Raw genomic sequence first — 144,179 nt, forward strand, 5'->3', positions numbered from 1 at the left:
CCGGCGGCCACGTCAGCGCCGGCCGGCCAAAAGGATTGAATTGGCTGGTTTGCAAAAGGTTTAGGACTGAATTGATCAAAAAAAAGATTTAGGACTGAATTGGTACAACTGCAAAAGGTTTAGGACTTTTTTGGTAATTTTTCCCTAGAAAAATCATGGCGCAGGCTTAGTTTAATCGATCAAATCAATCACATATTACAAAATGGTGAGATCAGCTTGTCGTACGTAAAATCACAATAACAAATATAATAAAACTCAATTTCTAATCGACTTAATTAATCACATATTTACCAGATGTGGCTGTCCGGATTTGTTTTAAAACATGTACTAGATCTTCCGAATAGCTCACAGCAAAAATATCTTGAAGAGCAGACCATGCTCTTCTTCTCCCTGTAGTTCCGTGCCCGTGCCCCTGCCGAAAGCCCAAGCTATTCATCATGAGTTCTTGCTTCACCATCTCCATCTCTCTCTCCTTCTTCTTCTTCTTCATCCAAATTTTCAGTTCTGAGGCTGCACCCGAATATCTGTATCATGATTGCCCAAACACCACCCTCTTCACTTCCAACTCCACCTACCAATCCAACCTCAACGCCCTCCTCTCCTCCCTCTCCTCCTACGCCACCAACAGCACCGATGGCTTTGCCAACGCCACTGCCGGCCAAAACCCTCCCGACCGGGCCTACGGGCTCTTCCTCTGCCGCGGCGACCTCGACACCGCCGCGTGCAGCGACTGCGTGGCCACCGGAAAACAGGGTATCCTCCAAAGATGCCCCAACCAGCAAGTCTCCGTAATCTGGTACGCTGAGTGCATGTTGCGGTACTCGAACCAGCCCACCTTCTCGGTCATGGAGCGAGATCCGTCTGCCATTTTGTACAACACAGGGAACATCACCGACTCAACTCGGTTCACGCAGCTCCTGGGAGAAAACCTGAACGACGTCGCCACGAGGGCTTCAACTGGCGGGTCAGGGAAGAAGGTCGCGGTGGCACAGGCGGACTTCACGAGCTTGCAGAAGCTGTACACACTCGCGCAATGCACTCCGGACTTGACAGCGTCAGACTGTGACACGTGCCTCCATTACGGGATCGGTAATCTGGTTTCGGGGAAGCAAGGCGGGAGGGTGCTCACTCCGAGCTGCAACGTGAGGTACGAGCTCTACCCATTTTATAACACCTCGGCCCTGCCCGCGCCGGTGCCTCCGCCTCCCGCTTCCGCTCCGGTGATCGAACCTAAAGGTACATGTGTGTTTGTATTGCTTGTCTTCTCCGTCCTAACTCTCCACTTTTATCATATCGAAGACAGGATTTAGTCCAGTGGGCCAAGAATATTTACTCAGATTTAGCTAATCTCTCCTACTAGGCTTTTGGATTAGATTTTGATTAATTATAGTATTCACCATCTGTAAAATACGCGACTAAAGACGGGAGGTGATCGAGGATCACATAAAAACTTTCTTGTCTTTAGTGCGTTTGTTGGTCCTGGGCTTTTAGCTTGAGTGGCGGTGACTCCGGTGACTATGTTGCAACTTTTTCTTAAGAAAACTGTTGGCTGGGTTGGATGAATGTTATGTCAAGTATTTCTGACAAGAAAAGACATTTAATGGTATTGTCAGTTCTTTCAAGTCTTTCATGCGACAAAGTCAAGATGAGGCACCTTTTCGGTGAAAAGTTTTTCCTAGGTGGAGCGATTATCTCAATCACTAATACCAGTTGAACAAGGTGGGTTCTACATCCACTTGTGAGATTAGATTATTTATATAACAATTGGTTAAAGGTGGCTTTTAATCAATTAATGGTCAATTCTCTATAAATAATTGGTGCACTCGTATGGGAATTAGGAAAAGAATAGAAATGTGAGTACAGATTATGGGTTACAGCTTCATTTCTTCTGGAAATTTGCTCTTTAAGCGTCCTCTCTTTGTTTTACTCCATATTTTTCATTTGCCCTAGCCTATGGTAGCAATTCCAGTTTCTAGAATCCCATACAGTCTTGAACACATATACTGATGCTATTAAGATACGGTTGCACGTATGTAGGCACAAGCAATAAAACTACCGTGATTATCGTCGCCGTCGCCATTCTTGTTGGCATAGGCGTGGTGCTTCTCTTCCTTGCTTGTTGTTTCTGGCGGAGGAAAGTGACCAAGACGTACGAAGTCGTCCAAGAAGATCAAACCGGTATGAAATATGTACCTATGCCGTATACGTGGATAGAATGATGAAACCGCACAGGTGGGGATGTATTGTGTCTATGCTTTTGGTGAAATGACCATTTAGTGTTGTATCGTCGTGTAGGCGTGAACGAAATTACAGATGCCGAGTCCTTGCGGTACGATTTAGCCACTATACAAGCTGCCACGGACAATTTCTCTGATCAAAACAAGTTGGGTGAGGGCGGATTCGGTGAAGTTTTCCAGGTATGGTTAGTCAGAAACTCGATCGAGAATGGCTTAAATATATTTGAGAGATCTTTAGTGTAAAAAAAATTGAACATCTTTGATTTGGTGGGCTTGAAAAGTTGTGATCAGAAGCTATTCATGTGTACTTAAACATCAAAATACTAACCTTTCAGGGTAGGCTTCCTAATGGACAACAAATAGCCGTGAAGAGACTATCTCAAAGCTCGGGACAAGGTGCCGAAGAATTTAAGAACGAAGTCGTTTTGGTAGCGAAGCTTCAACATCGGAACCTTGTGCGGCTGCTTGGGTTCTGCTTGGAGGGTGAAGAAAAACTGCTTGTTTATGAGTTTGTGCCGAACAAAAGTCTCGACTACTTTCTATTTGGTACATTGCCTTTCAATATACTCCTAAGCGATTGCTTTCCATGTTGAGGTGAATATGAGATTAGCCTCGATAATGTTTAATGTTTCACTAGCTTTTGGAACCTAAAATTGTTCCTTGCACAAAATCTGTTCAAGAGGATTTATCAATCGAAAATACCCGCAATCTCAATTGTGCGTACTTGCAGATCCTGAAAAGAGCAGACAATTGGATTGGTCGAGACGCTACAAAATAGTATGTGGGATTGCTCGAGGAATGCTCTATTTACATGAGGACTCTCGACTTCGGATCATTCATCGCGATTTGAAAGCAAGCAATATCTTGTTGGACAGTGAAATGATCCCGAAGATTTCAGATTTCGGTATGGCAAGGATTTTCGGAGTTGACCAAACACAGGAAAATACCAATAAAATAGTGGGCACTTTGTAAGTATTGTTATGCTTTTGTCTCTACTTTTTATGCTTATGTATGCTTAATTTACTGACTTATTATGGATTGCAGTGGTTACATGTCACCTGAGTATGCAATGCATGGGCAATTCTCCGTGAAATCCGATGTCTATAGTTTCGGTGTCCTACTTCTTGAGCTCGTTAGCGGTAAGAAGAATAGTTTCTTCTACCAAGCAGATGGGGGTGAAGATTTTGCTAGCTATGTAAGTTGCACAAATTGACTATATTTAGTACAAAAATTGTTGAACTAAGCAAATTTGTACGTACTGAGAATTTTTTTTTTCAACGAACTGTTTTTAGGCCTGGAAAAATTGGAGAGACGGTACGCCATTGGAAGTGTTAGATCCAGCCATTGAAGACTCGTATTCAAGAAATGAAGTTCTTAGATGCCTCCACATTAGTCTGCTTTGCGTTCAGGAAGATCCAATGGATAGACCCACAATGGCAAACATAGTCCTTATGTTGAGCAGCTACTCTGTTACTCTTGCACAGCCCCAACAACCGGCCTTCTTCCTCCGGAGTAGGACGGAGAGATCGACGAAGGATCTCGAATCGGACCAATCCACCAGTAGGTCTATGGCAGTGTCAATTAATGAGATGTCAGTCTCTGAAGTTGACCCCCGGTGAACGGTGATAGGAGTGGAAGTCTTTCTTCATGATTGTCTCAGAGACCTTGATCTGAAGTATCCTTGGCATTCCACTGCGATCATTGATGAACAATGAGCAATATCTATGTCCTGTATATCTGAAAGTACAAAGTGTCTTCTCATTGAGGCAAATCATGGTTTGATCCACTAGAGTGGCATGATTTTCTCACAGTACTTTTCATGATATATGATAAGGTATATCCGTTTGCACACGCACCGTATTATTTTCATCACAGTTATTAGAAATCAAGGTCATAGACCTCACCTCCAGATATATTCCTTTGCATCACCTGCCTCTTTACTCGATTATAATGGTTGGTGGTTGATTATGATGGAAAGGCAAGCAAATTCACATGCACATTTCCTAAGTCTACGCAAGAATAAACCTCTCCCTCTCTCTCTCTCTCACTGAGATCTTAGCCATGGCCTATGAGGAGTTGAGCTAGACGATGAGCTCCTCTATGGACGGCAAGCGCTCAAACTTCTAGCATTGATTAGCGAGATGGGATGATGAGGGAGGGAGGGAGATAATAGGCCGATGACCAGACACGTAGTTAAATGAAAATGCATAGTGTTTTAATAGCCTATGAAAGGTTGGCATACAAAGTAATGTATAATTTGATCAACTCAGTTCGTGTGTACCTATTTAGTCTGAACATAATTAGATTATATGAGTCTCATGTAGAGCCCCCTTAACTCATGCCATTGGATCCAATAATTTTCCACAAGTCAAGTCAAAGAAGGTTCGAATAATTTCTCGTGCGACGGGACATACGATCCCAGTCCATCAATCTTTGATTTTGGTGGGTCGGCCTCGGAAAGTTAATAGTCTGAAGGGTCGTAGAGCGATCTCTATCTCGCCATCGCCATCACTTGAAACTGAGATATTGGAGTTACATGTATCTAGACTTTGGTTGGTCAAGTCCTCCTCCACTCAAGAAGAGAATGCTGATCACGCAATTGACCTTGTCGATGACCCCCCCGTACCACCCTCTCCGTTCATATTGTTCTCTTTCCCCATCTGAATGTCGATGGCCTAGCCTAACCAATAAGGGGGGGTGCATGGATCATTCGGAACATCCATAAGTGTATGTGTTTGGCTCTCAAATATATGTCACATTGACGTCCTAAATTTCAAAATTTGACATCTTTATCTTCCAAAGTTTTCGACCAGATTTCGGTTAGGGCGAGCCTCACCGGTTCTTGCCTGTGGCCGATCGCTGGCCATCGAGGAGGCCAGCGACTGCACAAGAAGAAGGAAAAAAATTAAGAAAAGAAAAAAGAAAAGAATATTATTAAAAATTATTTGTGTTAGCACTAGCCATGCCACGTAGGACGGCCGGTGTCCATATTAGCGATTTCTCGCTAAATTTGGCCGGATGGACTGAATTGGCACAAACGCAAGAGGTGTATGACTCAATTGGCCAAAAAAAATTGTTTATAACTAAATTGACACAATCGTAATAGGTTTATGACTTTTTTGGTAATTTTCCCATATTATTTGCTAGAGCTTATGTGAAGTTTTATTTAAAGTGGATCCAAGCTCCATCATGTAGGTTTATCCTCCGATTATAAGAAAACATGAGGCATCCAATTGTAATATGTTTTAATATAATATAAGCAATCTTTCGAGCACGTAAAATAATATGAACAACAAGAAACATGAAAAATTTGCCTCTTTTGGTTCCTCCATTTGTGGAAATCTTCACCATTGGGTTATTGATTTGGTTTGAGAAAGGCAAACAAACTATTTATGCATAATTTTCTTGAGAGTAAAATTTTCTCTACTCTTCACCATTTGCTCATTTCTATTTATAGAGATTTATATGTGATTTCTTTAGATCATCTTCCAATTCAATGAATTTCTTTTTTATTGGTCCTGTGGAGCTTTCCTTTTCAATGTATTTCAGTTTCGTTTTTTACGAATTACTTCCTTTTCTTTTTGTTAACCTATGACGTCTATCCTTTTATTTTGGCAAAACTTGATTAATATCTCGTCATTCATAATTGTTGAGATATACGTGTGAGTATGTTAGAGAAGTCCTACGTCGGAGAATTGATGTGGTGTGAATAGGTTAATATATCAAAGTTGGTATATAACTCATTGGCATAAGTTTTTTAGTGAGGGTAGATCCAACTGGATATATTGACGGACTCGGAGTTGAGCTTGGCAGCTTCTAGGGATGAAATTGCACGTTTGAGATTCAAGTTGAGATAAATTGATGCAGAAGGCCTCCAGGGATGAAGGTGGGCATTGGGTTCAAGTTGAGATAAATTGACGTCGAAGGAATACCAGAATAAGGGGGGAGACTTAACACTAAGCTCATAAGTGAGGGAGAGATTGTTAAAATACACGTATGATTTGTGTTAAAGAAGTTCAAATAATTGTGGTGTGAAGTAGTTAATATATTCAAATTAGTCCATAACTCATTTGCTTAAACTTTTGAGTGAATGTCGGTCTAATTGGATATATTAATAGGTATGGACTTGGACTTCCTCTTCGCGATCTCCTTAGGTGAAGATAGTCAATCTTTTGTTGTGCACTCCCCAACAATAACAATACATCACAAAGAGAATTGTTAATATCTTGGGAAAATATGCACCATACAATTTGTAATTTGAGAACTGCAATATTTTTTTCTCCGAGAATTAATATATAGAATATAATTGGTTTTTTTTGGAATAAGGAGATTCAAAAACACAAGGAGTCCGGACACAAAATAATTTTTTGGTAACACCTGTTATAGAAATTAACAACTTGAAGTCTTAGTTAGCATTACCAAATGTAGCTAATTCGATTAGATGCCAATCTAATATTTATTTGTGTCGTTACTCTTGACAATGCATTACCTGGACGCATATTTTTCTCCATGACTTATCAGATACGTGGTATGGCCATCTGTTATTTTGCATGTGGCACATAGTATGCTCTACGATCCTCAGTCTTGGCTGGTCGTCCTATATGGTACGGTCCATAATTATTCTAATTAAAATAAGCAAAACAATTACAGATGCAGAATTATAGATTTGTTAGGATTAAAGATTTGCTAAAGTGATTATAAAAAACAACTCAAACGTAAACGTTTCACTATATATATATATGAAGCGGCAAAGCTTCTTATATTAAGAAATATAATTAAAACTTATACTTACCAAATGTCGTGATAAATTTTCATCTATTTTAATCTTATTAAACCTTTTCTTTTGTTGGCCAATTGAAACTGTCGTCTCAACTGTTTTTTTCTCGGCCACAAAATCGTCATCTCACTTGGCTCGTAAGTATTAGCACGATTTTTCCACCTTTTTCCTTCGAGAGAACAGAGCAGCATAACTCTTCTTCCCTCGACAATTTTTCTTATGCTCAGTCCCGGAAGCAAAACTAGGATCATCAGACCATGAATTTTGGCTTCATCATCTTCCTCGCCCTCTTCTTCTTTCTCAATTTTCTCAGCAATTACAGTCATACTACAGAAGCTGTACCTACTTATATACAGCATGACTGTCCGGACACCACGCTCTTCGCTCCCAACTCCACCTACCAATCCAACCTCAACGCCCTCCTCTCTGCCCTCTCCTCCGCTGCCACCGACGACGCCGACGGTTTCGCCAACGCCACCGCCGGTAAAGACCCTTCCGACCGTGCCTATGGGCTCTTCCTCTGCCGCGGTGACGTCGGCACCGCCACGTGCAGGGAGTGCGTGGCTACCGGAACAGAAGACATCCTCCGACGATGCCCCGACAGGAGATCCTCCGTGATCTGGTACGACGAATGCATGTTGAGGTACTCGGACGAGTCCGTTTACTCGGTGATGGAGACCGTGCCTATATACATGATGCCGGACGCCGGGGACATCGCCGAACCAGATCGGTTTGTGAAGCTGCTAGGAGAGGCCATGAACGACGTGGCAGGGAGGGCTTCGGGCAGCGAATCCGGGAAGAAGTTTGCGGTTGTGGAGGCGAGCTTCACGAGCTCGCAGAAGCTGTATGCACTAGCGCAGTGCACGTCGGACTTGAAGGGCTCCGACTGCAACACGTGCTTACGGGCGGTGATCGCAAGTCTACCTCAGGGGAAGCAAGGAGGGGGGTCGTTCACTCCGACCTGCGGAGTGAGGTTCGAGCTGTACCCCTTTTATAATGCCTCGGCCGTGGCGGCGGTGCCCCTGCTTCCTTCTCCTCCTGCTGCTCCGGTGAACGAACCCAAAGGTACGTGTTTGATTGAATCGAGGAGATGGTTTTAGCCATGAAAGCTCAATGAAAGTTATATTTGTTCATAGATTGTGGTAGTGATTTATGTCCATCCTGACCTGTATATTTAGGGTGCGCATGATAACCATTCTGTTCCGGAATGAGTTCCTGAACCAGAAATAGATTTTTCTATTTCTGGTTCCTGGATGAGTTTCTGAGAAAAAAAACCCGTTTGATAACGACCAACAATTTCTATTTCTAGAACAGAAACCCGTTTGATAACAGCACAAAATTTCTATTTCCTGAAATAAAAACCCGTTTGATAAAAAATAGAAAATTCTATTTCCAGGAACAAAAATCCATTTTTTTAGAAATGGAATAAAAATAATAAAAAATCCGAAAAATTCATAAAAATCTTTAAAAAAATTCAGAAAATCCCAAAAAATTGAAAAATTCCAGAAAAAATCATCAAAATGTCGAGAAAATAAAAAAAAGTAGATTTCGGGAAAATAGGAAATTTGTTGAATTTTTTCAAAAAAAATCAAGAAATCAAAAATTTCAAAACTTCACAGAATTGCTTAGAATACTGTGGCCACCCACTTTTAGTGAAATTTAAATTTTTTTAGGTGCCCAAAAAAAATCAAAAAATCAAAAATTTCAAAACTTCACAGAATAGTTTAGAATACATGTGGCCACCCACTTTGAGTGAAATTTAAATTTTTTAAGGTGCCCAAAAAAATTCAAAAACTCAAAAATTTCAAAACTTTACAGAATGGCTTAGAATACCTGTGGCCACCCACTTTGAGTGAAATTTTAATTTTTGGAGGTGAAAAAAAAGCAAAAAATCCAAAATTTCAAAACTTCACAGAATGACTTACAATACCTCTAGCCACCCACTTTGAGTAAAATTTAATTTTTTTTAGATGCCCAAATGGTATTTTTTATTTTTTTTTGGTTCCTAAATAAAATTAAATTTCACTCAAAGTGGATGGCTACATGTATTCTAAGCCACTCTGTGAAGTTTTGAAAATTTTTCTTTTTTGCTTATTTTTATTTTTTTTCGACACCTAAAAAAAATTAAATTTCACTCAAAGTGGGTGGCCACAGGTATTCTAAGCAATTATGTGAAGTTTTGAAATTTTTTATTTTTTTCGGCAACTAAAAAAATAAAATTTCGCTCAAAGTGGGTGGCCACAGGTATTTTAAACCATTCTGTAAAGTTTTGAAATTTTTACTTTTTTGCTTATTTTTATTTTTTTGGCATATAAAAAAATTTAAATTTCACTCAAAGTGGGTGGCCACAGATATTTTAAGCTATTCTGTGAAGTTTTGAAATTTTTTATTTTTTTTATTTTTTTCGGCACCTAAAAAAATTTAAATTTCACTCAAAGTGGATGGCCACAAGTGTTCTAAGCCATTCAATGAAGTTTTGAAATTTTTGATTTTTTGCTTTTTTTTTATTTTTTTCGGCACCTAAAAAAATAAACTTTCGCTCAAATTGGGTGGCCACAGGTATTCTAAGATATTCTGTGAAGTTTTTAAATTTTAGAATTTTTTATTATTTTTTATTTTGTTTTTTGGCAATTAAAAAAATTAAATTTTGCTCAAAGTGGGTGGCCATAGGTTTTCTAAGCCATTTTGTGAAATTTTGAAATTTTTTACTTTTATTTATTTTTTTTGTACCTAAAAAAAATTAAATTGCACTAAAAGTGGGTAGCCACAGATTCTAAACCATTCTGTTAAGTTTTGAAATTTTTGATTTTTTGATTTTTTTTCTCACCTCAAAGATCGTGACTTCCATATGAATATGTGTATTGAAGAAAATGAATTCCTCAGAAATGGTTCTCACTTTTGTTCCAGAAATGAAAAACCAACTTTTTTTTGTTCTCATTTCTAGTTTCAGAATCAGTTTTGGAAGCAAACTTGTCCCGGAAATAGAAAAATGAAATTGCGTTACCAAACGGGTTTCTGGTCCAAAACTGATTCTGGGAACAAAAAACCAGTTCTGGACAGAACCAGAATGGTTTTCATGCAGCACCTTAGTATCCGGTAGATAAATTTCTGTCCAGCTATTCTTATTGTAATATTTTTAGGACGAATGTGGTTGTATTTGCTGGTTAGGACTTTTGACAGAGTTTTCGTTATTGAATCATATAAAGGATTTAATTAAAAAATTCCCTAAGGACTTGTTAAGCAATCAAATAAAGAAATTTTATAATTTTAAATGCACTATTTTTCTTGTATTATACTAATTAGTTGTTTATAAGATATATTTATTGCTTTATTCAAGTCTTCGGTCCCATAAAGTCAAGATGGGGTACATTTTAGGTGAAAACTTTCCTAAGTGGATCAGGCAATTGTCTCAATCTCATGGTACATTCTAATGGACTTTTAGTCAAGTTAGTAGCTTATACCAAATTTATAATTGGTGCTATCCTAAGATATAAGAATTAGAACAGGAAAAACATAATGTGAGATGGACAGATAATGGAAGACCACATTACTCTTCTAGACATTTGCTCTTGAAGCAGGACATTTTTTACAAGATAAAATCCCATGCCTGAAGATAGCAGAATCGTTTATTTGAATGAGTCCGTACTGTTTTTGAATCTGTTTCTTAGATTTGCTCCAACCTGTAGGAGCAAATTAGCAATTCAAATTTCTGAAATATCATCAACTGCTATGAGATGGTTGCACATATGCAGGCAAAAGCAATAAATCGACCACGATAATCATTGCCGTGGCCATTCCGGTTGGCGTTGCTATTGTACTTCTCTTTCTCGCTTGCTGTTGGCGTCAGAGTAAAACAACAAAGACGTATGAAGTTGTCCAAGCAGAAGGGGGTACATAAATACGCGCATGCATAAATACGCGCATACATATGCATATTTATACTCGCACAGAATTTCAAAACTGTGTACACGAGATACACTGTTCTATGCTTTTGATGAATGACTCTCCTCTTGTTTCGTGGTGTAGGCTCAAGTGAAATTACAACTGCAGAGTCCTTGCAATACCATTTAGCTACGATACAAGCTGCCACAAACAATTTCTCTCATCGAAACAAGTTGGGTCAGGGCGGATTCGGTGAAGTTTTCCGGGTACTATCAGTTAGAAATATTGATATATGCTTTCTAAAAATCTTTGAATATTGTTGATGTTTGTTATGTGAAGTTGTGGTAAGAAGTTATTCATGTGTAGTCAAGCAACCAAATTAAAAATTTTCAGGGTAGGCTTCCGAATGGACAAGAAATAGCTGTGAAGAGGCTATCTAAAAGCTCAGGACAAGGTGTTGGAGAATTCAAGAATGAGGTTGTTTTGGTAGCGAAGCTTCAACATCGAAACCTTGTGCGGCTGCTTGGGTTTTGCTTAGAGGGAGAAGAGAAGATACTTTTCTAAGAATTTGTGCCAAACAAAAGTCCTGACTACTGTTTATTTGGTATGTCGCACACTTCAATGGACTCTTAAGTTGTCATTTTCCATGTGGAAGAACCTGTATGAGTGATTAACATAAACTTAGAGTTGAAACTCTCACTAGCTTCTGGGGAACATGATGAAAGTTCTTTAAGGATTTACCAACTCAGAACAATTGGGTTCTAATTGTGTAACTATGCAGATCCTGATAAGAGAAAGCAATTGGATTGGTCAAGACGTTACAAGATAATATCTGGAATTGCTCGAGGAATGCTTTATCTGCACGAAGATTCTAGACTCCAGATCATTCATCGTGATCTAAAACCAAGCAATATCCTATTTGACAATGATATGAACCTAAAGATGTTAGATTTCAGCATGGTTAGGATTTTCGGAGTTGATCAAACTCAGGCAAACACCAACAAAATCGTGGGGACCTTGTAAGTCTCAAATTCTTTCTTAGATAAATGATAATTTCTTGTTTATATGATCTATCTTATGGTTGATCTATGAATTACAAACAACACCATGCTCATATATGGTCAATTCAGAGTATATTCATCAGTGTGGTTCATTCGCAAGTTGCTCATTTTATCAACTTATAATTACATAATGGATGCTACTGCCGGTGTATTTTCCTTTGTAGTGGTTACTTGTCCCCTGAGTATGCAATGCGTGGGCAAATCTCAGAGAAATCCGATGTCTATAGTTTCGGTGTCCTAATCCTAGAGATCATTAGCGGCAAGAAGAATAGCTGCTTCTTCCAATTAGATGGGGGTGAAAATCTCGCCAGCTTTGTAAGTTGCATCTGTGCTATTATGACAAATATTACGTTGCACAGATCTAATTAAGTTGAAATTCCTCCACTGAAATAATTTTTACAGATGTGGAAGAATTGGAGAGCCGGTACACCTCTCGAATTGTTAGATCCGTTCATTGGTGACTTATATTCAATAGATGAAGTGCTTAGATGCCTCCACATTGGTTTACTAGGTGTTCAGGAAGATCGAGCTGATAGACCCACCATGGCAAGCATAGTCCTTATGTTGAGTAGCCACTCTGTTAAGCTTTCAAAGCCTCGACAACCAGCCTTCTTCCTCCAAAGGAGCACGGAGAGACAGTTGAAAGAGCTAGAGCTGGACGAATCCACCAGTAGGTCTATGCCGTGGTCGATTAATGAAATGTCAGTTACTGAAGTGGACCCTCGGTGAATCGTGGTGGGAGTGAAAGTCTTTCTTCATGATAGTCTCACAGAGACCTTGAGATCCATGGCCTTCCACAGATTAATGAACAATCAACAAACACCTATGTTTTTCGAAACTGCTAGCTGCCATGGGATCATGCGCATGATGTATATAGCGGCTTCTCCTGTTAAGGAAATAACACAATTGCACCAAATTGTTAGGTTCTTCCTTTGAATGTGTGTGTTTTCAATCAATATCATTGAAGTGTGGACGATGGTGGACTCAGCGCACCAAGGGATACCCTCTGTGATGTCCACCATCTCTCTTTTATTGAGACCATGTGTTCTCAATCTCTAGAATTTTGAACTCAATGGATGAATTTTGGCTGTGGAGAATATTTCCTCATCCTCTTCCGTAAAAGTGGAGTCGTGGGGTCTTCCTTTACTCTCTACTCTCAGTCTTTTTTGTGTCCTCCTGTGTGTCAGTGCTGGGGGTGAAATACTTAAAGAGAGATACAGTGGGAGATCGAGTGAATTTTAACTGAATTCCTATAGTAGCTCAAGTATATATTAACGCTCACGTCTTAGGAAATTAATCATCTTCATATAATTAAAATTCGTAAGGGTAACAACTTTATTTCCTCCAACTTTGATGAGATGTTGCAATTTTTACTCGTTTAGCACTCCACATGTGCCATGCACATGTTGGTTGGGTCCGCCTCCGTGGGACCTAACTAGCATTAAAAGAAGAAGAAAAAGTCAAAAACTCAAAAAGAAAGAAAAAGGAAGGAGAGAGCGAAAATCTGAAAAGTGGACCCGTTATGGTCAGGTGTCCATATCTAAATGGTTCAATGCATATCCTATGTGTAGTGTTAAATGCACCAAATATTTTCTTTAGCCGTGCCCTCCAATTAGTTGAACTAGGTCAACAGGATCCTCTATGAGCGGCAAGTGCTCCAATAGCTTTCCAAAGTGATGGGGCCCACATTGAACACGTGTCGCCATGTGAATGGACTATTGCACGGAAAGAGGTGGCACTGCAGTTGTACGTGACATTTTCTCGATACTAGTCCATCATCAATCTTTGATTCCGCGTCAGAAAGTTTCAGAGCTCGAAGGGTCACAAAGTGCTATCTGTCACCGTCGCCATCACTCGAAACTGTTAAAGTTACATGCATCTTGACTTTTGTTGGTCAAGTCCTCCACTCAAGAAGAGAATGCAAAGCACACGCAATTGACCTTGACAAATGACCCTTGTACGAGGACAAAAAGGCGGCCATCCTCACCGTTCATCTTAATCTCTTTACCACCTGAGTCATAGTGGCCTAACCAACATTTTTGGGTCAATCCAATATGTGACATTTTATCTTTCAATGTTTATCGATCAATGAATGCAGCAAAATCAACACAAAATTTTCGAGCCCCATCTTTGTCTCTCTCTCTCTCCACCTCTGCCGTGGCTCACACGGCCCTCGCCTCATTGTCGTGCCTCGCCACAATTGGTAATCGCTTCCCCATTGCATCGGCTCCATCTTTCCACGAGCTCGCCTCTCTATCTCACAAATGGAGGAGGGCAGCAATATTACTCGTGGAATTGAGGAAGCAGCAAAGAAAATATAAATGGGAAAGAAAAGGAAAGAGAAATGATTAAATGACAGTTTTTAATCTATTGTGAAATTAACAACATATTTTGAATCATAAAAATAAAAAATAAAAATAATTATAAATTATTATGAGTTACACTTTTTAAGAATTTGTGACTAATAACATGTTGTTACTCTCGCTATGACTCAAAAGACTGTTTTACTAACAAAACCCAAAAGGAAAGAAAGAAATAATATATAAATGGGAAGAATAAATTCAGACCATTCTTTTCCTTATGTTAATATGTCATCTTCTCAATGCAGCAAACTCAAATCATCCTAGTGTGAAGTTGGGGATATTACCAAAAAGGTCATAAACCTATTGGACTTGTGCTAATTTAGTCATAAACATTTCAATTGTGCCAATTAATTCCTAAACATTTTCACATTTTGTCAATTGAGTTTATCTGGTCAATTTTAGATGAAAATCGCTAATGTAGACACTGAACCATCGTACATAGCACGGCAGGCACTGCTGTTGACATTTTTTTTTTATAATTTTATAATTTTCTTTATAATTTTTTTGGTTTTTTTTTACTTTTTTTTACTAAGGGCTGACAACCCTCCCACAATCGAGGGCCGAGATGAGGGTTGCAACGCCCTCACCGGCCCCACCTAGATAAACTATGCAGTGTTTGGTGACATTCTCCAAACTAGATAAACTCGGATACATCCAGATAAAAAGGCAAATAAGAAATTCGGCATAGGGGATGGGATGAACACAATTGGATATTTCAAAAATTAACTTAACAAGATCTCTCTTAGTCGGTTTTCCAGCTTTTACACCATCACCGAATCCTCCCTCAATTCCTCTCTCTACTTCACCACTGATACTCATTCTCGACCTCCATTGTTCCACAATCTCTCTCTTGATCAACTCTGAACTAGGCTTTCATCAAGTATTTGATGAAACACTAAAGAGAGATCTTCCTTGCCTTCAGTTCAGAATTTTGCTTAATAGAATAGGTCATCCTCCATTTCGCTCAGTAGTTCGAGCATCAAGTTCCACCTGTTGTGCATGAGGAATGCTGAAATGGCACCGTGTTGCAGAACCTCCTTTTGCAGGCCCACCCACAATGCACCCCTTCTCTATTGTCGCCTCCCTTAGCTCCTCCGGGATGGTGTCACCACTTTCTTCGGTGATGGAGTCCGTCCACATGACCCACAGGAAGTTCCTCTCGCTGATCACGAGGTCATACCAGAACTCTATGAGGTTGTGTTTGTTGAAAGTCATCAAGCTCTTGAGGTCAATTTCGTAAAGAGATTGCTTGTTAACGATAATGGTCGAGAGGATTTGAGTCATCACGTACACGAGGAGCCTATCAGAGATGAGATTTTCAAAGATTTTCAAATAAGAAGGATTTTAAAAGACTTTTAATACTATCTTAAATTGCAGATTTTCAAATACTTTAAGTCCTATCTTAAATTGCACAAAATATATAATGGGATACTTTTACAATCCGGAGGATATTTTGAGGATTTTTAATGCATCTTTATTATATCTTATCCCTATTCCAATTCCAATCTGGACGTACGAACACAACCTTAAAATTTAATGACGGAGATGAAGTATCCTCGCCTGCACTCTAAAAGAGTGTCCACACTTTTCCCCTCTCAGTCACCACGTTGGAGCAAATGGGAATGCAAGCACACAGGTATTGAGTTTAATCAATGACCTCGTACGAGGGCAATTGCTGTCTTCCATCCTCACAACCATCCATCCTTATTCCTCTGTCCACATGAATATGAATGGCCTGAACCACCCCAGTTCCAGTCGCTTTGACACCGTGGAATGGACTTTAACTGTATTTGTCTTTAGAGAAAATATCTCAACGGTTTGTCCTAACTTGTCAAAAATCTCGTTTGACCTGCCCGTACAAAGAAAAAAAAAATTCTATAGTTTTTCATGATTTAAGATATTAATTTTTATATGGTTTAAAACGTTTAAATATGTCATATGGAACAAAATTTCAAAATTTTAAGGGAAAAAACCACCAAAAACCCCAAACTTTGCCATCTGTGACACATTTACCCCGAACTTTTTTTTGTGACACCAAAAATCCCGAACTTTGCTTTTTGTGACACATTTACCCCAATGTATTTAGTCCATGGGCATTTTCGTCTTTTTTGCTTTTTCTTTTTTTTTCCTTACCGGCGAGGGGGGCCCTCGCCGGCGTCGAGCGAGGGCGGCCCTCGCCAGATCCGGCGAGGCGGCCCTTGCCGGCGTCGGGCGAGGTTCGCCTGCCGGCGTCGGCGAGGTTCGCCCTCGCCGGCGTCGGGCGAGGTCCGCCCTCGCCGGGCGAGCGAGGGCGGCCTCGCCCCGTCGGGCGAGGTCGACCCTCGCTCGACGCCGCCGAGGGTCGACCTCGCCGGATCCGGCGAGGGCGGCCCTCGCCGGCGTCGGCGGCGAGGGTCGCTCGCCGGGCGAGCGAGGGTGGCCCTCGCCCGACGCCGGCGAGGCGGCCTCGCCGAGATCGGGCCGGGCGACCCTCGCTCGACGCCGGCGAGGGTCGCCCGGCCCGATCCGGCGAGGGCCGCCTCGCCGGCGTCGGCGAGGGCCACCTCGCTCGCCCAGCGAGGGCGACCCTCGCCCGACGCCGGCGAGGGTCAACCTCGCCGAGATCGGCAAGGGCCGCCCTCGCTCGCCCGTGCGAGGGCGGACCTCGCCGACGCCGGCGAGGGTCGCCCTCGCCCGGGCGAGCGAGGGCGGCTCTCGCCCGACTCGGCGAGGTCGACCCTCGCCGACGCGGCGAGGGTCGACCTCGCTCGAGCCGGGCGAGGGCTCGCCTCGCCCGTGCGAGGGCGAACCTCGCCGACGCCGGCGAGGGCCGCCTCGCTGCACGCCGGCGAGGGCCCCCCTCGCCGGATCCGGCGATGGGCAGCCCTCGCCGGAAAGGAAAAAAAAAGAAAAAAAAAAAGACGAAAATGCCCATGGATTAAATACATTGGGGTAAATGTGTCACAAAAAGCAAAGTTCGGGGTTTTTGGTGTCACAAAAAAAAATTTGGGGTAAATGTGTCACAGATGGCAAAGTTTGGGGTTTTTGATGGTGTTTTCCCAAATTTTAAATGTTCAAAACTCGATCCTCGAATTTCAATTTGCAATGGTGCACTTTGCATCAACTTTTCGAGAAAAAGAAAAGTGATATTTCACCCCCAATCTTGTGCCGCAAGCCCAATCATCAATTCATCCAACTAGCCTAATCATGAATTCTTGCTTCACCATCTCCCTCTCTCTCTCCTCCTTCTTCATCAAGATTTTCGGCACTGAAGCTGCACCTAATTACATAGATCATGATTGCCCAAACACCACCCTCTTCACTCCCAACTCCACCTACCAATCCAACCTCCACGCCCTCCTCTCTTCCCTCTCCTCCGCCGCCACCAACAGCACCGACGGCTTCGCGAACGCCACTGCCGGCCAAAACCCTCCCGACCGGGCCTACGGGCTCTTCCTCTGCTGCGGCGACCTTGACAGCGCCGCATGCAGCGACTGCGTGGCCACTGGAAAGCAGGATATCCTCCAAAGGTGCCCCAACCAGCAAGTCTCCGTCATCTGGTACGACCAGTGCATGTTGCGGTACTCGAGCGAGTCCATCTTCTCGGCCATGGAGGAAACGCCGACTCGCCTTCTGTACGACGGGAACGTCGTGGACCCAATCCAGTTCATGCAGGTCCTGTTAGAAACCCTGAACAACGTCGCTCCGAGGGCTTCCGCTGGCGGGTCCGGGAAGAAGGTCGCGGTGGCGGAGGCGAACGTCACGAGCGTGCAGAAGCTGTACGCACTTGCACAGTGCACGCCGGACTTGACGGCGTCCGACTGTGGCACGTGCCTCCAGTTCGGGATCGCTAATCTGCCTCAGGGGAAGCAAGGGGGGAGCCTGCTCACCCCGAGCTGCAACGTGAGGTACCAGCTCTACCCCTTTTATAACGCCTCGGCTCCGCCGGCACCGGCGCTAGCGTTGGCGCGTCCACCTCCTGCTCCGGTGACCGTACCTGAAGGTAAATGTGTGTTTCTACTGCTTAGCTTCGTCTGTCCTAACTCTGCTTCTTTATTATATCGAAGAAGACGTGCATTTATGCTTTATTTTTAAAAAATATTCTACACCAGTGATTATATGCATCATTAATGCGAGAGAATGAGTGGTTATAACTCTCAAATTAAAGGTGTATAAAGTTAATTGCGTAAGATTTTCTTGACAGTGGCTATATATATGCTTCATTTCTTTGCAAATCTCTCAAGCAATAATAACCGGTGAACTGTGATTCGTACACATATGTCGCCGAATCGTGACTTGAATAAGCGTGTTATAGCTCAAATTGTGACAGATTAGGCGAATTTTAATTTAATCATTTGTCTTGTGGTAAGGGTGAGTGAGATTTGTGGTGCATTGGAGGGGCTTTGGAGAGGGTCTTAGCAAATTTTCCAGGTTCTACCTGAAATGATGCTCACCCCTACTTCTTGGTCCTAGGCTTTTAGTTTAAGTGGCGACTCCGGTGTTTATGCTGCAACTTTTTGTTAAGAAAACTCTTGGCTGGGTTGAAAAATATTATAAGTATTTTTGGCTCCCCCCAAAAAAAAAAAGATATTGCCGGTATTATAAGTTATTGAAATTAATGCCTCTTTCAAGTCGTCAATGCTACAAAGTCAAGATGAGGTACATTTTAGGTGAAAATTTTTTCTAAGGTGGATTACATGACTATTGGTAAGGGTGGCTTTTAATCAATTAATGGTTGACCTCTGATAAACAATCGGTACGCTCACATAGGAATTAGGAAATAGAAATTGGATTGTGAGGAGGATGGATTATGGATTACAGCTTAGGATCCGTTTGTTTGAAGGAAAATCATTTTCGGAAGATTATTTTCCAACTTTTTAGTGTCTGGATAACGAACACCTAGTCGATCTACGAAGAGCGTATTCCATGGACCGAAAACAAGAAGTTTAGATTGGGGAAAACAATTTCCCCTTTTGCAGGAAGGCAAACATTTTTGCTGATTCCTTTTTGTGCGCCAAAGTGAGAATCATATGTTTATTCTCTTTTTCAATAAGTCTCATATGTTTTAGTCAATAATGCTCATGTTCTGTTACATTCCCAAACAAACAGGATCATACATAATGTTTTGCACATATGATTCCATTAATTCTTTCCTAATATCTTTTTAATTCTTGTTATTTTGATGGATTACAGAATAAATAAAGAAGATGTCGATTCTAGTTTTTTTAGTCGTTACATGCCATTTTTAAAGATACAAGCTGCCTTTAATTGATTCACTTATTATTAAACATCAAGTCAATTTTCTCAACTTGTTTTCTGGGCAAAACATAAAAAAAAATTGGTTTGTTTTCTCCAAAATTGAATTTCCTGAAAACATTTTCAGTGACAAGAAGTTTTCACCGAAACAAATAGACCTTTAATTTCTTCACATTTTCTCTTTAAGCGTGCTCTTTTTGTTTTTCTCTGTTTTTTTTTTGTTACATTTGCTCTGGCCTGTGGTAGCAATTTCAGTTTCTAAATTTTCATACAGTCATAAACAACACATACACTGATGCTGTTAAGATATGGTTGCACATATGTAGGCAAAAGCAACAAATCTAATGTGGTAATCATTGCCGTCGCCGTTCCTGTTGGCATAGGCGTGTCGCTTCTCTTCCTCGCATGCCGTTTCAGCCGGAGGAAAGCAACCAAGACAAACGAAGCCATCCAGGGAGATCAAAGCAGTACGTAATATGAGCCTGTGCCGGATACTTGGATAGAATGATGAAACTGCATGCGGGATGTACTGTTCTATGCTTTTGGTGAAATGACCATCTCGTGGTGTTCGTCTTGTAGGCGTAAATGGAATTACAAAAGCCGAGTTCCTGCAGTACGATTTGGCCACCATACAAGCCGCCACAGACAATTTCTCTCATCAAAACAAGTTGGGTGAGGGTGGATTCGGTGAAGTTTTCCAGGTATTATCTGTCACAAAAATTGACAATGGCTTATGAAATCTTTGAATATCTTCAACGTTTGTTATGCGAAGTTGTGGTTGGAAGCTATTCATGTGTACTCTAACAATCAAATTAACAAATCTCAGGGTAGACTTCCCAATGGACAAGAAATAGCTGTGAAGAGGCTCTCTAAAAGCTCAGGACAAGGTGTTGGAGAATTCAAGAATGAGGTTGTTTTGGTCTCAAAGCTTCAACATCGAAACCTTGTGCGGTTGCTCGGGTTTTGCTTAGATGGAGAAGAAAAGTTACTTGTCTATGAGTTTGTGCCGAACAAAAGTCTTGACTACTTCTTAGTTGGTACGTCGCACAATTCAATGAGTTGTCATTTTCCATACAGCATGCGGAAGAAACTGTATGTGTGATTAGCTAAACTTAAAGTTGAGACTCTCACTAGCTTCTGGGAACCTGATGAAAGTTCTTCGACGATTTATCAATCCAAAATAGTTGGTTTCTAATTTTGTAAATATGCAGAGCCTAATAAGAGAAGGAAATTGGATTGGTCAAGACGGTACAACATAATATCTGGAATCGCTTGAGGAATGCTTTATCTACACGAAGATTCTAGACTCCGTATCATTCATCGTGATCTAAAACCCAGCAATATCTTGTTAGACAGTGATACGAACCCAAAGATTTCAGATTTCGGTATGGCTAGGATTTTCGGAGTTGATCAAACTCAGGCGAACACTAAGAAAATTGTGGGGACCTTGTAAGTCTCAAACTCTTTCTTAGATGACTACTAATTTCTTGTTTATATGATCTATCTTATGGTTGATCTACGAATTAGAAACAACACCATGCTCATATACTTGCTAATCGCCATACATATTCATCAGAATGTGGCTTTATCAACTTATAATAAGTTAATAACATAATGGATGCTACAACCATGTAATTCGATTTGCAGTGGTTACTTGTCTCCTGAGTATGCAATGCGCGGGCAAATCTCCGTGAAGTCCGATGTCTATAGTTTCGGTGTCCTAATCCTAGAGATCATTAGCGCAAGAAGAATAACTGCTTCGACCAATCAGACGGAGGTGAAAATCTTGCCAGCTATGTAAGTTGCATTTGTGCTATTACAACGTATATTACACTGCACCAATCTAATTAAGTTGAAATTCCTTCACTAAAATAATTTTTATAGGCGTGGAAGTATTGGAGAGCCGGCACACCACTTGAAGTTTTAGATCTGTTCATTGGCGACTCATATTCAATAGATGAAGTGCTTAGATGCCTCCACATTGGTTTACTGGGTGTTCAGGAAGATCCAGCTGATAGACCTACCATGGCAAGCATAGTCCTTATGTTCAGCAGTCACTCTCTTAAGCTTCCGCAGCCTCGACGACCGGCCTTCTTCCTCCGAAGGAGCACGAAGAGTCAATCAGAGAGTCAGTTGAAAGAGCTCGAGTTGGACGAATCCACCCGTACATCTATGCCGTGGTCCATCAATGAAATGTCAGTTACTGAAATGCACCTTCGGTGAATCGGAATGTGAGTGAAAATCCTTTTTCATGATAGTCTCACAAAGACCTTGAGATCTTCGGCCTTCCACAGGGATCATTAATGAACAATCAACAAGCACCTATATTTTTTCAAAAATGGGCTGCTAGTTGCCATGGGATCATGTGCATGAAGTACATAGTGGCTTCTCCTATTAAGGAACAAACACGACTACACTGAATTATCAAGTTCATCGCTTGTATAAAGGATATTTGCACTCACTGCTAGATGATTAACACGATTACGAGAGTTGGCTCTAAAACCGAATTCTATCGCATGTCGCACTTATTGGCGAACAGTCTAGTAATGTGCTGCTATCTAGCCATAGTAATGTCAAGTGCATTCATTATTTCTGTTTAGCCATAACGAGATGGCGAGGACATGAGGACAAGATCATTCATGTAAAAACATGATTATTCATAGACACAGAGCCAAGATCTCTACTTCGCCCAAGCATAATTCCAAGAATAGCACGACTTTGGGTTACGCTGGCATTGATTTGGGTAAATTCTAATGTTGTGCAAAATTCAAATTCTGTAAAGGCAGGATAACGACTAAAAAAATAGTTATGTCCTCGAATAATTTCAGCTGAGTAATGTATTATTTCTATGCCGATTCTAACATTGTTTTTGTCCTTGAGAGTTTATTGAAATTATGTCTCGAATTTGAGCTCGTGAACGAGACCCAACCTGAGATAAATTGTAAGGAAGCTTGGTCTATTAAAGGAAGTCAGAAAGTTGGATTTTCTGCGGACTTACGAAATCGAGCAAAGCAGGATAGGGTCACTTTGTTTTCACGAATTGTTGTTGGCTTCTTATTTCCATGTTTAAGTCCAAAAGTGTTTGTTAGACCTTGACCGTGGAAAGTGGACTTTGAACGGAAAGAGTGGGCTTGCCGATTGGGTAAGAGAGAGGAAAGAAACAAACAAGGAAATTGTACTCCTTGTTTGAGTCGACAAAGCTTCAGAGTACATGAACTTCTTTCGCTATTGCTAGTTCTTGCGCTGTTGTCGATGAGCGAGGGGCTGTAGGTAATTCTTTCCGAATTACGTCCTGGACAGTCTTCTTCGCGCGTGAAATTGGAGAAGTATTTGAGTAGTTTGGTTGACAAATTCTTGTGGCAAGATTTGTGTAATTCCTCCATGAAATTGAGATATTATTTTGTGAGAAATTATGGGGTTAAATACTATGTGAGTTATTAGGTGTAATTAGAGCTTGGGAAATAATGAGAATGTTCGAGCAACTCGAGTATGATTATAATCTCCGTTGTATAACTTGATTTATAATAGAATGTTTTGTTGCTCTCTTTGTGGACGTTGGTCACATTAATTGAATTACGTAAATCCGGTGTCTGAGTTATTTTATTGTTCTTTTTATTTTACTTTTTGATCATTTGTTTCCGCAACACAATCAATATTATCCTAATTAATTCATAGACTTTACAGCTCATTGGCTTAAGCTTTTAAGTGAATGTGGATCTGAATTGATACGTCATTAATGGGCTCGGCTTTCGCCTCTATCTCGACGATTTCTTCGGAACAAAAGAAAGAATTATCAACAGATTTGCTCTCTCTGTTTTTGTTTTTTCTGGAAAATTTTCAATATATTCAAATAGATTGTTTCTCAATAAAAATTCGCACCAAAATCCTCATTTTGTCAATCTCATATATCTTTTATTTTTTGCCAATCTAACGTGTTATATACTCAAAACGAAATCGAAACATCATTTAGAACGGAGGTTGCCAAATCGAGAATCGCCAAGACAAGATTATTTGCGAAGTCGCCCCCAAAGCAAAATCCCACCTTGATCCTCCATGGTTTGCTCATTGTTAGAAGGAAAATGCTTATGTGACAGTCCTTAACCTACTGTGATAATAACAATTTTTTTGGGCCACAAAAATTTAAATAAAAAATAATTAAAAATTATTGTGGAGTCTACTCCTTCAAGAATTTGTGCTTGTGCTATTATTCTAACAGTAGATCAAAAATTATTATGCTAGTAAAATCTGTTTCTCTCTTTTAGAATCTAAGTAAATTAAACTGAATTGGACCGTCGCAATTGAGTGAGTGACGGCCGTCGAAAAGGATAATTTCCATTCGCGGCCGGAGATTTTAGTCAGAGGAGGGGATGGGACCGATCCTCCGCACCACAAGTGGTCTTAGAATTGTGCTTCCTATTTAATCTAATTGATTAATCAAAGTACGAGGGGGGCCTGCAAACTACACATCCATCATAAAAGCAGTAGAAGACTTTCCGATGGAGTCATGGCGTGCAAGTGCATGGAACCTGAGAATGGACAAAACTTACGATGGGACGACAATTCAAACATTATTTTCCCCATAATTCCCTGCCGATCTCACTAGCCAACGCTATCATCAGTCCAACCATGGAGTCTTGCTTCGCCGTCTCCATCTCTCTTCTTCTTCCTCCTCCATTTTCTCAGCGTTTATACTTGAAGTCCTGAATCGGCACCTACGTATCTATGGCATGACTGTTGGCTATCTGGTTCAAGGTTTTAACTCGTCGACATATGTTACTTCCCTCTCTCTTCTTCTTCTTCTTCTTCTTCTTTCACCTTATCCCCTACAAGTGAAAATCTCCGAATGTGCATCCAGCAAAACCACTTGGAGCACCAACAAACACCAGAAAAAAATATGGCTCACTCATCATCCATTCTTTATTTCCTCATTTTGCTGACTGTTCTGATCCGAACCTACCAATCCCATGCGCAACACTGCTACAATACCGTCGGAAACCTACGCAAAGAACCGCGACGCCGTCCAGCTAGGTCTCTCCCCTCCAACGTGGCTGCATGCGATGGGTTCTATGCCACGAGCGAGGGCACGCCATAACTTACTGCCGATGAATTAACGTCAACAGATACCTATGCGATCTGCGTGAGGTCCAGATTATTTATTTCCCCAAAAATTTAAACATGTTCTCTCCCGCGATATTTTCGGGCATCCCGATGAATTAACGTGCTAAGCCAAATTTTCACCGTGGCGGGCTTAGTCCAATTAATTCAGTTATTTCAAGGCTATTCACTCAAGTCCGTCTGTTGATTTGATAATTATGCAAACAGGATAAGTATATTGAAAGTCCTAAAATTTATCACGAAAGTATAATTTAGTCCTACATCTTTCTAAAAGTGTTTAAGTCCTAAAACTTGTCATGGAATGCAATTCAGTTCTAAAACTTTCAAAAAGTGCTATCAAGTCCCAAAACTTATCAAATTGGTCCAGTCAAGTCCTTTTGTTGATTGCACCTTTTGAAATTTTTACGATTCAATTGCATTTTCGTAACAAATTTTAGGATTCGTTTGCACTTTTTGAAAGTTTTAGGACTCGACTGCACTTTTGTGACAAGTTTTAGGACTTGATTGCATTTTTTGCAAGGCTTAGGACTCAATTGCACTTTTGTGACAATTTTTAGAACTTCCAATGCACTTATCCCGTAGGGTTAATTAAATACTAATGAAAATGCTCCAAACATCTATATGCAATATAATTCATACATTGTTTGGGGGTCGGGGTCAATCAATAATTTTATATGTAATGAACAATTAAACGGGTCGCTAAAATTTAGGTGTCAACAAAAATGTATCACATTGTTGCCAGATCTGGGTGAGGGCCCAAAGCTCTCCCCTGTGACCAGCAATGGTCAGTCGGCAACCTCGTTGGCCAGAAATGTAAAATAAAAAAACAAAGAAAAGAAAAAAAATAAAAATAAAAATCAATAAAAAAATTTCAACAAATATTAAAATATTATTAAAAGTTGTCCACATCAGCGCCAACGTTGCCACTTAGGATGACTGACATCCACTTTAGCGATTTCCAATTAAAATTGAACGGATGGACTCATCCGGCAAAATATAGGTTTATGACTCAATTGGTATAATTAAAAAAATTTAGGATTGAATTGGCAAAAGTTTAATAAGTTTAAGACTTTGTAGATAATTTTCTTCAAAGTAAACGGGAATGTCTTTCTTAAATGATTGCGCACAATTGTTTTCTCATTTTGTGTTTATCTAGCTTTAATGCTTGATTCAGGTCTTCCGTCCCATAAAGTCAGAAGGCGCAAGTGTTAGGTGCAAACTTTCCTCGGTGGACTTTCACGCGAAAGCCATTGATAGTGGACTGTGGACTCATGTGTTTAGCCTTTGAAGCTCGCATTTAGTCAAATTTAGTGGCTAACACCAAATTAAGAATTGATGCACTCCTCCAATAAAAGAATTAGAAAAGGAAAAAGATGTTGTGTGATGGACAGATTATGGAGGACCACATAATTCTTCTAGACAATTGCTCTTCAAGCGGGACATTATTTAACAAGATAAAATCTCATGCCTTAAGAATTTAAAGAACATGATTTGGGTGGAAAAAAGATAGTACAACCATATGTTTAAATGAGTTTATACCGCTTTTGAATCTGTTTTTCTAAATTTGCTCGTGAACGAGACCCAACCTGAGATAAATTGTAAGGAAGCTTGGTCTATTAAAGGATGTCAGAAAGTTGGATTTTCTGCGGACTTACGAAATCGAGCAAAGCAGGATAGGGTCACTTTGTTTTCACGAATTGTTGTTGGCTTCTTATTTCCATGTTTAAGTCCAAAAGCGTTTGTTAGACCTTGACCGTGGAAAGTGGACTTTGAACGGAAAGAGTGGGCTTGCCGATTGGGTCAGAGAGAGGAAAGAAACAAACAAGGAAATTGTACTCCTTGTTTGAGTCGACAAAGCTTCAGAGTACATCAACCTCTTTCGCTGTTGTTGATGAGCGAGGGCTGTGGGCAATTCTTTCCGAATTACATCCTGGATCGTCTTCTTCGCGCGTGAAATTGGAGAAGTATTTGAGTGGTTTGGCTGACAAATTATTGTGACAAGATTTGTGTAATTTTTTTGTGAGATTGAGAGATTATTTCGTGAGGAATTATTGGATTAAATACCGTGTGAGTTATTAAGTATAATTGAGGCTTGAAAAATACTAAGAGTGTTTGAGCAACTCGAATGTGGTTATAATCTCAATTGTATCATTTGATTTACAATGGAATTTTTTTCTTTTTGAATCTAAAATGTTAGTATTATAAAAACGGATGAAGTATAACAGCTTAGGGGCATCCCCAACATTACAAGTAATGCTAATAATTCGAAAAGATAGAGGTAAAATGTCTCAACATAATAGCTAATATAATATCCGTCGGCTTTCGATCTTGTCATCTCTAAAACTAACTCTAGCAGCTTGGTTGTAGATTTCATTGCGATAACCTTAGCCTAAGCTTATTTGTTGCGTCTTGTCACTCATCAAACTTGCCGAAGCATGAGCCGCCATGGTCGCCGCCGGGGGAGTGGCAAGCTAATGTCTCGCGCTTGGATTCCTCGACACCATGGTCGTGGGCCTTATTGCTTCTTGCCGCACCCCCCCCCCCTCCCCCCCCCCCCCCCAATTACTGTACCTAAGCTAAATAATTGTATCCATTTGTATGATAAACCGTCAAGTTTTACCAAATAGTAACTACAACTAATGCCGGTCCACGATATATAACCAGAAAATTTCTCTCAACCTTTTCTAGAAAACCTTAATATGACCAGGTAGCTTCAACATCGTATCAACACTCATTCACATTGAAAGATCAGCTTTAATCTTTGTGGCTTGTACGGTCGGTCCACTTTTGATCTTGTCTTCCCCAGAAATACATACACGCACATGCAAAAGGGGAGTCTGTACCATCATCCTCCTGGCAATTAGGTCCTCAATAGAAACCTACTTATTTATCAATAACCAATGAAATTTTAGGTACATTTCATTCATAATTGGTTTATTAGAGAATTTTTTTTAAAATCTAGCTATCTATGTAAGTTTCTACATTTCAACAAATATTTGCCTTTCATTCTAAGGACAGAGATTAAATCCAATGATGTTAGAATTTTTTCAATACAAAAATCGCTGATCTCATTATAAATAGCTAAATATTTATGGATCTTCAACAAATAACCTTATTTACGTTGAAGAAAAACTCATGTAAATTGACGATGATGTTTGTAAGTAGCATGAATGTCTTCCATCCCTCTCTCTCTCCAACATCCAGTCACGTCTACATCCATGACTTATCTTCCAAGTCTCCGCTTGAGGTTGAGTACGAAACAGTCCAAACTCACTCCACATCATTCAGCTTTCGAGAACCCATGGAAACGTCATTAGAATTGCGTCGAATTCATTCCATGACACGAGTCACAGGACTATTAATGTCGACGCTCACGCGATCAAAATTATGAAGTTAATTTAGTATATATATTAAAATGACCATCAGATCCCATTGCTCCCTTGTGAGCTTACCCCTATATAGATTATGTTTACATAATAATTTCTTTGCTAGACTTCTAGAACGGCAATAGAAGCAAGAATGAATAGACTCGCCCGTTGAGGAGGCGATTGTGTCTCTAGATAATATTGCGTGGATTTGAATCTAACTTATAAGAGGCGCCTCTTTTAAAATGATATAATTCAGCGTCGAAAAGTGTAATATTCAACGTGCGTAATAAAGCACACTATCAATTTTAGTGCTTTCTAGAGACATAATTGTGAGAGTCAATACTCGATAAATTAATTAGGGCAACATCTCAAGTGAATTGGATTAGAGTTTTCCACGGTGACCTAAAAAGAAAGGTAACCATTGCATTTTCTCTCTCGAATAATTTGGCGTAACCCAAGTAAAACGTTTCGGAGGGGTTTGATTCTTCCTTAGCGATGGCACCAAATTGTAAAATTCAAAGGTAGAAGAGCCACCAAAGTCACTTTCATCCCATCTCTCTCTCTCTCTCTCTCTCTCTATAAAGACATCACTGGGATACATGCTTTGACTTCTCTTCTTCCGGTCTTCACGTTCAGCCAAATTAGAAAACAACTCACGCAATTGACTTTGGTCAACGACCTCGCACGAGCGCAAATGCTTTCTTCCATCCTCACCGTCCATCTTAACGTTATGGAATGGACTTTAATGTTTTATTTTGACTTTTGGGGAAATCTCACACTGGTTTCGTCTCGACGTATCAAAAATCTCTTTTGACCTAACAAAAGCTATTTAATAGCTTTTTTAAGATTTAAGATATCAACTTTAAAATGTTTTAATCTTTTAGCTATGCCAAGTGGGAATAAAATTTCAAATTTTAAGGCTCCGTTAATTTCGTGAAAAATAATAGTTACTTTCGTCTAAAATAATTAGCCAATGGACAATTTATGTGTAACATTTTCGTGAACAACAAAAATATATTTTATTTGTTCATTTTTTAAGCGACATAAGTGAATATTTTTAGGAAAATATTGTTCAAATCATTCATTTTTCATGAAATAAATAGAGCCTTAATGTTCAAAACTTATCCTTGAATTCCAATTTGCATTGGTGCACCTGGTATTAAATTTTCGAAAACAAGATTAACATTTCACCTTCCAAGCTATCCTATTCTTAATTCCATTTTTCCTATAAAAAGCATGTGATCATAAAATTACTCGGATTTCAGTATGGTGCCCCTAGGTTGATAATCATCTACTATTATGTATCATCCATCAATTACATGTCATTGGGAAGAATTTTCCATTTTGTCCTAAACCTATTGTACATATGTTAATTTAGTCCTAAACTTTTCAATTTTGCTAATTTAGTATTAGACCTTTACGTAAAATTTCAATTAAATCCATACAATAGGTTTAGGTCAAGAGACTGTACATTGATCGGATAATTTCTCCCATGTCGTTGTCTAGAGTACATGTTACTAGAAAAATCATGGCGTAGGCTTAGTTTAATTGATTAAATCAATCACATATCACAAAATGGTGAGAACAGCGTGTCCTACATAAAGTCACAATAACAAAGATAAAAAAAAAACTCAATTTCTAATCGATTTAATTAATCACATATTTATCAGATGTGGCTGTCCGGATTTGTTTTAAAACATGTACTAGATCTTCCGAATAGCTCACAGCAAAAAAATCTTGAAGAGCAGACCATGCTCTTCTTCTCCCTGTAGTTCCGTGCCCGTGCCCCTGCCGAAAGCCCAAGCTATTCATCATGAGTTCTTGCTTCACCATCTCCATCTCTCTCTCCTTCTTCTTCTCCTTCTTCTTCATCCAAATTTTCAGTACTGAGGCTGCACCCGAATTTAGTATCATGTCTGCCCAAACACCACCCTCTTCACTTCCAACTCCACCAACCAATCCAACCTCAACACCCTCCTCTTCTCCCTCTCCTCCTACGCCACCAACAGCACCGATGGCTTTGCCAACGCCACCACCGGCCAAAACCCTCCCGACCGGGTCTATGGGGTCTTCCTCTGCCGCGGCGACCTCGACACCGCCGCGTGCAGCGACTGCGTGGCCACTGGAAAACAGGGTATCCTCCAAAGATGCCCCAACCAGCAAGTCTCCGTAATCTGGTACGCCAAGTGCATGTTGCGGTACTCGAATCAGCCCATCTTCTTGGTCATGGAGCGAGATCCGGCTCCCATTTTGTACAACACCGGGAACGTCACCGACTCAACTCGGTTCACGCAGCTCCTGGGAGAAAACCTGAAGGACGTCACCACGAGGGCTTCAACTGGCGGGTCAGGGAAGAAGGTCGCGGTGGCACAGGCGGACTTCACGAGCTTGCAGAAGTTGTACACACTAGCGCAATGCACTCCGGACTTGACAGCGTCAGACTGTGACATGTGCCTCCAGTACACGATCGGTAGACTGGTTCCGGGGAAGCAAGGCGGGAGGGTGCTCACTCCGAGCTGCAACGTGAGGTACGAGCTCTACCCCTTTTATAACAGCTCGGCCCTGCCCGTGCCGGTGCCTCCGCCTCCCGCTCCTGCTCCGGTGATCGAACCTAAAGGTACATGTGTGTTTGTATTGCTTGTCTTCTTCGTCCTAACTTTCCATTTTAATCATATCGAAGACTGGATTTAGTCCAGTGGGCCAAGAATATTTACTCAGATTTAGCTAATCTCTGCTACTAGGCTTTTGGATTAAACCTTGATTAAGTATAGTATTCACCATCTGTAAAATACGCGATTGAAGACGTGAGGTGATCGAGGATCGCATAAAAACTTTCTTGTCTTTAGCGCGTTTGTTGGTCCTGGGCTTTTAGCTTGAGCGGTGACTCCGGTGATTATGCTGCAACTTTTTCTTAAGAAAACTGTTGGCTGGGTTGAAAGATATTACAAGTATTTATGACAAAAAAAGACAATTAAAGGTATTATCAGTTCTTTCAAGTCTTTAATGCTACAAAGTCATGATGAGGCACCTTTTAGGTGAATACTTTTTCTTAGGTGGATCGATTATCTCAATCACTCCTACCAGTTGAACATGGTGGATTCTACATCCACTTACGAGATTAGATTTACATAACAATTGGTTAAAGGTCGCTTTTGATCAAATTAATGGTTAATCTCCTATAAACAATTGGTGCACTCAGCATGGGAATCAGGAGAAAGAATAGATTTGTGAGTACAGATTATGGATTACAGCTTCATTTCATCTGGACAGTTGCTCTTTAAGCGTGCTCTTTTTGTTTTACTCTATATTTTTACATTTGCTCTGGCCTATGGTAGCAATTCCAGTTTCTAGAATCCCATACTGTCATTAACACATATACTGATGCTATCAAGATGTGGATGCACGTATGTAGGCAAAAGCAATAAAACTACCGTGATTATCATCGCCGTTGCCGTTTCGGTTGGAATAGGCGTGGTGCTTCTCTTCCTCGCTTGTTGTTTCAGGTGGAGGAAAGCGACCAAGACGTATGAAGTCGTCCAAGAAGATCAAAGCGGTATGGAATATGTTCCTGTGCCGTATAACTGTATAGAATGATAAAACCGTACACACGGAGATATATTGTGTCTATGCTTTTTCGTGAAATGACCATTTAGTGTTGTTTCATCATGTAGGCGTGAATGAAATTACAAATGCCGAGTGCTTGCACTACGATTTAGCCACTATACAAGCTGCCACAGACAATTTCTCTCATCAAAACAAATTGGGTGAGGGCGGATTCGGTAAAGTTTTCCAGGTATGATTAGTCAGAAACAAGATTGAGAATTGTTTAAATATATTTGAGAGATATTTAGTGTAAAAAATTTTAAAGATTTTTGATTTGGTGATTTCGAGAAGTTGTGATGAGAAGCTATTCATGTGTACTTAAACACCAAAATACTAACCTTTCAGGGTAGGCTTCCTAATGGACAACAAATAGCCGTGAAGAGACTATCTCAAAGCTCGGGACAAGGTGCCGAAGAATTTAAGAACGAAGTCGTATTGGTAGCGAAGCTTCAACATCGGAACCTTGTGCGGCTGCTTGGGTTTTGCTTGGAGGGTGAAGAAAAACTGCTAGTTTATGAGTTTGTGCCGAACAAAAGTCTCGACTACTTTCTATTTGGTACATTGCCTTTTAATATATTCCTAAGCTATTGCTTTCCATGTTGAGGCGAATATGTGATTATCCTCAAAATCCTCAAATTTGAAACTCGAAGTTAGTTCCTTGCATAAACTCTATTCATGAGGATTTGCAAACCGAAACTACCCGCATTTCAATTGTGCATACATGCAGATCCTGAAAAGAGCAAGCAATTGGATTGGTCGAGACGTTACAATATAGTATGTGGGATTGCTCGAGGAATGCTCTATTTACATGAGGACTCTCGACTTCGGATTATTCATCGTGATCTAAAAGCAAGCAATATCTTGTTGGATAGTGAAATGAACCCGAAGATTTCAGATTTTGGCATGGCAAGGATTTTCGGAGTCGATCAAACACAAGCAAATACCAATAAAATTGTCGGCACTTTGTAAGTATTGTTATGCTTTGTTCTCTACTTTTTATGCTTATGTATGCTTAATTTGCTGACTTATTATGGATTGCAGTGGTTACATGTCACCTGAGTATGCAATGCATGGGCAACTCTCCGTGAAGTCCGATGTCTATAGTTTCGGTGTCCTACTTCTTGAGCTCGTTAGCGGTAAGAAGAATAGTTTCTTCTACCAAGCAGATGGGGGCGAAGATTTCGCTAGCTATGTAAGTTGCACATTTTGACTATAACTAGTATGAAAATTGATGAACTAAGCAAATTTGTATGTATTGAGAATTTTTTTTTTCAACGAACTGTTTTTAGGCCTGGAAAAATTGGAGAGACGATACGCCATTGGAAGTGTTAGATCCAGCCATTGAAGACTCATATTCAAGAAATGAAGTTCTTAGATGCCTCCACATTGGTTTGCTTTGTGTTCAGGAAGATCCAATGGATAGACCCACAATGGCAGACATAGTCCTTATGTTGAGCAGCTACTCTATTACTCTTGCACAACCCTAACAACCGGCCTTCTTCCTCCGAAGCAGGACGGAGAGATCAATGAAGGATCTCGAATCGGACCAATCCACCAGTAGGTCTATTGCTGTGTCAATTAATGAGATGTCAGTCACTGAAGTTTACCCCCGGTGAACGGTGATGGAAGTGGAAGTCTTTCTTCATGATTGTCTCACGGAGACCTTGATATGAAGTATCCTTGGCGTTCCACTATTGATGAACAATTAGCAAACATCTATGTCCTGTATATCTATAAGTACAAAGTGTCTTCTCCTTGAGGCAAATCATGGTATGATCCACTAGAGTGGCATGATTTTCTCACATTACTGTTCATGATATATGATAAGGTATACCCGTTCGTACACGCACCACATTATTTTCAAGGGTTACTACTACCAAAAATCCCAAACTGGTACACGTGTGACAATTTTATCCCGTTTTGAAAAAGTGACCACAAAAAATCCCAAACTGATACATCTGTGACAATTTTACCCCTCCGGTCACTTTTGGCTAGCCGGCGATGACTTGGTAATATTTTAATTTTTTAATTTTTTTTTAATTTTTTGACTCTTTTTCTCTATTTTTTTTTATATTTTCTTCTCCGGTCGCCGGTCCGACGACCGGCCAGAGGCTGAGGCCAGCGAGGCGAAACTCGCCGGCCATGGGCAAGGTCAAGCTCGCAGATCCGGCGAGGTTAGACATCGGCAGATCCGGCAAGGTCGGGCCTCGCCTGGCCATGGCGAGGCTCGCCTTCGCCAGCAACGGTGAGGGCGAGCCTCGCCATGGCTGGGGGAGGCCCGACCTCCCCGGATCTACTGAGGTCAGGCTTCGCCCTGGCCGCCGACGAGGCTCGACCTCTCCAGATTCGGCTAGGCCGGGCCTCACCCGGCCATGGCGAGGCTCGCCTTCGCCGGCGAGGCTCGCCCTCGCCGGCGGCAGGGCCAAGTCGAGCTTGCCCGGCCATGGCAAGCTCGACCTAGCTTGGCGACGGTGAGGGCCAGCCTCGCCCATGGCCGACGAGTTCCTCTTCGCTGGCCTCAGCCTCTAGCCAGTCGCCGGTATGGTGACCGGAGAAGAAAATAGGAAAAAAAAAAGAAAGAGAGAAAAAAAAAAGTCAAAAAATAATAAAAAATTCAAAAAAAAATAAAAATATTAAAATATTGCCACGTCAGCCGGCCGGCGTCCACGTCATCGCTGGCAGGCCAAAAGTGGCCGGAGGGGTAAAATTGTCAAGGGTGTACCAGTTTGAGGCTTTTTGTTGTCACTTTTTCAAAACGGGGTAAAATTGTCACACGCGTACCAGTTTGGGGTTTTTGGTGATATTAACCCTATTTTCAACACAGTTCTTAGAAATCAAGGTCATAGACCTCACCTCTAGATATATTCCTTTGCATCACCCGCCTCTTTACTCGATTATAATGGTTGGTAGTTGATTATGATGGAAAGGCAAGCAAATTCACATGCACATTTCCTATGTCTACGTACGCAAGAATAAAGCTCTCCCTCTCTCTCTCTCACTGAGATCTAAGCCATGGCCTACGAGGAGTTAAGCTAGACGATGAGCTCCTCTATGGACGGCAGGCGCTCAAACTTCTCGCATTGAGTAGCGAGATGGGATGATGAGGGAGGGAGGGAGGGAGGGAGGGAAGGAGAAGGGAGGGAGGGAGATATTAGGCCGATGACCGGACAAGTAGTTAAATAAAAATGCATTAGTGTTATAATAGCCTATGAAAGGTTGGCATACAAAGTAATGTATAATTTGATCAACTCAGTTAACCTATTTCGTCTGAACATAACTAGATTATATAAGTCTTAACTCGTGCCATTGGATCCAATAATTTTTCGCACGTCAAGTCAAAGAAGGTTCGAATAATTTCTCGTGCGACGGGGACATCCGATCCCAGTCCATTAATCTTTGATTTTGGTGGGTCCGCCTCGGAAAGTTAATAGTTTGAAGGGTCGTAGAGCGATCTCTATCTCGCCATCGTCATCACTTGAAACTGAGATATTGGAGTTTGGTTTGGTCAAGTCCTCCCCTCAAGAAGAGAATGCAGATCACGCAATTGACCTTGTCAATGACCCCCCCGTACCATCCTCTCCGTTCATCTTGTTCTCTTTCCCCACCCGAATGTCGATGGCCTAGCCTAACCAATAAGGGGTGAGAATGGATCATTCGGAACATCCAAAGTGTATGTGTTTGGCTCTCAAATATATGTCACATTGACGTCCTAAATTTCAAAATTTGACATCTTTATCTCCCAAAGTTTTCGACTAGATTCCGGTGAGGGCGAGCCTCACCGGCTCTCGCTTGTGGCTGGTCGCTGGCCATCAAGGAGGCCAGGGACTGCACAGGAAGAAGGAAAAAAATTAAGAAAAGAAAAGAGAAAAAATGGAAAAAATATTATTAAAAATTATTCGCGTCAGCACCGGCCATGCCACGTAGGACGGCCGACGTTTATGTTAGCAATTTCTAGCCAAATTTAGCTTGATGGACTGAATTGACACAAACGCAAGAGATGTATGACTCAATTGGCAAAAAAAATTTGTTTAGAACTAAATTGGCACAATCGCAATGGGTTTATGACTTTTTTGGTAATTTTCCCAAATTATTTGCTAGAGCTTATGTGAAGTTTTATTTAAAGTGGATCTAAACTCCATCATGTAGGTTTATCCTCCAATTATAAGAAAACATGAGGCATCCATTTGTAATATGTTTTAATTTAATATAAGCAATATTTCGAGCACGTAAAATAATATGAACAACAAGAAACATGAAAAAATTTGCTCTTTTGGTTCCTCCATTTGTCGAAATCTTCACCATTGGGTTATCGATTTGGTTTGGGAAAGGCAAACAAACTATTTATGCATAATTTTCTTGAGAGTAAAATTTTCTCTACTCTTCACCATCTGCTCATTTCTATTTATAGAGATTTAGATGTGATTTCTTTAGATCATCTTCCAATTCAATGAATTTCTTTTTTATTGGTCCTGTGGAGCTCTCCTTTTCGATGTATTTAAGTTTCCTTTTTTACGAAATTACTTTCTTTTCTTTTTGTTATCCTATGACATCTATCCTTTTATTTTGGCAAAAGTTGATGAGTATCTTATCATTCATAACTGTTAAAATACACGTGTGAGTTATGTTAGAGAAATCCTACATCGGAGAATTGATATGGTGTAAAATAGTTAATTTATCAAAGTTGGCACATAATTTATTGGCGTAAGATTTTTAGTGAGGGTGGATCTAACTGGATGTATTGACGGATTCGGACTTGGGCTTGGCAGCCTCTAGGGAAGAAAGTGCACGTTTGAGATTTAAGTTGAGATAAATTGATGTAGAAGGCCTCCAGGGATGAAAGTGGGCATTGGAGATTCAAGTTGAGATAAATTGATGTTGAATGAATACCTTAATTAAGGGGGGAGACTTAACACTGAGCTCATACGTGAGGGAGAGATTGTTAAAATACACAAGTGATTTGTGTTAAAGAAGTTCGAATTATTGTGGTGTGAAGTAGTTAATATATTCAAATTAGCCCATGACTCATTTGCTTAAATTTTTGAATGAAGGTGGGTCTAATTAGATATATTGATAGGCTCGGACTTGGGCTCCGTCTTCACGATCTCCCTAGGTGAAGATAATCAAGCTTCCGTTGCGCACTCCCAACAATAACAATACATCACAAAGAGAATTGTTAATATCTTGGGAAAATATACACCATAGAATTTGTAGTTTGAGAAATGCAATATTTTTTTCTTCGAGAATTGATATATAGAATTTAATTGGTTTATTTTGGAATAAGGAGATTCAAAAACACAAGGAGTCCAGACACGTACTAATTTTTTTGTAACACCTGTTATACAAATTAACAACTTGAAGTCTTAGTTAGCATTACCAAATGTAGCTAATTCGATTAGATGCCAATCTAATATTTATTTAAGTCATTATTCTTGACAATGCATTACCTGGACGCATATTTTTCTCCAAGGCTTATTAGATACGTGGTACAGCCATATGTCATTTTGCATGTGGCACATAGTATGCTCTACGATCCTTAGTCTTGGATGGTCGTCCTATGTGGTATGGTCCATAATTATTCTAATTAAAATAAGCAAAACAATTACAGATGCAGAATTAGAGATTTGTTAGGATTAAAGATTTGCTAAAGTGATTATCAAAAACAACTCAAACGTCAACGCTTCACTATATATATATATAAAGCGGCAAAGCTTCGTATATTAAGAAATATGATTAAAACTTATACTTACCTAATGTCGTGATAAATTTTCATCTATTTTAATCTTATTAAACCTTTTCTTTCGTTGGACAATTGAAACTGTCGTCTCAACTGTTTTTTTCTGGGCCACAAAATCGTCATCTCACTTTTTTTTTTTTGGTCAAGAATTGTCATCTCACTTGGCTCGTAAGTATTAGTACGATTTTTCCACCTCTTTCCTTCGAGAGAACTGAGCAGCATAACTCTTCTTCTTTCGACAATTTTTCTTATGCTCAGTCCCGGAAGCAAAACTAGGATCATCAGACCATGAATTTTGGCTTCATCATCTTCCTCGCCCTCTTCTTCTTTCTCAATTTTCTCAGCAATTACAGTCATACTACAGAAGCTGCACCTACTTATATACAGCATGATTGCCCGGACACCACGCTCTTCGCTCCCAACTCCACCTACCAATCCAACCTCAACGCCCTCCTCTCTGCCCTCTCCTCCGCTGCCACCGACGACGCCGACGGTTTCGCCAACGCCACCGCCGGCAAAGACCCTCCCGACCGCGCCTATGGGCTCTTCCTCTGCCGTGGTGACGTCGGCGCTGCCACGTGCAGGGAGTGCGTGGCTAAGGGAACAGAAGACATCCTCCGACGATGCCCCGACAGGAGATCGTCCGTGATCTGGTACGATGAGTGCATGTTGAGGTACTCGGACCAGTCCGTTTACTCGGTGATGGAGACCGTACCTTTATGCCGGATGCCGGGGACGTCGCTGAACCAGATCGGTTCGTGAAGCTGCTAGGAGAGGCCATGAACGACGTGGCAGGGAGGGCTTCGGGCAGCGAATCGGGGAAGAAGTTTGTGGTCGCGGAGGCAAGCTTCACGAGCTCGCAGAAGCTATACGCACTTGCGCAGTGTATGTTGAGTTTTAAAGGCGTAACACTCAAAAGTGAAAGCCTCGATCGTCAATAACTCTCGTCGACAACTCTTGAAGGTGAATGCCTCGATCGTCGATAACTCTCGTCGACAACTCTCGAAGAAAAACACACAAGGAGAGGAGAGGAATAAACTATTTTATTATGACTTGATTCACCTTACAAATACTTCAACTGGACTTGCCTTTATATAGGCATAATACATGACTCTTGATATGACTCATAAATGACTATACATGTATCTGATATTAACTAGATATCAAAACACGAAAGGTCAAGACCAAATACAAACATCACATTAACTAGTCATTGAAATACGAAAGGTCAAGACCAAATACAAATAATCACATTAACTAGTCATTGAAATACAAAAGGTCAAGACTAATCACGAAAGATCTAGAGAGATAAGGCGGTGATATCTTCAATACTCCCCCTCACCGACTACTCTCTCTAGGGATAGTTCTAGCGACCATACCAAGCTGAGCTCGAAACTCTTCAAACTTTGCAGCTCCAAGACCTTTGGTGAAGATATCAGCAACTTGATCACCTGTCTTGGTGTACTCCATCTTGATCTCGCCCTCCAACACTTTCTCTCGCAGAAAGTGATAGTGGACTTCCACATGCTTAGTCCTAGCATGGAAAACTGGATTCTCTGCCAAGCTTATAGCGGATAGATTATCACAATACAATATTGTCGAATAATCTATCGACTGATGAAGATCATCTAATAACTGCACTAGCCACGTGCTCTCCTGAGCTGCCATTGCTGCTGCTCTGTATTCAGCTTCTGTTGTAGACAAAGACACAGTCGGCTGTCTTTTACTGCACCAGGATACTACTGCTGATCCAAGATGAAACGAGTATCCAGTAGTTGATCGCCGTGTGTGTTGATCTCCACCATAGTCGGCATCACAATGACCGACCAACTCACCTGATGATTCTTTTTTATACAAAAGCCCAAAATCAAAAGTCTTCTTTACATACCTCAGGATACGCTTGGCTGCATCCAAGTGAGGCTTCCTTGGCTTCTCCATGAATCGACTCACTACTCCCACTGCAAAAGCGATGTCAGGCCGAGTTATGGTAAGGTAGATTAGACTACCTACCAGTTGCCTATACATAGACGAATCTTCTAGCTCTCGACCTTCTTCAGCACATAGCTTTGCGTTCCCATCCAACGGAGTAGATATAGGTTTGCAATCGAGCATCCCGAATTTTTTCAAGAGATCTCGTGCATACTTCTGTTGACATAGGAATAATTCTTCTTTTGTCCTATCAACCTCGAGCCCCAGAAAGTGTTTCAGCTCTCCAAGCTCCTTCATCTGGAACCGCACAGAGAGGTTGGCTCTAATTTGACATATCCCATCTTCATCATCTCCAGTAATGATGAGATCATCCACATAAACCAGCACAGCTGCAACCTTTCCATCTTCTGCCTTCACGAACAGGCTCGAGTCTGCTGGAGCTACATTATAACCGCTCTTCAACAAGAATTCTGCAATCTTTCCATACCACGCTCTCGGGGCTTGCTTTAAGCCATACAACGCTTTCTTTAGCTTGCAGACATATTCTGGATAAGTTTTGCTCTTGAAACCATCCGGTGCTCCATGTATATCTCTCGCTCAAGTTCTCCATGCGGGAAAGCATTCTTCACATCCATCGCCACACATTCCACGACTTGCTTCTTGCAAGTGCTAATAGAACTCGAACTGTGGTAACCTTTGCTACCGGGCTAAAGGTCTCTTCATAATCAACCCCATATTTTTGCGAAAAACCTCGAGCCACTAGACGTGCTTTATACCTCTCAATCGATCCGTCTGGTCGAGTTTTAAGTTTATAAACCCATTTGCAGGAAATAGGACGTACCTTTTCAGGTTTCGGTACCAGGTCCCACGTCTCATTCTTCTTTAGTGCGAGGATTTCTTCTTCCATGGCCTTCCTCCATTCTGTTCCCTTCGAGGCTTCTTCATATGTCGAAGGCTCGACCATGCCAACATCTACGGTTAATGCCGCATTGGCATACTTGGGGTTTGGCTTCCTTTGCCTCGTTGATCTCCGAAGTTGAGGCTCCTCCTCTTCAAGTTCTTCGACCTGACTTGGTCGAAGTTCTTCTGTCGACCTTGGACGCTCATCAAATGAACTTGTCGATCCTGGTGACTGTGTGTCGACATCTTTTTCAACAGGCTGATTCTCATCGAATTCTTTTAGCCTTTCTTCAACCTCTTCGTCGAAATGCTGTGAATTTGGCAATTCAACAGCTTGAGGTGACCACCAAGACGACAATTCGTCGAACACCACATTCCTTGAAGTATAGCACCTCCCTGTTGTAGGGTCGCAGCACTTCCACCCCTTTCGTTGATCATCATATCCCACGAATATGCAGCGAACCGCCTTCTTGTCGAATTTGCTGCGAAGATGATCAGGCACAAATGCATAACATACGCATCCGAAAACTCTAAAGTGACTTACCACAGGCTTGCGATTCCATAGCTTCTCGTATGGTGACATAAAACCAAGCCTTGCTTGTGGCAGCCTGTTAATCACGTGAGCCGTCGTCTTCATACATTCGGCCCAAAACCTCGGTGGAACATTCTTCGCGTGCAACATGCTCCTGCATGTTTCAGCTAGGTGCCGATTCTTTCTTTCGGCAACACCGTTCTGCTGCGGCGTATACGGACAAGTATACTGTCGACGTATCTTGCACTCTTGCAAATATTTCGTGAACTCGTAGGAAGTGTATTCTCCCCCGTTATCGGTGCGTAGGCAATGGATTTTTCTGCCTACTTCACTTTCAACCTTCTCCTTAAACACTTTAAATTTAATAAACGCCTCGGATTTTTCCCTCATGAAAACAACCCAGACATACCTTGAGAAGTCGTCGATGAAAGTGATCATATACTTGAATCCGCTAACAGACGACTGCTTCACTGGACCAAACACATCCGAGTGAACGAGCTCGAGAGGCATCCGAGTTTTGAACGATGATTCCTCATATGGAAGTTGATGTGCCTTCCCATACTGGCACCCGGCACAAATCACATCTTCTTGCACTTCCAAATGGGGAAGACCCCTCAGCATGTTCTTCTGCATCATCACCTTCAACTTGTGATAACTTACATGCCCAAGCCGCGCATGCCATAAATCAGGTGTATCATTCCTTCGAGTTTTGTTTACATATGCCGTTTGAGCAGACATCACGTAAACGGACTCCAGCCGACGTCCCTCCATGATTGGTCGACCAGTGGGCTTCACACTTCGGTACACCTTAACATCTCGTGGACCGAACACCACATAATTACCCGAGTCTGTGAGCTGGGACACAGACAATAAATTCTTCTTCATTCCCGGCACGTGATACACACTTTTCAATTCAACTAGCTGTGAATGGAATCGAGGAGTTATCATCGTCTTGCCGATATGAGTAATCGGCAACCTCGAGCCGTCTGCAGTAATAACAACACGTCCTCCGGTATATTCACGCATGTTCGACAGCTTGCCTTGATCTCCAGTCATATGACTCGAACACCCTGAATCAACAATCCAGTCGAAATCATAATTAATCGACTTTTCACTTACGAGAGATTAATGCCATCGCATCGTTTGACTTGAATGTGGAAGAGGCGCGAGCTCGTCGATACCACCATTGCAACGAGACGATTGGAAATCCCATTCCTCATCTTCATCGAAATCATTCTTCTTCGATGATGCTGCGACATTTCCTTCAACTTTCTTCGCTCGACAATCTCTGGCAAAGTGGCCCTCCTTGCTGCAGACGTAACATCGTCCACTACGTCTTTTGCCATCGCCCCGCCAGGCTCCCCTTGGTCGAAGACTCGTCTCTCCTAGACGCTTTTGCCATTCTTCACGAGCTGGTTGCTTTTGCCATTCGACATGGCTTTTCCTTGACTTGCCATCTTTATTGTCAGCACCGGTTCGCCTCTGACCCTTGAACCCTCTTTTATCACTGAAGAGGGCACTTTCTTCTCTCTTAATCGAAACTTTAGACATTTGACTATCTAAAGTCTCTTGGTTAGCCAGAATACTCTCCAGATCGGTCAACGTCGGTTGAGTTGCCCATCCACGAGTAGCCGTAATAATACCATTATACTCCGGCTTTAACCCGTGAATAATAATTCTTCTCATTCTTGTTTCTGAGATGGCATTAGTGGGATCCAACTTTGAAATTTCGTCACAAATAGACTTAACTTTGGAGAAATACTGACTCACCGTCATATTTTGTTGTGACATCGACAGCAGCTCGTTTTCCAGCCTTTGTAGCTTGGCATCATTCGACCTTGCGAATAGCGCTGCCAAGTTATCCCATGCCTCTTTTGGAGTCCTCGCGCTCTTTATGTGCTGCATTAATTCATCTTCAACAGTCACAGAAAGAGCATAAAGAGCTTTACCCGCTTTGATGTTCCATCTCCTTAACTCGCCATCGTTCGTAGGTGGTGTGGTGTTACCCCCGCCAACGATATCCCACAAATCTTGTCCCAGCAAGTAAAATTGCATGCGGGAACTCCAATTATTATAATTGGAGCTGTTGAGCTTCTCGACCCCGTTCATCGAACTTGAAATATCCGCCATCGAACTTGGATATAATGCCTGGCACTACACCAATTCAGCTTGGTCCCAGACCAATGAATCACAGTCCCTGTCTTTGCAATGACAGAATTTCGGCGTTCTCTGGTCCCTGACCGGTTGCTCACGTACAACGGTCCCCGGCTCTTGGGCTCTGATACCACTTGTTGAGTTTTAAAGGCGTAACACTCAAAAGTGAAAGCCTCGATCGTCAATAACTCTCGTCGACAACTCTTGAAGGTGAATGCCTCGATCGTCGATAACTCTCGTCGACAACTCTCGAAGAAAAACACACAAGGAGAGGAGAGGAATAAACTATTTTATTATGACTTGATTCACCTTACAAATACTTCAACTGGGCTTGCCTTTATATAGGCATAATACATGACTCTTGATATGACTCATAAATGACTATACATGTATATGATATTAACTAGATATCGAAACACGAAAGGTCAAGACCAAATACAAACATCACATTAACTAGTCATTGAAATACGAAAGGTCAAGACCAAATACAAACAATCACATTAACTAGTCATTGAAATACGAAAGGTCAAGACTAATCACGAAAGATCTAGAGAGATAAGGCGGTGATATCTTCAATAGTGTACATCGGACTTGACGGGCTCGGACTGTAACACGTGCCTCCGGGCGGTGATAGCAAGTCTACCTCAGGGGAAGCGAGGAGGGAGGTCGTTCACTCCGACCTGCGGAGTAAGGTTCGAGCTGTACCCCTTTTATAATGCCTCGGCCGTGGCGGTGGTGCCCCTGCTTCCTTCTCCTCCTCCTGCTCCGGTGAACGAACCCAAAGGTACGTGTTTGATTGAATCGAGGAGATGGATTTAGCCATGAAAGCTCAATGAAAGTTATATTTGTTCATAGATTGTGGTGGTGATTTATGTCCATCCTGACCTGTATTGTTAGTATCCGGTAGATAAATTTCTGTCCAGCTATTCTTATTGTAATATTTTTGGGACGAATGTGGTTGTATTTGCTGGTTAGGACTTTTGATAAGAGTTTTCGTTATTGAATCACATAAATGATTTAATTAATAAAATTCCGTAAGGACTTGTATTGCAATCAAATAAAGAAAGTTTATAATTTTAAATGCACTAATTTTTGTTGTATTATACTAATTAGTTGTTTATATATATATATTTATTGCTTTATTCAAGTCTTTGGTCCCATAAAGTCAAGATGAGGTACATTTTAGGTGAAAACTTTCCTAAGTGGATCAGGCAATTGTCTTAATCTCATGGTACATTCCAATGGACTTTCAGTCAAGTTAGTCGCTTATACCAAATTTATAATTGGTGCTATCCTAAGATATAAGAATTAGAACAGGAAAAACATAATGTGAGATGGACAGATAATGGAGGACCACATTACTCTTCTAGACATTTCCTCTTGAAGCAGGACGTTTTTTACAAGATAAAATCCCATGCCTGCAGATAGCAGAATCGTTTATTTAAATAAGTCTGTACTGATTTTGAATCTGTTTCTTAGATTTGCTCCGACCTGTAGGAGCAAATTAGCAATTAAAATTTCTAAAATATAATGCACTCCTATGAGATGGTTGCATATATGCAGGCAAAAGCAACAAATCGACCACGATAATCATTGCCGTGGCCATCCCGGTTGGCGTTGCTATTGTTGAGTTTTAAAGGCGTAACACTCAAAAGTGAAAGCCTCGATCGTCAATAACTCTCGTCGACAACTCTTGAAGGTGAATGCCTCGATCGTCGATAACTCTCGTCGACAACTCTCGAAGAAAAACACACAAGGAGAGGAGAGGAATAAACTATTTTATTATGACTTGATTCACCTTACAAATACTTCAACTGGACTTGCCTTTATATAGGCATAATACATGACTCTTGATATGACTCATAAATGACTATACATGTATATGATATTAACTAGATATCGAAACACGAAAGGTCAAGACCAAATACAAACATCACATTAACTAGTCATTGAAATACGAAAGGTCAAGACCAAATACAAACAATCACATTAACTAGTCATTGAAATACGAAAGGTCAAGACTAATCACGAAAGATCTAGAGAGATAAGGCGGTGATATCTTCAATAGCTATTGTACTTGTCTTTCTTGCTTGCTGTTGGCGTCGGAGTAAAACAACAAAGACGTATGAAGTTGTCCAAGCAGAAGGGGGTACATGAATACGCGCATGCATATGCCTTATACTCGCACAGAATTTCAAAACTGTGTACACGAGATACACTTTTCTATGCTTTTTGTGAATGACTATCTCCTGTTGTTTCGTGGTGTAGGCTCAAGTGAAATTACAACTGCAGAGTCCTTGCAATACCATTTAGCTATGATACAAGCTGCCGCAAACAATTTCTCTCATCGAAACAAGTTGGGTCAGGGCGGATTCGGTGAAGTTTTCCGGGTATTATTAGTTAGAAATATTGATATATGCTTTATAAAAAATCTTTGAATATCGTTGATGTTTGTTATGTGAAGTTGTGGTCAGAAGCTATTCGTGTGTAGTCAAGCAACCAAATTAAAAATTTTCAGGGCAGGCTTCCAAATGGACAAGAAATAGCTGTGAAGAGGCTATCTAAAAGCTCCGGACAAGGTGTTGGAGAATTCAAAAATGAGGTTGCTTTGGTAGCGAAGCTTCAACATCGAAACCTTGTGCGGCTGCTTGGGTTTTGCTTAGAGGGAGAAGAGAAGATACTTGTCTATGAGTTCGTGTCAAACAAGAGTCTCGACTACTTTTTATTTGGTACACCACAACCTTCAATAGACTCTGAAGTTGTCATTTTCCACGTGGAAGAAACTATATGAGTGATTAGCATAAACTTAGAGTTGAAACACTCACTAGCTTCTGGAGAACATGATGAAAGTTCTTTGAGGATTTACCAACTAAGAATAATTGGGTTCTAATTGTGTAACTATGCAGATCCTGATAAGAGAAAGCAATTGGATTGGTCAATACGTTATAAGATAATATCTGGAATTGCTCGAGGAATGCTTTATCTGCACGAAGATTCTAGACTCCGAATCATTCATCGTGATCTAAAACCAAGTAATATCCTATTAGACAGTGATATGAACCCGAAGATTTCAGATTTCGCAATGGCTAGGATTTTCGGAGTTGATCAAACTCATGCAAACACTAACAAAATTGTGGGGACCTTGTAAGTCTCAAATTCTTTCTTAGATGAATGATAATTTCTTGTTTATATGATCTATCTTATGGTTGATCTATGAATTAGAAACAACACCATGTTCATCTATGGCCAATTCATAATATATTCATCAGTGTGGTTCATTCGCAAGTTGCTCATTTTATCAACTTATAATTACATAATGGATGCTACCACCAATGTATTTTTGTTTGAATTGGTTACTTGTCTCCTGAGTATGAAATGCGTGGGCAAATCTCAGAGAAGTCTGATGTCTATAGTTTCGGTGTCCTAATCCTAGAGATCATTAGTGGCAAGAAGAATAGCTGCTTCTTCCAATCAGACGGGGGTGAAAATCTCGCTAGCTTTGTAAGTTGCATATGTGCTATTGCGACATATAATACGCTGCACCAATCTAATTAAGTTGAATTTCCTCCACTGAAATAATTTTACAGGAGTGGAAGAATTGGAGAGCCGGTACACCGCTCGAATTGTTAGATCCGTTCATTGGTGACATATATTCAATAGATGAAGTGCTTAGATGCCTCCACATTGGTTTACTAGGCGTTCAGGAAGATCCAGCTGATAGACCCACCATGGCAAGCATAATCCTTATGTTGAGCAGCCACTCTACTAAGCTTCCAAAGCCTCGACAACCGGCCTTCTTCCTCCAAAGGAGCACGGAGAGACAGTCGAAAGAGCTTGAGCTGGACGAATCCACCAGTAGGTCTATGCCGTGGTCGATCAATGAAATGTCAGTTACTGAAGTGGGCCCTCGGTGAATCGTGATGTGAGTGAAAGTCTTTCTTCACGATAGTCTCTCAGAGACCTTGAGATCCGTGGCCTTCCACAGATTAATGAACAATAAAAAACACCTATGTTTTTCGAAACTAGGTTGCTAGCTGCCATGGGATCATGCGCATGATGTATATAGCGGCTTCTCATGTTGAGGAAATAACACGACTGCGCCAAATTGTTAGGTTCTTCCTTCGAATGTGTGTGTTTTCAGTCAATATCATTTAAGTGTGGGCGATGGAGTACTCAGCGCACCAAGGGATCCCCTCTGTGATGTCCACCATCTCTCTTTTATTGAGACCATGTGTTCTCAATCTCTAGAATTTTGGACTAAATGGATGAATTTTGGCAGTGGAGAATATTTCCTCATCCTCTTCTGTAAAAGTGGAGTCGTGGGGTCTTCCTTCACTCTCTACTCTCAGTCTCTTTTGTGCCCCCGTGTCAGTGCTGTCGGTGAAATACTTAAAGAGAGATAGAATGAGAGACCGAGTGAAGTTTTACTGAATTCCTATTTTAGCTCAAGTATATATTAACTCTCACGTCTTAGGAAATTAATCATCTTCATATAATTAAAATTCGTAAGGGTAATAACTTTATATCCTCCAGCTTTGATGAGATGTTGCAATTTTTCCTCGTTTGGCACTCCACATGTGCCATGCACATGTTGATTGGGTTCTTCTCTGTGGGACCTAACGAACATTAAAAGAAAAAGGAAAAGTCAAACAAAAAGAAAGAAAGAGAGAGGAGAGGAGAGAGCGAGGATCTGAAAAGTGGGCCATTATGACCACGTGCCCATCTCTAGATTGTTCAATGCACATCTTACGTGGAGTGTTAAATACACCCAATATTTTCTCCTTTATTATTAGAGATTTTAGCCGTGGCCTCCAATGAGTTGAAGTAGGTCAACAAGATACTCTATGAACGGCAAGTGCTCCAATAGCTTTTCAAAATGATGGGGCCCACATTGGACATGTGTCGCCATGTGAATGGACTATTGCATGGAAGAGGTGGCACCGCACTTGTATGTAATATTTTCTCGATCCTAGTCGATGATCAATCTTTGAACCCGCCTCAGAAAGTTCAGAGCTCGAAAGGTTGCAAGGCGCTCTCTATCACTGTCACCATCACTCGAAACTGAGATATTAAAGTTACATGCATCTCGACTTCTGTTGGTCAAGTCCTCCCACTCAAGGAGAGAATGCAGGCACACGCAATCGACCTTGACCAATGACCCTTGTACAAGGACAAAAAGGCGACCATCCTCACCGTTCATCTTCTTCCCTTTCCCCACCCGAATCATAATGGCCTAACCAACATTTTTGGGTCAATCCAATATGTGACATTTTATCTTCCAAAGTTTATCGATCAATGAATGCAGCAAAATCAACACAAAATTTTCGAGCCCCATCTCTGTCTCTATCTCTCCACCTCTACCGTGGCTCACACGGCCCTTGCCTCACTGTCATGCCTCGCCACTATCAGCAATCGCTTCCCCGTTGCATGGGCCCATCTTTCCGCGAGCTCGCCTCTCTATTACAAATGGAGGAGGGTGGTGATATTTTCCGTGGAACTGAGGAAGAAGCGAAGGAAAATGTAAACCGGAAAGAAAAGGAAAATGAAATGCTTAAGTGACAGTTTTTAATCTACTGTGAGATTAACAAACATATTTTGAATAAAAATAAATAAATAATAAATAATTATAAATTTTTATGGAGTCCACTCTTTTAAGAAATTGTGACTCATAACATGCTCTTACTCTCACTATGGCTCAAAAGACTATTACATTAACAAAACCCAAAAGGAAAGAAAGAAATAATATATATATATATATATATATATGGGAAGAATAAATTCAGACCATTCTTTTCTTTATGTTAATATGTCATCTTCTCAATGCAGCAAACTCAAATCGTCTTAGTGTGAAGTTGGGCAAATTACCAAAAAAGTGCTAAATCTATTGGATTTGTGCTAATTTAGTCCTAAACCTTTCAATTGTGCCAATTAATTCTTAAACCTTTTTACATTTTGCCAATTGAATCCATCTGGTCAATTTTGATCGAAAATCGCTAATGTAGACACTGAACCATCTTACATGGCACAGGGGGCGCTGATGTTGACATTTTTTAAATAATTTTTTAATTTTCTTTATAAATTTTTTGGTTTTTTTTTCTTTATTTTTTTTTACTAAGGGCCAGCAACCCTCCCACAATCGAGGGCCAAGATGAGGGTTGCAACAGCCTCACTAGGCCCACCTAGATAAACTATTCGGTGTTTGGTGACATTCTCCAAATTAGATAAACTCTGATACATCTAGATAAAATGGCGGATAAGATATTCGGCATAGGGGATGGGATGAGCCCATTGGATATAAAATTTCAAAAATTAACTTAATAAGGGCTCACCACCTCATCCGTCGCGCTCTCTCTTTCTTAGTCAGTTTTCTAGCTTTTCCACCATCACCAAATCCTCCCTCGATTCCTCTCTCCACTTCACCTCTGATTACTCATTCTCGGCCTCCATTGTTCCACAGTCTCTCTCTTGATCAACTATGAACTAGGCGTTCATCAAGTATTTGATGAAACGCTAAAGAGAGATCTTCCTTGACTTCAGTTCAGAATTTTGCTTAATAGAAGAGATCATCCTCCATTTCGCTCTGTAGTTCGAGCATCAAGTTCCACCTATTGTGCATGAGGAATGCCGAAATGGCATCGTGTTGCAGAACCTCCTTTTGCAGGCCCACCCACAATGCACCCCTTCTCTATTGTTGCCTCCCTTAGCTCCTCCAGGATGGTGCTGCCACTTTCTTCGGCAATGGAGTCCATCCACATGACCCACAGGAAGTTCCTCTAACTGATCACAAGGTCATACCAGAACTCTATGAGGTCGTGTTGGTTGAAAGTCATCAAGCTCTCGAGGTCAATTTCCTAGAGAGATTGCTTGTTAATGATAGTGATCGAGAGGGTTTGAGTCGTCAATACTATCTTAGATTGCAGATTTTTAAATATTTCAAGTCCTATCTTAAATTGCACAAAATATATAGTGGGATACTTTTACAATCCGGAGGATATTATGAGGATTTCAAATCCATCTTTATTATATCATATCCCTATTCTAATTTTAATTTCAATCCAGACATCCAAATACAGCCTTAAGATTTAATGACTGAAATGAAATATCCTTGCGTGCTCTCTAGAAGAGTGTTCATACTTTTCCTCTCGCAGTCTCCACGTTGGAGCAAATGGGAATGCAAGCTCGCATAAATTGACTTTAATCAATGACCTCGTACGAGGCCAATTGCTGTCTTCCATCTTCACCACCATCCATCTTATTCCTCTGTCCCCATGAATATGAATGGCCTGAACCACCCAGTTCCTGTCGCTTTAACACTGCGCAATGGACTTTAACTGTATTAGAAAATCTCTCACCGGTTTGTCCTAACTTGTCAAAAATCTCATTTGACCTTCCCGTAGAAAGAAAAAAAAATGCTATAGTTTTTCACGATTTAAGATATTAATTTCTATAAGATTTAAAACGGTTAAATATGTCATATGGAATGAAATTTCAAAATTTTAAATGTTCAAAACTCGATCTTCGAATTTGAATTTGCAGTGGTACGCCTTGCATCAACTTGTCAAGAAAAAGAAAATTGATAGTTCACCCCCACTCCTTTGCCGCAAGCCCAATCAAATTCATCAAACTAGCCTAATCATGAATTCTTGCTTCACCATCTCCCTCTCTCTCCTCCTCCTCCTTCTTCGTCAAGATTTTCGGTACTGAAGCTGCACCTAATTACATAGATCATGATTGTCCAAACACCACCCTCTTCACTCCCAACTCCACCTACCAATCCAACCTCCACACCCTCCTCTCTTCCCTCTCCTTCACCGCCACCAACAGCACCGGCGGCTTCGCCAACGCCAACGCAGGCCAAAACCCTCCCGATCGGGCCTACGGGCTCTTCCTCTGCCGCGGCGACCTTGACATCGTCGCGTGCAGCAACTGCGTGGCCACTGGAAAGCAGGATATCCTCCAAAGATGCCCCAACCAGCGGGTCTCCGTTATCTGGTACAAAGAGTGCATGCTGCGGTACTCAAACCGGTCCATCTTCTCGGCCATGGAAGAAACGCTGTCTCCCCTTCTGTACGATGGGAACGTCGTGGACCCAATCCGGTTCATGCAGGTCCTGTTAGAAACCCTGAGCGACGTCGTCGCGAGGGCTTCATCTGGCGGGTCGGGGAAGAAGGTCGCGGTGGCGGAGGCGAACGTCACGAGCCCGCAGAAACCGTACGCACTCGCACAGTGCACGCCGGACTTGAGGGCGTCCGACTGTTGCACGTGCCTCCAGTTCGGTATCGCTAATCTGCCTCGGGGGAAGTAAGGGGGAAGCTTGCTCACTCCGAGCTGCAACGTGACGTACCAGCTCTACCCCTTTTATAACGCCTCGGCTCTGCCGGCACCAGCACGGACACCAGCGGCGCCGCCTCCCGCTCCGGTGACCGGACCTGAAGGTAAATGTGTGTTTCTACTGCTTAGCTTCGTCTGTCCTAACTCTGCTTCTTTATTATATCGAAGAAGACGTGCATTTAGTCCCAGTGGGTTAGTTTTTTCAGCCATTACATGCCATGTTTAAAGATACAAGCTGCCTTTAATTGATTCACTTATTATTAAACATCAAGTCAATTTTTTCAACTTGTTTTCTGGACAAAACATAAAAAAAGTGGTTTATTTTCTCCAAAATTGAATTTCCTGAAAACATTTCCTGTGACAAGAAGACGTTTAATTTCTTCACATTTGCTCTTTAAGCGAGCTCTTTTTGTTTTTCTCTGTTTTTTATTTTACATTTGCTCTGGTCTATGGTAGCAATTTCAGTTTCTAAATTCTCATTAAGTCATAAACAACACATGTGCTGATGCTGTTAAGATATGGTTGCACATATGTAGGCAACACTACAAAAAAACAAGAGTTTTCCAACGAATTTTCCAACGAAAAATTTGGCAAAATTCGTTGGAAAACGAATTTCCAACGAAATTAACGACGAAAAAAAATTCGTTGGTAATTCGTCGTCGCAAATTTTTGCGACAAAAAATTTAAATTTTAGTTGGTAATTTGCAACGAAATTTTTTCGTTGGAAAAATTCGTTGGAAAATTCGTGGCAAAATTCGTTGGAAAGTTCGTTGGAAGTTCATTGGAAAATTCGTTGGTAATTATTCGTTGGAAAAAACGTGGCAAAATTCGTTGGTAATTATTCGTGGCAAAACGAATTTCCAACGAAAAACTATTCGTCGGTAATTCGGCGTTGGAAATTTTTGCGACAAAAAATTTTAATATTTCGTTGGTAAATTCCGTCGCAAAAAAATTCGTTGCAAAATTCGTAGATAAATTCGTGGCTAAATTTGTTGGAAAATTCGTTGCTAATTTTTCGTTGGAAATGTCGTGGCAATATACGTTGGTGATTTCCAACGAAATTAGCGACAAACAAAAAATTTCCAACGAAATTAGCGACGAAAAAAAATTTGTATTTTCGTTGGTAATTTGCGACGAAAATTAATTCGTGGCAAAGTTCGTTGCAAAATTTCGTGGCAAAATTCGTCGCTAATAATTCGTTGGAAAAATTCGTTGCTAATTATTCGTTGCAAAAATCGTGGGAAATCCGTGAAATTTTCCGACAAAAAATTACAATTTTCGTTGGTAATTTCCGACGAAAACAAGATTCGTTGGAAATCGCGAATTTTTCTGACAAAAAATTACAATTTTCGTTGGTAATTTCCGACGAAAACTAAATTCGTGGGTAAATTCGTTGGAAAAATCGTATATAAATTCATCCTTGATTATTCGTTGCAAAAATTGTGGGAAATCGCAAATTTTTCCGACAAAAAATTACATTTTTCGTTGGTAATTTCCCACGACAAAAAAAATTCGTGGGAAATGGCGAATTTTTCCGACAAAAAATTACAATTTTCGTTGGTAATTTCCGACGAAAACTAAATTTGTCGGAAAATTTGTTGCAAAATTTGACTCTAATTATTCGTTGCAAAAATCGTTGGAAATTCGATTTTTTTCCGACAAAAAAATTCAATTTTCGTTGGTAATTTCCAACGAAAACAAAATTCGTGGGAAAGTTCGTTGCAAAATTTGTCGCTAATTATTCATCGCAAAAATCGTGAGAAATCGCGAATTTTTTCGACAAAAAATGTCAATTTTCGTTGGTAATTTGCAACGAAATTCGTCGCTAAGTTTGTGACGAATTTTGTTTAGCGACAATTTCGATTTTAAATCTAATTATTAGCAATATTAATTTTTTTTTGGTAAGAAAGCAATATTAATTTCTACAATGCATAAGTTGCAAAGTCTCACATGATGATATTCGATATTCAATCTCATAATACAAAGAGGCAGCTAAGCACTAATGAACATCAGGTGATACATTCAAAACATTGAAAGAACGCGGGACAACCATAAAACGTTGGCAGCTTCGGTACTCGAGAATGAACTAGAAAGGACTGACAATAAAATCATCAGCATCATCATCATCATCACCAATCGCCGCATCGTTTTTTGGCTCAGCATTATGCCCATCATCAATTGGATTAATATGAGGTAGCGGAGGAACCTCATTGCGATTGATGTCGAGATGTCGCATGACAATTTGCATTTGTTGTTGCATCACCCTTATTTGTTCGTCCTTCTGTCCAAGTAAATGCTTCATTTCTTCGTCCTTCTGTACAAGCAACTGTTTCAGTTGGCTCAATTCTTGGGTTATATGTTCCTCATGTCGTGTCCTCCTTGAAACAGCCGCATTGGAGGATGAAGTTGCAGCAGCCTTCGTTTTGTATATCCTTGACAAGGATCCCATCCCAAATATTTTTCCTCCTTTCATCCCACCCGCTGCCTTCACCCATAATGCCATACTGTCAACCGATGGCTCAGACACGGCACCACCATCACCACCATCACCACTAGCAGTGCTCATTAAAAGTTCATCATATTTTTCCTATATTAACATTATAGATAGAAATAAAATAAATTCATATATATTACCATAAATATTAAAAACATTCATGATTTTCATTCTAGTTTCCATAAAGTCCGAACTATAACCTTACATACCTTAATAGCTTTTACTCGATCGCCAGTCCATGTCTTATCCTTTTTTTGGAATGTGCGTTCAAATGTAGCTGTAAAAGTGGGTTCCGTCCCCAATTCATCTGCCTACAAAATATAAACATAAATGAGTAATCATTACATTAAATGCACCGACATGTATAAAACAGACTTACCATTCTTCTTTTATGCTCCCCGATGCCGATAGAGCCCCCAAAGATATGTGGCAGACGCAGACCCTCGTCACTAGAACTAGAAGCTCGATTCTTCTTGTTCTGTTCACACCTTTGCTTATGCTTCTCAGTTTCCCAAGTTCTCGTAATTTCCGTCCAATTGTCAGTTGTAAAAAAGGTCGGCTTTTCGTTTCTTCTCTTCGCTCTATTTATCACATATCGCATGTGATCACCGATTTTCTTCTTGAAAATTCTTTTAACCTCATCCTCTTCCATTTCATCCCACATGAACTTACGCTACAATCAATAGAAAAGCAACTGAAAGTTATCCACTAGGGTCACATGTCACATATCCATTACAATATACCAGACAATTCGTGACAAAATTCATTATTGACCATTAGTATGCTACACCGAACTTAGTTTGTGAAGAAAGACAACACTAACCTTGAACTCATTCCACCACAAAGTGTTTACTTCTACGGGAGCGCTGCTGAAAGTAATAAACTGGCCCATCCAACAGTTATTGACTATTTTATTAAGTTCCCTCACAACATACGTAGAATCCGTGAATCTGAAAACATATTATAACAATATGGACAATGAGACAATGAAGCATACGGATAATTCGCAACAGGGACAATTTTGTTTACATCGATAATTTATATATACATAAAAAAAATGAAGTACTTACGAATCTCCACATGGGCATATAATGAATCGGGTATCTTCTTCATCATTCGAGTGTTGCACTGAAGAAAGTGGAACCGAAGGAGATGGAATCGGAGATGGAACTGAAGTAAATTCAGTTCGCATGTCCCGAGGTTCTACCCTAATATGTTGTTGAGGGTCGGAGGATGGGCCAATGTGTTCATGTTGTCCATGAACATGTTGTGGTTGAGGGTTACATGAAAGGGCAGGGGAAGAGGACAGGGTCAGGGACGAGGATGAGGCAGCGGAAGGGGTTGATCTTCTTTGTGAACCCGAACCACGCATGAGACCTCCACGTTTAAACTGACAGGTAGGAAGGTTAGACAAATATATTTAAAAATATGAACAAGTATTAGGGACTGAAAATGACATTAGTCATTTTGCTTACCATTTTGTTTCATAGAGCAATAAATAAACTCGACAAATTGAAACAAACCGACTATCGCCTCTGATAAATAGCAATCTTTGGCCCTCGTTGAAGCAACCTATTGAAATTTGGACCACATCAGATTCCATGAAAAATAAAATGAAGCATATTAAATGTGCAGAACGAATTACAACAAATATCAACTCTGATGCCACATTTGTGCAAATTTATACCCCAAATATGCTATTTCGCAAAGTTCTAGTACAGACCTAGAAAAAAGATCACAAATTACGTTCAACAAGCAAATTTGCCACGAATGCAACACATTAATTTGTTCCCTTTTTAAGCTTCATTTTACCTAAGTTTATATGTTAGCACAAAAATCATTAAAAAAAATCGACAACCGTGCCGGAATCACGGCCGCGAGCCCCCCCTCCAGCGAGGTCGCCCGCCCCCCCGCCTCCCCCCCCTCCGGCAAGGTCGCCCGCCACCCCTCCTCCGGCGAGCTGGCTGGCGATTTTACTCCGGCGAGCTCGCCGGCGACCCGCCCCCACGACCAGCCGGCCGGCAACCCCTCCGGCGAGCCGGCCGGCGACCCCCCCACGGCCAGCCGCGGCGACCCGTGGTGGCCAGCTCACGGCGAGCCCCCACTGCCAATCGCCCACGACACCCCCACCGAGCAGCTCGCCAGGCCACCCCCTCCGGCCTCCTACGCGCTGCGACCCACGGCTTCCGCCAACTCGCCAAGGCCACCCCCTCCACAGCCCGCCTCGCCGCGACCCCCTGGCCGGTCGCCTCGCGACCCCCCCCACACGGCCAGCTCGCCCGCGACCCTCCAAATTGCCCCTCGGCTGCGACCCACGGCCTCCGGCCAACTCGGCGGCCACCCCCCCACCGGCCAACTCCGCCGCGACCCCCCCTCTGGCCAACTCCGCGGCGACCCCCGCCACCCCCTCACGGCCGCGACACCATTTTATTCAAGGAATAGTTTAGGGTTACCTACTGGGCTGGGCGAAGTCGACGGCGAGGTGGACGGCGGGAACGCCGGCGTCGACGGCCAGGTGGACGGCGAAGGCGGCGACGGCGACGAGGACGGCGACGAGGACGGCGCTGAGGAGATTCGTGGCGAGGGTGTTTTTGCAACAAGAGTGGAGTCTCGGCGAAAATAGACTATAGTGTAATATTTCCAACGAAAATAGTCTATAGGCAAATAATTTGCCACGAAGTCGAAATTCGTGGGAAAATTCGTGGGAAATTTCCCACGAATTTCAAATTTTCGGCAATGGCAAACTAATTTGAAATTCGTGGGAAAATTCGTGGGAAATTTCCCACGAATTTTCCAACGAAAATAGTCTATAGGCAAATAATTTGCCACGAATTTCAAATTTTCGGCAATGACGGACTAATTTGAAATTCGTGGGAAAATTCGTGGGAAATTTCCCACGAATTTTAAATTAGTAGGAAATTTCCCACTAATTTGAAATTCGTGGGAAAATTCGTGGGAAATTTCCCACGAATTTTCCCACAAATTTCAAATTAGTGGGAAATTTCCGAAAATTTGAAATTTGTGGCAAAATATTTGCCTATAGACTATTTTCGTTGGAAAATTCGTGGGAAATTTCCCACGAATTTTCCCATTTTCGGAAATTTCCCACGAATTTCAAATTCGTGGGAAAATTCGTGAGAAATTTCCCACAAATTTCAAATTCGTTGGAAATTTCCCACGAAATTTAAATTCGTGGCAAATTTCCCACGAATTTTCCGACGAATTTCAAATTTTGGTAATGGCGGATTAATTTTAAATTCGTTGGAAAATTCGTGGGAAATTTTCAACGAATTTGAATTTCGTGGGAAATTTCCAACGAATTTGAAATTCGTGGGAAATTTCTCACGAATTTTCCCACGAATTTCAAATTCGTGGCAAACTATTTGCCTATAAACTATTTTCGTGGGAAAATTCGTGGGAAATTTCCCACGAATTTTCCCACGAATTGCGAAAACATCGGCCAATGGTGGGTTTTTTGAAATTCGTCGGAAAATTCGTGAGAAATTTCCCACGAATTTTCCCACGAAATAGTCTATAGTGCAATATGTTGAAAGAATTTGAAATTCGTGGGAAATTTCCAACGAATTGTAAATTCGTGTGAAATTTTTCCAACGAATATCATATCTATTGTTAAAAATATCATATCTATTGTTTAATATTGTTAATTAAAACCATAAAATTCTAACAATTACAATTTTCTTTTTTACGAAACAATTACTTTCAACTTGAAAAAAATGAAAAAATTACCATGTCAAGAAGACTTACCAAGTATTTGACTAAAACCTTTATAGTAGAAAGTGGTCTATTTGATGAGAATTGCAACGTTCACTTGGATTGCGAGACCTTCAAATGGACACGTACCTAAAATAAAAACAAATTACTTAAGATACATTTTTTAATTATCTTTTATTTTTTTCTCTTTCTTTTTCTTTTCCTTTTTTTTTCCTTTCTTCTTGGCCGGTCGCCGGTCCGGCGACCGGCGAGCTCGAGGTCGCCCAGATCTCGCCGAGGTCTGGGGGAGCTCGAGCTCGCCGGCCATGGCGAGGTCGGCACTCGCCCGAGTGCCGGCGAGCTCGAGCTCCCCAAACCTCGGCGAGATTTGGGCGACCTCGTGCTCGCCGGCCATGGCTAGCTCGGCCCTCGCCGGTGGCGGCGAGGGCCGGCCTTGCCGCGGCGAGCTCGAGCTCGCCCAAATCTAGCCCGAGATCTAGGCGAGCTCGAGCTCGCCGGCCATGGCGAGGTCTGCCCTCGCCAGTGCCGGCCAGGGCCAGCCTCGCCGCAGGCCAGGGCCGAGCTCGCCATGGCCGGCGAGCTTGGCCGGCGAGCTCGAGCTCGAGCTCGCCCATATCTCGAGCTCACCGGCCATGGCGAGGCCCATGCGAGGCTAGCCCACCTAGGCATCGGTGAGGTCGACCGGCGGCCATGGCCAGGCCACTGGACCTCGCCCCATGGCCGGCGATGTCTCCGGCGATCGGCCAAACCAGTAAGGAAGGGAAAAAAAAAATTTCAATAACACCAACAAATACAAATCCAGCGTTGAATAATTTTGCGACAAACCGTTTTCGTCGCTAATTAGTCATGAAATTAGCCACGACACTTACCGGCAGAAAAGCTTTACGGAGATTGATTTGCGCGTGCACAGATAGGTAATTCGAGAGAAATGAAAGAGAGAGACGGAGAGAGAACAACGAGGGGATAAGAGGAATCAGTCGACAGAGAGAAATTGGGGGTGGGGACGGATATCAAAAAAATCATTTTTCGTGTCGCAAATTTGCAACGAATAAATTTCTGTCGAAAAATTCGTCGGAAATTTGCGACGAAAAATTTTTCGTCGCAAAAGTCGTCGGAAATTTGCGACTGTCGCGACCGACTTCCCGAGCCCTTTTTTTAAACAACAATGCAAAAAAAGGGGGGCTCGCCTGGTACGTGCTAAGTCTAGGTTCGGGACTTAACTCGGGCTCTCCCAAGCCCATACCATATCGCGACTTAGGGTTTAAGTTTTTTTAACATGCAAGTGGTTTATATCAAGGAGTCGCCACTAATCGATTTGGGGTGGGCCGATTAGAAACTCAAATAGGGTGATGGGAGAATCACCCTATTCCTGCGAACCAGAGATTAACTGAATTCGGGGACTTGGTTACACTAGTTGGATAACTAATGCCCTTTCGGTACCTTTTTACCCTGTTCATTTCTGAAAACATTTGTCAGGCAATTTGAATTGATTTTAGGACCTTTCTCCTAACATGTGAGGTGATCAAGCGAGTGCATAATCAGAAACGATTAGCAGTCAGGAACACAACAATGCATGCAGCCTAAGGTTCTAACCTTAACTAAGTCAGATGACATTCAAAACACAACAGCTCATGCAATTGTATTAAAAACATGCATAACAATACAACGGTAATAAAAACTAACATGCAAAATACTACCGCGCAACCTCAGGCTTGTCTAACTTAAACAAGACAAAAAACATGCATAATAATATCACATTAGATTAAGACACTTAGAATTTATCAAACAAATTTTTAAAAATTTTTTTTTTTTTTTTTCGAAAAAATAAAATAAAAAAAAATAAAAAAAATTAATAATAATAATAATAATACAAAAGAAAAGAAAAAGAAAAAAAAAATAAATTTTTTTTTTAAAAATAAAATAAAATAAAAATATAATATTAACCGGGTCGGGCGGATCCGGGTCGGAAACGACCCGGGTCAACGGATCCGACCCGGGCATTGACCCGGGTCGGATCGGTCAATCCGGATCGGGTCGGAACCAGACCCAGGTCCAACGGATCCGACCCGGTCGTTGACCGGTCGGATCGGTCAATCCGGATCGGGTCGGAACCGGCCGGGTCAACGGTCCGACCCGGTCGTTGACCGGGTCGGGCTGATTAATCCGGGTCGGTCGGAACCGACCCGAGTCAACGGATCCGACCCGGGCGTTGACCCGGGTCGGATCTGTTGATTTGGGTCGAATCCGACCCGAACAAACAGATCCGCGGGGAGGGGGGCGCCGGAGAGGCCAAAATTGGCCGTCCGCCGGCTGACCCAGGCCAGCGCCGCCCCCAAATCGCCCGACTAGGACCGCCTGTGGGCTGTGCCACTCACCTGAGCCGCCGTCGGACCACCGTTCGCCGGCCGGCGATGAAACAAAAACCGGCCTGATTGAGGCATTTCGTCGAACACCTGGCGGGTGCGTGGAAAAACGAGGGAGTCCGACCTCCTCCGGCGATCCGGTCGACTCCGGCGGCTTGGGTTCACCTCCGACGGCGACTAGGGATCGGCACCGACGACGGTATGGGCCGAGATTCGCGCGAAACGGCCGGCGCGAGTCCCGGCCTAACCACGCTAAAAAACAGGGGAAAACAGAGGGGCTTCTCGGCCGGGGGCTCACCGGTCGACGGCGCGTCTGGGTGGCCTTCCGGCTGCTCCGTGGGCGACGGCGACGCTGCTGGTTGTCTTTCTTGCTCCGGCGTGGCCTCGGTTTGTTCTCTCTCCCTCTCTATTCTCTCTCTCCTCTCTCGGTTCTGTCTTTCTCTGTTTCTTTTTTTTTTTTTTTAAACGGCCCGACCCACTCTCTCTCTCTCTCTGTGTCGCCGCCGTCGGCTCGGCGGCGGGGATGGGTGGATGAGGTGCGGTGGCTGCCGGAGGCTTCCTGTCTCTCCCGGCTCACGCTCTCACGCTCTCTCTGTTTTTTTTTTCTAAAAATGGCCGACCCACCTCCCTCTCTCTCTCTGGCTATTATAGCCGGCGACGACGAACCTGTGCCTCCCCGCGTCGGCGTGACGATGGCCTGCACCGGCCTACCTGTCCTGCGACTTTCGCGGCCATAGTAGGCCGGTGCAGAGCAGAGCAGAGCAGAGGGGGGGCCGAGAGGAACAGGGAGGCGAGAGGGAGGAGGGGATAAGGGAGAGGGGAAATGGGGAGGACGGGACTGGCCATTAATGCCAGTCCCGTCGGCGTGCTCATCCGGCTCTCCTCTGGCCAGACAGCGACGGCGAGAAGCGGCGCCGCCGTGCGTCACGCTTCCGTCGCGAGCAGGGGAGAACAGGGGCGAGGAGAGCGACCGGCGCAGGGGGAAGGAAGGAAGGAAGAAGGCTGGGCCGGGCCAGGCCCAGCAGCGGCGTGGGGGAAAGAAGAAGAAAAGGAAAGCGGGCCGGGCCGCGCGAAGGAAAAAAGAAAAGGAAAAAGGGCCTGGGCCCGGGGAAAAAGGAAAAAGAAATGGGGGTCGGCCCGCTCCACCCGGCCCGACTCGATTTTTTTTTTTTTAAATTAAACTCTATAATAGACTCTATTAGTGCAAATGTGCCTAATTTCTATATGCAATGCATTTAAATAGAAATATTTTTTTGTTTTAGGAATTAAAGAAAATTAATTCCTAAATTTTGTGTAATTAATTTTGGGCAAATTAAAAATAGGTGTCAACAGCGACAAAAAATCTTTCATCGCAAAATTTCGTCGGAAATTAGCGACGAAAACTCTTTCGTCGCAAAGTTCGTCGGAAATTTGCGACGAAAAAGTGTTTCGTCGCAAAAATCGTCGGAAATTTGCGACGAAAATTGTTTGGTCGGAAATTTCCGATGAAAAATTTTTCGTCGCAAATTTCCGACGATTTTATTTTTCGTTGGAAAAGTCGTCACAAATTTCCAATTAAAATTTTTTCGTCGCAAATTTTCGTCGGAAAATCCCGGTTTTTTTGTAGTGAAAAGCAATAAATCTACTGTGATAATCATCGCCGTCGCTGTTCCTGTTGGCATAGGCGTGGTGCTTCTCTTCCTCGCATGTCGTTTTGGTTGGAGGAAAGCGACCGAGACAAACGAAGCCGTCCAAGGAGATCAAAGCAGTACGTAATATGAGCCTGTGCCGGATACATGGATAGAATGATGAAAATGTGTAGGCGAGATGTACTGTTCTATCCTTTTGGTGAAATGACCATCTCGTGTTGTTTGGTCTTGTAGGCGCAAATGGAATTACAAAAGCCGAGTCCCTACAGTACGATTGAGCCACCATACAAGCCGCCACAGACAATTTCTCTCCTCAAAATAAGTTGGGTGAGGGTGGATTCGGTGAAGTTTTCCAGGTATTATCTATTACAAAAATTGACAATGGTTTATGAAATTTTTGAATAACTTTGACCTTTGTTATGGGAAGATGTGGTTAGAAGCTATTCATGTGTACTCAAACAATCAAATTAACAAATTTCAGTGTAGGCTTCCGAATGGACAAGAAATAGCTGTGAAGAGGCTATCTAAAGGCTCAAGACAAGGTGTTGGAGAATTCAAGAATGAGGTTGTATTGGTAGCGAAGCTTCAACATCGAAACCTTGTGCGGCTGCTCAGGTTTTGCTTAGATGGAGAAGAAAAGATACTCGTCTATGAGTTTGTGCCGAACAAAAGTCTCGACTACTTCTTATTTGGTACGTCGCATAATTCAATGTGTTGTCATTGTCCATGTGGAAGAAACTGTATGTGTGATTAGCATAAACTTAAAGTTGAGACTCTCACTAATTTCCGGAACCTGATGAAAGTTCTTCGAGGATTTATCAATGCCAAATAGTTGGTTTCTAATTTTGTAAATGCGTAGAGCCTGATAAGAGAAGGAAATTGGATTGGTCAAGATGTTACAAGATAATATCTGGAATCGCTCGAGGAATGCTCTATTTGCATGAAGATTCTAGACTCCGGATCATTCATCGTGATCTAAAACCCAGCAATATCTTGTTAGACATTGATATGAACCCGAAGATTTCAGATTTCGGCATGGCTACGATTTTCGAAGTTGATCAAACTCGGGCAAACACTAAGAAAATTGTGGGGACCTTGTAAGTCTCAAACTCTTTCTTAGATGAATGCTAATTTCTTGTTTATATGATCTATCTTATGTTGATCTATGAATTAGAAACAACACCATGCTCATATACGTGCTAATCGCCATACATATTCATCAGAATGTGGCTTTATTAACTTATAATAACATAATGGATGCTACAGCCCATGTATTTTGGTTTGTAGTGGTTGCTTGTCTCCTGAGTATGCAATGCGTGGGCAAATCTCCATGAAGTCCGATGTCTATAGTTTCGGTGTCCTAATCCTAGAGATCATTAGCGACAAGAAGAATAGTTGCTTCAACCAATCAGACGGAGGTGAAAATCTCTCTACTATGTAAGTTGCATATGTGCTATTACGACGTATATTTATGTTGCACCGATCTAATTAAGTTGAAATTCCTGCATTGAAATAATTTTTACAAGCGTGGAAGCATGGGAGAGCCGGCACACCACTCAAAGTGTTAGATCTATTCATTGGTAACTCATATTCAATAAATGAAGTGCTTAGATGCCTCCACATTGGTTTACTAGGTGTTCAGGAAGATCCAGCTGATAGACCCACCATGGCAAGCATAGTCCTTATGTTCAACAGCCACTCTGTTAAGCTTCCACGGCCTCGACAACCAGCCTTCTTTCTCCGAAGGAGCACGGAAAGACAGTTGAAAGAGCTTGAGTCGGACGAATCCACCAGTAGGTCTATGCCGTGGTCTATCAATGAAATGTCTGTTACTGAAGTGCACCCTCGGTGAATGAGGATGTGAGTGAAAGTCCTTCTTCATGATAGTTTCACAGAGACCTTGAGATCTTTGGCCTTCCACAGTGACCATTAATGAACAATCAACAAGCACCTATGTTTTTTCAAAAATAGGCTCCTAGTTGCCATGGGATCATGTGCATGAAGTACATAGTGGCTTCTCCCATCGAGGAACAAACACTGACTACACCAAATTATCAGGCTCATCGCTTGTGTAAAGGATATTTGCATTCACCGCTAGAGTTGGCTTTAAAACCAAATTCCGCCGAACGTCACACTTAATTGGTGAACAGTCTAGTAATGTACTGCTATATAGCCATAGTAACGTCAAGTGCTTTCGTTATTTCCGTTTAGCCATAACGAGAAAATAAGACCGCGAGGACTTGAGGACAAGATTATTCATATAAAAAGATGATTATTCAAAGACACAGAGCCGTGATCTCTACTTGGCACAAGCATAATTCCTAGATCAGCATGACTTTGGGGTACGCTAGCATTAATTTGGGTAAATTTCTAATGTTGTGCAAATTAAAATCTGTAAATGCAAGACAACGGCTGAAAAAATATTTATCTCCTAGAGTAATTTCAGCGGGGTAATGTATTATTGCTAAGCCTATTCTAACATTGTTTCTGTCCTTGAGAGCGTGGAGCAATTATCCTAGTTGATTCACAGGCTTCACATATCATTGGCTTAAGCCTCGAGTAAAAGTGGATCCGAGTGGATGTGTCGTTGATAGGCTCGGATTTCGCCTCTTTCTAAATGATCTCTCCATATATTTAGAGAAAGAGCCTTGTCGGAATAAAGGAATAACTTATCAACGGATTTTCTCTCTCTGTTTTGTTCCTTGCTGGAAATTTTCCACATTCAAATTGAATGTTCTCTAAAAAAAAATTCACATCAAACTCCTCATTTTGTCAATGTCATTTATCTTGTCTTTTGCCTGTCTAACATTTTATAAACTCGAAAAGGAATTAAAATGCGTCAATTAGAAAAGAGCTCCAAAATCTAGAATCACCAAAAGTTGGGTATTTACAAAATTCGCCACCTTGATCCTCCATGGTTTGCTCATTGCCATAGAGTCCAACTACAGCTTCCGATATCGCTCTCAATCAAGTTGGGTTCTCTGTGTACAAGTGGTCTTGCAATTTTGCTTTCTATTTATCTAATTAATTAATTAAAATACGAGGGGTCCTAGAAACTGCACATCCGTCATAAAGTTATAGAAGACTTTATGATGGAGTCATGGCGTGCAAGTTCATGGAACGTGTGGAATGGACAAAACTTATGGGACGACAATTCAAATGTTGTTGTTCCTATAATTCTGTGCCGATCTTGCTAAGCCAATACATATCATCAATCCAACCATGAAATCTTGCTTCGCCATCTCCCTCTCTCTTTCCTTCTTCTTCATCAGAATTATCAGTAGTTCCTATCATTATTGCCCAAACACCACCCTCTTCACTCCCAACTCCACCTACCAGTCCAACCTCGAGACCCTCCTCTCTTCCCTTTCCTCCGTCGCCACCAACAACACCGACCGCTTCGCCAGTGCCACTGCCGGCCAAAACCCTCCCGACCAGGCCTATGGGCTCTTCCTCTGCCGCGGCGACCTCGGCGCCTTCACATGCAGCGAGCGCGTGGCCACTGGAAAAGAGGAGATCCTCCAAAAATGCCCCAACCAGCGAGTCTCTGTGATCTGGTATGATGAGTGCATGTTGCGGTACTCGAACCAGTCCATCTTCTCGGTCATGGAGCGGTCGCTGTCTCCCATTTTCTACAACACTGGGGACGTCACTGCAACCTGGTTGACGGAGGTCCTGGAAGAAACCCTGAACGACGTCGCCACGAGGGCTTCAACTGGCGGGTCAAGGAAGAAGGTCGCCGTGGCAGACGCGAACTTCACGAGCTTGCAGAAGTTGTACACACTCGCGCAATGCACTCCGGACTTGACAGCTTCAGACTGTGACACGTGCCTCCAGTTCGGGATCGGTAAACTGGTTCAGGGGAAACAAGGCGGGAGGGTGCTCACTCCGAGCTGCAACGTGAGGAACGAGTTCGACCCCTTTTATGACGCCTTGGTCCTGCCGGCGCCAGCGCCTCCGCCTCCCGCTCCGATGACCGGACCTAAAGGTACCTTTGTGTTTTTATTGCTTGTCTTCCTCCGAGCCAACTCTCCTTTTTATTAGATCGAAGACCGTGGATTTAGTCCAGGGGGCCAAAATAATTACTCAAACTCTATATAAAAGATATTTTGCACAAGTGGCTATATACATCATTGATTTGAGAGAGCAAGTAGTTATAATCCTTAAATTAAGAGTGGATCAACCCACTTGTATAAATTTTCTTTTACACTTATGCTTTAGGCTCCGTTTGTTTCGCGGAAAATATGACGTTTTTGGAAAATGTTTTCCGAAAAGTCATTTTCTAGGAAAATGACAATATTTTTCGGTGTTGGGTCGAAACTTAAAAATGAACTGAAAAATATTTTCCGCTGTTCGGTATCTGATTTGATTTTCTAGAAAAAATTACAGAAAAATTCAAATTTTTAATTATTTTAATTTTTTTTTTCCTTTTTTTCTCTTTCTTTTTCTTCTTCCACGGGCCACAGCAACGGCCGGTGAACGGCCATAGGCGAGCTTGAGCCTTGCCTGATCCGGCGAGGTTGAGCTCGCCCCAAGCCGAGCCGAGCCGAGCCTGATCCGGCAGGGCTCGAGCTCGCCAGATCAGGCAAGGTGGAGCCTCGCCACGGGCCAACGAGGCTCGACCTGGCTGGAGTTTGGCGAGCTTCAGCCTTGCCAGCCTGTGGCGAGGCTCGAGCTTGCTTGTGGCCAGTCGCCGACAACCGGCCAGAGAAGAAGGTTAAAAGAAAAGAAAAGAAAAGAAAAGAAGATAATTAAAAAATAATTAAAAATTAGAATTTTAAAGAAATAAAAATAATTAAAATGAATGGTGAAAGAAGGAGGAGGGAAAATGTTTTCGTCTTTTTGAAAAGAGAAAACATTTTCCATGCTTTAGAAGGTGTTTTTCTCTATTGAGGGAAAATGTTTTCCACAACTAAAGCGGGTGGTTTTAGATTTTTTCTTTCTATCTATCTAAAATACGAGTATCTACAAACAACACATGCATCACAAAGTTAGAGAAGACTTTTCAATGGGGACATGGTGTGCAAGTGACTTAGAGTGCGTTTGGTAACCATTCTGCTCTTGGAAACAATTTCTACTCATAAATGATTTTTTTTATTCCATTTCTGGAAAAAATTTCTAAGAATTTGAAAGCGTTTAGTAACTGCCCAAATTTCTATTCCTGGAATAGAAAAAAGAACAGAAATGTGTTTGGTAACTGCCCAAATTTCTATTCCTGAAATAGAAAAAAGAATAGAAATGTGTTTGGTAACTGCACAAAATTTCTTTTTATTAATAATATTTTAATAATATTTTGAAATTTTTAATATTTCTTTCTTTTTTTTTCCTTTTTTTTCTTTTCTTTTTTTTCTTCTTTCTTAGCCCATGGCCAAGTCGTCGATGTCGGCAACGGGCCATAGGCTAGGGCTGGTGAGGGTGTCGCGGCCCTCGCCGGCAAGGGAGAGGGCTGGACCCTCGCGGCCTAGGCGAGGGCTGCCCTCGCTGTAGCCCTTGCCACATCCGGCAAGGGCGGCTCGCGGCTTGGGCGAGGGCCACCCATGCAGCCCTCGCCCAGGCTGCGAGCCACCCTTACCGGATCTGGCGAGGGTCCAGCGAGGTTGCCCTAGCCGAAGCGCGAGAGTCCAGCCCTTGCCCAGGCCGTGAAGGTCCAGCACTCTCCCTTGCCGGTGAGGGCCGCGACGCACTCGCCGGCCCTAACCTGTGGCTAGTCGTAGGCCACTGGCTGCTAGCCACATGCCAGGAAAGAAGAAGAAGAAAAAAATATTTCTTTTCCATTTCTAATTTTTCTAACATAATCAAGAATCAACTTTTTTTTTTATTCTTGATTCCGCTCCAAAACTGATTCTGGAAATAAATTTGTGCTCGGGAACAAAAAATTTACCAAACGGAATTTTGTTTTTTTTTTATTCTCAGGAACAAAAGAATAGAATCAGACACTGTTTGGCCAGTTACTAAACATGCCCTTAAAGGATGGACAATATTTTATTTTTATAGGACGACAATTCAAGCGTTGCTTTCTCCCTCTATTTTTTTCTTCTTTGAGGGCTCAAAAGAGAAACCAGCCGTCCCGTGCTCCGGCCAGGGCCCCATCGCGCCGGGGACGTCACCGGCTGGAGTGGGCTCGCTCTCGGGGATCCGGCGAAGCTCCGTCTCCTTCCTGGGTCTTCAACGGGGAAGGCGCGAATCTGGATCTCAGAGGGGGTGCCCAGCGTGGGCGGGAACTAGCGCTGGTCCGATCCGGGACTCCTCAAAGCCGGCGACTCCTCCTCTGTCGCGGGGCCGATCGCCGCCTGGAGTAGGTCAGCACTCGTCAAAACCGGCGTCTCCTCCTCTGTCGGATGAACTTTTGATCTGAACTGGCGGGGGTCTAGGTTCGCTTTGCTGAACTGGTTTTCTGGTATCTCTGGTTTGGTTTTCTGGTTCAGTGGTTTGGTGCTTTGGTTCGGTTCTGGCTTTCTGGGTTAGATTTGTGGTTCGGTTTTGGCTTTCGGTTCTGGTTCACAGGTCAGGCTCTGGTTCTGCGGGGCTGTGGATTCCTGCTAGAGATCAATCCCCCCTTCGTGGTTTTGTGGCTCGGTCTTGGTGTTCTGGTGTTCTGTGGTTCTGTGGGTCTGTATCTCTGGTTCCTTGGTTCTGTGGCTCTGAGAATTCCCTATCTGAGCCTCTCCCATCCGCAACCATGTAGGAGGATTTTAGATCCCTCCCCCCATCCCTCCTTGCAGCCCATTTTCCTTTCTTAGTTGGTTGACAATTGTTGTTTGCTGCTGGTTGGGCTGCTGCTGGTTGGGCAGTTGCTGCTGCTTTGGCTACTGCTTATTTTGGCATGGATTAGCTAGCTTGGTCAGCCGCTGGTTTGATTCGGCTGCTGGTTTGGCTGGTCTTTATTCGCCCTTTTTAGGCTATGCTTCTTTGTTGTAAGGCCGCGATGCTAGTTGGCTACCGCGTTGGTTGCTCGCCGGTCGGGCTACCGCCGGTGGTTTGGCCGCTACCGCTGTTTGGGCCGCCGCTGTGTGGTTGCTAATGCTGGTTGGCTGCTGCTTTGGCTGCTGCTGGTTTGGCTACTGCTGCTGCTACTGTGGCTACTACTGATTGTTCTCTACTGCTGATTTGGCGCGGGCTGGGTTTGGCTGCTGCTGCTGCTGATTGTTCTCTGCTACTGGTTGGCGTGGTTTGGTGTTGGCGTGGATTGGTTTAGGTCTGGTCTGATTGTCCATGGTACAGGTTCTTGAGAGATTTGATCCAACCCCCTTTGCTCATAGATTCCAACCAGTTGCTCGGGGATCTTCGAATATGGTGGTAAGCACTAGGCGTGGTAAAGGTAGAAGTCGGAAATCCACTCCTCCGATTTCTCTCGCGCTCAACGCAATCTCTGTAGATATAAAGAACAGTCTGTTCTGTGCTACGCCGAAGGGTATTGATGCAAGTGACGAGGCTGTCAAGGGTAAAAGTTCTCGAGGTTTCTCATGTGCTGCTTCCTCTAGTTTCATTGCTGAGGATGTTGTGGCTGAGGGTAATGATCTTGATGGCACTCACACTTGTACTAATGAGAATGGTGGGGGCATTGGGCTATCTGCTGATAAATCTAAGGATAGCATTCCTTTTCTTGTATTAGCTAGAGACCTTTCTTCTCCACCACCTCAGGATGTTAGTGTGAATAGGACTTCGACAGGTGTATCCTGGAAAAATATCACTATGGGAAATATTGCACAGTCCGCTAAACTTGACTTTCACTCTCCTTTGAAGTCTGGAAATAAACTTATTGCAACTCCTCCTTCGGAGGTTATAGATGAGGGTAAATATCATTTCCAACACTGCCTTGTTGGATATTTTCTTGCTGCCAATGCCTCCTTTTACTTAGTAAGAGGAGTTATCGAGAAGCTATGGGGAAAAGAGAATCTTATGGATATCACTGCCACGGAAGATGGCTTTTTCTTCTTCCGATTCTCTAATGTAGCGAAAATGGTGGAAGTAATGGAGGCTGTGGTGTGGGATATTGCAGGGAAACCCATGTTTCTTCAAAAGTGGCACCCACTCATTAGATTAGAGAGAGAGAAGATTACTTCTATGCATGTATGGGTTCGGCTATATAATGTACCTCATGTACTTTGGACCAAGTCAGGACTAAGCTATGTCTGTAGTGTACTTGGGAGGCCTCTCTATATGGATTCAGCCACTGAACAAAAAAGACGACTATCCTATGCAAAGGTATGCATTCTCATAAACATCGATAGTACGTTTCCAGAAAAATTTGATATCGACTTGGGTAATGGCGACATCTTCGAGGCTATGGTACAATACAATTGGGTGCCTCTGAGATGCAAGAAGTGTAACTGCTTTGGACACGAAGATTGTACTAGTAAAAGCAAGGAGATTTGGGTTCCTAAGACCCAAAAAGTTACTACCCCTCCCAACTCTTCGCAGGAGTCAATAATAAGTAGAGATGGTTTTAGGGTTGTTTCTGGCACTCCTAGGCCAAAGTCCACCCAAAGAGAAGATGTTCAACCCCAGGATGCCAAGGCGCCTAGCACTCTTGATGTTATGTTTAATCCATCTTCTTCTCAACTAGTTGGTAGAACGGCTCCTAACTCGTTGGGGGGGGGAGGGGAAATGTTGCCTCTAACGGTGTGTCTTCTGCTAATAGGTTTGCTCTGCTGGATGTGGTGGTGGATAATTCGATTTTCCCCTTAGATGATTTGGGGGGCTCGGGGGATGTAACGGTACCTCCTAATTTATGAATATAGTCTCTTGGAATGTGAGGGGCCTTAATCGTAGCCCTAAAAGAAGGGAACTTGTAGACTTTGCTTTGTCTCTAGACCCTCATATTCTCATTTTGATTAAGCATAAGATTAAGGAAGATAATGCTGATTTTGTTGTTGACAGTAGCTTTAGAGAATGGTCTTTTGCTCATAACTATATGTACAGCAGTTTAGGTCGACTTTGGATTCTGTGGAAGCCATCTATTCTTAGGTTAACGGTGTTGGAGGCTTCTGCTCAAGTCATCCATTGTCAAATTGATAAACTTGGGATGGACCCATTTTTGCTTTCTGCCATCTATGGTTGCAATACGGAAGTGAAGCGTGGGAATATGTGTCGCAACATTTTGAATTTTTTGAACAAAAACCCCGGAAACGTGCCATGGTTGCTCATGGGGGACTTCAATGAAACAAGAGATATCAGCGAAAGGATTGGCTCCACGGTTCGCTGGACTGCGGGTATAGAGGAACTAAGCAACATGATTGAGGAGCTCGCATTAATCGAGCCTCCATCATTAGGCCCGGTCTTCACATGGACTAACAAAAGCTCTGGGACAAATCTTAGAGCAAGTAGAATTGATAGAGTACTGGTTAACGCAGAATGGCAGAACAAGTATGAGCACTACTAAGTTGAATTCCTACTTCCAGGGGTATCTGACCACTCACCCTATTTGGTGCAATTAGACACCACTAGCAGGAGAATGAGATATTCCTTCAGATTCTTCAATTTCTGGACCTCAAGTCGGGACTATCTACCTATGATTTCCTCCTGCTGGCAAAAGGAAGAAGTTAGAGGATCATGCATGTTTGCAGTAGTGACAAAGCTCAAAAAACTGAAACAACAACTCAAAAGCCTGAATAGATCTCAGTTTGGTGACTTACAAGTTAAGATAAACCAGGCTAAGGAAAGCTTGTATCAAATTCAACAAAATCTGGTGATTGACCCATTCAATGCCATCTCTCGGGCGGAAGAAAAGGCACATTTGGAGGAATTTCTGGCTTTAAGTAAAGTTGACACCTATTTTTAATTTGCCCAAAATTAATTACACAAAATTTAGGAATTAATTTTCTTTAATTCCTACAACAAAAAAATATTTCTATTTAAATGCATTGCATATAGACATTAGGCATTTGTGTATTAATAGGGCCTATTAGAGCATATTTTCTTAAATTTTAAACAAAAATTAAAAAAAAAAAATCGAGTCGGGCCGGGTCGGAGCTGGGCCGACCCGGCCCATTTCTTTTTTCCTTTTTCCCCCGGGCCCGGCCCCTTTTCCTTTTTCTTTTTTTCCCTTCGCGCGGGCCCGGCCCGCTTTCCTTTTCTTTTCTTTTTTTCTCTCCCCCCCGCGGCTGGGCCCAGCCCGGCCCAGCTTCCTTTCCTTCTCTTCTCCCTGCGCCGGTCGCTCTCCTCGCCCCTGTTCTCCCCTGTTCGCGACGGAAGCGTGACGCACGGCGGCGCCGCTTCTCGGCGTCACTGTCTGGCCAGAGGAGGGCCGGGTGAGCACGCCGACGGGACTGGCATTAATTGCCAATCCCGTCCTCCCCGTTGTCCCGGCCTTCCTTATCTCTTCCTCCCTCTCAGCTCGCTATTCCTCTCTACCCCGTCTCAGACCTGCTCCGCCCCTGCTCTGCACCGGCCTGCAAATGGCCACGAAAGTCGTGGCATGGCGTAGGCCGGTGCAGGCCGTCGTCACGCCGACGCAGAGAGGCAGAGAGACGCGTCGTCGCCGCCTATAAAAGCCGGAGAGAGAGAGAGAGTCCCGGTCGGCCAGAGAGAGAGAGAAACAGAGCAGCTGGAAAGAGAGCGTGAGCCGAGAGAAAGAGGGAGACGGAGCGAGACAGAGAGCCGGAGAGCTCATCCGGCGGCCACCGCGCCTCAGCCATCCATCCCCGTCACCGAACCGACGGCGGCGACACAGAGAGCGTGAGCCGAGAGACAAGAGAGAGAACAGAGAGAGAGAGAGAGAGCAAACCGAGGCCACGCCGGAGCAGGAAGGACAACCAGCAGCATCGCCGTCGCCCACGGAATAGCCAGAAAGCCGCCCAGCCGCGCCGTCGACCGGTGAGCATCCCCGGGTCCCGATCACCTCTGTCCTCCCCTGTTTTTTGCACGCGGTCCGGCCGGGACTCGCGCCGGCCGAGTCGCGCGATTCATGGCCCATGCCGTCGCCGGTCCCGGTCCCCACTCGCAGTCGAACGTCAGCCGCAGCCGTCAGAGCTAACCGTGCCGCCGAAGGAGGTCGAAATCGGCTGATTTCCACCGCGCACGCCCAGTGTTCGACAAAATGCCTCAACCAGGCTGGTTTTTGTTTCATCGCCGGCCGGCGAACGGTGGTCCGACGGCGGCTCAGGTGAGTGGCACAGCCCACAGGCGGTCCTAGTCGGGCGATTTGGGGGCGGCGCTGGCCTGGGTCAGCCGGCGGACGGCCAATTTTGGCCTCTCCGGCGCCCCTCTCCCCGCGGATCTATTTGTTCGGGTCGGATTCGACCCGAATCAACAGATCCGACCCGGGTCAACTCCCGGGTCGGATCCGTTGACCCGGGTCGGTTCCGACCCTATCCGGATTGACCGATCTGACCCGGGTCAACGCCCGGGTCGGATCCGTTGACCCGGGTCGGATCCGACCCGACCCGGTTAATATTATATTATTATTTTATTTTTTTAAAAAAAATTAATTTTTTTTTCTGTATTATTATTATTTTTTTCTTTTCGAAAAAAAAAATTTAATTTTTTTTTTAAAATTATGTTATATCTAAGTTTTTAATTTATTGCTGTATTATTATGCATATTATTATCTTATTTAAATTAGACAAGCCTGAGATTGCGCGTTAATATTTTGCATGTTATTTTTATTATCGCTGTATTATTATGCATGTTTTTAATACAATCGCATGAGTTGTGTTTTGAATGTCATCTGACTTAGTTAAGGTTAGAACCTTAGGCTGCATGAATTGTTGTGTTCCTGACTGCTGATCGTTTCTGATTATGCACTCGCTTAATCACCTCACATGTTAGGAGAAAGGTCCTAAAATCAATCCAAATTGCCTGACAAATATTTTCAGAAATGAACAGGGTAAAATGGTACCGAAAGGGCATTAGTTATCCAACTAGTGTAACCAAGTCCCCGAACTCATTTAATCTCTGGTTCGTAGGAATAGAGTGATTCTCCCATCACCCTATTTGGGTTTCTAATCGACCCACCCCAAATCGATTAGTGGCGACTCCTTGATATAAACCACTTACATGTTAAAAACTTAAACCCTAAGTCGCGATATGGTATGGGCTTGGGAGAGCCCGAGTTAAGTCCCGAACCTAGACTTAGCACGTACCAGGCGAGCCCCCCCCTTTTTTTTGCATGTTCGATAAGAGGGCTCGGGAGTTCGGTCGCGACAAGTAAACATGAAGAAATTTTGCTCAAACAGAAATCCAGAAATCTTTGGCTAAAGGAGGGCGACAATAATAGAAAGGTTTTCTTTGCTTCCATGATGCGAAGAAGTGCTCAGAACAGGATAAATCATCTCATACTTGAGGATGGATCCGTTATCTCTGAAGAGGGGGCTCTTAAGAACACAATCTTATCATACTATCAAGCCCTTCTTGGTAGTTCCAGGGGACCTTGTATCCCTTATGAGAGGTATGTCCTTTTTTTTCATGAAGATATCAATGCTTTAGTTACTTTCACACCACCTCAGAGAAAGGATATTCTTCGAGTCCTAAAGGGTTTCAATGATTTCAAAGCACCGGGCCCTTATGGTTTTAACAGTCGTTTCTTCAAAAGTGCTTGGCCTATCATTGGACACAACATCGAGGAAGCTATACTGGATTTTTTCTCGTCCAAAAGACTATTGAAATCTATAAATTCCACTCTGATCTCTCTTGTCCCGAAGGTTCCAAATCCCTCATCCCTCAAGGAGTTCAGACCCATATCATGCTGTAATACCTTGTACAAGATCATATCCAAACTCCTTGCAGAACAAAAAAGCGGAATGCTCCCCTTGATTGTTGATCTAAACCAAACCGCTTTCATCACCAGACGACAAATCTCAGAAAATATCCTATTATGCCAAGATTTACTTCATAACTATCATAAGGGAGATAAAGGTAAACGTGTCGCCATAAAAATAGATCTCATGAAGGCTTCTGATATGGTCAGATGGGATGCAGTCATTGGGGTCCTAAAAGCTCTAAATACATCCCAGCATCTGGTTGAATTGATAAGTGAGTGCATTACTACCCCGAGGTTTATAGTGACTTTTAATGGCGAACAGGTAGGGTATTTCAGTAGCACTAATGGGCTGAGACAAGGTGATCCTTTTTCTCCATATTTGTTTGCTCTAGTTATGGAAATTTTCAATAGAATTGTAAGAGCAAAAGTTGCTGGTTCTTCCTTCAAATACCATTGGCGCTGCAAAACGCAAAGGATTACACACCTTTGCTTCGCTGATGACCTGTTCTTATTTGCCCATGGAGATGTAGACTCTGTTCTATGCCTGGTAGAAGCTCTTGAAGAATTCGCCACTCTCACTGGACTGCGATTTAACCCTATCAAATGCCAAATATTTTTCTCTGGGTTAAATGAGGAGGAAAAGCTTCTTATATTGGACCATACGCCTTTTCCCGCAGGTACTCTCCCTATCAAGTACTTGGGTGTTCCTCTTATTACTAAAAGACTCACCCACTCAGATTGCAAAAGCCTTACTAATAAGATATTCAAGAAAATTGAGAGTTGGGGAATGACGCATATGAGTTATGCGGGTCAGTTACAACTAACCAAATCGGTCCTTATATCTATCTGCACGTACTGGATGCAAATTTTTCTTTTTCCGAAGCAAACTATCTATGAGATTGAGACGAAAATTTGCCACTTCCTATGGGCTGGGTCTTCAACAAACCGTGGATCGCACAAAGTTGCATGGCGTGTAGTATGCTCACCCAAAAAGGAAGGAGGGTTAGGATTGCCTGATTTGAACCTATGGAACAAAGTGTTATTAGGGCGCACAATGTGGAATCTTATCAATCATCCATCTTCTTCACTTTGGAGCTCCTGGGTCCATAGTACAAAATGCAGAGGAACCCCATTTTTGCAGATGGACATGAATGGTAGTATGGCCTGGAGTTGGCGATGTCTCCTCAAACTACGTCATGTCCTAACCCCAGTCATGTCTAATCCAAGATATTGCTGTCATGATGTCTTGGATGAACTTAGACACGAGAGTCCGGCTGTGGAGTGGTATAACTTAATATGGAGTAGCGGCGTTAGCAAACACAATTTTATTGGTTGGTTAGTATGTAGGGATGGGCTTCCGACAGCAGAGATCATATCACGGTGGATGACCTCAGTTGATGTCCAATGTACCTTCTGTAGGGCAAGTATAGAGAACAGGACTCACCTTTTCTTCCAATGGGAATGGACAGGTAGCATCTGGCGCAATATTCTTGCACAACATGGGATCAGGCGTAATGTGTGGGGATGGAATGAGGAGCTTCAATGGATGGTTAGAGCAACAAGAGGCAAAGATTTGACAGTGAAACTCCTCAAAGTATCTTTCCTAGCGACTGTATATTGCACTTGGATGGAGCGCAACCATAGGCGGTTTCAAAACAATCCAACTGATATTCAGATTATTTTGGCGAAGGTGCGGAAAAATGTAAGAGGTAGAACTTCGCTATACCAAAAAATCAAACCTTCGCAAGCTAACGTTGTTTTAACTACTTTATGGAGACTTCCTACCTCCATATTCTCGAATTATTAGTACTAGTTATAATGCCGGGGAATGCCCCTAAGCTGCTGTACATCATCTTTTATATACTACTTACATTTTACACCAAAAAAAAAATTCAAGCGTTGCTTTTCCGACAACTCCTTGCCGATCTCGCTGGCTAGTACAATCACCAGTCCAACCACGAAGTATTGCTTCGCCGTCTCCATCTCTCTTTTCTTCTTCCTCAATTTTGGCAACTTTAATACCCAAAGTTCTGAATCAGCACTTACATATTTGTTGCATTCGTGCCCAAACACCACCCTCTTCACTCCCAACTCCACCGACCAATCCAACCTCAACATCCTCCTCTCTTCCCTCTCCTCCGCCGCCACCAACAGCACTTATGGCTTCGCCAACGCCACTATCGGCCAAATCTTTCCCGACCTGGCTGACGGACTCTTCCTCTGCCATGGCAACCTTGACACCGCCACGTGCAGTAACTGTGTGGCCACTGGAAAACAGGATATCTTCCATAGATGGCCCAAGCAGCGAGTCACTGTGATTTGGAATGCCGAGTGCATGTTGAGGTACTCGAACCAGGCCATCTTCTCGGTCATGGAAAAATCGCCTAATGTCACAACGTACAACACCAGGAACATCAGCGCCCCAACCCGGCAAGTACTTGGAGATACCATCAAAGATGTCACCTGGAGAACTTCAGGTGCGAGTTGGGGAAGAAAGTTGCCGTTGCAGAGGTGAACGTCACGAACTTGGAGAGCTGTACACAATCGCACAGTGCACGCCGGACTTGATGGCGTGGGACTGTACCACGTGCCTCCTGTCGGTGATTCCAGGTTTCCTGAGGGGAAGCAAGGAGGGAGGATTTATACTCCTAGCTGCAATGATAAGTTTGAGTTGTAACCCTTTTACAATAACTCCGCCTTGCCAGCCCTTCCTTCCTCCGGTTACAACACCTGAAGGTATGTGGAAGTTTTCTTTTGCCTCTCTTCCACTACTTTTAGGCGACGTTCGGTATAAAAAATCGGTTCGCAAAGTTTTGATTAGACTTGGAATTCTCATTTCAAAAGGATCAAAAGAGCTTCTACTCACTAAATTTCCCTTGTACCATTTTCACAAAAAACAGCACCTTGCTCGTTGAAATGTCGACCAAGGTCCCTTAACTGTTTCCTGCTTTCAAGTCGAACGTCTTGCCAGCAATACGATCCGAAGGCAAATTTGCCTCTGCTTAGGCTAACGACACCATAGACTCGGATTTATTTTAATATTCGAAAGATTTTTTTAGCAAGGGAAAAAAATCAAATGAAAATAACTGGGAGCTTGGAAGTCTTGCTGATTTTAGAAAGGGTGGGCTATATCTACCCTCTATATGACTAAATTCACACATTCTTTCACCAAATAGACAACATCACCCTTAATGGTTTCCACATATGCAAAAGTTTTCTTCAATTTAGTTATTTGCTAATTGAGTATTTCCCTCAAATTTAAACTTATTTCTATTTAAATAATAAAAAAAAATCCCATCTTCGTTCACTGGTCTTATAGAGACCTATCCATTCTTTGACACTGGGAGTGAACCTTGTAAAAAGCTCTAGTATCCTTATTATTATTTTTTTTATAATAGAGGATCCGCGCGTACGGCCGACAGCCAACAACGACTATACCTCGAGGGGAACTAGCACAGCAACCCACCGCCATGGCCCTCCACTTAAATCGCGATAGCAATGCTGGGGAATCAATCCCAAGTCTCACGGGTAAAGACTGGGAACGCCCTAACCAGCGCAGCTGCCCACGGGTGGGTTAGTATCCTTATTATTACTTGTTGATTTATCTAATAATTTCTATTACGCCTAACAATACAACTTGGAGGGGGTGAATAAGTTGTTTGAACACTTAAAGAAACTTTTATGGAATATAATAAGATACTTTGACAGAAGCAAAAATAGATTAAATGTATTAAGGGAGATGGTGATGCTATCAGACAGATATAAGCAATAATGAATAGATAGAATATAGCACTCAACAATTTATAATGATTCGGTTTTATCCCTAAGCTTACGTTCAATCTCTAAGCGAACAACTTTAACGACAACTGGAATCCACTAGTAATTCTCAAATGATATTACAATTGGTATGTACTGCTTCTATAACACAAAAAGTTACACAATTAGAACGCAAGTGCTGCTATCACACTTGCACAAATCTCTTATAACTAATTACAAGCAGCAAGGACTCTACAGTAGAGAGAATAACGAATAGACAGAAGCACAGCTTATACACGACAAAAAACAAATGACAATAATAGTGTCAGCTTTATCAATTTTTTGCAACCCCGCACAACTGCTACAACCCTCTTTATAAAGACGTTCATCCTCCAATCCAACCATTGGAGATACTTTTGAAGAGTTAAAAGTTGTTGAGAGTTTATTTGAGCCAATGCCGAGGTTCAGGCTGCCTGGACATTCTCTTCCCACTGGCAAAAGCATGGTTTCCCAAAATGGAATCTACTGGTCTGTTACATCAATTGTTCATTCTGACATATGACCAAAACTATCAACTCTGCTCTGACTCATTGTCATCCTCTTGCTACGGATTCCCCGCACGTCAATGGCTATAATCTTCCGATCAACAATCATACTTAAGATGAATGGGTTATCAAAACCATCTAGGAGTTGATATTTGCATGATACTTTGCTCCTCATCACTTGATAGTAGCACATGCTCTTGTCAACAGTCCGTTGGTGCTGTTCACCATATTCCTTGTGAAATGACTTGCGATCTTTTATCCGATGGTCTCCCTAAGCATATCAGCATCCAAAGGTTTTACTTAGATGATAACCTGATCTTGGTACCTGTAAGTCCTTATAAATTACTTGCAATATCCTACTTTTTCTGCTCTTATCAAGGTCATCATCCTGTAAACGTCCTTGGTTGAACTATACGAAGGCCAACGATATTATCACAATCTTCCTGAAATTATCACCACTTAATCACAATAAACACATGCATTTATTTGGTAGATATTAAGCCAAGGACAGTTTTGGAATCATCAAAATACCATAGGGAGTTTTCCCAACAATTTTGTTACCTCGCATTTGAGGGAGGACACTAGAAGTGCCAAAAGTTGTGTACGGCGCTCACTTTAGTGCCAAAAGTTTGTTTCGGATCACTTAAGTGCCACTTTTATAAAAAAAAAAAAACGATCATTTAAGTGCCAAATCCGATTTGAATTGACGGAAACCTGACGTGGCAATATTTTATTAATTTCTTGGTCCTACGTGGCTCGCCGGCGTGCTCAGTCAGCATATAACTCATAAACGACGTCGTCTAAAAGTTGTAAATAGTGATCGTTTGAGTGTCAAATTTTGTTTAAAGTGATCACTTCAGTGCTGGTTATTGTTAAAAAAACAATCACTTCAGTGCCAGTTAAATTGTGCGACATCGTTTTAGATGTCCATGTGGACTGAATTTTTTTAAAAAAAATGTCAAGTCATATTAAAAAATTTAATTATAAATGCCGCGTAATCAATTTGGCCAAAATTAGCACTTAAGTGATCGTTTTTTCTCCGATTTGGCACTAAAGTGATCATTTTTTCTCCGATTTGGCACTTAAGTGATCCAAAAAAAACTTTTGGCACTAAAATGAGTGCCGTACACAACTTTTGACACTTTTAATGTTCTTTTCCCCACATTTGATATTAAACTACAAAATCCGTTAACTATCATGTTATTTCACGACAATTGGTATTGGAGTTAAAGTTATGATTTCTAGAATTGATTTAGGGCTTTTGCATGGTCATTGTCTAGAATACTGTATTTATAAATATGTCTGGAGCAAGAGGTGAGATTGAGAAGCTCATTAGAAGGAACAATTTTGGGTTCTGGAGTATTAAGATGTGTGCCGTGTTAGCAATCCAAAGTTTGGTGAAGCCACTGGACGGCGAGGATAAGTTGCTGGAAGCGATGAAAGAGACTGATAAGATAGAGTTGATGGAAAAGTAGAAGAGAATAATCCCTTTGAATGTGTCGGATGAGGTGTTGATTGAAGTGGTTGAAGAGAAGGATGTGGCAACAGCATGGGCAAAATTTGAGTCACTTTATATTATGAAAGGTTTGACTAGTCACTTGCTTATGCTAAAAAAGATTTTCCAATTTCGGGTGGCTAAAGGCAAATCAATCAAAGCCCATTTGGATGAGTTTAACAAATTCGCGATGGACTTGAAGAACAACAATGAAGCTTTTTCCAAAGAGAAACAAGGAATGATGTTATTGGCATCTCTACCAAAACTTCACTAATACCCTTCTAAGCAGCACACTACGATTTCCTTGAAAGAAATAAAGTCCACCTTCTTTCTATGAAATGGCAAAAAAAGTTGTGAAAAAGATGATTTGGCGCATGATATGATGCAAGGTTTGGTTATCCGAGGTAAAGAAAAACATAGAGAGTCTAAAAGTAGCATATGGAAGAGTCATACTATATAGAGGTCCAATGTTCGGAATGGTCGAAAGAGATTGTCTGAAGTATAAGAGTAAATGAGTTACGATGGAGTCTGCAGGTGATAGTAATGTTGTTACTAAAACAGATGAGAGTTCCAATGATCTAACAATCTATATATTTCTCTTAAGCCTGCTCTTCCTTCAGATTTAATTTCCCTATTAACAGGTGATAAAATAGGGGTTCTTCATCGTAGAATTAATTTGCTTCTTAATATTTTCAATTATTTGGCTTCAGCGCCGTCATTTACCAAAAACAAAAACTTACAAATGCTATAAATTTTTTACTTCTTAATATTTTAACTTATTGGGCTTGAGCTCCGTCATTTTACTTTAAAACAAAAATTACAAATACTAGAATTGCAATTAAAGTTTAGCGTGCGATTGTTTGAGGAAAGTGTTTTTCGGGAATTTGCTTTCCAAACTTTCACCCATTTGGTATGCCGAAAATGATTAGTTAACCGAAAATACTTTCCGGTCAAGAAAAATATTCATGTATAAAATTAGGAAAGTGAATTCTCTAATCTAAAAAGTTGAAAATACTTTCAGGAATTGCTTATCTTGAATTTGTTAATATTTTATTTTTTCCTTTCCTTTTTCTTTTTCTTATCTTTCTTTTTTTATTTTTTATTTTATTTCTTTTTTAACTTTTTCTTTTCTTTTTTCTTTTTTTTTTCTTTTTCCTTCTTCCTCCCTCTACCGGTTGCCGGCCATGCGACGGCTGGCCTCAGGCGAGGCCGAGGCTCACTAGGATCACTAGATCCTAGTGAGCCTCGGCAACCAGGTCGAGCTCGCCCGAGGCCAGCCAAGTCGGCCCTCGCCGAGGCTTGGCGACTGGTGGAGGAAGGAAGAAGGAAAAAGAAAAAGAATGAAAAGAAAAAAATTAAACTTAAAATATTATTTAAAAATTCAATTCTTTTTTCGTAAGATAAAGTCATGAAATTGAAATCGTTTTCCAAATGAGATCCAAACACCAGGAAACTTTTTTAATCAAATATCACAAAATAAAGGAAAATTAAATATTTTCCTGGAAAATGAATTCCAGAAAAATATTTTCCAGAAACATTATGTTTTTTTGTGAAACAAACACACCTTTAGACTTTCCCGTTTAAGCCTCTCTATTCAGATCTCTCAAGGTCCCATCTTGTGTGTCAAATTGCCAATCTTCACACGTCAATCTTAGGTCTAATCCAACTTAGCGAAGCAGAGTGTTAGAAACTAACCTGAGCACAGACTAGATTGCAAAAGCCCCATGCCAAAAAGCCCTTCCAACCAATTGGTTATCCAATCCACCTCTACCTTTATGGAATCTTTTATGTTCAGAAACTCATATATTATGTTTCTTTCGTAATGTTAATTGAATGAAATGGCTTTTACAAACCCCACCCTCCCCGCCCCCCAAAAAAAAAGTACGAGTGTTAGAAATGGTAAATTGTCTCATATACGAAATGGTACGTGTGCAGGAAAAAGCAACAAATTTACCGTGATAACCATCGCCATTACTGTTCCTGTTGGAGGTGTTATTGTACTTCTCTTTCTTGCTTGTTGCTTGCTTCGAAGAATGGGAAAGAAGATGTATGAAGTCGTCCAAGGAAAGAGCGGTAAATTGACAAATTTGACATTATTTTTTCGTAACTATCTGTGTCAGATAATTGAGCATATTATGAAACTTATTTATTTTTTTGTAAGGAATCAGATATATGAATCATACAAACTTAGAGTCCATTAGATATAAATGTAGCATATATAATGGAAAAGATCAAGGATAGAGATCCGATTCTTCATGCTCTTTCAACCTTCAAAACTGTACTTGACTGCACAAGCAATCATAACGCCATCACTAAGAGGAATACTGTGGAAATGACAAAAGTTTTACCAAACGCCTATGAAAATCTCTCCCTTTCATAGCCTGCTGCTTCAGGACAATTCAAACTCCCAATCACCAATATCATTATTAGGAAAACAAAGCTGAAGGGCACTCTTCCAGACTTGCTTAGACAAATTGCATCCAAAGAACAAATGGGATCTAAACTCAGTGCTTTCATGACACAAAAAACAGAGAGTTTGGCCATGATTGGAAGACTATCTGTCAATTCTTTGAAATATAGGCAGCTTATCTTGGTCAAGATGAAAATCAAATCAGCCAATACCATTCAAATATTGTGCCTCTTTTCCTCACAATCCCAAGCTGAAGCAGAGGTAAGCATGTCACAAGAAGCAGCAGTGCAAGTATCTTGGTCTTCCAAAAAAGACTTTGGACAAATTACACAAACAGCTGCCTGGATTGATACCAAGTATTCAGACCTCGCTTTGGGCCTTTTCCATTCAGAGCACAAATCATATCATCTGCTTTTGCAGTTCAAAGAAGAGCAGAATCGTAAACTACTCTCCTTGGGTATACATCCAGCAATCTCCCATTAGGATGCCATGAGTCATGCCAGACGGATATAGATTTGACATGACCAACCACATAACGAGCCCTCAAAATACTCCTAACGTTTAGCAACTCCCTCCATGCATAGGTAGCATCTGCGCCGCAATTAATAGACCCAGCATTACCTTTAGCATGAAGAAGTGATCAAGATACAAGATTCATGTCATTACTTTGTTACCAATAGTATTGATGATATTCTAATCTTTTTCTACATTACCAATCAAGAGGGGAAAGATTTCATTGAGGAAATGAGACAACCATGCCAGTCTAATCCGGTGCTCTTCATTGTGATAATTTTCCCAAGCACTAGCAACCGTATAAAAGCCACTAGGAGCCAATGTCGATATAATTTTATAACCAAATTGCGTTTTTTGGTAATGCAGGTGCAAATGAACTTACCACTGTGGAGTCCTTACTATTTGACTTGGCTACATTACAAGCTGCGACAAATGATTTCTCTCCTGAAAACAAGTTGGGTGAAGGTGGATTTGGTGAAGTTTTCCAGGCAAGTATTACATATTGCTTAGAAACAATCAAGAATGCTTTACATATGAATTGAACATAATGGTGCCGAAGAAAAAAAGAAACATGTAAAGCTTTTGTTTGTTAGTTTTTTAAGAGGTTGTGATAAGGAATTAAACGATAAATTCAAAACACTTTAGGGTAGACTTCCTGATGGACAACAAATCTCGGTGAAGAGGCTATCTCAAAGCTCAAGACAGGGTGATGAAGAATTCAAAAACGAAGTTCTATTAGTTGCGAAGCTTCAACACAGAAACCTTGTACGACTACTTGGATTTTTCTTGGAGGGAGACGAAAAGCTACTCGCCTACGAGTTTGTGCCAAATAAAAGCCTTGATTACTTCTTATTTGGTACGTTGCAGTTTAACGTTCTTATGTACATTTTCTTAAAATCAAAAGTTCCAGCTTTCAATAGTTGGAAAACTTGAAATTAAGAGGTTTTCTGTTCTCTCAATTGATTATAGTTTTTTGTTAAGCTACCTTTGATCGATGATAGTAAATATATTCGCCTTGAGTTTTTGAATAGGTGCCACATGCTAGCACATAGTGAGTTTTGGCGAAATGATGCAGATCCCCAAAAGAGCTATCAATTGAATTGGCAGTCACATTATAAAATAGTATCTGGGATCGCTCGAGGAATGCTCTATCTACACGAAGATTCTCGTCTCCGGATCATTCATTGTGACCTAAAATGTAGCAATATCTTATTAGACAGTGACATGAACCCAAAGATTTCAGATTTTGGCATGGCAAGGATTTTTGGAGTCTATCAAACTTAGGCTAGCACAAATAAAATCGTGGGGACTTTGTAAGTCTTAGTTTTTTATTAGATGACTTTGTAATTGGATGCTGAACTTGCTCAGTCTATCTATTTAAGAATGCTCATTGATCTGCATCTAAATCTGCAATATACATATGGGGAATGTTTGGTTTTGCTGTGGTTATATGTCTCCTGAATATGCAATGCATGGAGAGTTCTCAGTGAAATCCGATGTTTATAGTTTTGGCATGCTACTTCTAGAGATCATTTGTGGCAAGAAGAATAGCTTCTACCACCAATTGGATGGGGGTGAATATATTGCTAGTTACGTAAGTTTTGTTGTGCTACTGCGGCAAATATTTACAACACACTCTTTGTAATTTTGGTCAAGTGAAATTGAAATTCCTTTGTAAAAACTTAGTCCTTTAGCCTACAGAAACACTTATGGCTCTATTCATTAGTCATATATGGTTTTTTGCAAGATTCAGATGTCTTGCCTAATGAGTCATTGAATTAACGCCGCAATTTTGTGAAGATATTCCGGAATTATTCTTGCAAGCATGGAATCAATGGAGAGACAACACACCCTTGGAAGTGTTGGACCCAGCTACTGTGGATTCATATTCAAGAGATGAAGTGCTTCGATGCCTACACATTTGGTTACTATGCATTCAGGAAGATCCGGCTATTAGACCCACCATGGCCACCATTGTTCTCATGCTCGGTAGCGATTACCTTAACCGGCCATTACCTCGACATCCAGCTTTCTTCGTCCAAAGTAGATCGTGGGGACTGAGCATCCCAATGAAAGGGCTTGAATCGGACCAATCCAGGACTATGCCTTCATCAACCAATAACATGTCGCTTACCGAATTGTACCCCCGGTGAATGGCGGTGTAAGCGAAATCTTTCTTCATGGATGGTCTCACGGTGAGATTGCTAGGCCTTCCACCGAGATTTTCTATGAACCATAAGCAAAAATATATGTACTTGGAGAATAAGTTGTCAAATTGTCAAAGGGGGTCGGGTGCATTTAAAAGTAGACTCTATACTTGTTATCCATCATAGTTATTATAATTCTTCTGAGAATTTGTTACTACTTGAGGCTAAATCATACGTCAATCCACTGTAATTTGGCGTATTTGTACATTATTGTGCTTCTATGAGGCTTAATACTACTTCTCTTGTCTAGACTAGATAGCCAAATTGAAGTGTTCATTTAATTGCCCCACTAGACCATACATTTCTTCGCTTGTGAAACTGGTTGGGCTTCGGTGTTGTTAAAACTATACCTGTAGGTTGTAGGTGCTCCATCTCTGATTGGCTTTCTCTGGGGCGCTAGTCAACCCGGGTGGGATTTGCGCTCCTCTCCGCGAAACCCAAGTCGTCCACTGTTAATGTGAGGCCAATTAGTTAGCAGACTGAGTCGTATGCCCTCCCTTGTAACTCACCTCAACCCTTTGGGGCTATTTTTTTGTTCAGAAGCCCTTCTTTACTATTCGGTAATTGTACTTGAAGAAATGAAAGCCATATGTTCGACCAAAAAAAAAATGTCTTTGTATTCTTTGGCAGTAGCATAGCTCAAGGCAAAGATTATCTATTTGCTTTGTGATTGTACTCTCTTTTGTGAAATGGAATAAATTTGTTGCAGTTGTGTCTTCTTAGTTCTTTGATTGATTGAGGTGACCTTTTAGTTAGTTGTCACGGTATTTAATTAGATTAACACTATCAATCATCATTCCAGCGTTTTTGGTGACAGATTTTGCAAAATCCTCACCAACCACAGTCGATGATATACAAGTCGTCTATAGCGAGAGTTTAGGACTGGCTTTGACATTTTTGTACGGTTTTTCCCATCACCTGTCGGTTTCTTTTAGTAGTGTTAGATCGTTTATGGAACTACAAAAGAAGCGTTTTTTTTGAAAGATTTAGAAAGGAAAACAGTGAAGCAAGTCGGCTCATGTTTTGGACGTGTTGTATTGACTCTATTTTTATATATAAATATGTAAATGTCATTAATCAGATGAAGTACAAAAGCTTAGGAGCATCCCTCAGCATTACAAACACAACTAATTAAGCGAGAATATGGAGGCAGGGAGGGTCTACAATTCAAGAAAAGTGAAGCCCTACATCTTATAATTTTATCCTAGCCAAAAGAATATGCATCTCAATTGACTTACTTTAAAAACGTCTACGATTGCGCTTCATCCAAATATAATACATGGTTGCTAAGAAGGATACCTTGAAGAGCCGATGTGACATTCCGAATTTTGACCCATTTTTGGGATTTATAAAATGTGTATTTCGTCAATGCGCTTATAGTTAAATCTCGCCCAGAACTGATCACTCTTGAGTTATTTTAAATTTGAGATTTCGCTAAAATCGCATTTGATCGAATTTGGCCGTTATTTAGAGCTCGAACTTTGGTGTCGAATTTCTCGGAGTTTCGTGACGAATTTAATTGGACGGTGTCGATATTATTGTGGCCAGCCTCGATATTGTCAGGGATAAGTGAAAAGTGAAATTTTGACCGGGTGCGGATTTGGACTAGTAGACCTCCCTCGTAGTATGTTTTATTTAGTGTCTTTTGGCCTTTTCCTAATTTATAATTAGGATTTTTCATGGACCGTTAGATCGACTTCGGGTTTGAACGTGAGCCGTTAGATCGCGATTGATTACATTGACTCTCTCTCTCTCTCTCTCTCTCTCTCTCTCTCTCTCTCTCTCTCTCTCTCTCTGCCACGCCCAGCTACGCGCGCGTCCTCTCCCTCCGCCCCCCCCCCCCCCAGCTATGCACGTCCCCTCCCTCTCTGCCCCATGCAAACTCTCTCTCTCTCTCTCTCTCTCTCTCTCTCTCTCTCTCTCTCTCTCTCTCTCTCTCTCTCCTCTTCTTCTTCTTTTTCTTCTTCTTTGTTCTTCTTCTTCTCTTCTCTTCTGTTCCTCTGGGCCGCTGCTTCTGCTTCTTCTCCTTGCTGCCCGACGCCGACCGTCGCTCGCCGGGACCAACCCAGCCACAGCCCGCCGTCCGCCTTATGCCGCTGTCGCCCCGACCGAGCCGCGCCGCCGTTCGTTGCCCGCGACTGCCTGCCGCCGACCTGCCCGCATTGCACGCGAGCAACGGCTCGCCGCTGGGTCCACCACGGCCCGATGCTGCCCAGTCGCCCGCCGGCCCGTCCTCTGTCGCCTGGCCACCCGCGATGCAGCCTCCGACCACCGCGCAACCTCCCCTTTCCCCTGTTTTTCCTCTTCACTGACGTCTCCCCTGTTTCGGCTCCGCCTCATCTAGCCGCTGCGCACCGCAGTTTCGACTGCCGCCACTACTCCATCCGCCACCACCCAACTCCCAACAACCCTGCCCAGGCACTTGCAGCCGCAGTGCTCGCTTGGACAGCCCAACGCCACCCCAGCTCAGCCTTGGCCGGACTGTCCCGGCCGTGGCCGAGCCTCTGCCGCCCAGCAACCATCGCCGTAGCCATTGCCTGGCCTTGGCCAAGTGCTCGCCGCTCACCTAGCCAAGCTTCCCGACCGCTCGCCGTTCGCCGGCCGCTCGCCCGGCCAGCCAGCCCGCCCCGGCCCGGCCACGGCCCGGCCCGGTGGCAGACAGCCCGGCCCGCGACCGAGTCGCCCAGGTGTGCCCGTCCGCCCAGGCCGTTGCCCCGCCCTTGGCCGAGCGCTATGGCCGGCCACTGTGCCCACTGTGCCCTCGCCCGCGCCGAGCCGCCACTGTTCACCCGGGCCATTTTGGCCCCTTGCCGGTTTTTCCTGGGCCAAACTTAGGTAAGCAACTCCCTAAACCCTACCTAGTACTTTGGGTATTTTTAGACTTGTTTAGGGGTTAATTAGTATTGGTTTAGTGGCTAAGCCTGGAATATGGTTGATATGTGAATGTGATTATTTGGTAGATTAAATTGTGATGATTGTGGGGCTTAATTAGTGGCTGATTTATGTGGGTGCAATGATTGGATTGTCGTGGCGTTTGTAGGTGAAATTGGTGGTTGATTGGGCCAGCTTGAGTGTCGGATTGGTGGGCTAGTGTAGTGAGTTCGTGATTTGAATTTGACTAGTATGACGGGTTATGATGGCAAATTGTGTTGTGGTGCATGTGCATGAGGAATGTCCTGAGACGTGATTACGCGAGACTGAGCCCGAATCGATCAGAGGGCTGACCTAAAGCGTGTTTACGCGGGTCGTGAGAAAGTGTGAAATGTCCAGTGAGGGACAAAGCCCGGATTGATTGGAGAGTTGCCCACCTGAGGAGTGGTTACACGGGTGTGACTAGAAAGGCAAGAAATAACCTGAGGCGTGGTTACGCAGGTCGAGAGAAATATCTTGAGGCATTGTTACACAGGACTGAGCCCGGATTGATCGGAGGGCAGACCTGAGGCATGTTTACGCGGGTCGTGAGAAAATGAGAAAGGTCCTTAGGCGTGTTTACACGGGACATAGCCCGGATTGATCGGAGGGCTAGCCTGAGGTGTGTTGACGCGGGTCGTGAAGAGTTGGCTGGACACGCATGTAGAATGTGCTTGATTTAATTGGGTGAACGCATGCGAGAATGGTGCTCGTATGATTTTGATATGTTCATGGGATTTTATTACATTATAGTGACCTGACTGATATGCAGGGTTGGTATATGAATTGAGGCGACGTAAGTACAGTTGTATGAATTCTAGTTTGTTACTTGTTGGATTGCACGTTTAGGCTCGTTTGGGTATACATTGGCCTAGGTGGGGTATAGGTTGTCTGCTTATTGAAATTTATTCTCATTGCTGTAATGCAAATCATTTCAGACCCCTGACCCCGACCATGAGTGATCCGCCCGAACGTTTTGGGATCCCAAGGAATGCTGACCACTCGGCAGTGGAGTACCCCGTAGGAGATGGGGAGGCCTATGTTAAGCATACCACGGTGGTGTGGGTAGATATGGGTAGGCCGGAGTTGCAGCCCAATACATACCGAGCATACTATTATCAGGATTTATACGAAGTCTATGGATCGCTTCGGCATTTTGATGTTCCGTTTAATGGGGTAAGCGAGTGGGACCCCTCAGCTATTCTTGCTCCTGATGGTGAGGTCCAGCACCTCGGAGATCCGCCGGTAAACCCTAGTCCTAAATCGGAGCCCGGACCCGAACCTGTGGCCCTGTAGACCTCGAGCTTGAAGAGGAATTCGAGGAGTCTGAGCTCGAGCCCGAGCCCGAGCCCATGGAGCCCGAGATCGATGAAGAATTAGAAGAACCAGAGCCCGAGTCCGAGCCTGAGGAGGAGCCTATGGTGTCCGAGCACGAGGAGGAGCCGATCGAGATCGACTCGGACATGGAGTTGGAGCCTTCAGGCTCAGATTCAGATTGGACACCGTAAGGGTATTTAGGTACTGGGCCTAGAAGCCCTTTTTTGTAGAGCCCTTTTTGTGCAGATAGCTAGCCTACCCTACCACCTATCCCTTTTTGATGATGAAGGTGGATGCTGGCCCTAGAAACCTATTGTACGAATTTTACGGTCTCAAGCTAATGATATGAGTTTATTGTTTGGTGCAAGTACTACCCTGTTGTCATTATTCATTGTCCGGGTTGTTTGATTTCCGCTTCCGCTTGCATTCGTCTTCGCGTGTTTCATTTGGGTCGGCGATGCGTCCTGAGACGTCGCGTTCAATACGACTTTCGAGGGGTGTCGCGAGCCTGTTGGGGTTCGGGGCGTGACATCCCCCGGTTAATTTAGTATCAGAGCAAGGTCAGTTCGATCCAAGTTGGTCAAAGCCTGGAGTGATAAGGAGCGATGACTTTGGAGTAGCCAGTTAAGGAGACTCGTGTGCCATGCGTGTCCTAAACTGCGTAATTATGGTTGCTGAGTGATTTTTATGCAATCATATGTAAGGTGCAGGTGTGTCAAGACTTGAGGTAAGTGCACGAACTTTGTCGGTTGTGATTGGATGTTGTTTGTGATTGACTGCCTGTTTAGTGAATTGTTATTGTGATTCACTGCCTTGGGCTTTAGACTAGTATAGTTGGTCTAGGTTTCTAATTCCTGCGTGGAATTATAGCAGGTGAGCATTTGTGAGAACCTGTAAGATGAGCAGCCAAGGTCGAGGTCAAGGTCGCGTAGCCCCGCAAGCTGGAGTTATGGAGGATCCCAGGGTAGATGAAATCTGGAGGGCGCTTAAGGAAGCGAGATTATTATCGAGTAGACAGACGGGGGAAAGAAGCGCTACTGTCACCGCTGCAACTGCCAGCGAGATTATTGGGAATAATGAAGGTCAAGGGAATAATGTGATTGGTGGAAATCCTGGTCTAGTGTGAGTAAATGCGAACAGACTAATGTCCAAGCTAGTCGAACAGTTTCTGAGGTTGAAACCCCCGAAATTTGATGGGAGAGGCGATTCTGAGGCTGCACCAAGATGGGTGGAAGAGCTAGAAAAGGCTTTCGAAGTGCTGGGGTGCACGGAGGAAGAAAAGGTAACGCTAGCAATCTACCAGCTTCAGAGCAACGCAAGTGATTGGTAAAGGGCTACCAGAGGTCAAGTATTCCCTGCTGGTACTGCTCCGAACTGGACCATCTTCACCGAGACCTTCAATGGCAAGTACTTCTCAGAAAGTGCCCCGAGAGTAGAAACTGACAGAATTTATGAGACTTCGCCAGGGTCAGATGTCAATGGACCAGTATAAGGCTGAGTTCGCAAGGCTGTCCAAGTTTGTCCCCAGAATGGTAGAGGACCCAGTGGACAAGGCCAGGAGGTTCTGGGATGGGTTGAAGCCGGACCTTTGCAGTCAGATGATCTCATTGAACTTGAGGGGCTATCATGAGATTTATGAAAGGGCTCAGGCAATTGAGCGAGATCAAACGGATCAGGCTACCGCTTCTGGATCGCGGTATGCCCCAGCTAGGGACAACCGTCAATTTGGGAAAAGACCCATGGTGGGAAATAGTGGTTTTGTCCCTCCCGTTCGGAGGAATATCGGGAAACTGAATCGTTTTCAGAATGCCCCATGCCGGATATGTGGAGGGAGGCATGGCAGCGAACCTTGCCCGAATAGGGGCAGAGCATGTTTTATATGTGGTGGAAGGGGCCATCAAATGAGGAATGCCCCAACAACAAACAGGCTAGGTCGGTTGCACTACCGCCGCCGCTACCCCGGAATGGAAATCAATTTGGAGCTATCCAATCGGCCAATCAGAATAGGTCGCTGGCCCAAGGACAGGTGTATGCAATGGCAAGGAAGGAAGCTGACGACGCGCCTAGCGTGGTCACAGGTACGGTCTCTCTCTGTGATCATGCTGCATATGCTTTGTTTGATCTGGGAGCGTCGCATTCGTTTATACCTGAGCAGTTCGTTAAATTATCTGGGATTGAGCCAAAACCGCTTGACGTTATGCTGTGTGTGACTACTCCGCTGAATGATAAAGTGCTGATTGCGTTTGGATGTCCTGATTGTAAGATAGTGATTGGCGATAGGGAAGAAAGGATAGATTTGACGGTTTTAGCTATGTTTGACTTTGACGTGATTGTTGGTATGGACTAGCTAGTCAAACAGAGAGCTGTTATGGACTGTAGTAGCAGGGTGATCCAATTTTATCCGGTTGGACATCCTAGATTCGAGTTTGTGGGAAACCGAGAAGGAACCTCGATCCCTTGGATTTCGTCACTCGAGGTAACAAAGTTGCTAGACGAAAGGTGCCAAGGATTTCTAGCGTCCGTAGTTGACTCGACGGCTGGAGAGCCAAGGCTAGAAGACATAGCCGTGGTGTGTAATTTCCCCAATATCTTTCCCCAGGAATTGCCGGGACTGCCACCTGATAAAAAAGTGGAGTTCGTGATTGAATTAGCCCCAGGGACGGAACCGATCTCGAAAGCACCTTATAGGATGTCACTGTCGAAATTGAAGGAATTGAAGGTCCAAATACAAGAGTTATTGGATAAAGGCTTCATTCGCTCGAGTGCATCTCCATGGGGAGCGCTAGTGTTATTCGTGAGGAAAAAGGATGGATCATTGAGGTTGTGCATTGACTACAGACAACTGAATCAGGTGATCATTAAGAATAAGTACCCGTTGCCAAGGATTGATGACCTATTTGATCAGTTACAAGGGGCGTCAGTGTTTTCTAAGATCGATTTGAGGACTGGTTATCACCAATTGAGGATTAAGAAGGAGGACGTGCCGAAGACGGCATTTAGGATGAGGTTTGGGCACTACGAGTTTACAGTAATGCCATTTGGATTGACTAACGCCCCTGCAGCCTTTATGGATTTAATGAATCGGGTATTCAAGGAATTTCTGGATCAGTTTGTGATCGTGTTCATAGACGATATTTTGGTGTATTCGAAGAGTTCCGCTAAGCATGAATTACACTTGGAAAGAGTTCTACAGACTTTAAGGGAACGTGCACTCTACGCTAAGTTTAGTAAGTGCGGATTCTGGCTTCATCGAGTGGCGTTCTTAGGACATGTGATATCCGGGGAAGGAATTGCGACAAAGATTGAAACCGTCATGAATTGGCCGAGGCCAACAATAGTGACCGAGGTTCGGAGCTTCTTCGATCTAGCAGGTTATTACAAACGTTTCGTGGAAAGGTTTTCGGCATTAGCGACGCCGTTGACGCGGTTACTAAAGAAGGAGACGAGGTTTGACTGGACAGATAAGTGAGAAAGGAGCTTCGAAGAGTTAAAACAGAGGTTGACGACTGCGCCGATGTTAACAATCCCGTCAGGTCCGGGAGGATATGAGATTTACAGTGACGCGTCACTAAGAGGATTGGGATGCGTGCTAATGCAGCACGGAAGAGTAGTGGCATACGCATCACGACAATTGAGACCGCATGAGCTGAATTATCCGACTCACAACTTGGAATTGGCCGCGATTATCTTCACTCTTGAGATTTGGAGGCACTACTTGTATGGAGAGAAATTTCAGATTTATACGGACCATCAAAGTTTAAGGTACTTGTTCTCCCAAAAGGAATTGAATATAAGACAGCGTCGTTGGATGGAACTCCTTAAAGACTATGACTGTGATGTTCTATATCACCTCGAAAAAGCTAATAAAGTGGCGGATGCACTGAGCTGGAAATCGAGCATCGCGCATATGATGGTCAAGGAGTGGACTCTGTTGGAGGGAGTTCGGGATTCGAAGTTTAGGCTTGAAGTGAGTCATGTCTCAAGTCTGCTTGCAGTATTAAGGATTGAGCCGGAGATCCAGACTAAGATTAAGGCTTTACAGTCGATGGACCCGGAGATTCAGAAGATTCTGAGTATGGATGTCACAAAAAGGAAATCGGACTTTCAGGTATCTGAGGATGGGATTCTGAAGTTCCGCGGACGGTTGTGTGTGCCCAATGATGCAGAACTTAAGGAGGAGATTTTGTCTGAAGCACACCGTAGTAATTATAGTATTCACCCGGATAGTATGAAGATGTATCAGAACTTGCGATAATATTATTGGTGGAACGGCATGAAAGTGGATGTAGCCAAGTACGTGGCTAAGTGTTTAACATGTCAGCAAGTAAAGGCGCAATATTGCAAGCCGGGTGGAATGTTGCAGCCATTGGAAATTCCTGAATGGAAGTGGGAACACATCACGATGGACTTTGTAATGGGATTACCGAGGAGTCAGAGGGGCCATGATTCGATTTGGGTGGTAGTCGACCGATTGACAAAGTCAGCACATTTTCTACCGGTGCAAAAGGACTTCTTCTTGGAAAGATATGCCGAGATATACGTGCGACAAATAGTCCGTCTTCACGGAGTGCCGATAACGATTATTTCAGATCATGATTCTAAGTTTACTGTCGCTTTTTGGAAAAGTCTTCATACGGCATTAGGAACGAAGTTACAGTTTAGCACGGCCTATCATCCCCAAATGGATGGCCAGTCTAAAAGGACGATTCAGACTTTGGAAGACATGCTGCGAGCATGTGTATTGGATTTTAAAGGTAGTTGGGAGGAACGGTTGCATTTGGTTGAGTTTGCCTACAACAATAGTTATCAGCAGAGTATCAGAATGGCACCATTTGAAGCGCTGTATGGCAGAGTTTGCAGAACACCGGTTTGTTGGGATGAAGTTGGTGAGAGGAGCATCACGGGCCCAGAGTTAGTTCAGCAGTCAGTCGAAACAGTCACGGTGATTCGGGACAGACTTAAGACCGCTCAGAGTCGTCAAAAGAATTATGCAGACCGAAGACGTAGGCCTTTGGAATTTCAAGTGGGGGACCACTTTTTCCTCAAAGTGTCGCCGATGAGGGGATTGTCACGGTTCGGCAAAAAAGGAAAGTTGAGCCCGAGGTACATGGGTCCGTTCGAAGTCTTAGAGAGAATCGGTGCCTTGGCCTATCATCTCGCGCTACCGCCGAATTTGTCCCAAGTTCACAATGCGTTCCACGTGTTTATGCTAAGAAAGTATGAACCGGATCCGACCCACGTGCTAAATTACGAAGAAATAGACGTGGACGACAGAGTGTCGTACGTGGAAAAGCCAGTAAGGATCGAGGACAGAATGGAACGAGTGCTGCGGAACAAGACAATTCCAATGGTCAAAGTAATTTGGAAGCACCATGGAACCGAAGGTGCGACGTGGGAAAGCGAAGAGTTGATGCGACATCAATACTCCCATTTATTCGAATAGTTGGGTTGGGTTGTAAATTTCGAGGACGAAATTTTTGTAAGGGGGAAGAGATGTGACTTTCCGAATTTCGACCCATTTTTGGGATTTATAAAACGTGTATTTCGCTAGTGTGCTTATAGTTAAATCTCGCCCAGAACTGATCATTCATGGGTTATTTTAAATTTGAGATTTAGCTAAAATCGCATTCGATCAAATTTGGCCGTTATTTAGAGCCCGAACTTTGGTGTCGAATTTCTCAGAGTTTCGTGACGAATTTAATTGGATGGTGTCGATATTATTGTGGCTAGCCTTGATATTGCCCGGGATAAGTGAAAAGTGAAATTTTGACCGGGTGCGGATTTAGACTAGTAGACCTCCCTTGTAATGTGTTTTATTTAGTGTCTTTTGGCCTTTTCCTAATTTATAATTAGGATTTTTCATGGACCGTTAAATCGACTTTGGGTTTGAACGTGATCCATTGGATCGCGATCGATTACATTGACTCTCTCTCTCTCTCTCTCTCTCTCTGCCGCGCCCAGCTACGCGCGCGTCCTCTCCCCCCCAGCTACGCACATTCCCTCCTCCTCTTCCCCATGCAAACTCTCTCTCTCTCTCTCTCCTCCTTTCTTCTTTTTCTTCTTCTTCGTTCTTCTTCTTCTCATCTGTTATGTTCCTCTGGGCCGCTGCTTCTGCTTCTTCTCCTTGCTGCCCGACGCCGACCGCCGCTCGTCGGGACTAGCCCAGCCACCGCCCGCCGTTCGCCTTACGCCACCGTCGCCTCGATCGAGCCGCGCCGCCGCTCGTCGCCCGCGACGGCTGCAGCCGACACTGCCAGCTGGCTGCACGCGAGCAGTAGCTCGCCGCTGCTTCCACCGCGGCCCGGCGCTGCCCAACCGCCCGCTGGCCTGTCCTCCATCGCCCGACCACCCACGACGCCGTCGTGCCGCCTCCGGCCGCCGTACAACCTCCCCTTTCCCCCGTTTTTCCTCTTTCGCGAAATCTCCCCTGTTTCGGCTCTGCCTCGTCCAGCCGCCGCCGCTGCTCCGTCCGCCATCACCCAGCTCCCAGCAACCCTGCCCAACCACTTGCAGCTGCCATGCTCGCCTAGACTGCTCAGCGCCGCCCCAGCTCAGCCTTGGCCGAACTGTCCCGACCGTGGCAGAGCCTCAGCCGCCATCGCTGTAGCCATCGCCTAGCCGCCTCTCGGTTGTGGCCGAGTGCTCGCCGCTCGCATGGCCGAGCTTCCCGGCCGCTCGTCGTTCTCCGGCCGCTTGCCCCAGCCTGCCGACCGAGCAGCCCAACCGCTGCCTAGCCCGTGGCCGAACAGCCCAGGCCGCTGCCTAGCTCGCGGCCGAGTCACCCAGCCGTCGCTCGTCCGCCTAGGCCGTTGCCCCGCCTGTGGCCGGATGCCGTGGCCGGCCATTGTGCCCGCTGTGCCTTCGCCCACGCCGAGCCGCCACTGTTCACCCAGACCATTTTGGTAAGCAACTCCCTAAATCCTACTTAGTACTTTGGGTATTTTTAGACTTGTTTAGGAGTTAATTAGTATTGGTTTAGTGGCTAAGCTTGGAATATGGTTGATATGTGAATGTGATTATTTGATAGATTAAATTGTGGTGATTGTGGGGCTTAATTAGTGGCTGATTTATGTGGGTGCGATGATTGGATTGTCGTGGCGTTTGTGGGTGAAATTGACGTTTGATTGGGCCGGCTTGAGTGTCGGATTGGTGAGCTAGTGTGGTGAGTTCGTGATTTGAATTTGACTGGTATGACGGGTTATGATGGCAAGTTGTGTTGTGGTGCATGTGCATGAGAAATGTCCTGAGGCGTGGTTACGCGGGACCGAGCACGGATCGATCAGAAGGCTGACCTGAGGTATGTTTACGCAGGTTGTGAGAAAGTGTGAAATGTCCAGTGAGGGACAGAGCCCAGCCTGGATTGATCGGAGGGCTGCCCACCTAAGGCGTGGTTATGCGGGTGTGGCTAGAAAGGCAAGAAATGACATGAGGCGTGGTTACGCGGGTCGAGAGAAATGTCCTGAGGTGTGGTTATGCGGGACTGAGCCCGGATTGATCGGAGGGCGGACCTGAGGCGTGTTTACGCGGGTCGTGAGAAAATGAGAAAGGTCCAGAGGCGTGTTTACGCAGGACAAATCCCGGATTGATCGGAGGGCTGACTTGAGGCGTGTTGACGCGGGTCGTGGAAAGTTGGCTGGACATGCATGTGGAATGTGCTTGATTGAATTGGGTGAACGCACGCGAGTATGGTGCTTGTATGATTTTGATATGTTCATGGGATTTTATTGCTTTATAGTGACTTGACTATTATGCAGTGTTGGTATGTGAATTGAGGCGAGGTAGGTACAGTTGTATGAATTCTAGTTTGTTGCTTATTGGATTGCACGTTTAGGCTCGTCTGGGTAGGCATTGGCCTAGGTGGGGTATTGGTTGTCTGCTTATTGAGATTTATTCTCATTGCTGTAATGCAAACCATTTCAGACTCTCGACCCCGACCATGAGTGATCCGCCCGAACGTTTTGGGATCCCGAGGCATACTGAGCACTCGGCGGTAGAGTACCCCGTAGGAGATGGGGAGGCCTATGTTAAGCATACCACGGTGGTGTGGATAGATGTGGGTAGGCCGGAGTTGCAGCCCAATACATACCGAGCATATTGTCATCGGGATTTATACGGAGTCTATGGACCGCTTCGGCATTTTGATGTTCCGTTTAATGGGGTAGGCGAGTAGGACCCCTCAGCTATTCTTGCTCTTGATGGTGAGGTCCGGCACCCCGAAGATCCGCCGGTAAACCCTAGTCCTAAACCGGAGCCCGGACCCGAACCTGTGGCCCTGCAGACCTCGAGCTTGAAGAGGAATTCGAGGAGTCTGAGCCCGAGCCCGAGCCCGAGCCCGAGGAGGAGCCCATGGAGCCCGAGATCGAGGAAGAATTAGAAGAACCAGAGCCCAAGTCCGAGCCTGAGGAGGAGCCTATGGTGTCCGAGCACGAGGAGGAGCCGATCAAGATTGACTCGGACACGGAATTGGAGCCTTCAAGGTCCGATTCAAATTGGACACCGTAGGGGTGTTTAGGTACTGGGCCTAGAAACCCTTTTTGGTAGAGCCCTTTTTGTGCATATAGCTAGCCTACTCTACCACCTATCCCTTTTTGATGATGAAGATGGATGCTAATCCTAGAAACTTATTGTACGAATTTTACGGTCTCAAGCTAATGATATGAGTTTATTGTTTGGTGCAAGTACTACCCTGTTATCACTATTCATTGTCCGGGTTGTTTGATTTCCGCTTCCGCTTGCATTCGTCTTCGCGTTTTTCGTTTAGGTCAGTGACGTGTCCTGGGACGTCGCGTTCAATATGACCTTCGAGGGGTGTCGCGAGCCCGTTGGGGTTTGGGGCGTGACAGTCGCCCTTCCAAATTCTTGCCCTTTGTGGTTCTTATCATCCAATGAAGTTTAAAATTCCATCCTCCTAAAGAACATAGGCACCATTCCGTGTGAGGATACTTCACCATATACTCCTAGTCCAATAACACTCGAAGAGCAAATGAGTTTTGTCTTCTATACTGGACATACAGATGTTACACTGAATATCAACCAAAGGCTTCCATCGTGATGAGGGCACTGCCTTTGTATTGACTCTATTGAGTGTTCGTACATTACTTGTTCAAGCATGAGATTATTTCAGCAGTTCCAATTTTCTCCACTGCAGTCATGTTTTGGACTCACTATTTTTTTCCACCAAAACGAAGCTATTCGCCATTCAATGGCTTGGCAAATGGATACTGGGATATTAAAAATAGGGCAAAAGGACACTATAAGTGCCATAACTTGTGTACGACGCTCACTTTAATGCCAAAAGTTTTCGCCGGCTCACTTAAGTGCCAAATCGGAGGAAAAACGATCACTTAAGTGCCAAAAGTTTTTTTTGGATCACTTAAGTGCTAAAATTTTTGAAAAACGATCACTTAAGTACTAAAAATTTTTAAAAACTATCACTTAAGTGCTAAAATTTTTTAAAAACGATCACTTAAGTGCCAATCTCCAGCGAGCCACGTCAACTTCAGAAATTAATAAAAAAAATGCTACGTCGAATTTCCGGCGAAAAATTGTATACGGCACAGGAGTTGGCACTTAAGTGATCGTTTTTAAAAAAATTTAGCACTTAAGTGATCGTTTTTCAAAAATTTTAGCACTAAAGTGATCAAAAAAAAACTTCTGGCGCCAAAGTGAGTACCGTACATAAGTTATGGCACTTGTAGTGTTCTTTTGCCTTAAAAATAGACATGGCATATTGAGGCAATGCCTAAACCACCATTTTGAGTAGGATTTCTTTGCTAGCTTTCGAGATCAAGTTTTCCTTCCACTACTCTAATTTCATGTTGACTCGGGCTAATATCCACACAAACATTTTCTTTTTAGAAGCCCCCCATTCCAATGGTATTCCCGGGTATTTCCCAGTCTTTTCAACTTCAGGGACTCTCAATTCATTCACCGTATTCCTTCTCAAATTTTGTGGACATCCCTTAATGAAAGATATGCTTGATTTGTTCAAATTAATGGCTTGCCTGGTAGCATAACAGTACTGATTTAGAAATAAAGCTAGATCCCGACAGTCACTTATCTTACCGTCCAAGAAGAAAATGAAATCATCCGCAAATAACAGGTGTGAGAGGATAGGACAATGCCTATTTAATCTTATTCCAGTGATAGTTCCCACCTCTATTGCTGATTTAATTAGACACAACATTATGTTAGCCATTAGGATAAATAGATAGGGGGAGAGAGGATCACATTGTCGAAGTCCTCTTGAGGGCTGGAAGAAGGATAAAGGCTCCCCGTTGAATTTCACACTAAACGAAACAGTCCGAACACGGGTCATTTCTTATTAACCCAAATCTCGCTGAACCCCATCTTTAGCATACATGCCTATACGAAATCCCATTCTACCCTGTCATATGCCTTCTTCATATCAAGTTTCAGCACAACTTGAAATGTCTTCTTATGATTACGTATTCTTAATTGATGAACGATCTCCTGCACTATCATAATATTATCCTAAATTTGCCTCCCTCCCACAAAGGCACTTTGGTCACAAGCTATAATTTCCGGTAGCCACAGTTTCAACCTGTTGGCTAAGACCTTTGAAAAGATCTTATACACGAAATTACACAAACTGATCTAAACTTTCAGGGTTAGGCACTTTTGGAATAAATGAGATATAGGTTTTATTTATTTGCGGATCGAGATTCCCTATCTCAAAGAAATTTCTTACTGTTTGGACCACTCCCGTCTCAAAAAAAATTATTTCAAGATCGAGTTTCTGAACTGATTCTTAAAAAGGAAGATAAATGGGATGAACAATCTCTCCGTAGATTGTTCGATGAGCAAATTGTTAGCTAAATTGTAGCGACTCCTTTGAAAACCCAAAACACACGAGACAAGTTGGTGTGGACGGGTACCCAAATTGGTCATTTCATTGTTAAGAGTGCTTATAAAAAGGATCAACAAGTTGTTTCGCATAGTACAGGAGAGCGTTCATCATCATTGTTTCAGCCACCCCGGGAGTTATGGAACATAATTTGGCATATGAAAACCCCCCCCCCACCCCCCACCCAAAGTCAGAATCTTTTGTGGAGTCTATGTCAAAATGCGATCCCAACCAAGGAAAATTTATGCAGATGGAATATATTACCAGAAGATGTATGCCCATTTTGCAAATCTGAACCTGAGACGATAGAACATTGGTTTTTGCTTTGCCCCTGGACCTCACAGATTGTGGCGAATCCTGCATTAAAAATTAAAATCTCACGAGTAGGTTTGTTGAGAATTGAAAAGTGGTTACTGAAATTCAGGGACAGAGTAGAAAACACACTGTCCTTCGAGTTTGTTGCAGGAGTCTCTGGTTTATATGGAGGGCGAGAAATGGCTTCATTTTTCGGAGATGCCCAAATCCAGAATTTCTTGTTGATACAGCACATAATATGCTCAGTAATTGGTGGAAATGGAACAGCAAAGAACATGAACCCATAGCAAGAGAAGAAGCCCTACCTCGATGCTGGACACCTCCAGAGATTAGAACTTTAAAGGCAAATGTAGATGGATCCTTCATCGAGGGGTCGACTATGGGAGCCTTCGCCTGCATCGTCCAAGATGCGATCGGAATTCTGGTGGACGGAGTAGCAAATCTGGCCCCGACATCGTCTGCAATACACACCAAAACCCTAGGGCTGCTTGCAACTCCTCGAAGTAAAAAAAGACGAAGAGATTGTACTAGAGTCTGACTATTTGACTTTAGTTAACTTAGTGAATAGTTCATAACATAGAGTTTGGGAAGTGGATGCATTTATCTTAGAAGTCAGACGGGTCATGGCCGGTTCAAGAACATTACTCTAGCCCACTGCACTAGAGAGTCCAATAGAATAGCTGGCTGGATAAGTAAGGCCCAAAGATTGAATGTTCTACCTTCTAACTACGTAACCCAACCCCCCAACCCCTTTGAAATCTACTCTATTTTGATGTACCGGTAGTGGGCCATGGGAGTTGAGACTTTCGGATTCAATAAAATTTTGTTTCAACCAAAACAAAAATACAAAAAATTATAAATCATTAAAAGAAATGGTATTTCATATTCTAATGATTGATATGGTAAACATGGTAACTTGTCCTCCCAAGCTACCTAGAAGTTCCACTTCGACCCAGATTTTCTGTGAGATGATTTTTATTACATGTCGTAGCACACGCGCGTGAGCAACCTAGAATCTTGCTGAGTCCCGTGATTTTTCTTTTTCTTTGTCTTGATATTATTTCTTCTGTTTTAAGATTTTCGTCTTTAATGACGAAAAGATCCATTTCATTTACGTGAATCGATAACCATATGGATTCGATACATCTAATTTTTCTGCACAAGCCAAATTCTAAACCCTCAAAACTATGGAAGGAGGTTTTGTTTTAGGAAAATACAAGAATTATTAAAATTGGCTTATACGATTAAGTTATTGAATGATATGTCAGGCTATTATTATTTTTTTAATATAACTGATTATTTAGAGGATCATTACCAATTTGACATATCTCCTAGTAAACCAGTTTGAATGAACCTAGCTTTGTGGTTTAAGGTTTTAAATTGTCTGACATATATTACTTTTCATCTTTCGATCAACTAATTCATCTTTCGATCAACTAACAGTATTGTAAACGGGTTTGTTTGATCGATACAAACAATCGTTGGGAAATTCATTTTCATTGTTGGATCACGAATTGGAGTATAATATCATCATGAATCGCATGTGGATGCAGTGAAATACGTAGATTGTTGATTAGGCCTTACTGACCTTTGAAGCGTTCTAATCCATGGTGAAAGGTGGATTATGTCTTATTGGGCTGAACAAAAGAGGTAATCATGGATGATAAAGTCAACAGGCAAGAAGAAGAAGAAGAAGAAGAAAAAGAAGAAGAAGAAGAGCAAATAGCACTATTCTCAAAACGAAAAAATCGTGGAAAATTATATACGACTTCATTTAAGAATAGATTTGATTTTATACAGTGTTAGTAACACTGATTTAAGCAATGTGGAATCTTTATTTCTTCGATTTCAAGAATTTCTTTTTTAACGATGAAAAGATCCATTACGAATTTACTCTAAATTAATTTTTTGATCAATAAAAACCCAAAACCGGTATACCAGTGACAAATTTATCCAAAACTAATTTTTTGACCACCAAAAAACTGGTACTTGAATCTGGTGAAGCCCCTTTACATGGGCTGTCTCCAAGGGGTACAGCGACACCATGAAGTTCCCCTCGGTCAATGGCTAGTGGCATCGTCTCCGGCGACGGCTGGCTCTTCACAGAGGACGGGGAAGGGATTTCAAGTGAGGCCGAAGCACCCGCTGGGAAAGATGAAGTCGGCGACTCTGGCAATCGCTTACGTGAACATCATGATACAGCCACCACAGAAAGCGTCACGCATCCTTTCATCACCCGGAGCACCACCACGATTGTTCTCAACCATCTCTCTCTCCCCCCACACTCACGTTCACCCTCTTTGTCTCTTGTAATTGAGCGATTTAAGGTCCACGACCTCAGATACAAGACGATGGGCAGTGTCAACCTTCAAGGACCTTAGATAGGCGACTTGTTGCTATGGGTCTGAAGCCGCGGGAGATCTAAGGCCATCACAACGGCTGTGTGGTAGGAGCATGATGTCGGCGATAAAATCCGTGTTGGTCGGATTCATGTAGTTACAAAACTGAGATATAGAGAGAGAGACAAAGAGAGAGGTCGATGAGGACAGCAAGAGGCGGTGGCCGCTAGAGGTGTTGCCCGGGAGAGCTGGTGGCCGAGAGCAATGTGACAGTGGCAGGGCGCCGAGGCTAGCTCAGATTAACAGAAAGTGGTGGGAGATAGAGACAAAGGCACATCAGGAGGAAGAAGACCATCAAGAATTTCCTCCAAATTTTGACGAGATTTGCAATCTTTCCTAGTTTGGCACTCCACATGTGCCATGCACATGTGAATTTCGGCCATGGTGTGTATTCAATGGCCTTAGCCGAATTTCATGTTCCTATGGACCTAGTCCGGATAATTTAATTAAGCTCAGAGTCTCCCCGGTTAAGTCCATAAGCTCCAATCCAATCAAAATGCAGTTTATATGGACTTAATACTATTAAATGAAAATGTTCATAATATGCAAACGCAAATTAATCGTGTTTTTGGTTAGGAATTGGCTCCGATTCCTAATTTCTATGCAATTAATGACTAAATGGGTTGTCAAAATTTAGATGTCAACAATATTCTATGTTATGTATTATCCATCACTTGTCATTGTGTAGACTTCATGATATAGGAGAGTTTATTGTGTAGGCTTAGGCTTCGTTTGTTTCACAAAAAATGAATGATTTGGAAAATATATTCCTAAAAATGATCGCTTGCATTGCTTACAAAAATAATAAGAAATATATTTTCATCATCCACGGAAATGTTTAGACATAAATTATTGTCGATAATGAAAACTTTTTCATTAACTACTTATTTCAATCTTTATAAGCGATTATTTTGAGGAAAATATTTTCTAGATCATTTATTTTTTGCGAAACAAAATTAGCCCTAGTCTAATAGATTAAGTTAATCACATATTAAGAGAAAGTGAGAACAGCGAATCTCACATAAAAAATACAAGTTTTTACCACATGCCATTAATAAAATGAGTCTATATATTCCAATACTTTTCTACGGTATTAATAAAAGAAATTTATTGTATGACTATGTCCAAGTAATTTGCTCAATACTATGATTCCACTTAACCGGGACCTTGATTGCATCTATGGTCATTGGATAACTACCATTTGAACATTAATAACTAACATAAATTATTAGCAACCCTACAGTTATGTAATTTAAGAGGATGATAGCCTAATCCCATACGTAGATTGTTTTTACTATTACATTTTTTGTGCAACTGGTATCGGTCATGCTGCAATTATTTACCAGACACGTCGGCCCATATTTATTGTAATAAATGTATTTAGATTCTCCAAATAGTTCTCACAATAAAAATATCTTGGAGAGCAGCCAATCTCCTTGTCCTATAATTTCGTGTCCGTGCCCGTGCTCATGCCGCAAGCCCAATCAATTCATCAAACTAGCTAATCATGAATTCTCGCATCTCTCTCTCTCTTCTTCATCATCAAAATTTTCCTTACTGAAGCTACCCAATCAAGTTAGAGTACTACTTGTCTTGCAAAGAATCGTGTGCACTGATAGATAAAGGCACATTCTCATTAAAGAAAATTCTTGGTGCGGAAAATCCGCAGATTTATTAACTTAGAGTGTCAGCACTGAGAAATTAAGGTTGTGTATTGCCTCAATTGGCCTCCATGGTGAGTGATGAGGACATGCCATTGCATTAGGATAATTTGGGTTACAAAAACGAGTAAAGACTATGAGAGACTATTACTATTTTGAAGATCAACCTCCAAGTGAGAGATTGATGAAGTTGTGAAGTCTGATAGATGATGGTATTATGAAAGGGCATACATGTTATTTCTTTCATAACTTTGGATGCCTAAACTCATGTCATATATTGGGGTAATCTTTCTCATATTTGTAACTCGATACTGATAGTGAAAAAAATACCTAGTGCGGCAACATGGTTTTTCCTTTTCTGATTTTGAAAGGGTTTCCACGTAAGAAATTCGTGTGTCCTCTTCTCTGATTTCTTCTCTTTTATATCTCGCGTTCCTAACAATTACAAGAAAAGTTGGTGTGCTATTTTCTTCACTCTTCTATTTTTATTTAGGCCTTATGTCTTCGATTGGAGGAAACTTCCGCCAGCCACATAAGTGGGTTAAAAATGGACATCACCCACATTTGTATTTGGTTAATTTTGTATTTGAGCGATATTCATAGCTTATAACTCACCAATCAGTGGGAGAGGAAGTTTCCTCTAACTAGGGTCGGAGGAAAAACATGTTCTTTTTTGTATTTTTAATCAACATCCTAATTTAAAACGTATCACATTGTTGCCGGATCTAGGCGAGGGCCGGACGCCCTCGCCTGTGGCCAATGATGGTCGGCCGGCGAGGTTGGAGGCCAGAAATGTAAATAAACACAAAGAATAGAAAAGAAAAGAAATAAAAAAAGTAACAAATATTAAAATATTATTAAAAATTATCAACACAAGCGTCGGCTGTACCACATAATGTAACAACCCGAATTTCGACTCAATTTCCGGAATCAATAAAACGAGTATTATTTCTCATTTCATTTTAGTAAGTCTCGCCCAGAGCTGATCACTCTCGGGATACTAACTAATGGGGTATGGCTAACTAGGAAAACGGTACGTGGACCGGGGACCCGATCGTCAACCTGGCACGGATTTCGAGAAACGATGAGGAAATGTTTTGGGCCAATGTAGGCCGATCGTAGGATGGTGACGGAGATGATTTGGCCAAGGCCAACGACGTATGATCGGATAGCAGGTGATTCTATATGACCGAAAGTACGCGTGGCCAACCGATCCTAAACTTGAACAGAACGATCGAGACCTCAGGAACTAGCGATAATTCCTCTCGTTCTCCCGATAATCGAGGCCATGAAGATTCGGATAACCTAAGTCGATACGCGTAACCCCTAAATAGCCGCTCGTTAGTGAGAGACACTGAAATTTGAAATTGAGCAAGTTTTGATCGCGTAATTGGGCCCGGATTTCGATGTCGATTTTCGAGGGCTTAAGAGGCTATTTTTTAGAATCCGACGTCATATTATGTTGGCCACACACATTTGGGATTGGTACGGTCGAAAAATGGAATTTCGACCCGGGGCCGGAAAAATGACTGTTTTGCCCCTGGCCTATTTTGAGCTCCGAATTTTGGAAAATTATTGGATTAATTAAAAATAGATTTCAGCTCAATTATTGGACCCATTTACCATCTTGCCCCTCAATTATTGGATAGAATTAAATTAGGACCATTAGATTAGGGGTATTTTGGTCAATAGGCTTAGATCGGCGACACGTGGCGCCCACTAGCCACTATATTTGACTGGTTTGACCCTCTCTCTCCTCATTTTTCCCTCCACCTTCTCTTTCCTCACCCGGCCACTGCCCTCCACGATCGCCCCTCCTCGGCCGTTCGTGTCCAGCCGCCGTCCACCGGTGCCGCCGCTCCGCCCGACCTTGTCTCGCCACCAGCACCCCCATCCCGTTCGTCCTTCCCCTCTCTCGTTCTCTCTCCTTCTCTCTCGGCCAAGGAACGCCGGAGCAAGCCGCCGCCGCCTCACGCCGCCGCCAAGAAGCCGAGGCCGCTCATACACCGCCACACCACCGTCCCTCACCCTCACCGACCCACCTTTCCCTCTCGCCGCCTTTGCCGCCGTACGGTTCGGCCAAAGGACCGCCGTCCGTACGCTGCGCCGCCATGAGCCAAGCCGCCCTCCGCCGTTGGAACGCCGCCGCCGATTTAGCCGTTCATCGGCAATTGGCCGCCCGTTCTCGTCACCCTAGTTTAGAATTAAGTGAGTATAACTTTCTAAACCCGGTCTAGGACAGTGTACATTTTTAGACGGGCACAGTTTAGAATATCCTGGTGCGATCTGAGGAGAATTCGATACTGGTGGTTCGAGGTTGAGATCGCGATTAAACTAGTGGATTATTATGGTGATCTAATGATAATTTGGAGGCCGATATTAGAGTGAATAGTGGCTGTCCATTTGGTGATTTATTGGGTTAAAATGGACAAATTGAGGTTTATGTGACTGAATTGCCGGGTATGCCCAGGTTGACTGATTAATGGTTGTTTATGCTCAATTATAGTAAATCGGGTACTGCCATATCGTGTGTTTATGTGGCCAAATTGTGCGGAGTGTGATTGGTCAATTGACGGCTTGAATTACTTCTCCGATTGTTGAATTGTACATTGGGCCGCACGGAATTAAGTTGGCTAGTTGAGCACGTTATTGTGACATGGATTGACTGAATACCTAAGTGAGATATGTGATGCTCATGTTGTATTTATTCATTGCATGGCCACGCATTGAATGCCGAGAATGAGGCGTGTGATGAAATTGTGCGAGAATGCGTGCCTGCCATGAGCATGTGATCACCTAATTGCCCTGATGCGTGTTACGCGGGGTTCAGATAATAACTGGCTGTGTGTATGTGTGATCACATTTCGCCCTGATGCGTTTACGCGGGGTATGCCGTCCTCATGCACTTTGTAGCAGGACGATGCCCGGTACGTCCGGAAGACAACCAACCTGATGCGTTTAACGCGGGCTCTGGTTCGTAAGGAGATCGGTGTTGCGCCTCATGCACTTTGTAGCAGGCTAGAGACACTGGGCCGGGAATGCGTTTTTACGCTGGCCACGGAGTGTTGTGATGAGAACAGTGTTGCGCCTCATGCACTTTGTAGCAGGCTATAGACACTGGACCCGATGAGTTTCCCGAGTCGTAATAACTTAATAATTGAGCATTGAGCCAGTGTGCAGTGTGAGCCAGAATGAAACATGGCATGATGATGACATTTGCATGCATAAGAATGCATGGGCCAGTGTGCGAACGTGTGAGACTCGGTGATTGGTATGCGAAACAACACTACTGAGCATGAACATGCGTATGGCGTACACGTGACTATGCGTGCCAAGTATGTGTCGTGATTATTATATATCGAACTGTTTAACCTGCAGGGTCTGTGTGATGATCGATCTGGGCCTGAGGGCCTAGGTCATTGTTTGTATATTGTATATTGTTGCTGATGGTGAGGTGATCGACCCCCAGGATGATCATGATTTGGATATCCAGGATGAAGTGATGGATGGGGAGCCGCAGGTGATAGTTGAAGACCCCGATCAGTTCGCAGACGAAGAGGATGAGGTGATAAAGGCCATGGATCTAGATTCAAAGGAGGACGGGGAAGTCGCAGAATTAGGTTCGGATGAGGAGATAGGCGAGATAGGACTGTACCTGGACCCGGAGTTGGAGCCGGATTCAGAAGATGAGTGGGCTGCGGCGCAGGATATGGAGTCAGAGGAGTCTGAGCCCCCTGGGAGTTCTTCAGAGGGGCCATCAAATGATTCTTCGGAGTCTTCAGACCCTGACTGGGAGCCCTAGTATAGGTCCTAGCTCTTAGAAGGGAAGTTAGTACCTTTTTTACTGTGACCTTCCCTGTAGAAGGCCTATCCTCCCCTAGCCACTTGCCCCTTTTTGATCTAGTGGCTGTTGACTGCTTTTGTTGTATGTTCTTACTGTACAAATGGATATTGTAAAAAGGTTTCCTCGTAGAAATGAAAATGTATATTTGTAAGTACATTCATGTTTGGTTGTTGTTCTATCTTTGGTCTCATGTGTTTATATTGTACGGGTGTTTGTTTATTGCTTCCGCATGTGCCTTATCTCTGTTTTTGTGTTGGGTCGGCGACGCCTCCTGGGAGCGTTGTAACAAATTCGACCAGTGGCGGGATGCTCTTGCTTCGTGGGGTACGGGGCATAACATCCCCATTTGATTTGGTATCAGAGCAAGGTCAGCTCGGTCCATCTCGGTCGAAATCTGGAGTGATAAGGAGCGATGAGACCATGGGTAGTCTATAGGGTGACCTCGTGTGCTAAGTACATCTTCTGATAGCTTGTGCTTTGAGTGATTGATTGTGTGACCCGTAATAATGTAGGTGCGGCAGGACCCAAGGTAAGTGTACAAATCTCCTTGGGTGAAGTTTTGTGTTCGTTGTGTTGGAACGCATGCTGAGTGCTAGCTTGTTGTGCTAGATACCTGCCTAGGACTTAGACTGGGTTAGATTGGTGTAAGTCTTTAATTCCTTAGTGGAATTTTAGCAAGTAGTTGAGTAGCCGAGTTTGTAAGGATGAGTAGGAGAATAGGAAAGGAGCCCCAAGGTCAGTCTAGCGAGGGAGTCCGCGAAGCTAAAGATCCAAGGTTTGACGATGTGATGGATACCCTTCGGGAAATAGAACATGTAATGGGTTTGCAAGCGCAGGAAAGGGCCGCAGCTTATGCGCGGGCTGCTGAGGCTGCACCAATAGCTGGTAATGAAGGGAATCAGGCCCCTCAAGAGCAGGCCCAGCCCGCAGTAGCTAGACAGATGCCCCAGTTGGTAGAGCAATTCTTGAAAATGAAGCCGCCGAAGTTTAATGGCAAGGGTGACCCTGAAGCTGCCCCAGATTGGGTAGAGGAATTAGAGAAGGCATTTGAGGTGTTGGGGTGCACCGATGCAGAGAAAGTGACGTTGGCGGCGTATCAGCTACAGAGTGGTGCGAATGATTGGTGGAAAGCCACCAGGGGTAGGGTATTCCCGGTAGGTGCAGAGTTGAATTGGGCAGTGTTTGTCGAAAATTTTTATGAGAAGTATTTCTCGGAGAATGCCCAGGAAAAGAAGTTAATGGAATTTATGCGATTACGCCAAGGTCAGATGTCTGTTGACCAATATGAAGCAGAATTTGCGAGATTGGCAAAGTTTGCCTCGACAATGGTAGAGAATCCACGAGATAGGACTAGAAGATTCCGGGACGGATTGAAGCCGGATCTTCGGAGTCAGATATTATCACATGACATTAAGGATTATGGAGAAATGTATAGGCGGGCTCAGATTATAGAGCGGGATCAGCAAGAAAGAACGGCCGCTTCTGGATCGCGATTTGCTCAGAGCAGAGACAACCGTCGTATGGGAAAGAGACCTATGACAGGAAACAGGCGGTTTGTTCCACCCGTTAGACGGAATATAGGAAAGCCGAACCCCTAACCGAGTAGATTTGGGCCATGTTTTAGGTGTGGGAGTTTGGATCACCAGATTCGGAGTTGCCCACAGCAGCATCCCTCAGGACCGCCCAGGTTGCCACCTTCTCGAGTTGGAAATCAAGCCGGACCTTCCCCACCGGCCAATCAAGGACGACCACCAGCTCAAGGAACAGTTTATGCCATGGTGCGCAGAGAAGCTGAGAATGCGCCGGACGTGGTCACAGGTACCATTTCTCTCTGCGATCATGCTGTTTATGCGTTGTTTGATCCGGGGGCGACCCACTCTTTTGTTTCGGAGCAATTTGTTAAGTTAGTTGGGTTGGAACCGGTGTTACTTGATACTATGCTTAGTGTGTCGACGCCTATGAATGATAAAATGTTAGTTTCTTTTGGATGTCCCAACTGTAAGATTGTGATTGGGGGTAGAGAAGAAAAAATCGACTTGGCAGTGTTGGCCATGTTCGATTTTGATGTGATAATTGGGATGGACTGGCTAGTGAGCCAGAAGGCCGTCATGGATTGTGGCAGTAGGACGATTCAATTTAATCCGATTGGACGTCCAAGGTTTGAATTTCAAGGAAACCGAGGAGGAACCTCGATTCCTTGGATTTCCTCGCTCGAAGTAACAAAGTTGCTGGACGAAGGTTGTGAGGGATATTTGGTAAATGTGATTGATCCGACCATGGTGGAACCTAGGTTGGAAGAGATACCCGTAGTATGTAATTTCCCCGAGGTCTTTCCTGAGGAATTGCCTGGTTTACTGCCCGAGCGAGAAGTAGAATTTGTGATAGAATTGGCCCCTGGAACTGAGCCGATTTCAAAAGCACCGTATCGGATGTCGTTGTCAGAGTTAAAGGAACTAAAGGTCCAGATACAGGAATTGTTGGACAAAGGTTTTATTCGTCCTAGTGTATCTCCGTGGGGAGCACCGGTCCTGCTTGTGAGGAAGAAGGACGGGACGTTGAGGTTGTGCATTGATTACCGGCAGTTGAATCAGGTGACGATTAAGAACAAGTATCCACTGCCTAGGATTGACGATCTATTTGATCAGTTGCAAGGAGCATCCGTGTTTTCTAAGATTGATTTGCGGACTGGATACCATCAGTTGAGAATCCAAAAGGAGGACATACCTAAGACCACTTTTAGGACGCGGTATGGGCACTATGAGTTTACAGTGATGCCCTTCAGATTGACCAATGCCCCAGCTGCTTTCATGGACCTAATGAACAGAGTGTTCAAGGAATTTATGGACAGATTTATCATAGTGTTCATCGACGACATTTTGGTGTATTCGAAAGGCCCGGAGGAGCATGAGCTACATTTGACTGAGGTTCTACGGACTTTGAGAGAACACGCGCTCTTCGCCAAGTTTAGTAAGTGTGAGTTTTGGCTAAGTAGAGTAGCGTTTCTTGGGCATATAGTTTCGGGAGATGGAATTTCTGTAAACCCAGCTAAGATTGAAGCAGTGATGAAGTGGCCAAGGCCGACCTCAGTAATAGAAATTTGGAGTTTCTTAGGATTGGCTGGCTATTATCGGCGTTTTGTAGAAGGGTTCTCATCAATAGCCATGCCACTGACGCGATTGTTGAAGAAGAAATCTAAGTTTGAATGGAATGATAAGTGCGAGAAAAGTTTTCAAGAGTTGAAGCATAGGCTTACAACGGCCCCAGTGTTAACTATTCCGTCTGGACCAGGTGGATTCGAGGTTTATAGTGATGCTTCGTTAATGGGACTTGGTTGTGTCCTAATGCAACATGGGAAGGTAATTGCTTATGCGTCGCGTCAGTTGAGGCCGCATGAAATGAACTATCCGACGCATGATTTAGAGTTGGCAGCGATTGTCTTTGCCCTTAAGATTTGGAGGCATTATTTATGTGGAGAACGGTTCCAGATTTATACGGATCATCAGAGCCTCAAGTACTTGTTTTCACAGAAGGAATTGAATATGAGGCAGCGCCGATGGATGGAACTTCTAAAGGACTACGATTGCAACATCATGTATCATCCGGGTAAAGCAAATCGAGTAGCGGATGCGCTAAGTCGTAAGTCAAGTATGGCGCATATGATGGTTAGAGAGTGGACCTTGCTGGAAAGGCTTAGAGACTTGGAGTTCAAATTTGAGGTGAGTCAGATGTCTAGCCTGTTGGCCGCATTGAGGATTAAACCGGAAATCCAGGCAAGGATTAAGGCACTCCAGTCTACGGACTCAGAGATCCAGAAGATTGTCGGAATGGACGCCGCCTTAAGGAAACCGGAATTTCAGGTGAGTGAGGATGGAATTTTGAAGTTCCAAGGGCGATTGTGTGTGCCTGATGATTTGGAGCTAAAGGAGGAAATTTTAAGAGATGCACATCGCAGTAATTACAGTATCCACCCAGATAGTACAAAGATGTATCAGAATTTATGGCAACATTATCGGTGGAATGGACTGAAGAAGGATGTGGCCAAGCATGTGGCCAAGTGCTTGACGTGCCAACAAGTGAAGGCTCAGCACTGTAAGCCTGGAGGGCTGTTAAGACCATTAGAGATCCCTGAATGGAAATGGGAACACATCACGATGGATTTTGTAACGGATTGCCGTGAAGCCAGAGAGGACATGATTCGATTTGGGTGATAGTGGATCGATTGACTAAGTCAGCGCACTTTCTGGTAGTGCGAAAGGATTTCGAATTGGAAAGGTACGCAGAATTATATGTTCGGCAGATCGTCAGATTGCATGAGGTACCAGTATCGATCACGTCGGACCGAGATCCGAGGTTTACGGCCAATTTTTGGAAAAGTTTGCAATCGGCCTTAGGAACCAAGTTGCAATTCAGTATAGCCTATCATCCGCAGACAGATGGTCAGTCGAAAAGGACAATTCAGATCCTAGAGGACATGCTGAGAGCTTGTGTATTGGATTTTCAAGGCAAATGGGAGGAACAGCTGCATTTAGTGGAATTTGCCTATAATAACAGCTATCAGCAAAGTATCCAGATGGCACCGTTTGAAGCCTTATATGGTAGGGCATGTAGGACGCCTTTGTGTTGGGACGAAGTCGGTGAAAGGAGTATCACAGGCCCAGAGTTAGTGCAACAGTAGGTCGAGGCAGTTGAGATTATCAGAGAAAGACTTAAGACCGCGCAAAGTCGCCAGAAAAGTTACGCCGATCGGAGACGACGCCCTTGAAGTTTCAAGTTGGAGATCACGTATTTCTTAGGGTGTCGCCTATGAAAGGATTGTCCCGATTCGGTAAGAAAGGAAAGCTCAGTCCAAGGTACGTAGGCCCACTTGACGTTTTAGAAAAGATAGGTGATATGGCTTATCGACTTGCCTTGCCGCCCAATTTGTCCCAAGTGCACAATGTATTCCATGTGTCGATGTTGAGAAAATATGAACCAGATCCGACCCACGTTCTGAAGTACGAGGAGATAGACGTGGACGACAAAGTATCGTACGTGGAAAGGCCAGTCAGGATCAAAGATCGAAAAGACCGTGTGCTAAGGATCAAGACGATCCCAATGGTCAAAGTCGTCTAGAAGCATCATGGGACTAAAGGTGCCACGTGGGAGAGTGAAGAGGCCATGAGACATCAATACCCCCATTTGTTTGAGTAAATAAGTGAGTTTGCAAATTTCGAGGACGAAATTTTTGTAAAGGGGAAGAATTGTAACAGCCCGAATTTCGACTCAATTTTCGGAATCAATAAAACGAGTATTATTTCTCATTTCATTTTAGCAAGTCTCGCCCAGAGCTGATCACTCTCGGGATACTAACCAATGGGGTATGGGTAACTAGGAAAACGGTACGTGGACTAGGGACCCGATCGTCAACCTGGCACGGATTTCGAGAAACGATGAGAAAATGTTTTGGGTCAATGTAGGCCGATCGTAGGATGGTGACGGAGATGGTTTGGCCAAGGCCAACGACGTATGATCGGATAGCAGGTGATTCTGTATGACCGAAAGTACGCGTGGCCAACCGATCCTGAACTTGAACCGAACGATCGAGACCTCAGGAACTAGCGATAATTCCTCTCGTTCTCCCGATAATCGAGGTCATGACGATTCGGATAACCTAAGTCGATACGCGTAACCCTTAAATAGCCGCTCGTTAGTGAGAAACACTGAAATTTGAAATTGAGCAAGTTTTGATCGCGAAATTGGGCCCGGATTTCGATGTCGATTTTCGAGGGCTTAAGAGGCTATTTTTGAGAATCCGACATCACATTATGTTGGCCACACACATTTGGGATTGGTACAGTCGAAAAATGGAATTTCGATCCGGGGCCGAAAAAATGACTGTTTTGCCCCTGGCCTATTTTGAGCTCCAAATTTTGGAAAATTATTGGATTAATTAAAAATAGATTTCAGCTCAATTATTGGACCCATTTACCATCTTGCCTCTCAATTATTGGATATGATTGAATTAGGACCATTAGATTAGGGATATTTTGGTCAATAGGCTTAGATCGGCGACACGTGGCGCCCACTAGCCACTATATTTGACTGGTTTGACCCTCTCTCTGCTCATTTTTCCCTCCACCTTCTCTCTCCTCACCCGGCCACTGCCCTCCACGATCGCCCCTCCTCCGCCGTTCGTGTCCAGCCGCCGTCCGCCGGTGCCACCGCTCCGCCCGACCTTGTCTCGCCACCAGCACCCCCATCCCATTCGTCCTTCCCCTCTCTCGTTCTCTCTCCCTCTCTCTCGGCCAAGGAACGCCGGAGCAAGCCGCCGCCGCCTCACGCCGCCGCCGGGAAGCCGAGGCCGCTCATCCACCGCCACACCACCGTCCCTCACCCTCACCGACCCACCTTTCCCTCTCGCCGCGTTTGCCGCCGTACGGTTCGGCCAAAGGACCGCCGTGAGCCAAGCCGCCGTCCGCCGTTGGAACGCCGCCGCCAATTTAGCCGTTCATCGGCAATTGGCCGCCCGTTCTCGTCGCCCTAGTTTAGAATTAAGTGAGTATAACTTTTTAAACCCGGTCTAGGACAGTGTATATTTTTAGACGAGCACAGTTTAGAATATGCTGGTGCGATCTGAGGAGAATTCGATACTGGTGGTTCGAGGTTGAGATCGGGATTAAATTGGTGGATTATTGTGGTGATCTAATGATAATTTGGAGGCCGATATTAGAGTGAATAGTGGCTGTCCATTTGGTGATTTATTGGGTTAAAATGGACAAATTGAGGTTTATGTGACTGAATTGCCGGGTATGCCCGGGTTGACTGATTAATGGTTGTTTGTGCTCAATTATAGTAAATCGGGTACTGCCATGTCATGTGTTTATGTGGCCAAATTGTGCGGAGTGTGATTGGTCAGTTGACGGCTTGAATTACTTCTCCGACTGTTGAATTGTACATTGGGCCACATGGTATTAAGTTGGCCAGTTGAGCACGTTATTGTGACATAGATTGACTGAATACCTAAGTGAGATATGTGATGCTCATGTTGTATTTATTCATTGCATGGCCACGCATTGAATGCCGAGAATGAGGCGTGTGATGAAATTGTGCGAGAATGCGTGCCTGCCATGAGCATGTGATCACCTAATTGCCCTGATGCGTGTTACGCGGGGTTCAGATAATAACTGGCTGTGTGTATGTGTAATCACATTTCGCCCTGATGCGTTTACGCGGGGTGTGCCGTCCTCATGCACTTTGTAGCAGGACGATGCCCGATACGTCCGGAAGACGACCAACCTGATGCGTTTAACGCGGGCTCTGGTTCGTAAGGAGATCGGTGTTGCGCCTCATGCACTTTGTAGTAGGCTAGAGACACTAGGCCGGGAATGCGTTTTTACGCTGGCCACGGAGTGTTGTGATGAGAATAGTGTTGCGCCTCATGCACTTTGTAGCAAGCTATAGACACTGGACCCGATGAGTTTCCCGGGTCGTAATAACTTAATAATTGAGCATTGAGCCAGTGTGCAGTGTGAGCCAGAATGAAACATGGCATGATGATGACATTTGCATGCATAAGAATGCATGGGCCAGTGTGCGAACGTGTGAGACTCGGTGATTGGTATGCGAAACAACACTACTGAGCATGAACATGCATATGGCGTACGCGTGATTATGCGTGCCAAGTATATGTCGTGATTATTATATATCGAACTATTTAACCTGCAGGGTATGTGTGATGATCGATCTGGGCCCGAGGGCCTAGGTCATTGTTTGTATATTGTGTTGTTCGTCTGTCAGAAGATGTATGTTAGCCTAGCCTAGGTTTAGGGAGTTTTACTCACTGAGACGCGTTCTCATTGTTGTATAACCCAAACTTTTCAGACCCCCGTCTCTGATCATGCCAGAGCTACCAGTACTTTTTGGGATCTCGACGCAGATCCAGCAGTCGACCAGCGTTTTTCCCTCAGGAAATGGGGAAGCGTATATTAGGTATCGTTCCGTGGTTTTTGTTAACGTTGGGGAGTATTTCTACCAAACACAAGAATACGTTGCTTGGTGTCTTCGAGACGCTGATGGGAACATAGGCCGACCTCTCAAGACCTTCGATGCCCCACTTGATGAGAACGGTTTGATGGCGCCTATTGTTGCTGATGGTGAGGTGATCGACCCCCAGGATGATCATGATTTGGATATCCAGGATGAGGTGATGGATGGGGAGCCGCAGGTGATAGTTGAAGTCCCCGAACAGTTCGCAGACGAAGAGGATGAGGTGATAGAGGCCATGGATCTAGATTCAGAGGAGGACGGGGAAGTCGCAGAATTAGGTTCGGATGACGAGATAGGCGAGATAGGACCGTACCTGGACCTGGACCTGGAGTTGGAGCCGGAATCAGAGGATGAGTGGGCTGCGGCGCAGGATATGGAGTCAGAGGAGTCTGAACCCCCTGGGAGTTCTTCGGAGGGGCCGTCAGATGATTCTTTGGAGTCCTCAGACCCTGACTGGGAGCCCTAGTATAGGTCCTAGCTCTTAGAAGGGAAGTTAGTACCTTTTTTACTGTGACCTTCCCTGTAGACGGCCTATCCTCCCCTAGCCACTTGCCCCTTTTTGGTCTAGTGGCTATTGACTGCTTTTGTTGTATGTTCTTACTGTACAAATGGATATTGTAAAAAGGTTTCCTCGTAGAAATGAAAATGTATATTTGTAAGTACATTCCTGTTTGGTTGTTGTTCTATCTTTGGTCTCATGTGTTTATATTGTATGGATGTTTGTTTATTGCTTCCGCATGTGCCTTATCTCTGTTTTTGTGTTGGGTCGGCGACGCCTCCTGGGAGCGTTGCAACAAATTCGACCAGTGGCGAATGCTCTTGCTTCGTGGGGTACGGGGCGTGATACATAAAATGACTGGCGTCCATGTCAATGATTTCTGACCAAAAATTGACCATATGGACTCAATTTACAAAACGTGAGAGGAATAATGACATAAATGGTCCCTGAATTGTAACCCAATGTCCGATGTAGCCCATAAACTATTAATTTATTCAATATGGTCCCCAGACTTTTGGTACATGTTCAATGTAGTCCGTAGACTATATAAAAATATTTAATGTTGTTTTTTCAAACAATTCATCAAGGACACTATTAAACACTTTCATATAGTTCATGGACTAAATTAAACATATACCAAAAGTTCATATATCACATTAAAAAAATTAAAAGTTCAGGGTTCACATTGCACATTGAGCTATAATTCAGGTATCACATTAAACAAATTAAAAATTCAAGAACCACATTGCACACTAGGCCAAAGTTTAGGGACCATTTGTATCATTTTCCCGACGTGAAAAATTTTAGAATTCAATTGGTATAATTAAAAGGTTTAGGACTGATTTGAGAAAAGTGTAATAGGTTTAGAATTTTTTGGACTTTTTTCCAAAAAAAAAAAAACAGGAATGTCTTTCACAAATGATTACGCACAATTGTTTTCTCATTTTGTGTTTATCTAGCTTTAATGCTTCATTCAAGTCTTCCGTCCCATAAAGTCAAAAAGGCGCATGGTAGGTGCAAACATTCCTTCGGGAACTTTCACACGAAAGCCACTGGTAGTGGACTTTGTACTCAAGTGTTTAGCCTTTGAAGCTCGCTTTTAGTCAAATTTAGTGGCTAACACCAAATTAAGAATTGATGCACTCCTACAATAAAAGATTTAGAAAAGGAAAAAGATGTTGTGCGATGGACAGATTACGGAGGACCACATAATTCTTCTAAACAATTGCTCTTCAAGGAGGACATTTTTAACAAGATAAAATCTCATGCCTGAAGAATTTAAAGAACACGATTGGAGTGGAAAAAAGATAGTAGAACCATATATTTAAATGAGTTTATACTGCTTTTGAATCTGTTTTTCTAAATTTGCTCATGCCTGTAGAAGCAAATTAGCAATGAAACTTTCTACAATATCATGCACTCCTATGAGACGGTTGCAAAAGGAATCGAAACATCATTTAGAACAGAGCTTGCAAAATCGAGAATCACCAAGATTAGACCATTTGCAAAGTCGCCCCGAAAGCAAAATCCCACCTTGATCCTCCATGGTTCGCTCATCGCCAGAAAGTCCATCAACAGTTTCCAAAAATCGCTCTCAATTAGTTGGGTTCTCTGCATACCGAGGTGATCTTCGATTCTCATTCAAGAACTAACCAAATTTAACTGGACTGGACCGTCGCAATTGAGCGAGTGATGAGCCGTCGCAAAAGGGGTTTACTGCTAAAGAAAACTAATAAGTTCTGTTCACAGCTGAGATTTCAGTCAGGAGTGGGTGTGATCGGTCCTCCGCATCACAAGTGATCATATATTTTTGCTTGCTATTTATCTAACTAATTGATTAAAGTTATAGAATACTTTCTGATGGGGTCATGGCATGCAAGTTGCATGCAACGTGTAGAATGGACAAAACTTATGGGACGACAATTCAAACGTTATTGTTCCTATAATTTCATGCCGACCTAGCTAAGCCAATACAATCATTAATCAAACGTTATTGTTCCTAATCCTAGAGATCATTAGCGGCAAGAAGAATAGCTGCTTCTTCCAATGAGATGGAGGTGAAAATCTCGCCAGCTATGTAAGTTGCATCTGTGCTATTATGACACATATTACGCCACATTGATCTAATTAAGTTGAAATTCCTCCATTGAAATAATTTTTACAGGCGTGGAAGCATTGGAGAGCCGGTACATCGCTCAAAGTGTTAGATCCGTTCATTGGCGACTCGTATTCAATGGATGAAGTGCTTGGATGCTTCCACATTGATTTACTGGGTCTTCAGGAAGATCCAGCTGATAGATTCGCCATAGCAAGCATAGTCCCTATGTTGAGCACCCACTCAGTTAAGCTTCCATAGCCTCGACAACCGACCTTCTTCCTCCGAAGGAGCATGAAGAGATAGTTGAAAGAGTTCAAGCCGGACGAATCCACTAGTAGGTCTATGCCATGGTCGACCAATGAAATGTCGATTACTGAGGCGTACCCTCGGTGAATCGTGATGTGAGTGAAATTCTTTCTTCACAATAGTCTCATAGAGACATTGAGATCGTTGGCCTTCCATGGGGATCATTAATGAACAATTGACAAGCACCTATGTTTTTCGAAAATAGGCTGCTAGTTGCCAAGGGATCATGCGCATGAAGTACATAATGGCTTCTCTTATTAAGGAAATAACACGACTACACCAAATTACTAGGTTCTCCTTCGAATGTGTGTGTTTTTAGTCAATATCGTTTGAGTGTGGACGATGGAGGACTCAGTGCACCAAGGGATGTATATCCTACTAATCTTGGTAATTAGTGGAAGTTTTTGGGCCATCCGTAGTTATTCACGCATTGAGTTTTTCACATAAAATCTTAGTGTTGTTATTGCCTTTATCTCTTTATCATTTCAGCATTATATTTACACATTTTGAGATTGTATTGCTGTAATATATTGCTGGTTTTTGTTAGGGTTAAGTCGATTTTGATCGATTTAGTTTTGGGGAAAACATTGATCCCGAATTGGATTAATTCTTGATGAATTGTTATCCGGTTGTCTCCAACAACGTGACGTAGCTGTAACGTTTCTCTCTATCGAAGATTTTAGCCGTGGCCTACAATGAGTTGAACTAGGTCAACAAGCTCCTCTATGAACGGCAAGTGCTCCAATAGCTTTTCAAAATGATGGGGCCCACATTGGACACGTGTTGCCACGTGAATGAACCATTGCACAGATGAGGTGGCACAGATAGGTGGCACCCAGCTGCATGTAATATTTTCTCGATCGTAGTCCATCAATCTCTGATATCGGTGGGTCCGCCACAGCAAGTTCAGAAGGTCACAAAGCGCTCTCTGTCGCCATCGTTATCACTAGAAACTGAGATATTCGTGTTACATGCATCTCGACTTTTGTTGGTCAAGTCCTCCCACTCAAGAAGAGAATGCAAGCACATGCAATTGACAGTGACAACAACCCTTGTACGAGAACAAAAAGGCGACCATCCTAACCGTTCATATCAGTCTCTTTCCCCACTTGAATCATAGTGGCCTAACAAACATTTTTGAGTCAATCCAATATGTGACATTTTATCTTCCAAAGTTTTTCGATCAATGAATGCAGCAAAATCAACATAAAATCTTCGAGCCCCATCTCTCTCTCTCTCTCTCTCTCTCTCTCTCTCTCTCTCTCTCTCTCTCTCTCTCTCTCTCTCTCTCTCTCTCACCACCTCCACCGCAGCTCACACGGCCCTCACCTCATTGCTGTTGCTCGCCACTATCGGCAATCGCTTCCCCATTGCATTGGCCCATCCTTCTGCGAGCTCGCCTCTCTATCACAAATGGAGGAGGGCGGTGATATTTTTAGTGGAACTGAGGAAGAAGTGAAGGAAAATGTAAACGGGAAAGAAAAGAAAAGAAGAAATAATGTATAAATGGAAAGAATAAATTCAGACCATTCTTTTCTTTATGTTAACATATCATCTTCTCAATGCAGCAAGCTCAAATCGACAATTTACACTCACCAAAAAAGAAAAGAAAAAATATGTCAATTATCTCTAATTTCAGAGAATCTCAATCCATAATAAAATTTAGTGGAGTGTGAAATTGGGGAAATTACCAACGAAGTCCTAAAACTATTGGATTTGTGCTAATTTAGTTCTAAACGTTTCAATTGTTCCAATTAATTCCTAAACATTTCACATTTTGCCAATTGAGTCCGTCCGGTCAATTTTGGTTGGAAATCACCGACATAGACGCTGAACCATCTTACGTGGCCCGGCCGGTGCTAATGTTGACATTTTTTAATGATTGTTTTGAATTTTTTATAAAATTTTTGGTTTTTTTTCTTTACTTTTTTTTAAGTGAGAGCCGGCAACCCTTGCCAGCCTTAATCGAGGGCCAAGATGAGGGTTACAATACCCTCACCGGCCCTACCTAGATAAATTATTCGGTGTTTGGTGACATTCTCCAAACTTGATAAACTCAGATACATCCAGATAAATTGGCTCCGGCATAGGGGATGGGATGAACCCGAGTTGAATATGAAATTTTAAAAATTAACTTAACAATTCCCTTGCACTAGGAAACCCCACCTTAGGCGAGACTCACCGTCCTTGGCATTTCTCACCGGCACCAACCCACCACCACTTCGACAGCTGTCCACCGTGATGGTTCCTAACTCCAACGTCCTCAAGTATCGTTGCTCGTGCCCTTGCTCACGGCTCACTTGGAAGGCTAGGGCTCACCACCTCATCCATGGAACCCTCTCTTTCTCAATTGTTTTTCAAGCTTTTCCACCATCACCGAATCCTCTCTTGGTTCCTCTCTCTACTTCACCTTTGATTACTCATTCTCGGCCTCCATTGTTCCACAATCTCTCTCTTGGTCGACTTTGAGCTAGGCGTTCATCAAGTGTTTGATGAAACGCTAAAGAGAGATCCTTCTCACCTTCACTTAAGAATTTTGCTTGATAGAAGAGGTCGCCCTCCTCCATTTTACTCTGTAGTTCGAGCATTGAGTTCCACCTATTGTGTATGAGGAAAGCTGCAACGGCATTGTGGTGCAGAACCTCCTTCTGCAGGGCCACCCACAATGCACCCCTTCTTTGTTGTCGCCTCCTTTAGCTCCTCCAAGATGGTGTCGCCGCTTTCTTCGGCGATGGAGTTCAGCAACACAACCCACAGGAAGTTCCTCTCGCTGATCACGAGGTCATACTAGAACTTCATGAGGTCGTGTCTATTGAAAGTCATCAAGCTCTTGAGGTCAATTTCCTAGAGAGATTGCTTGTTAACGACAGTGGTTGAGAGAGTTTTAGTCGTCACGTACACGAGGAGCCTGTCGGAGAGAGATTTTCAAATATTTTCATATAAGAAGGATTTTAAAAGATTTTTAATCATATCTTAGGTTGTAGATTTTCAAAGATTTCAAATCCTATCTTAAAATGCACCAAATATATGATTTGATACTTTTATAGTCCGGAAGATATTTGGAGGATTTCAAATCCATCTTTATTATATCCTATTCTAATTCTAATTTCAATTCGGACGCCCAATGCAATCTTAAGATTTAATAATTGAGATGAAGTATACTTGCTCTCCAGAAGATTGTCCGTACTTTTCCTTGTCGCACTCTCCGCGTTGGAGCAAATGGGAATGCAAGCTCACATAAATTGACTTTAATCAATCACCTCGTACGAGGGCAATTGGTGTCTTCCAGCCTTACCACCATCCATCTTATTCCCACGTTCCTGTCGCTTTAACATTGTGGAATGCACTTTTACTGTATTTGACTTTAGGGAAATCCCTCACCGGTTTGTCCTGACTTGTCATAAATCTCTTTTGACGTTCCGGTAGTAAGAAAAAAAAATGTTACAGTTTTTTCGTGATTTAAGATATTAATTTTTTTATGATTTAAAACGTTTAAATATATCATATGAAATAAAATTTAAAAATTTTAAATGTTCAAAACTCAATCCTCGAATTTCAATTTGCAATGACGTGCATTGTATCAACTTTTCAAGAAAAAGAAAATTGATATTTCACTCCCAATCCTGTGCCGCAAGTCCAATCAATTCATCAAACTAGCTAATCATGAATTCTTGCTTCATCATCTCCCTCTCTCTCTCCTCCTCCTCCTTCATCAAGATTTTCGGTACTGAAGCTGCACCTAATTACATAGATCATGATTGCCCAAACACCACCCTCTTCACTCCCAACTCCACCTGCCAATCGAACCTCCACACCCTCCTCTCTTCCCTCTCCTCCGCCACCACTGACGGCTTCGCCAATGCCAACGCCAACGCCAACGCCGGCCAAAACCCTCCCGATCGGGCCTACTAGCTCTTCCTCTGTTGCGGCGACATTGACATCGCCATGTGCAGCGACTACGTGGCCACTGGAAAACGAGGTATGCTCCAAAGATGCCCGACAGCGGGGTCTTCGTTGTCTGGCATGAACAGTGCATGTTGCAATACTCGAACCGGTCCTTCTCAGCGGGTCCCAATTCTTTTCGCTTTTCTTGGAATCAAAGAACTGTTTAGCACGCATCAACAATGAGTCATTATAGAATTTTTCCTAAAATAAAATTACGTGATTGGTTGACTGAAGATATGAGGTGACATTGGAGGATCACATAAAAACTTTCAAGTCATAGTGCACTCGTTGGTCCTGAGCTTTTAGTGTTTTTTTTTTTTGGTCGAAACCTGGGCTTTTAGTTTAAGTGGCTACTTTTTGTTAAGAAAACTCTTGGCTGGGTTGAAAAATATTACAAGTATTTTTTACCCCCCAAAAAAAAGATATTACCGGTATTATAAGTTATTGAAATTAATGCTTCTTTCAAGTCGTCAATGCTATAAAGTCAAGATGAGACACATTATAGGTGAAAATTTTTTCTAGGGTGGATTACATGACTATTGGTAAAGGGTCGCTTTTAATCACTTAATGGTTGACCTCCAATAAACAATCGGTGCGCTCACATAGGAATTAGGAAAAAGAAATTGGATTTTTTGTGAGGAGCACAAATTATGGATTATAGCTTAAGATCTGTTTGTTTGAAGGAAAATCATTTTCGAAAGACAACTCTTTAGTGTTTGGATAACGTAAACCTAGTCGATCTACGAAGAGCATGTTTCATGGACCAAAAACAACAAGTTTAGGTTGGGGAAAACAATTTCCCCTTCTAACAAGAAGGCAAACATTTTTCCTGATTTCTTATTGCGCATCAAAGTGAGAATTATAGGTCCCTCTATCTCTATTTCTGATTTCTCATCATTTTTTTATTTTATTTTTCGATAAATCTCATATGTTTTAGTCATTAATGCTCATGTTCTGTTACATTCCCAAACAAACATGATCATACATAATGTTTTACACATATGATTCCATTAATTCTTTCCTAATATCTTTTTAATTCTTGTTATTTTGATGGATTACAGAATAAATAAAGAAGATGTTGATTTTAATTTTTTAGTCATCGCATGCCATTTTTTTAACGATCACTTACTATTAAATATCATCAAATCAATTTTTTCAACTTTTTTTATGGACAAATTATAAAAAATGGTTTACTTTTTGAATTTCTGGAAAACATTTCCAGTAACAAGAGGTTTTCGGTGAAATAAATGGACCTTTAATTTCTTCACATTTGCTCTTTAAGCGTGATCTTTTTGTTTTTCTCTATTTTTATTTTTTTTTACATTTGCTCTGGCCTATAGCAATTCCAATTTCTAAAATCTCATACAGTCATAAACAACACATATACTGATGCTATTCCTCAGTGGCCTATCTAAAACCGACGTTGTTTTAAGCCTCATTGGATGCATTAGATTGCCAAGCATGCCACATAGGATGGCTAGAGCTAACTAGACTGCTACGTCAGCGATATCCGGCCTAAATTAATCAAAATGACTACTTGAAAAATCATCAAAAGGTTCTAACCAAAAAAAAATATCATCAAAAGGTTTAGGACTATATTAGCCAAATTAAAAAGGTTTAGGACTGAATTGGCGACCGTACAATAAGGTTATGACTTTTTAAACAACTCTCCCATTGAAAAGTTGATATTTGAAGGAACAAATCATTACACGTGATTCAATATTTCATATAATTTTATGGGCAACTTTTCAATATCTAGGTAAGTATGAGTTTGAGCATACAATTTTTTAAAAAAAGATTTATTTTTTAGCAAATTATGTAAAATGCGACCGTGATGGATCAAGTATATAACAAACTTATTTTGAGCGGTCAGGATAGTACAGGTCCTACACAAACATCTGAGATTTATATTGAATGTTGATGCCAACCAAAATCCACACTTCGATTCGGGAGCATCGCTTTGATACGTACAAAGACAAGTTTTTTGACATAATGACAATTATACAAAGACAAGTTTTTTGACATAATGACAATTATCAATCAACGGGTTAAAAAAAGGATTAATACCACGAAAAATCATAAATTTGTACACTTACAATAAATTTATCCCAAACTAATTTTTTGATCACCAAAGACCCCAAATCGATACACCTATGACAAATTTACCCTAAACTAATTTTTTGACCACGAAAAATCTCAAACTGGTACATATGTGAAAAATTTACCACAAACTAATTTTTTTACTAATAAAAATCCCAAACTTGTAATCCTATGACAAATTTACCCTCTTTTAGCGGATCGGTTTGGGGTTTTCATGGTGTTTACACTATGGATTTCCATGTTGACTTGCCACATCACCATGTGTCATCCATATTAGCAAATTTAACGGTAAAATTTGAAGGAAGTTAACGGAGGATAAATTTGTCGGGAGTGTGTGTACCAGTTTGGAGTTTTTGATGGTCCAAAAATTAACTTGGGATAAATTTATACACTTGTGTATAAATTTAAAGTTATCGTGATATTAACCCAAAATTAAAAGAGGCTGTGATGATTCGCACAGGTACAAGAAAATGAAACCGGGCAGGCACCGACAATCAGCCGCATCATCTTGGCGGGGCGGCTAGAACTGGTCGCAGCCATGGCAGGATTCCTTTCTACCTTCCAACCATTTTGCTCCGGATCTCCTAGATCTGATTAGTGTTTTACCGTGGCAAAAAGTTGCGTGTCGGGGAAAATGAACAGCGGAGAGAGAGAAAAGGGGTCCAGAGGGGCTCCGTCCGTGGGACCCATCCGTGCCACGTGGCTGAATCGTGCGGGAATGCCTGATATTTTCTCCCCACCTGCACTCTGTCTCGTCGATCACTGGCTTTCTGGCGAAGGAAGAGAAAAGATTCAATGACTTCGTTAGTCTGAATATTCAACGCCGGCCACCCCAAAATAGAAGTCGTGGACGAAACAGATTTCGACGAAGCAAACTTGCGTAGGAGCTACACAAGCTATATGTCCACATTAATCAAAGAAAGACCCCAAACCCCCCAAAGAAACAAAAAAAAGACTAAGAAAAGATGGATCCTCAAAATCTCCCTCTCTTGCTTCTTCTCATCTTTGTTTCCACCGTTAACGCCCAAGGTTTCTTGCCAGCGCCCTACTGTGGTTCGACCGGCAACTTCACCGCCGACAGCACCTACCTCACCACCCTCACCACCCTACTAAAACTAAGATATGAATTTTTATATGTCTAAGAACTATAAAATATGATGACGTGGAAGAAAGTTCCAAATTTGTAGATGTTCACGACTCGGTCCTCGAGTTTCAATTTGCAATGTTGCCCCTTGCATTGAATTTTTCCAACAAGAAAAATTGGTCTCACCTTCCAAGCTTTCAATGGTGCTGCTGAACCTAATCTCGATTGCTTTTTTCCTTGTAAAAGAGGGCGTGATCATAAAATTGCTCCGATTTCGCTTTGATGACCCTAGTTTGATAATCATCTATATGACATATTATCTACCATTTGCATGATACCTGAGAAAATTATTGTGTAGGCTTAGGCTGATGGATTAAATTTATCACGTCACGTAATAAAAAACAATGAAACAACAAGAACGAAAGTTCTCACCACATACCATTAATAGAAGGGAAAAAGCCATAAAAAACTTCAAACTATACCTATTATGACACATGTACCCTAAACTTTTTTTTGTGACATAAAAAACTCCAAACTTGTATGTTGACACCTATTTTTAATTTGCCCAAAATTAACTACGCAAAATTTAGGAATTAATTTTCTTTAATTCCTAAAATAAAAAAAATATTTCTATTTAAATGCATTGCATATAGACATTAGGCATATGTGCATTAATAGGGCCTATTAGAGCATATTTTCTTAAATTTTAAACAAAAATTTAAAAAAAAAAAAAAAAAAATTTCGGGCCGCGGGTCGGGGCTGGGCCGACCCGGCCCTTTTCTTTTTCCTTTTCTTCCCCCCGCCTGGGCCCCGGCCCATTCTTTTTTTCTTTCTTTTTCTTCCCCCCCGCACGGCTGGGCCTGGCCCGGCCCAGCCCTTTCTTCTTCTTCCCCCTCGCCGGTCGCTCTCTCGCCCCTGTTCTCCCCTGTTCGCGACGTCACGCCGACGCACGGCGGCGCCGCTCCTCGCCGTCGCTATCTGGCCAGAGGAAGGCCGAGAGAGCACGCCGACGGGACCGGCATTAATTGCCGCCCCGTCCTCCCGTTGTCCCGGCTTCTTATCTCCTCCTCCCTCTCGCCTCCCCTCGTTCGTCCGCTCGCGCTTCACCGAATCGATCTCGCCCGCACTGCCTAAATGGCCGCGAAAGTCGCGCGCCAGAGTAGGCCGGTGCAGACCGTCGTCATTACAGACGTAACGGAGCAGAGGGGCACCGTCGTCGCCGCCTATAAAAGCCGGAGAGAGAGAGAGAGGCCCGGTCGGCCATTTTTTTAGAAAAATACAGAGGGAGCGGGAGAGCGTGAGCCGGGAGAGACAGGAAGCCTCCGGCAGCCACCGCGCCTCAGCCATCCATCCCCGTCGCCGAGCCGACGACGGCGACACAGAGAGAGAGAGTGGGTCGACGATTTTCAGAGAAAAATAGAGAGAGAGAGAGAAACCGAGAGAGACCGAGAGAGAATAGAGAGTGAAACAGAGAAGAGAGAGCAAACCGAGGCCACGCCGGAGCTAAAGAAGAACCAGCAGCGGTCGTCGACACCGCCAGACCTGCCGGAAGCCATCCAGACGCGCCGTCGACCGGTGAGCCCCCCTCGGCCGAGAAGCTCCCCTGTTTTCCCCTGTTTTTTGCCTCGGTTTGGCCGGGACTCGCGCCGGCCGTTTCGCGCGAATCCCGGCCCATACCGACGTCTGTCCCGGTCCCTGATCACCGTCTGAAGCGAACCCAAGCCGCTGGAGTCGACCGGATCGCCGGAGGAGGTCGGAATCCCCCCTTTTTCCACGCGCCCGCCAGGCGTTCGACGAAATGCCTTAACCAGGTTGGTTTTTGTTCCGTCGCCGGCCGGCGAACGGTGGTCCGACGGCGGTTCAGGTGAGTGGCACGGCCAGAGGCAGTCCTGGTCGGGCGATTTGGGGGCGGCGCTGGCCTGGGTCGGCCGGCGGACGGCCAATTTTGGCCTCTCCGGCGCCCCCCTCCCCGCGGGTCTGTTTGTTCGGGTCGGATTCGACCCGAATCAACAGATCCGACCCGGGTCAACGCCCGGGCTCGGATCCATTGACTCCGGGCCTGTTCCGACCGACCCGGATTAATCAGCTTCCGACCGGGTCAACGCCCGGCTCTGATCCGTTGACCAGCTCGGTTCCGATTCGATCCGGATTGACCGATCCGACCCGTGTCAACGCCCGGTCGGATCCGTTGACCCGGTCGGTTCCGACCCGGATCCGCCCGACCCGGTTAATATTATATTATTATTTTATTTTAAAAAAAAAAATTTTAAAAAAAAATAAACAAAAATAAAAAAATTTTAAAAAAAAATTTAATTTTTTTTATTTTTCTTTTCTTCTGTATTATTATTATTATTTTTTTTTCTCGAAAAAAAAAAAAAAAAATTTAAATTTTTTTTTTTTTTAAAATTTGTGTGATATATTCTAAATGTTTTATTTGTTATAGTATTATTATGCATAATTTACCATGTTTAAATTAGATAAACCTAGGATTACGCGGTAGTATTTTGCATGATAGTTTTTATTACCGTTGTATTGTTATGCATGTTTTTAATACAATTGCTTGAGCTGTTGTGTTTTAAATGTCATCTGACTTAGTTAAGGTTAGAACCTTAGGCTGCATGAATGGTTGTGTTCCTGACTGCTAATCGTTTCTGATTATGCACTCGCTTGATCACCTCACATGTTAGGAGAAAGGTCCTAAAATCAATCAAAATTGCCTGACAAATGTTTTCAGAAATGAACAGGGTAAAATGGTACCGAAAGGGCATTAGTTATCCAACTAGTGTAACCAAGTCCCCGAACTCATTTAATCTCTGGTTCGTAGGAATAGGGTGATTCTCCCATCACCCTATTTGGGTTTCTAATCGACCTACCCCAAATCGATTAGTGGCGACTCCTTGATATAAACCACTTGCATGTTAAAAACTTAAACTCTAAGTCGCGATATGGTATGGGCTTGGGAGAGCCCGAGTTAAGTCCCGAACCTAGACTTAGCACGTACCAGGCGAGCCCCCCTTCTCTTTGCATGTCGTTTAAAAGAGGGCTCGGGAGTTCGGTCGCGACAGACTGGCGACTCCGCTGGGGACTTGCATTTTTTAAAGTGGACTTAAGCCAAAAATTTTTGTCTTGTTCAAAATAATTTTTGTTTGGCAGCAAGGACTCCAGGTATGATCCTGACATTAAGGTGTTATTTGTCTTGCAGGTTCGAATTGATTGTTTATAATTTGTTGTGCATGCTTTAATGATTTAGCACTACACCGTTGCACACACAACCACGCTGCCGGACCTGGGCCGCGATAGGGCATGTTAGGATGGTGTTAAGAAAGATACGACCTCGAACGTGAGCCCGCGATGTAGAGGTTGCCTTTCTTTTCCCCGAAATTTATTTCTAAAAATCGTAAAGAAGTATCTTTAGTCGCTATTCGCGTGACTATAAGATATTCCTTTCGATTTGGCCGAGGTTAAAAGGACTTGACACCAACGCGAGACTGCGACGGTCAGGCACTCTTTTAACTTCATGTTGCTAAGCCAGTCTAGATAGAAATCGAACCTCACTCCTCATGTGTATGTCGTTGTGATTGCCATGATTCAAGGAAAGGTATATATTCTATCCCTTCTCATTTTTTTTTATATATATACGGCCTACTTATTCAATTGATTTGTTACCGTTAGGCCACCCGTTGATTGCAGTCTATATACCAGGGATACGCTTATTGCGGAGCTTGTCCGTAAAAATAAGCGCCTCCGAGAGACCGTGATTTTCCCATCGTTTATAAAATGAGTATCCGGGAAAGACACCCTTTTGTTAAAAGCCTCTGTCTTTTATATTTCCTAGTAATTATGTTCAGGGGTTTTGGTTATCTTCTGTGAAAATGTTTTTGGGTTGTACTAATGTTAATATAACTCGGGCCATCTTTTATGCTTTAAATAAAATTTTTTGCCCCTCAATGACACCATCGCGGCCTTCGGCCCAGTGGTATCCGGGGATGTAGCCAAGCGGTCCGAGGCGACCGGGGTTCGAACCCCGGGGACGCCGTTTGTAATGTTAATATTAATAAAAACCCTTTTTGCTTATTTTTTTCTTTGCAAATAAAGAAAATACGCAATAATAATATGACTAAGTCATAGAATGATTCTTTATTGAGCATTATACTCATTCATATTAGCGTTTTCGCAGGTAGCTACAAAAAATGGCCGAAGAAAACGTCCGTCTCAACAACATGGAAGATGAGATGAAAATGGTCATCAATGCGATCCAAAATCTCACAAAGAAGGTGGAATCCATTCATGGCAAGCTCACACCTACGCCTGCAGCAGTTGAGGTGGTGTTATCACCACCGTCTACTGGAAAAGACAAAGCCTCTGCCAGTGACAGTAAAATGCCCCTGCTGGAGGACGATCCGCTTCCCCTTGCTGTCAAGAAGCCTGAACTTGAAGCTGTACCGATGACAGAACAGGACAAACGCCTTGCAAAGGTCGAGGAGATGCTGAAACAGCTACAAGGCCCGCAAAATGCTGTCCCACTTGACCTGTCTATATACAAACGGGTCAAAGTACCAGAAAAATTCAAGATGCCGGAATTCGAGAAGTATGACGGTACCTCATGCCCCAGACATCATTTGCACATGTATCATGTGCGGATGACCCAGTACGTTGACAATGAACCCCTCATGATTCAGACCTTTCAAGCGAGTTTGACGGGGCCAGCCCTGACATGGTATATGTCGAAGGATGTGGATACTTTTAAGTCTTGGGATGATGCCGCTGATGCATTCCTCAAGCATTATCAGTTCAACCTTGACGTCACCTTCACTCGTGACGATCTGGAACGCGCTGAGAAGAAGAAGAGTGAGTCCTTTAAAGAGTATGCCACCAGATGGAGAAACTTGGCCGCCCAGGTTACCCCACAACTCACTGATCATGAACAAGTGAAGTTGTTCATAAAGTCTCTTCCATATGAATACAGACACCGCCTGGTTGGTGCCACTGCTGAATCCCTTAATCGTCTTGTTCCTGTGGGCGAACGAATCGAAATGGGATTGCGTGAGGGGTGGTTTACAGACCCCACTTCCACAAGCAAGAAACTCGACATGAAGAAGGAGAAAGAACCCCTGACAGATGCGGATGTTGCATACACCCAAACCGTTCGTCCTTCCCCAATGATTCAGATAAGCAGTGGACAGCAACCGGCCTCAAGCCGCAAGCCGCCCCAAAGGGGAAATAACAAAAAGCAGCTCACGCCACTCCCTTTGCCTATGTCTCGATCCCGCCTATTCTCCCGGAAAAGAGGTTGCTTGCTAAAGAGCCAAAGCGTGAAAATCCCGAGCGTTTCCCCAACTACGACCCTCCAAGGCATGTGACTATCATTTGGGCGAAATGGGACATTCCGTCAATGACCGTGTCTTGTCTTGAAAAATAAGGTCCGTAAATTGCTGGATGCAAAGATGTTTTCATTCCGCAATGCACCACCCAATCAAGCAGGAGGCGCGGATGTCATCATTGAGTAAACTGAAGACTCAATTTTCCTCCTTTAGAATAGAGGCATATTTAATAGTTTGAATCCTCCTATGTAGGAGCTTTTCTTGCTTTCTAAAGTCTCAGCTGTTTTCTAGAATTCCCAGTTTTCTGAATTTGTAATTATGCTTGGAATTTTAGTATTGCAATTTCCATTCCAACAAATGTAATTCGAACTATTCAAAAGAATTACAAATGTTTTGTTTTGAGGGCCTGAGGAAGTATCCCAAACCGGCCCGTTGATGATATCCAGCCATGTAAAGGAAAGTGTTCTGAGGCCCGGGCTTCCTCATGCTCCCTCATTTCTAAACTTTTGAAAATAAAACAAACGTTTTATCATTTTTCAAAAGGGCGAAAAAGAACGGTGGTGAAAAAGCATGCATGCTCATAGACCTGTTTGTCTTTCTAACTCGCTCACTTCGTGTCTCAGAGCATACTCCTTTTTGATTTATTATTACGAAAGGGACATTTGGAAATGACACAAACCGAAGAGCACATCAGCCCTCGGTAATGATCGCGGACCAACTCATCCGATAGAGCAGTCAAGCGAAGATCATCCAACCTTCAAATGAAACATGGGGCAAATTTCATTACTACCGATAATGAACTGGGGAACATGACTCTGACGTGCTAGCGAGCCGGATAGAGCACCAATGTCGGGACCTCTCGAATGAAGCATGACGAAGAAGTGCTTAATTGGAAGAGTAGACTATGGGGCATGCAATCCCCCAGTCCATAAAAAAGGGTGTATTTCGTTCCTAAAGTTCATCCACTTTAGCATAGAAATGACATATTCTTTCCTTTTATGTAGGACAAATTTGAGTAAAGCTCATGGTACAAGTAGCTGGAAAGGACTTTGCATATGACAAAATGGCGTCAAGGCAGATCCTGACAACCACAGAAGTCTCGATGGTAGTCATGCCCATGTTCGTCAAAGACCTTTAAAGTAGAGATTAGCTTTGCTGCGAAGTTCCCCATGCAAGCAATTGCACATGCCTGTGCAATCAGGAATCGGAGCATTCACGAGAAACTCCTCAACATGTTGGAATCGCATTGACACAGCATCCGCTGACAATAGAACCCTCTATTCGGGAGCACCCCTAATTATAGAGGATCTCATTCGAGCTTCATGACCAAGAATATGGAGGAGCAGACTGAGACAGAGAAGGCTGAACAAAGTAAAGAGGAGAAAAGACTCTGCTAGCTTTGAAGGCAAAATGGAAGAATGGTAATTTGTATCGTTCTCAATTTACCCTCAATCCTCTCATTTCTAACATAAGCTCCTGTTTTTGTTAGGAGAAATTATCAACATCTGAGAAAACTCAAAGAGTTGTCAGTTTGATCTCAAATGAAGGGAATCACGAAGGGTAATGTTGTATCGTTCCCAATTCCTGTTCCCCAAAGAGCCATTCATTAACATGGTCTTTTTTATTATCTTACAGTTTACCTCTGTTGCGCCGCAAAGACAGTAAGTATTTCTTTCCCTTAAAACTTTAAGAGTTGAAAGAATCAAAAGAAAGAGGAAACATGTTAAAGCAAATAAATGCTTAACCTTCCCCCAAGTGCATTGCATGTCTTTTGGAAAGAATTTCGCATGGTAATTTTACCTGTTTAATTCACCAATTCCCTGTGAAAATCTGGACAATTCGACGAATGGTATCGAACTGCTCCGATGTATTGAACGAGGTGTCTCAGGATGATGAGAGGCAATCCTTAGTCTATACACATTCTCACGTACCAAATCCTTGCAAGATGAGCGAAAATGTTTCATGTCTACAAGGTAAAGGGATTTCTCGCATAAGGTACGGTAGCCAAAATGACGAGAGGCAGTTCATTTCTCTGCCCCATACACTACCATTAATCCTTTGCTTGACCATTTGAGCCCATACACTTGGAGGTTCCTTTCAAATTACCCCTGTCAAGAACCACCCCACATTGGGGCAGCTTGAGGTAAATCAGCATCACAGGGAGAATTCAAATTCAGAGGGAGCAAGAAGAGCGTCCCTCCCTTTCGATCACCGCCCCTGTGACTTCGGCCTCGTCGTTTTCACGGATCCGGTGGTCCTCGAAAGAGTCTTCCAAGACAAGCACACCATCGACGGCCGGACAGTCGAGGCTAAGAGGGCTTTGTCAAGAGAGAAGCAGCAAACTAAAGCTTGTCCAAAATGCCAATATCTTATTGATAACAGTGATGTTGTCATTGAGCAAGACAAGAAGGATGAGGAGTTTGTAATATCTAAAATTTTCTATGATCATCAGCTGCAGCAGCTCGCACAAAGTGAAAAGATGAATAGAAATTTTCTTGCTCTCACTTGCATTAATCTTTGAGTGTTTTTATTGCAGATGAACTCTCACAATAATTTAAGTGCCCTAGGATGACGAAGAGCGGTTCTTCTTCTATCCCATACACTCATATCCCTTGCTAGCCCAATTGAGCCGGCGATTTCATTTCGTACCAACCCAGTTGGTGATCATCCCCTACACTGGGGCAAGGCAAAAGTCACCACAGCTTGAGCATCAGGGTCCAAAGTACCGAATCAAGATGAAGACTCCAAGGGCCTAATAACATTGTCTGCTCAAACTTGTTTAGGCTAGTCCTGACAACACCAAAAGAGCAGCAAAAAAATGTTGAAAACTAGGGGCATGAAAAAGCAGTGTGCCTGGTAAAAGCAAGGCCAATGCCCATGAATAAAAAAACAAAGAAAAAGGAAAAAGGAGAAGAAGAAAAACGATGAAAAGACAACCCCTAAGGGTTAAACTTGAGTTCTTCTTTGATACAAATTCCTACTTTAGGAACTCTGTCTTGACAAAGATCTGTCACAGAGATAGAATGGTATCCAGGAAAATGCTGGACGCAGAAGCTTCTCAAGAAAAAGTTGTCAAAGAAGCTAAAACACGGGATTACCCAGGGTGTTTTCCAAAAGAGTCCCGACGGTGGAGAAAAAGGCTGGTGACAATGCTAAGATGATCACCAACTCTCACCCTTACACACATTTTTGAGCCTAACGATCCTTTCGTTTCTCAACCTGTGAACCGAGCCCACGTTACGTCCCTCAGGAAGTCTCTTCTGACTAGGACACTTGAATTAACGTGGAATTTCAAATGTTTATAAACAACGCTCGAGGAAGTGCGAGCAAGATTATTTCTATCTCGTTTTGCAGGGTTCTTGACTTGTAAACCCGGAGATGATTGCAGAATATTTTCTTTCATGGCATTGACTTGAACAGTCACCTTCATTAAGCCATTGACCAAGCCTACATTACGACCCTGAAGAAGACCTCTCGATTGGCGGTCATTGCATCGCTTGCAGAAAACTGAGACTTGCAGTGTGATAACGGCCGACCGAGTGTTTTCGATGTTCCCGCATTAATGGACGGGACAAATAGCCCTTTTCAATGAGAGCGAGTGGAAAGTCCTTTCTGACTGAGGATCCCTCGTTCAGCATCTCGAGAAGTCCACCTCCCAAGCGAAAATCGTCTTGATTGACCCTCGGTGGATGTTTGGTGATGCAAACATGGCAAAATCATCATGCATGGACTTTCAAATACACATTCTAGGATAGCCTAGCTTGTCTATCCTCGATGAATGCATGCATGTTTGCGCTAACCCTCTTTGACAGGTAAAATATCCTCAAAGACTCAAAGAACAGATGACCTTTGGAGCGCCTCCAAAGATGTCACAGAAAATTTCTTCCGCTCCCCAAGTGGAATTGACACAGCATGCTTTTGCTGCTCAGAGTTCTAATCCCCAGTGATAGAACACGAAAATTCAGATGCTGGAAAAGCCCTCGTTATCATCACAAAAGAGATGCCCTGAAAAAGGTCGGGTATTCAGCAGATGATACATCAAACCTCCGGGTAAGAAATCCCAGGTATTTCATCAGATTTCTTTTCAAACTACCCAGAAGGTAAACATGGTGTTTCTTTGAAAAAGAAAAGCATCTTGACTAGCTGGTCAAGATATTTCATACGATATTCAAGAATAGCCTCAGTTGTCTATTTCTCCGATGAATACGTATGTCTTTGCACGAAAACTTGTCTCGACGGAGACACGCCCCAAGAGGCGTGAACGTGCCCTGTATGTACATTTTACCCATGCCGGTTCCAAAATCCAGGTACCTATGATTGTTATGGTACCCCCCTCTGAACGTCGGATTGACCCCGTTGTTCACCCTCCTGAGCATGTGACTGACCCCCATGTTCACAACAAATCCTCGGGCGAGGACCCCCAGGTGCTCATCGTTTGAGCCTTTTCAAGACCTGCTGGCGAGGACCCACCAGGCAAACAATTAAATCCTCGGGCGAGGACCTCCAGGTGCTCATCGTTTGAGCCTTTTCAAGACCTGCTGGCGAAGACCCACCAGGCAAACAATCAAATCCTCGGGCGAGGACCCCTGTGTGCTCATCGTTTGAGCCTTTTCAAGACCCTGGCGAGGACCCATCGAGCAACCGTCAAACCCTCGGGCGACGACCCTCAGGTACTTTGACAAACAAAATCCAGTCAGTCAAGGCGACCGAAGAAAGGTTCGGGTCCTAGACATACAAAATCCGGTCAGTCAAGGCGACCGAAGAAAGGTTCGGGTCCTAGACAGGCAAAATCCAGTCAGTCAAGGCGACCGAAGAAAGGTTCGGGTCCTAGACAGATCAAATGAAATCCAGTCAAGGCGACCGAAGAAAGGTTCGGGTCCTAGGCAAGCGATTTCCCCAGTCGAGGCAACCGAAGGTAGATTCGGGTCCGAGACAAATGAAATCCAGTCAAGGCGACCGAAGATAGGTTCGGGTCCTAGGCAAGCGATTTCCCCCAGTCAAGGCGATCGAAGAATGGTTCGGGTCCGAGACAAATGAAATCCAGTCAAGGCGACCGAAGATAGGTTCGGGTCCTAGGCAAGCGATTTCCACTCAAGGCGATCGAAGAAAGGTTCGGGTCCTAGACAAATGAAATCCATCAAGGCGACCGAAGATAGGTTCGGGTCCTAGGCAAAGCGATTTCCCAATCAAGGCGATCGAAGAATGGTTCGGTCCGAGACAAATGAAATCCAGTCAAGGCGACCGAAGATAGGTTCGGGTCCTAGGCAAGCGATTTCCCCCAGTCAAGGCGACCGAAGAATGGTTCGGGTCCGAGACAAATGAAATCCAATCAAGGCGACCGAAGATAGGTTCGGTCCTAGGCAAGCGATTTCCCAGCCAAGGCGATCGAAGAAAGGTTCTGGTCCTAGACAAATGAAACTCAAGGCGACCGAAGATAGGTTCGGGTCCTAGGCAAGCGATTTCCCCACGTCAAGGCGATCGAAGAAAGGTTCGGGTCCTAGACAAATGAAATCCTACCAAGGCGACCGAAGATAGGTTCGGGTCCTAGGCAAGCGATTTCCCCACCAAGGCGACCGAAGAAAGGTTCGGATCCTAGACAAATGAAATCCAGTCAAGGCGACCGAAGATAGGTTCGGGTCCTAGGCAAGCGATTTCCCCAGTCAAGGCGACCGAAGAAAGGTTCGGGTCCTAGACAAAAACAATCCCCGTCAAGGCGACCGAAGATAGGTTCGGGTCCTAGACAAACCATTTTTTCCGTCAAGGCGACCGAAGACAGGTTCGGGTCCTCGACACACAATATCAACTATCTGGAATTACTCTACCCTTCGGCAAGGTAAGTAGCCCCAGGTATGTTTTTATTTGCTTTAGCATGCATCATCTTATATCGCATCATAAAAATGGGACACCAGTCTCGCCAAAAATAACATTCATTGAACGTGCATGGGCCAAATTTAGGTGCCATTTTATCTTTGAACGTAACCTCTGCGAGCTCAATCTCTGCGAGCTCACCTTCAAAGAGGGGCAGCTGTTGACACCTATTTTTAATTTGCCCAAAATTAACTACGCAAAATTTAGGAATTAATTTTCTTTAATTCCTAAAATAAAAAAATATTTCTATTTAAATGCATTGCATATAGACATTAGGCATATGTGCATTAATAGGGCCTATTAGAGCATATTTTCTTAAATTTTAAACAAAAATTTAAAAAAAAAAAAAAAAAAAAAAAATTCGGTCCGCGGGTCGGGGCTGGGCCGACCCGGCCCTTTTCTTTTTCCTTTTCTTCCCCGCCCGGGCCCCGCCCATTCTTTTTTCTTTCTTTTCTTCCCCCGCACGGTGGGCCCGGCCCGCCCACCTCTTTCTTCTTCTTCCCTCGCGGCCGCTCTCGCCCTGTTCTCCCTCGTTCGCGACGTCACACCGACGCACGGCGGCGCCGCTCCTCGCCATCGCTTATCCGGCCGTGAGGAAGGCCGAGAGAGCACGCCGAAGGGACTGGCATTAATTGCCAGTCCCGTCCTCCCCGTTGTCCCGGCTTCTCTTATCTCCTCCTCCCTCTCGCCTCCCTCGCTCGTCCGCTTCCGCGCCTCACATCGAATCGATCCCTCGCTCCGCACCGGCCTAAATGGCCGCGAAAGTCGCGCGCGCAGTAGGCCGGTCTGCACTGTCGTCATTACGTGACGTAACGGGAGCGTAGGGGCACCGCTGTCGCCGCCTATAAAAGCCGGAGAGAGAGAGAGAGAGGCCCGGTCGGCCATTTTTTTAGAAAAATACAGAGGGAGCGGGAGAGCGTGAGCCGGGAGAGACAGGAAGCCTCCAGCAGCCACCGCGCCTCAGCCATCCATCCCCGTCGCCGAGCCGACGACGGCGACACAGAGAGAGAGAGTGGGTCGGCGATTTTAAGAGAAAAATAGAGAGAGAGAGAGAGAGAGAAACCGAGAGAGACCGAGAGAGAATAGAGAGTGAAACAGAGAAGAGAGAGCAAACCGAGGCCACGCCGGAGCTAAAGAAGAACCAGCAGCGGTCGTCGACACCGCCAGACCTGCCGGAAGCCATCCAGACGCGCCGTCGACCGGTGAGCCCCCCTCGGCCGAGAAGCTCCCCTGTTTTCCCCTGTTTTTTGCCTCGGTTTGGCCGGGATTCGCGCGAAACGGCCGGCGCGAGTCCCGGCCATACCGACGTCTGTCCCGGTCCCTGATCACCGTCTGAAGCGAACCCAAGCCGCTGGAGTCGACCGGATCGCCGGAGGAGGTCGGAATCCCCCCTTTTTCCACGCGCCCGCCAGGCGTTCGACGAAATGCCTTAACCAGGTTGGTTTTTGTTCTGTCGCCGGCCGGCGAACGGTGGTCCGACGGCGGTTCAGTGAGTGGCACGGCCGAGGCAAGGGCCCCTGGTCGGGCGATTGGGGCGGCTGCCTGGGTCACGGCGGCGGACGGCCAATTTTGGCCTCTCCAGCGCTTCTCCTCATGGGTCCGTTTGTTCGGTCGGATTCGACCCGAATCACAGATCCGATCCGGTCAACGCCCGGTCGGATCCGTTGACTCGGGTCGGTTCCGACCGACCCGGATTAACAGTTCCGACCCGGGTCAACGCCCGGGTCGGATCCGTCGACCCGGGTCGGTTCCGACCCGATCCGGATTGACCGATCCGACCCGGGTCAACGCCCGGGTCGGATCCGTTGACCCGGGTCGGTTCCGACCCGGATCCGCCCGACCCGGTTAATATTATATTATTATTTTATTTTTAAAAAAAAAAATTTAAAAAAAAAATAAACAAAAATAAAAAAATTTAAAAAAAAAATTTAAATTTTTTTTTTTTTTTAAATTTGTGTGATATATTCTAAATGTTTTATTTGTTATAGTATTATTATGCATAATTTACCATGTTTAAATTAGATAAACCTAGGATTACGCGGTAGTATTTTGCATGATAGTTTTTATTACCGTTGTATTGTTATGCATGTTTTTAATACAATTGCTTGAGCTGTTGTGTTTTGAATGTCATCTGACTTAGTTAAGGTTAGAACCTTAGGCTGCATGAATGGTTGTGTTCCTGACTGCTAATCGTTTCTGATTATGCACTCGCTTGATCACCTCACATGTTAGGAGAAAGGTCCTAAAATCAATCAAAATTGCCTGACAAATGTTTTCTGTAAATGAACAGGGTAAAATGGTACCGAAAGGGCATTAGTTATCCAACTAGTGTAACCAAGTCCCCGAACTCATTTAATCTCTGGTTCGTAGGAATAGGGTGATTCTCCCATCACCCTATTTGGGTTTCTAATCGACCTACCCCAAATCGATTAGTGGCGACTCCTTGATATAAACCACTTGCATGTTAAAAACTTAAACCCTAAGTCGCGATATGGTATGGGCTTGGGAGAGCCCGAGTTAAGTCCCGAACCTAGACTTAACACGTACCAGGCGAGCCCCCCTTCTCTTTGCATGTCGTTTAAAAGAGGGCTCGGGAGTTCGGTCGCGACATTGTACTTATGCGACACATTTTCCCTCCGTCAATGTTACTTTAGATGATTTTTCAGTCAAAACAACGTCATTTTATTTTACTTAAGACATTGTTTACTTTTTGGTGTCCATATAGCTAAATTTTTAATAGTTCTTATTGACATAACTTTGACGGAGGGTAAATGTGTTACACAAATACAAATTTTGAATTTTTTGTCACAGAAAAAAATTTAAAATAAATGCGTCACAGTTGGCATACTTGAGGGGTTTTGGTAGCTTTTGCCGTTAATAGAAGGACAATTTCTATGATATTTTTGTCAATGCGGCAATGGTAAACAAAATTGGTGATATGAGAAGGTCCAAGTGATTAGCTTAATGCTATAATGATTCCACTTAACCAGCACCTAGCTCGCATTTGTAGCCACTGGATCCGACCATTTGAAACATCAATAAACAAGATAAAAAGAGTGGACATCCAACGGGTAGAAACATTGTTCTTATTGCAATTATTTATCAGATCTGACGGTCTAGATTCATTCTCATGAACGGACTAAATTCTCCGAGTGGTTCCCACAACAAAAATATCTACTAAAGAGGGACTATGCTCTTCTTCTTCCCATGATTCCGTGCCCGTGCCGCAAGACCTAGGGATTCATCAACCTGAAAATGAGTTCTTGCTTCACCGTCTCCCTCTCCCTCCTCTTCTTCTTCTTCATCAATTTTCTGAGCACTGAATCACAACCTACTTATCTATGGCATTACTGCCCCAACACCACCCTCTTCGCTCCCAACTCCACCTACCAATCCAACCTCAACAACCTGCTCTCTTCCCTCTCCGCCGCCGCCCCCAACAACGCCGACGGCTTCGCCAACGCCACTGCCGGCCAAAACCGTCCCGACCGTGCCTACGGGCTCTTCCTCTGTCGTGGCGACGTCAATGTCTCCACATGCAGCGACTGCGTGGCCACCGGAACACAGGACATCCTGCAAAGATGCCCCAACCAGCGGGTCTCTGTGATCTGGTACGACGAGTGCATGTTGAGGTACTCCAACGCGTCCATCTACTCGGTCATGGAACAAGGGCCTGCTTTCATGATGTACAACACCGGGAACATCTCCGATCCAACCCGGTTCACGCAAGTCCTGGGACAGACCATGGACGACATCGCCACGACAACTTCCGACAGCGAATCGGGGAAGAAAGTCGCGGTCGCAGAGACGAACTTCACGAGCCTGCAGCAGCTGTACACTCTTGCGCAGTGCACGCCGGACTTGACAGCGTCGGACTGCAACACATGCCTCCGGGCGGCGATTGCGGGCCTTCCCCAGGGGAAGCAAGGTGGGAGGACGTTCACTCCGAGCTGCAGCGTGAGATTTGAGGTGTACCCCTTTTATAATGCCTCGGCCGTGGCGGCCCCGGCCCCTCCGCCGCCCCAGATTCCATCTCCTCCGCCCCCAGCCGCTGCGTCTCCGTCTCCTCCTCCTGCTCCTAGCGGTACGCGTTTGTTTTTATTATTTGTCTTCCTCTATACAAGAAACATCTATCGTATTGTATTTATTTGTTTTGCGAAACTAATTATGTTACTTGATAGTTCAAATTCTTCGATTGAATTTTTTTAACAAATTATGTGTAACATAATTTGTTAAAAGAGCATGAAGTATATGTTACATTATTTGTCTTCCTCTATACAAGAAACATCTATCGTATTGTTTTTATTTGTTTTGCGAAACTAATTATGTTACACATCGGTGATAGATCAAGTTTTGGGATGTATTCTAGGGGCTTTTCAGAGTCTTATTCTCTTTCGCTGTACTCCTAATATTTGATTGATGATGTAGATTTTTCATATTTTTTCTCTGGTTTAATTCTAAGCTTTACTTCTTTTCATTTTTCTTTTGGAATGAATTCAACTTTTGACTTTTTTATTACCTGTAGGTTTTGTGATTCACACAGTTTTGACTTTTTTAGCACGAACATGTAAGATATATTTTGATACAAATACTGATATTTAGAATTATATCTGATTTCCATAATCTTCCGAAACTTGAAAGTGTTCTTTTGCATCTTCAAATTTTGAAGGAAAATTATGAGTAGAAGGAATAAATTACTTTTGATTCCACACAGGAAAGCTATACATTAAGCTCCCACATGTATTAATTTTTACCCTTTTTTAATTCTCTTTATTTCTAGCATACTCGTTTTTTTTTCCTAAGTCTCCTCTTTCGCTTTTGAATCAAGATCTTGATTTAGAAGGTATTGCTCTGCCTATCCATCCAATTAATCACGGAGCATTAATTGCCATAAATCTTTTGGTTTTCACAGAAAAAGATATCGATAACATTTGTGCTGAGTGATCGGTTAGATGAAAGAAAATCCTTTTTTTTATTTTTTTTATTCCTTCTTCCCTAACATTTGTGCCGAGTGATTGGTCGACAACATTTGGTAATTTTTTTTTTTCAAACAACATTTGGTAATTAACCTTTCCATTTCTGTCTCGTCAATCAGTGGTTTTCTGGCGAAGAAAGAGAAAAGATTCAATGACTTCATTAGTCTGAATATTCAAAGCCCATCCCCAAATAGAAGTCGTGGACGAAACAGATTTCCACGAAGCGAACTTGTCCAGGAGCTACACAAGCTATATGTCCACATTAATCAAAGAAAGACCCCAAAGAAACCAAAAAAAGACTAAGGTTTGTTCGTTTCGCGAAAAATATTACGCTTCTAACAAATATTTTTTAGGAAGTTATTTTTCTGAAAAATGACATAATTTTTTGGTGTTCGGCTGCCGGCTGCCGAGGGCGAAAGAAGGAAGCCGGCATAAAATGTTTTCCTCTTTTGAAAAGAGGAAAATATTTTCCTCACTTTTTTTCTTGTTTTCACTCGTTGAGGGAAAATGTTTTTCGCGAGTAGTTTATTTTTCGCCCTCAAACACTTGAAAATCTGGAAAATATGAAAACATTTTTCGCAAAACGAACACAGCCAAAAATAGATGGATCCTCTAAATCTCCCTCTCTTGCTTCTTTTTCCTTTGTTTCCACCATTAACGCCGAAGGTTTCTTCCCAGCGCCTTTCTGTGGTTCGACCAGCGACGCCGACAGAGACTACATCAAGACCCTCACCAACGTCCTCTCCTCCATCTCCACCACCAACTCTTTGTCCTTCTCCTACGGATTCTTCAGTGACTCCGCCGCCGTCTCCGACACCTCCCAAACCCTCTACGTCGTCGGCTCCTGCCGCAGCGACCTCACCGCCGAGAGCTGCCGCACCTGCCTCAGTGGGTCAGCCATTGAAATCAGCCGTTTCTGCCCCCACGAGAAGGAGGCGGTGCTCTACAGCGAGAAGTGCACCGTCCGGTACTCAAACGCCTCGATCTTTGGCACAGTCGTGATCGAGCCCATCTACGCGCTGTACAAAGTGAACAACGTCTCGATCCAGGTTACGAACAAGCTGGCGACACAGGTGGAAGGTCTGCAGGACGAGGCAGCTGGCGGCGGCTCACTGAGGAAGTTTGCTACGAGGAACGTGTCAGTGGGGCCGGACACGATCTTTGCGATGGCGCAGTGCACACCGGACTTGACCAGGCAGCAATGCATCGACTGCCTGGAGATAGTTGTCGGGAGCATCACGGATTGCTGTCTTGGGAAGGCGGGATGGACGATCATGGCGCCTAGTTGCCAGTTTCGGTACGAGATCTATCAGTTCTTCGACCCGGTCGGCGAGCCACTTGCGCCGCCGCTGCCACCGCCGCCTCCGCCGCCTCCTCCTCCACCGCCAGGTACGTTGGCTCTTGTTCAAGAATTAGGTATCGTGGCGTTTTGTTTTTTTTTCCTTTAATTGAGGTGGATTAAGATCATCTGATTTGTTGATTATGCGATTTCACGTTAGATTTAAACGATTAAGTCTGGAAATGAATTTAGTTTTTATGCTCCATAGACCATCTAATTTATTTTAGGGTCAGTACGTTGG

General features: G+C 43.2%; 3 protein-coding genes, 1 long non-coding RNA gene and 4 pseudogenes across 8 annotated transcripts in view; 7 read left to right on the forward strand and 1 right to left on the reverse strand.

Moving 5' to 3' along the window:
* The first annotated feature begins 324 nt into the window (after nucleotides 1-324).
* Nucleotides 325-4,162, forward strand: LOC115687269 (cysteine-rich receptor-like protein kinase 10). 3 transcript variants are annotated; one of them, XM_030612775.2, is made up of 7 exons: nucleotides 325-1,236; nucleotides 2,038-2,178; nucleotides 2,296-2,417; nucleotides 2,573-2,783; nucleotides 2,968-3,205; nucleotides 3,282-3,432; nucleotides 3,530-4,162. In XM_030612775.2, the coding sequence occupies exons 1-7, from the start codon at nucleotides 438-440 to the stop codon at nucleotides 3,854-3,856; spliced, it is 1,989 nt and encodes a 662-aa protein (XP_030468635.2). In that variant the 5' UTR covers nucleotides 325-437; the 3' UTR covers nucleotides 3,857-4,162. The 3 variants fall into 3 exon arrangements, with proteins under 3 accessions (XP_030468635.2, XP_056171976.1, XP_056171977.1); XM_056316001.1 differs by having other exon boundaries at nucleotides 326-1,236; nucleotides 2,095-2,178; XM_056316002.1 differs by lacking the exons at nucleotides 325-1,236; nucleotides 2,038-2,178 and having other exon boundaries at nucleotides 2,295-2,422.
* Nucleotides 4,163-7,106: 2,944 nt separating this feature from the next.
* Nucleotides 7,107-119,162, forward strand: LOC115665495 (cysteine-rich receptor-like protein kinase 34). Of its 3 annotated transcripts, none has more exons than XM_056315995.1 (7): nucleotides 7,107-8,079; nucleotides 19,882-20,022; nucleotides 20,135-20,256; nucleotides 20,382-20,592; nucleotides 62,298-62,535; nucleotides 62,726-62,856; nucleotides 119,066-119,162. In XM_056315995.1, the coding sequence occupies exons 1-7, from the start codon at nucleotides 7,272-7,274 to the stop codon at nucleotides 119,140-119,142; spliced, it is 1,728 nt and encodes a 575-aa protein (XP_056171970.1). In that variant the 5' UTR covers nucleotides 7,107-7,271; the 3' UTR covers nucleotides 119,143-119,162. The 3 variants fall into 3 exon arrangements, with proteins under 3 accessions (XP_056171970.1, XP_056171969.1, XP_056171971.1); XM_056315994.1 differs by lacking the exons at nucleotides 20,382-20,592; nucleotides 62,298-62,535; nucleotides 62,726-62,856; nucleotides 119,066-119,162 and adding exons at nucleotides 45,409-45,619; nucleotides 45,797-46,033; nucleotides 46,240-46,391; nucleotides 46,478-47,170 and having other exon boundaries at nucleotides 7,111-8,079; XM_056315996.1 differs by lacking the exons at nucleotides 7,107-8,079; nucleotides 19,882-20,022; nucleotides 20,135-20,256; ... (2 more) ...; nucleotides 62,726-62,856; nucleotides 119,066-119,162 and adding exons at nucleotides 43,462-43,674; nucleotides 45,159-45,280; nucleotides 45,409-45,619; ... (1 more) ...; nucleotides 46,240-46,391; nucleotides 46,478-47,170.
* On the forward strand, nucleotides 20,614-21,919 carry LOC115691599 (cysteine-rich receptor-like protein kinase 34; annotated as a pseudogene).
* Nucleotides 29,701-33,490, forward strand: LOC115665825 (cysteine-rich receptor-like protein kinase 10; annotated as a pseudogene).
* Nucleotides 37,585-76,615, reverse strand: LOC130139306 (uncharacterized). Its single transcript, XR_008817543.1, has 2 exons — nucleotides 76,249-76,615; nucleotides 37,585-37,816 (listed from the first exon to the last, which is right to left on the reverse strand). It is a non-coding gene; the product is annotated as an uncharacterized LOC130139306 (long non-coding RNA).
* On the forward strand, nucleotides 50,511-62,058 carry LOC115665496 (putative cysteine-rich receptor-like protein kinase 9; annotated as a pseudogene).
* LOC115694135 (cysteine-rich receptor-like protein kinase 10) lies at nucleotides 64,556-85,094 on the forward strand (annotated as a pseudogene).
* Nucleotides 119,163-140,661: 21,499 nt separating the features above from the next.
* Nucleotides 140,662-144,179, forward strand: part of LOC115664690 (cysteine-rich receptor-like protein kinase 10) — an 8,129-nt gene continuing 4,611 nt past the window's right edge. Inside the window, exons 1-2 of the mRNA XM_056315984.1 lie at nucleotides 140,662-141,707; nucleotides 143,278-143,988. Coding sequence (XP_056171959.1) covers nucleotides 140,879-141,707; nucleotides 143,278-143,988 — 1,540 coding nt within the window. The 5' untranslated portion in view covers nucleotides 140,662-140,878. The remainder of the gene's footprint in view (nucleotides 141,708-143,277; nucleotides 143,989-144,179) is intronic.

This window comes from Syzygium oleosum, unplaced genomic scaffold (assembly GCF_021117445.2).
Source record: "Syzygium oleosum isolate NSW1041296 unplaced genomic scaffold, Sole_v2.1 Sole_v2.11, whole genome shotgun sequence".
Classification (NCBI taxonomy): domain Eukaryota; kingdom Viridiplantae; phylum Streptophyta; class Magnoliopsida; order Myrtales; family Myrtaceae; genus Syzygium; species Syzygium oleosum.

Coding starts and splice junctions, on each gene's coding strand:
- LOC115665495 (XM_056315994.1), top strand. CDS start 7,272: ATGAATTTTGGCTTCATCATCTTCCTCGCCCTCTTCTTCTTTCTCAAT. Junction 8,080..19,881: donor TCCGGTGAACGAACCCAAAG/GTACGTGTTTGA, acceptor GCACATATGTAG/GCAAAAGCAACAAATCTAAT. Junction 46,034..46,239: donor TAACAAAATTGTGGGGACCT/TGTAAGTCTCAA, acceptor TTTTTGTTTGAA/TTGGTTACTTGTCTCCTGAG.
- LOC115687269 (XM_030612775.2), top strand. CDS start 438: ATGAGTTCTTGCTTCACCATCTCCATCTCTCTCTCCTTCTTCTTCTTC. Junction 2,179..2,295: donor CGTCCAAGAAGATCAAACCG/GTATGAAATATG, acceptor ATCGTCGTGTAG/GCGTGAACGAAATTACAGAT. Junction 3,433..3,529: donor GTGAAGATTTTGCTAGCTAT/GTAAGTTGCACA, acceptor AACTGTTTTTAG/GCCTGGAAAAATTGGAGAGA.